This window comes from Micromys minutus (assembly GCF_963924665.1).
Source record: "Micromys minutus genome assembly, chromosome: 32".
Taxonomy (NCBI): Eukaryota; Metazoa; Chordata; class Mammalia; order Rodentia; family Muridae; genus Micromys; species Micromys minutus.
In genome coordinates this window covers 20,064,907-20,207,307 of record NC_137967.1, presented here as the reverse complement: position 1 = coordinate 20,207,307, position 142,401 = coordinate 20,064,907, and the positions used below count along the sequence as shown (strand labels likewise).

General features: G+C 49.4%; 7 protein-coding genes across 8 annotated transcripts in view; 5 read left to right on the top strand and 2 right to left on the bottom strand.

Moving 5' to 3' along the window:
* The window catches only part of LOC308413272 (pregnancy-specific glycoprotein 22-like), a gene marked incomplete at both ends in the record, with an annotated part of 10,264 nt that extends 2,338 nt beyond the window's left edge, over nt 1–7,926 (bottom strand). The window contains 4 exons of the mRNA XM_080908193.1: nt 1,092–1,451; nt 2,653–3,012; nt 6,462–6,821; nt 7,863–7,926. Of these exons, the coding sequence (XP_080764319.1) occupies nt 1,092–1,451; nt 2,653–3,012; nt 6,462–6,821; nt 7,863–7,926 (1,144 nt within the window). The remainder of the gene's footprint in view (nt 1–1,091; nt 1,452–2,652; nt 3,013–6,461; nt 6,822–7,862) is intronic.
* A 915-nt stretch (nt 7,927–8,841) lies between these two features.
* On the top strand, nt 8,842–10,303 carry LOC308413640 (heterogeneous nuclear ribonucleoprotein D-like; the record flags this gene model as incomplete). The annotated part of the gene is made up of 2 exons (XM_080908694.1): nt 8,842–8,918; nt 9,661–10,303. 2 exons carry the CDS (start codon nt 8,842–8,844, stop codon nt 10,301–10,303), a joined length of 720 nt encoding a protein of 239 aa, XP_080764820.1.
* Nucleotides 10,304–41,193: 30,890 nt separating this feature from the next.
* Nucleotides 41,194–45,928, top strand: PGLYRP1 (peptidoglycan recognition protein 1; the record flags this gene model as incomplete). The annotated part of the gene is made up of 3 exons (XM_080908531.1): nt 41,194–41,441; nt 44,859–44,980; nt 45,750–45,928. The coding sequence occupies 3 exons, from the start codon at nt 41,194–41,196 to the stop codon at nt 45,926–45,928; spliced, it is 549 nt and encodes a 182-aa protein (XP_080764657.1).
* Nucleotides 45,929–46,510: 582 nt separating this feature from the next.
* On the bottom strand, nt 46,511–64,556 carry CCDC61 (coiled-coil domain containing 61). The gene is made up of 14 exons (XM_080908602.1): nt 64,350–64,556; nt 58,555–58,713; nt 58,223–58,305; nt 55,782–55,939; nt 54,201–54,356; nt 49,302–49,509; nt 49,127–49,209; nt 48,565–48,731; nt 48,385–48,460; nt 47,805–47,950; nt 47,644–47,722; nt 47,408–47,468; nt 46,820–46,892; nt 46,511–46,682 (listed from the first exon to the last, which is right to left on the bottom strand). The coding sequence occupies exons 2-14, from the start codon at nt 58,700–58,702 to the stop codon at nt 46,585–46,587; spliced, it is 1,536 nt and encodes a 511-aa protein (XP_080764728.1). The 5' UTR covers nt 58,703–58,713; nt 64,350–64,556; the 3' UTR covers nt 46,511–46,584.
* A 14,388-nt stretch (nt 64,557–78,944) lies between these two features.
* Nucleotides 78,945–111,248, top strand: NOVA2 (NOVA alternative splicing regulator 2). Its single transcript, XM_080908378.1, has 4 exons — nt 78,945–79,182; nt 94,648–94,791; nt 101,956–102,122; nt 109,928–111,248. The coding sequence occupies exons 1-4, from the start codon at nt 79,098–79,100 to the stop codon at nt 111,008–111,010; spliced, it is 1,479 nt and encodes a 492-aa protein (XP_080764504.1). The 5' UTR covers nt 78,945–79,097; the 3' UTR covers nt 111,011–111,248.
* Nucleotides 111,249–138,294: 27,046 nt separating this feature from the next.
* NANOS2 (nanos C2HC-type zinc finger 2) lies at nt 138,295–138,705 on the top strand (the record flags this gene model as incomplete). Its single annotated transcript, XM_080909281.1, has 1 exon — nt 138,295–138,705. The coding sequence occupies one exon, from the start codon at nt 138,295–138,297 to the stop codon at nt 138,703–138,705; it is 411 nt and encodes a 136-aa protein (XP_080765407.1).
* Nucleotides 138,706–142,067: 3,362 nt separating this feature from the next.
* The window catches only part of MYPOP (Myb related transcription factor, partner of profilin), a 9,744-nt gene continuing 9,410 nt past the window's right edge, over nt 142,068–142,401 (top strand). The window contains exon 1 of one of the 2 annotated variants that reach the window (XM_080908779.1): nt 142,068–142,134. The gene's annotated coding sequence lies outside the window, so the exon portion shown is untranslated. The remainder of the gene's footprint in view (nt 142,135–142,401) is intronic. The other variant, XM_080908780.1, reaches the window with a different exon arrangement.

Below are 142,401 nucleotides of genomic sequence, written 5' to 3'. Positions count from 1 at the left end.
CTCCATAAACCTTCACCTAATGTCCTTCTTGGGAGGCGGCTCTCCTCTGTCTGGGTGATATTCCGTGGGATTTGCCATATACAGTAGAGAATGTGGTAACACAAGATCCTCTGGCAGACTAAAGTGCTTAGTAGGTCTGAAAGACTGCCCAAGAGAACCACATGTCTGTGGGGTCAAGGATGGAGCCAGGCTACAACCTAAGTTTGTGGTGCCTTAATTACCTTTCTGAGTTATCTGCCATTATGGGCATGGCAAGAGCCTCAGGAGACTAGGCAGATCAGAAGTCTTAGGCCATCTCCTGAACAGCAACACAATTACGCCTCACCTCTAGTGTATGTGCACTGTGGCAACTCTGACATATTTAGCCTGCAGGAGAGAATTCCAGGAGCTGGACATCAGAGAACAAACACTTGACAAAGAGATCTGTGTCCTTTGTCCATCACCTTGAACACCCTGGCCTTCCAGTAAGTTTTCAAAGGCGATTCAGACAGCTGGTAAAGGGGTGGGCACCCAGGTTGTCCTGTGCAGGTATGCATTCCTGGATGAGTCTCTGCTGAAAATGTCCAGGGTAGCTAGCATAACTGACTTCCATGGCAGTGCCCTGCGTGGTGACACATACCGTGACAGCCTTGTGCCATGTCTGCTCTAACAGGAATCCAAAGAAAAACAATGACAAAAACATCTCCCAGTGTCACCTGGAGTCTAACCATCACAGAGATTTGCACAAGGGATGCCTGTTGCTCTATGTGGAAACTCAATGGCTTCCTCAGCAAGGGCTTTTCTGACTCCCGCAGAGTCTATTCCAGGGCTGTGGGCATGGGGGGAGAACCAGGGGTCAGGGCTGAGAATGATGCCCTTGGGCTGAGTTTACTCAGCACAGGATGGGTAACTCTCTGCAAGAAGAGACAGGGGAAGAGCTCTGATCTAATGCTGATGGTCCACCCTAGGTGTGCCCTGCAGTAAGCGCCCAAATGCCAAATGAGGACACAATGCAGTTGGGGGAGAGAAGGCACAGCCCCCTCCTCACAGCCCACACATATGAAGTGGTGTAAGCCACACCCAGCAGCTGGAAACCAGAGATATTCACTTACTGATTACAGTGATCTGCACGTGTGTTGTTTCAATTTTGAAGTTGCTGTCTATTGTTAGTAGTGTATAGAAGCCCGAGTCCTTCTCCGTGACGTCCTGGAGCAGCAGGGATCCGTTGGTGTACCCTGTCTCTCTTCCGCTGTGTGCAGGACCCCTGATGACGGAATTTGTTGCTCTGCTATATTCTGCAATTTTAAAGCCCTTAAGGCTATGCACTCCTTTGTACCAGAAGAAGGTTTGCAAGTCTTCTGGCAGATTATGGACATGAAGAAGAACGCTTCCCCCTTCAGCAGCCTGCCGTGGCACTGGATTGACGGTGAGTTGAACAGAGGTGAGAGATTCACAGCAGAAAGAAAGGGAGGCTGGGAGGGAAAGGAGAAAAGTCATCACATGAGGTCATCGTGCGTGGTGGAAAGATGGCGACCTGCATCCTGGGCGGATGGACTCATCACTCAGGTTAGGGATGCAGGTGTGGGTGTGTCTATCACCTGCTGGAAGTCAGCAGCCTGCCTTCCATCCCTCAGTGCCCTGGAATCATTCCCTCTGTGTGGACCTCTCCTCAGTGTCTCCACGGCTGCCCCCTCACTGCCCTTGTTCACACACTGCACACACTCATGTGCACCATGCACTGAGCAGATGCTTCCCCTGACCTTGATCTCTACACACCCTGGATATTCACTCTCTGACTCTTCTTTTCCTCTGTACCCACAGTCAGCATCTGATCTTACATTCCACATGTTCTTACTGCAATGCCTGAAGCCCCCAGGACTAGGACTGGATGAGGGCTTACAGCGGGCTGGTCTTCTTAGCAGGACCAGGAATTATGCTGGCAGGGTTTATGTCCACTGGACACAAACCAGAGAATCATTTGATACAGGGAGCCTAACGTGGAAACACATATATCAGAATGGCTGACAGGAAAGTCGATAGTACATCTTTCTATACATGATAGTATAGACGGATTTGGGAGGCACCAGGCCATTGTGAGCATCTCCACTCCTGGGCTCATGGTCCCATGCGCTATAAGATCAGGAAACGTGAGCCATGAGGGCACAGGCAGGAAGCAGTATTCTTCATCCTGTGTACAGCAACCCTGGGTTAGTTAGATTTTCCTATTATTGTGTTGTTTTCTTTTTCTGTTCTATTCTTTTTATGAAACTCTCTTGTTTGGTAATAATAAACACATTGGTTGGATATACACAAGCAAAAAGTCATTGTTCACTGTCTGCTCAGAGCATAAGTAAGTGCCAAATCCTGGAAAAGTGGAACCCAGGACATTTTCATTCAACCCTAGGACAGACAACTGGGGCCAGAGTTTCCTGGTGCTCACGACTCTGTGAGGACACCAGCAGTCTGGTATCTTAGGATCTCCTAGATACAAGGAGGAACCAGAAGACAGAGTCAGACCCATGGGCATGGGCATTTCCCTCCTTCATGTGAGTCCTGCACACAATGGTCAGTCACTAACACGGGGGGAAAAGCAGAGCAGAGTCACATGCAAGAGTGACCATCCTGTGTGTAGAAGCCCCAGTAAGCACTGAATGATCACAAAGATTCACTTACTGTGCACCTGAAGGTAAACGTGTACTAATTCTATTGTCAAATCTGCACTCAGAGTTCGTAGGGTGTAGAATCCGGTGTCTTTCCAGGTGACATTCTGGAGCAGCAGGGATCCATTGCTGTACAGTGTTTCTCTGCCACTGTGGGCAGGGCCCCGTTCAGATAAATTCTTAGCTGTTCTGTGTCGGGCAATCTCAAGTTTTTTAAGCAAAATCACCCCTTTGTACCAGAAAAGGGATCGAAGATTCTTTGGAAGATTGTGAACGAGGAGAAGAACGCTTCCCCCTTCAGCAACGCTGGGCGGCACTGATTCAACAGTGAGCTTGGCAGAGGAGGAAGGGTGACCACAGATGAAAAGAGAGGCTGGAAGGGAAGAGAGATTATCAATATCAGGACATTTTCACTCGGCTAAGATGGTGCCCTGTGTCCTGAGCAGCTGTGTCCATTGCTCAGATAAACTGTGTGGGTGATGTTCTCCCTGCCCCGCTTGGTAGGGGTCAGCGTAATACCTGCATGCACTCTGTGTCCCTCACTTGTCATTTCCTCTCTATGCTGATCTCTCCTCAGGTGTCAACATGGCCCCGCCTCGCTGTCCCCAGGTCCCTGCTCACACTCAGTGTACATGGGTGTCGGGGTGAAGCCTCCCCACCTCTTCCCAGCAGATCTGTCTTCACTCTCTCACAATTTTGTTGTGTTTTTTGTTCCTTTAATAATTCACGTGAACACCTGATCTAGCTTTGTTTACTGGTCTGTCTTCCAGTCCACTAGGGTGGAAGAACTGTGAGAACCAGTATTGGTCTTATATTTTTCAGTGAAAAACTGCCTTAAAACACATCAGGTATCTCAGGAGAACCGATGAATGGTTGAGTGAATGAATGATGTCTCAGGACCATGCATGCTCATGGATGTGACAAATTCATATGTTTGGGGATACATATGCTCAGTGCTTCCTTTAACTTTGTTTTTGCACTGTGTGTGCATGTCTGTGTGTGTGTGTCTGTGTGTGTGCATGTATGTGTGTGTGTCTGTATGTGTATATGTCTGTGTGTGTGCATGTATGTGTGTGTGTCTGTGTGTGTGCATGTATGTGTGTGTGTCTGTGTGTGTACATGTATGTGTATGTATCTGTGTGTGCATGTATGTGTGTGTGTCTGTGTGTGTGCATGTATGTGTGTATGTATGTGTGTGTGCATGTATGTGTGTGTGTCTGTGTGTGTGCATGTATGTGTATGTATCTGTGTGTGTGCATGTATGTGTGTGTGTCTGTGTGTGTGCATGTATGTGTGTGTGTCTGTGTGTGTGTCTGTGTGTGTGCATGTATGTGTGTATGTATGTGTGTGTGCATGTATGTGTGTGTGTCTGTGTGTGTGCATGTATGTGTATGTGTCTGTGTGTGTGCATGTATGTGTGTGTGTCTGTGTGTGCATGTATGTGTGTGTATGTATGTGTGCATGTTTCTGTGTGTGTGTCTCTGTGTGTGTCTGTGTGTGTGTACATGTATGTGTGTGTGTCTGTGTGTGCATGTATGTGTGTGTCTGTGTGTGTGTGCATGTATGTGTGTGTGTCTGTGTGTGTGTGTCTGTGTGTGTGCATGTATGTGTATGTGTGTGTGCATGTATGTGTGTGTGTCTGTGTGTGTGTGCATGTATGTGTGTGTGCTTCTGTCAAGGGTGTTTCTCAGTGTGTGGAGGTGGGTACAGGGTGGAGGGTAAGGGGACAAGTTTTAGTCACTGGCTCTCAGGTACTCAAACAATGAAGTAAACAACAACATCCACTGAGCCTTGTCACTGATCAACACCATCTCAGTTTCTTATTTGGAACTTCACAGCTGAGAACATCAGTCTTCAGAACAGTGTGCTCGTGCTGATTAACTGTGGGTGAGAACAATCTCCCCCTCCCCCACTTCTTGGCTCTGAGCCTCTTGCTGAGGCTGAGCCTCTGCTGCACTGCTTCTCTTATACAAACCCTGAGACTCCTCTGGAACCGTTAAGCTCCTGAGGAGACTCCAGAGAATAGGTGAGTCCTCTCCTCTCACACTCTGTAAAGTGTGGTCTCCTCACCCTTGATCAGGGGGGCCCTGGAAGGTGGTACAACATTAGCAGAGGGTACAGAGGGGCCTCCCTGGAATCTGTGGTCTGATCTCTCCTCTGTCTGTAGCATATGTGGTCCAGCCCCAGCTCCCTCCACTAACCTCAGCCAAATCCCAGACAGAAGCATCTTCCAGAGTCTCGTGGGCTATGGGAAGCTCTGTGCTTCCTGTACACTCTCAGTACTACCCACCTACCCTCTCCTCTTGGCTCTTTCTGTTTCAGCCCTCCTGAGTGACAGTGACAGACAAATGTCTGAGCATCGCTGTGCCCTAGGAGTGCCCTCTGTAGTGTTCTCACCACGGGTCAGTCAGCACCAAAGAGGGAGCCTTTGCACACCCCGTGTGACACAGAAACCCAGCCGGGCACCCAGTCTGCCCTGTGTCCTCGGTGCTCTGGAAAGATGGAATTTGCTCTCAGGAGGAAGGTGACAGAGATGTGTTAGGGATACAAAGGGACCAACTGCAGGATGAGTGGGGGAGGGGACAGATCACTGCAGTCACCAGTCAGGATTCTGAGGAAACAAAAAGGCCCAGGAGCAGATGTGTCAGGAGCTCACAGCCTGAGTGTGTGGGAGGAGACAACCTGAGTCCTGGGAGGACTGCTCTGGGTCCATCATGCCATGCAGGGTTTCAAGTCGATGCCCCATCCTCTGTGAGCTGAGCTGTCCGCCCGTATGTCCCTGGCCTTTCTGAGATGCCTTAACCTCTGTCTAGGTGATTCCCTTAGGACACCCTTTCATCCCCAGAGAAAGTACAAGTCTGGAATGTGAACATGACCTCCTGGAAGGGATACTTATACAGGAAGCCGCTAGGAGGTCTGAGAAGGCTGCGCCAGTGACCTCCGGGTCTATGGGAATGGAGATAAAGCCAGGATACAAGGTGAAGACCTGATTCAGTCATACATGTTTACTACTGTGCCTCAGTGTACCCACGTTAGCCTTGCTCTTCTTTGTGGGAACTTCAGCTCATGTAGGAAAACTGTTCACATCAGATGAACCTGTCCTCACTTGAGTGTAAGAGACAATGGAGTCTAGTCCCAAAGGAAAAGACAAGAACTTCTCAGGAGGAGCCATGTCCTCTGTCCCTCTCCGTCAGGACACTGACCTTCCTGGAACTCTCATAAGCCCATCAGGACAATGGGTTAATGGCCTAGGAATCCACCCTGCTCTGCTCACCCTCTGGGTCACTAGGGATAACCAGAAACCTAGCCTAATTGTGGCTCTCATAACAGTGCACCACTGGGTTCCATATGGTGCAAGACATTGACTAGTAACAATACTCTTCTCTGCAGACAGAAAGTCAGGGTCCAACCCAAGCAAAAAGATTTACAGGCCATCAGGAGTTGAGTCTGGAGCAAAGGTGTGGAGCCGGGGGTTTCTTGGGATCAACTCTGTAAGATGCCCATGGCTTCCACAGGACTTTCTTTCTTCCCTCAAGGTCTTTCTCAAGGACAGATTCCTGCTAAGAACCCAATGGTCTAGACAGAGGCTGATGTCCTGGGCAGACTTGCCCTCCATACATCCAGGTTTCTCCAAGGTAAATTCAAATGAAGGATTCTGTGCAATTGACATTATTTTTTACCATGTTGGTTCTGAGCCAAACGATTAAGAGCCTACATGGAGACTCAGGGCAGAGGGAAGGAAGACACAGGCCAGGCCTGATACTTCTGTGTGTCTAGTGGAAGGACCCCACCCAGAACCCAGAGTCACAAAGAATTACTTACAGTTCACGTGAAGGTGCAATATCGTTTTTGATGCAACTTTTCCACCTTTTCTTATGGTTACAAAGCTGTAGAAGCCTGTGTCCTTCTGGGTGACATTCTGGATCCACAGTGACCCGCTTCGGTACAATGTCTCTCGACCACTGTGCACAGGTCCAGTCACACTGACGCTATACTCCACGGCATACATTGCAATTCCACGGCTCATGCCTGTCACCCCTTTGTACCAGACGAAGGCTATAAGGTTCTCTGGAAGATTATCAACACGTAGAAGAACGCTTTCTCCTTCAAACACTTGGGGCGGTAAGGACTCAATAGTGACTTCGGTAGTGGTGGGCAGGAGCCAGCAGGATAAGAGGAAGGCTAAAGGGGAATAGAGAAACCACCAGTTCTGAGCATGTGTAAGCATCCCTCGGTTTATGCCTGTGAGTAGGGATGCACTTGTAATGTAGGTGAGCAGCATGACCTCCGTGCCCTCGGAGTCTCAGAGATTGTCATTTGCTCTCTGTGTAATCCTTTATTTAGATGCCCGCATATCACTCCTCACACTGAGTGTCTGGGAAAAGGAGAAGCAGCTCTCTGACCTCCTCCTGCTCCTCCGTACAATCCTCACTTCCTGTATTGTTTTCTGTTCTACTTGTGGTTCCATTAAACCATTGACTTTCCCCTCTGGTTGCTCCGACTTCTGACCCACTGGACTTTGTGAGGAAGGGGATTGGAATCGTCTTTTCAGAAGGTTCTGTTCCTAAAAAGATCTCAGAAACCAATGGTGGTGAAAAGGAAAAAGAAAAGAAACAGGAAGGAAGAAAGAATAGAAGAAAATCAAGGAAAGAAGGAGAAAAGGAAGAAGGAAAACTCCATGGATTTCTCTACATAGTTCCCAGGTTTGGAGCAAATGAGAATCAATATGTTCAAGTGTGACTCAATAATTCTGTATCGTATGTATGAGTTTGGGAAGACACATGTCTCAGTGCACATTGCAGGTGCATGACACACACCTGTGTGGAGGGCAGAGAAGAGCCTGCAGGTCTGTATGTCCATCCACCCTGTGAGAGCTGAAGACTGAATTTAAACGGTCCTGTCTCCACACAGAGCCTTCTCACTGGACCTCCTGGGTTTGATTTCTATTTGTCCAGTCATGCTGTCATGATTGCAAACATTAAAGCTTCTGACCTTGGCAGCCCAGGTGAGTGACACTGAATAGGAGAAGCTGAGGCTTTTCTCTTCCCTCATCAGCTCCTGTCTGCTCAGAGCTTCCTGCTGCTGAGCCTCTGTCCCTCGCTGCACCTTCTGCACCAGACTGCAAACACAACCCCCAAATCGTCTCTAGACATCTCCTCTTCAGAAGACTTTTGGCCTCTGATTTCTCCTTCCCACACATAATCAGATTGTTGGAACACTTACCTGTGAACAGGAGCCTTTGCCAGGGGGTACAGCCCTTGCAGCGAAGCTCAGAGGATGCCTCCATCTGTCTTCTCACTGTGATGTCCTTGCTCTGAGGATGAGACCTTCAGCTCCAGAAAGGCACCTGGCCTCTGCTGTCCTTCCTCCTTCTGAGCTGGGCTGTCTCTCAGGCAGGAGCACTTCCCAGATCCTACGGGCTGTGGGCAGTGGAGTCAGTGTCCAAGGCACTGCTCGGTCCCGTCCACTCTCAGTGATGCTCACATCCCTCTCAGCTTTTCTGTCTATTTTTCTCCTCCAGGCAATACCTTGAGCAACAAGGCTGATAATCATCAACATGCCCTCAGAGAACAACATCTCATCCCAGGGATGACATCTCCTGTGTCCTGGTCTTGAATCTCTCTGTATCAAACAAATTCTTCAGAACGTGTGGCTAAGCTCTGGAGTCAGATCGAACTGTTCATTTGCTTTCAATTTTTGCACAAGATGTCCTCTTAAGCAGCTGATGAACAAGATGAACATCAGCTTCTCCCTCTTCCCAGACAGCTGAGAAGGCCTCCAGGACAGAGACACTGAATACGTGGCTGGAGACAGATAGCTGGGACTTCACGTCTGTCACCTGTGGTCTGTGTGAGGCTCATGTGAACACTGTGTTTCCTGTGTCTGTTTCCCAGTGACAGCACACTTAACAAACAAATTTGCACTCTCAACAAGGTAGCCTTAAATATGGACAAGACCCTGACACTAGGAAAGAACAGCTATCCAGATCAGCAGTTACTGTTATCATTTCTCTGCCTGAGAGGATTTATTAGACTTACTCTCTGAGGACATGAATCCTCAAGAGGACCTGTCCTCTGTTCCTCTTTTGGGGACACTGACGTTTCTGTAAAGTCTCATAAGCCATCCATATAGTTTGCTGATGGCCTGGCCACCTCTGCTTTCCATGCTGAGACTCAGTGATGCCCAGTGACCTTGCAGCGTTATGGGTTGGCTGTGTTTTGTGTTGGCTGAGCCCAAGTTCTCTTTAGGCTTCCTGGGTCAGCTCTGCCCTTTATCTGGGTAATTCCCCCAGCATAAATCCCATCTTCCTCTATGGAAGATGCCAGCAGTGAGGGGACTCTCAGGTTCTCCAGAGAGTTGCATGTACTTACACACAAGAAACAGAACAGGGTCTAGGGCTGGAGCTTCAGTATAGTTGAGACGGGAAAGGAAATCAGTCTCCTAGGCAAGGTCATAGCTCAGAGAAACAATTGTGTGAGTGTTGAGTGTGGTTCCTGGTATCAACCCCTGGATTTCTCTGGGGGAACTGCAATCTCATGTCTAGGATTACAGCAGGTGTCAAATGTGACCTTCACAGATGCCTTCAGCAATGGTGGATGCAGGGCTTGTCATCCTGCTCACAGTGTCCTGACAATGGTGACAGGTAAGATGTATTGGACGTATGTTCCTGACCCGCCTTTGCTTGCATACATTCCAGATTGGACAAGCCACCTTGCTTCAAGTTTCTAAAAGAAGCTTGTGGGACAGAAAACATGGACACTGTGGAAACTGAGAAAAAAATTAATCAAATAGAGAAGTTGTTATAATGACTCTTCTTTTTGCTTTAATGTGACAAGTTACTCTGACTCAATCATGGACTGGTCTAGAAATCAATCCAATATTGGACAAAAGGAAATGATAGTCTTCATCAGGAAGGCTGTTTCTGGACATGTTCAGAGACGTATTTGGAAGTTAGCTACAGTTCTTTATGAAGACATGTTAGCAATAGTAAAATTGGGACAGGATCTGGACTTTAAACAAGTTTTGGCCTCTTCCGCTGCCATTTTAAATCTAGCTCCATACAACGCTCCACTGCCGCTGCTGCCGGGACCCAGACTGGGCGCCAGCACCCCCTTGCCGACGGCTCCGCCACCATGGAGGACATGAATGAATACAACAACATAGAGGAGTTCACAGAGGGATCCAAGATCAACACGAGCAAGAACCAGCAGGATGACGGTAAAATGTTTATTGGCGGCTTGAGCTGGGATATGAGCAAGAAAGATCTGACTGAATATTTGTCTCGATTTTGGGAAGTTGTAGACTGCACAATTAAAACAGATCCAGTCACTGGGAGATCAAGAGGATTTGGATTTGTGCTTTCCAAAGACGCTGCTAGTGTGGATAACGTTTTGGAACTGAAAGAACACAAACTTGATGGCAAATTGATAGACCCCAAAAGGGCCAAAGCGTTAAAGGGGAAAGAACCCCCTAAAAAGGTTTTTGTGGGTGGACTGAGTCCAGATACTTTGGAAGAACAAATTAAAGAATATTTTGGAGCCTTTGGGGAGATAGAAAATGTTGAGCTTCCCATGGATACAAAAACAAATGAAACAAGAGGATTCTGTTTAAAGTACTTAGTCTTAAATGCAGAGAGCTTAGGAAGATGTTTCACAGAAATTTGACATTGTGCCAGGACAGGGAAGTAAGCTCGGGCAGGAATCTATTTTAGGCTAGAACAAAGAAGTAGGCTTCCGGCAAGAGTATGACTTTGGGCTAGGACAGGGAAGTAGGATCAGATATCTTGGTCATCCTAATAAGCCCTAACAATGATAACAGGACTTTGCTTATTGTCTTGTTTGTTCCTTGACTATTGTGTTTATTGTCTTGCTTGTTCCCTTAACCTAGAACTGGCCTCATTACTTGCATGTAATTAAAATGGTATAAAAGCAGACTAGGAAATTGTAGGGAGCCGTTTGTGCTGCACCCAAACGTGGTGCCAGCTTCCCACCGAGAACTCAGCAAACAGAGCTGCTGCCCAGCCAAGAGACTTAATGCGCATGCACCACATAAGTCACAGCCCACCCCCGGGGCACGTGATTGAGCTACAGGAGGATGCACCAATCAGGTAGCAACACAAGTCTCTGAGGCATGTATAGCAGTGCATCTTCTCCCCCACGAGAGAAGAAGAGGAAGACGGAGAGGGAGACCCCACGTGGAGGGATGACGGAGAGGTGCCACGTGGAGAGAGACTTGGTAAAATAGATTGCGGGAGGTCCCGCATGGACAGAGACTGGACAGAGAGAACGCTCGTGGGGGACTGCGCGTGAGAGGTCGTCTAGACAGTAGAACTCGGTAGGGAGTCCCCGACTCAGAGACAAGTTTCCTGCTCATGAAGCCCCTGCTCAAAGTGCTGTACAATAAAGGTTATTCCGCAGAAGAAGCTGTTCATTTGTTGCACGCCTGTTCCTAGCGGTGGGAAGCGTGGGCGTGTGACAGGAAATAATAAACCTGCCTCAGCCTCAGAACTGGCTAAAATCATGCTACAATGTTGCCTATTGTCTTTTTTCTTTTTAATCCTCATTCCTGCATTAAAGAACCTGTTGAGTGACTGGGTTGGCTTGGTCACTTGGAATAGGTAAGGATGCCCTGTGAGAAGTTAGTCACAGGTAATGTCCAGATTGGATGGGTAACTTGAGATGGCATTTACTAGGTTCCAGTTTTCACACACTTTGGGTCCTGGATCAAATGAAACATGAGTAAGTGACAGTGCAGCTGTTCTCAGACACCTACAGCATGTCACCTGCTAAGAGGCTATGACCTTCCACATGGAGGTATATCCTAAGTCTGAGGTTTATGCTTTAAGGCTACCAACCTCAACATCTATAACGTTAGAACTGTTGCTTCTGATGGTAGTGTTGGGTAGCAATGCTGTGCAGAAAAAAAGATATAAAGTGGCCCCTTGTAGATGTCTGATCCTTGCAAAAAAAACTCTTTCATCCTTTTTTGGTCTCTGTAACCTCTTTATCCAATAATGTTCTTGGAAAACCAGGCAGAATGTGACTCAGGCAGACACATGAGAAGCTGAGATCTGAGACATAGGGGGTCAGCTGTGCAGTGTGAGGGAAACAGTATTAGTTACATGGGAGCTGAATGGCAGACCTTGAGGGTACAGACCTAGGACCTGGAGCCACAACCACAGTATCTCTCCTGGTCCTCGCTGACCCACTGCCTGCCTTGCTCCATGAAGCTGTGTCTCTCCAGCTGCACTGACCTCCATGGCTGAAACTGGGCCCATGACATGCAAGGCACTGCCACCTAAAGCTGTCCCTCAGATCAGGCATAAGAAGACTGCACACTGAACTTTCCTTAGAAGCATCCGTGGCCTGTCCTCAGGACCTGATGTGTGTTCAGAAAGCTCATAGGACAAAATGAGCAGCTGGAATTCATCTCACTACACAGACTAGACCATCATAACATGGATCAACATTTCCAGGGCTTTCGTAGTGACTGGCATGAGGCACAGAACCACAAAAGTCAAAGGATGAGCCTCAGAAGAATGGCAGATATGGGAGTAAGGAGGGCAGGCTTCAGAGAAAAGAACTGTCCTCCACAGGTGAGGACCATGAAGCATACACAAGTGATTGGTTGCTTGATTCTAATATTTTATGGGACATGCATATTTGTATGCCAAAAGCATCCCTGGTGCCCACAAAGGGAAGAAGGGGGCATTGGATACCCTGGAACTGGAGTGACAGAGAGTTATGAGCAGCCATGGGTGTGCTAGAAATTGGACACTGCTCCTCTATATGATCTTCCACTGCTCTTAACCATTGAGCCATCTCTCTAGCCATCCAGGATGAGTGCTCTCGGAAGCAGAGCTGACTGGCAAAAGGTTAGTAGCAAACACATGCTGGAACCTCGGTTCTAAGGACAGATGTGTCTAGCAAATCTGAGATGGGGACTGGGGATGCTAACATTCTCCAATTGAGACCATTGTTACTAATACCCAGGATCTAAAGTCAATCCTTGCAAGGATGATTTCTCTAAAGAGCACAGTCAGGTGAGATGAGAGGGAAATGACTCCTGAGCCAAGGGAGCCCTGTGGTAGATGCATGATCTACCAAGAAGGTAGAGCAAAATCTTGCCCATTGTGTCCCAGGAGTAGTGACACTGGACAGCCAAAAACACATGATTTCCTGTCTAACACATGGGCTCGCAGGTCCTGGAATGCTTCAGAAAGTCTTCAGAGACATATGGCTAAGTTCTGGAGTCAGATCTAACTGTTCATTTGTTTTCAATCCTTGCACAAGATGTCCTCTTAAGCAGCTGATGACCAAGATTAACATCAGCTCCTCCCTCTTCCCAGACAGCTGAGAAGACCTCCAGGACAGAGACACTGGATACGTGTCTGGAGACAGATAGCTGGGACTTCACGTCTGTCACCTGTGGTCTGTGTGAGGCTCATGTGAACACTGTGTTCCCTGTGTTTCAGGTTCCTAGTGACAGCACACTTGGGGAACAAATGTTGCAGAGTCTACAAGGTAGACTTAAATATGAACAAAGCCCTGGCAATGAGGAAGGACGGCAGTCCAAATCAGCAGTGTCTCTTACTACTTCTTTGCAGGAGAGAATTTGTTAGACTTACTCTCTGAGGACATGAATCCTCAACAACCTGTCCTCTGTTTCTCTTGTGGAGACACTTACCTTCCTGTAAAGTCTTATAAGCCATCAGAACAGCTGGCTGATGGCCCAAGATTCTGTACAGCTGTGCTCTCTGTTTTAGGATTAGAAATGAGATGCCCTGTGACCTATTTACCTGTGGCTCCATGCCAGTGCACTGTCTGGTTCCATGAGCTTCAACATTCAGACAGCTAATGAGTCTCTCTGCTCTGTTGAGTTATGTTAGATGACTAATAAACACCTCTCCTGGTAGACCATTAGTAAGAGTGATGGAACAGAGAAGTCAAGACTCTACAATATATCAAAAGATTCACACACATCAATCTAAATGCAGAAACTCGGCTAAACACTTGCTTAAAGAACGGTTTGGTTGGTTGGTTGGTTGCTTGCTTGCTTGGGGTTTTGTTTGTTTGTTTGTTTGTTTGTTTGTTGTTTAATTCCAGAGGACAGGATACCCAGGGCTGTTACTCAAAGAAACTCTGTTCTGTTATGGGCAATGGACTTTAATCCCAGCAGATCTCTGAGTTCAAGGCCAGCCTGGCCTATAGAGTAGTTTCAGGACATCCATAGACATACAGAATGAACCTGTCTCAAAAAAAAAGCAAAAGGAAAGGGCAGACGGAGGGAGGGAGAGAGAGAAAGAGGAAGGAAGGAAGGAAGGAAGGAAGGAAGGAAGGAAGGAAGGAAGGAAGGAAATGAAAAGAAATTCACCTAAGGGCTAGAGAGATAGTTCAGTGTTTAGTAATATTGGCGGCTCTTGAAGAGAAATGGTATTTGGCTCCCAGCACCTACATGACAGCTCAGAACAATTTATAATTCCAGTTCCAGGGAATCTGATGCCCTCTTCTGGCTTCCAAGGGCATTGCATGCAGATGATACAGATAATCGTGTAGGTGATACACCCAGACACATAAAAATACATTTAATTTTTTTTCTTTTCTTTTAAAAATGTTTACTGATACTTTGTGAGTTTCCCATCATGTGTACCCTAGTCCTGATTATCTCCCCATCCCCTCATATCTGACTTTGCCCATGCAACCTCCCTCCCCAAAAGAATATAACACACAAACAACACCCAAAACAAAGCACGGAAAACATCTCATTGTTGAAACTGTAGTGTGTCAGTGTGTCTCACAGTTCATCCCTCTGTCCTCCTATCTTCACTTGCAAATATTCACTGCAATGAGCCATTGGTCTGGTTCGAGGTCTCTGGCATGAGGCACATTGCCAGCTGATTAAAAGGCTGCATTCAGTGAGAACCAGGCCCAGTTATGAACTTATGCCACCTTATGAGTCACCTGTGCCATGCACTGGAGGGCAGGTCTGTGAATGGCATGGCAATCTATAGGTTTCTGTCTCCTTTCTCTGTGCTGCACTTCCTGGGTTTAATTTGATTTTATTTGGTTTGATTTGATTTGATTTTGTGACTGATTTGATTAAATTTTTATGAATCCTAAGTATAAGATAGCTTTGACCATCAAGCCAGGAACCAAGCTAGGATAAACAAACCTGCCATTGACTGATATAAGAAACACACCCCCAACAAGGTGTCTCTTTGTCCATTGCAGGGGATGGGGGTCAGGAGCAGCATTTAAAGTTTTTTAAAAGAAATTATCCTCTGGGTGCATGCATAGTGGGTTGATCTGTTCCTGTTTTGTATTCAAAGGCTAAATAGTGTCTCCCAAGACCTGGTTGCTCCAAGCAGATCCTCATGTGTAACCTCCTTGGTTGTACAAACATTGCCCCTGATTGGTTAATAAAGATGTCTAGAGCCAGTAGCTGGATAGAAGAGAGGTAGGTGGGGCTTCAGATCCCAAGCTTGGGGTCAGAGGCAGAGACCTCTGAGAGAGAGAGGAGGAGGACAAGAGAAGTCACTGTGGGGTAGGTAGATCATGAGTGCCTGGCCTGGAAGGCTGGCCAGCAGGGGTAGGAGAGGCCCAGGAAGAACATGGCAAGTGATGTATCTGGGGGTTGTTGACAAGTAGGTAGACAAACCAACCTAGAGTGCTGATTACTGCCTGGCTCTAATGTTTTAAAGCACGTGTCTTTCATTTGAGAACTATATGGTCTAAATGGGGTAATAACACCCAAAATAATGTTTACTATAACATGGATGTTGTGACACATGTATTTGAGTGGTTGAGGCAGAAGAATGTCAGGCTCTGGGATTTCCATGGGGTGAGACATTGTTAGAAACAATCACATAAGACCTCAAAGATTTGCCACTGAGAAAACTAAGACTGAGCTTCACTGGTTTCTAGGATTGATTGGTTTAATCTTAATCGATTGGTTTAAGTAAATCTTATCTGAAACCTAGCAAATAGGTCCCTAAGGCTAAAACCCTTTAATACAGTTTCTGATGTTGTGGTGACCCCCCCCCAACCATAAAGTTATTTTGTTGCTACTTCATAACTGTAATTTTTTCTACTGTTATGAATCTTAAAATAAATATCAGATATGCAGGATATCTGACATGCAACCCATGTGAAAGAGTCATTAAATAACCAAAAGGATCACAACCCACAAGTTGAAAACTTGTGGGCTGGAGAGATGGCTCAGTGGATAAGAGCACTGACTGCTCTTCCAGAGGTCCTAAGTTCAATTCCCAGCAACCACATGGTAGCTCAAAACTGTGCCCTGCTCTGAAGACAGCTAGAGTATACTCAAATACATTAAATAAATAAATATTTTTTAAAAAGAGGGAAAAAAGGAAAACTTGTAGGAAGAATTCTAGCACAGCTTGCCTCTGGCATAAGCTACCCAGCACCTAAGCTTTGAAGTCAAGTTTCCTACTAATCAATGATTGTTATCTGAGGATTGTGGATGCTCTCCCTGAAGGATTCTCAGAACCTTTGCATAACATAGTCCTAAGACTAACATGAAAAACAAGGAAGTCTCCTATGGCTGAGAACTGTTTAGGTAATGGTTCCTTCAGACAGCATCCAGATCAGATAAGAGGTTTTGGTATTCAGAAATTGACTTAATAAAATTATCTTTTGTGTAACAGTTGCAGAATCAGGTTCAAGCATTGAGTTCTTGAGAGGGTGATTCCCAGGCTGAGAAGCATAAACTCATCCTTCAGTGTGTTCCTTTCTCTGTTGTCCCATGTAACCTGGAACTGCTGCTCTAGCAGAACATGGACCATGGCAGGCCCTCAAAACAATTAGGCTGCCCTTTTAACTCCTTCCTGTCTCCCTACCAACACCTGCCTAGATCATTCTACCCACAGTGTTTCACAGTGAACCCCTCACTAGCCATACCTTCCCTTTACCTCCATAGTGGGAGACAAACTATAATAACGTGAGGAGCCAGATGCACCCAGACTTTCTCAGAGGCCTTGATAAAAGAACAAAGGGAACTTTGGTTCTGTGTCCAGGAGTGAACTTGGCAAGGCTGGTCTGAGGCTGGACCCAGTGCCTTGAGGAGTTGAGGTTACAGTTTCTAGGGACTGGACTCTTCCTTCTGTGCTATGGTTCTCAGTCAACAAAGCAGATGTTTCAGGTATCTTGTGTTCTCTTTGCCGACACTGCCAACTCTGCTGATCCTGGCTGTTTCCTGTAGGCTTATATTTTTTCAAAAGGTTAATGAGGAAAGGGAAGACATGTTTAGGAATAGTTCTTTGAAGTGAATCCAATCTGTGTTTTCAGGATATCAGCGGTTCAGCTCACACAAATTCGCAGCTGCAGCTCAATTCAGAAGAAACCGTGAGGCTCTGTCAATCACCCCAAGTCCACAGAAGCAGCAAAAAGCCACCAGAACTCCACCAGAAGTTCTTTGGTCTGTGTCTCTCTGTTAAGTCACAACAAATATGACCAGTAATGAGTGGCAAAGCAGACTAATACCATCCAGCACTGTCACTAAAGACTAGTGTCAGCAAAGCCCAGTGATGACCAGCAAAGAATGGTAAGACGAACCAAAACCACACAGCCTTGCCCACTGTCTGTCCGGTTATAGTTTTACCCTTTCCAAACATCATGTGTTCTCACAAGCATTCACTCTAGCAAGATTCCACACACCCTTTTTCCATACAGCTTCCAGAAAGACACCACATGTCTGGCCTCAGCAAAACATCCTCCCATATGTCTGCTTCAGCCAAAACATCTTTTTATCAGACAGATTACAGAAAAACATCATATGACACAACCGAGTCTCCAAATAAACCAGAAATTTTCACGTCAATCACCCTTCCTACAATACCATATAAGATTCTACTGTACTTCTTGGGGCTGGAGAGATGGCTCAGTGGTTAAGAGCACTGACTGCTCTTCTAGAGGTCCTGAGTTCAATTCCCAGAAACCACACAATGGCTTACAACTATCTGTAATGGAATTCAATGTGTCTAAAGAAAGCAACAAAAAAATTTAAATATGAAATAAAACATATAAACATACATACACACACACACACACACACACACACACACATAGAGTGAATAAGGAAAGTAAGCAAGTGACAAAAAGACCAGGAGTAGGGCAAAGCACATAGAATTATAAGTAGTACTTTTCCCCCTTTACGCTCCTCGTTTTCTCCTGTATCTAGTTCCTTTAATGATTTGCATAAGTTCTTAAAGAAGTTCCTACTTTCAGTCTAAATCTCTGCCTCTGGAAGGGCTGTAAGTTTGATGACTTGGGAACACATAGGTGACAGCTTAAAGATGGGCTGGAGTGGTGACTCAGTGGTTAAGAGAACTGACTGCTCTTCCAAGGACCCGAGTTCAATTCTTAGCACCTACATGGATGCTCATAACTGTAACTCCAGTTTCAGAAGATCGGATGCCCTTTTACCAACATGCAAGCATGCAGAACACTGTTGCACATAAAAATAAATCTGATTACCCCATTTCTCCACAGCATGGATGTCACTATCATACTTGTCTGAAACTCGACTGCAATTGTGTCCTATGGGTGTATCAATCCAAGGAAAGAGACTGAACACCTTGAAGAAACCGTCCCCAATACTGAAACCAGTGGCAAACTTGGCAAATACCCTTCAGAAGATACAGCAGAGGATTAAGTTTTTAGAAGATCTAGAGAGACTGATAGGATGGGTGAACTGTGAATTTTGCCTCAGAGCAAGAATTCTAGGGTAGTGATGGGAAAGGGAGCAAAAATGCTATGTCTCCCCTTACAAACGCCAGTGCCAGTGTCTCAGTCCCATAGAGCAGTGACCACCTAGTGCATATTGAGTATCGGTGCCAATATTCAAACGATTGAAGAAATTGTGAAGTGGATTACCCAACCTTGGGTGGGGCCTGCAGACATCACCCACTGCAACCAGCCAGCTCCTGCTTGATTCTAATTCTGTGGAATCCTTAGTTTGCGAACACTATAAAGGAAGTTACTTTGACTGCAAGTGGAGACTGTTGATTCACCAAAGCCTGGCAGGAGGAATTGTTTGTGTCAAAGGTGCTAAAATCAAGAACTTGGAGAAAACAGACAAAAATCAAGCTTTTGCAGGGATGCTGTCCTCATTCTTGTGAGATTCGCCTGATAGGGTTGTAGAGTTTGGGAAAGTCATCCTTGGCTGATTTTCTGATTCACCCACCAAAAGGTGTGCACAACTTTACAATCCCAACTTTGATGAAACCTATGTTTGTGCTGGGCTTTCCAGTGATGTTTGATGACTGCAGTAGATGTCCCATGAGATTTGCCATGAGGAAAAGAGGTGTTACTCTGCCTATGGGGTTGCAATCCCCTTTAGTTCCTTAGTCCCCCCCCCCACAACAACTCTTCCGTTTGGGTCCCTGGGCTCAGTCAGATGGTTGGCTGTGAGTATTTGCACCTGTGTTGGTCAGGTGCTGGCAGAACCTTGCAGGGCAGAGCCATACCAGGCTCCTGTCTGCAAGAAATTGTTGACATCAGCAATAGTATGGGGGTGTGGTGTTTGCAGATGGGATAGATCCCTATGTGGGGCAGTCTCTGGATCGCCCTTCATTCAGTGTCTGCTCCATTTTTTGTCCCTGCATTTTCTTTAGACAGGAACAATTCTGGGTTATGTTTTTTAGATGAAGAACAACATCAACTAACCAGACCACCCAGAGCTCCCAAGGATTAAACCACCCACAAAGAGTACACATGGAGGGACCCATGGCTCCAGCTACATATGTAACAGAGGATGGCCTTATCTGGCATCAATAGGAGGGGTTGTCCTTGGTCCAGTAGAAGGTTGATGCCCCAGCATAAGGGGATGCTAGAGCAGTGAGTCAGGAATGGTGGGGAGAGCACCCTCATAGAGGCAAAGGGGAAAGGGGAGGGGATGGAGCATGGGAAAGGAAAACTGGGAAGGAGGACAACATTTGAAATGTAAATAAATAAAATAACAGAGAGAGAGAGAGAGAGAGAGAGATGATACCTCCTGATTGGGGTGGGTGTTCATGCTTCATTGTAGAAGGTGAGTCCCCATCAAGGACCTCCTGCTGGTCAAGGTGACCAAGCTGGCAGCAGAGTTGAAAATCTTCCTCCGCCACAACTACCCAGAGGGGGAGATCTAATGGCATACATATGACAGAAGATGCCTGAAGACCACTCTGATGGCAAGGTTGGGGGGTCAGTGTTGACAGAACTTTGGACTCTACCACTGACACATGGAGCCCATCATGACAGCAAATGGTTTAGTAACCACGGGGTGACTCTGGGTGGAATTACTCGTGTTCAGGGAGCCATGGGTAGTATGGTCATCTCAGTGGACATATTACTACCACACAGGAAACTATTCCCAAAGGTTCGGCTGGATCTATTGTTAGTAAAGGTGGTCAGTGGATTAAACAAATCTGCCATGGGTCAAGAGCATCATTCAACATTCATGAGCCTTTAGAAGGGTCCAAAGATCAGATTATAACCACTACAGGATCACAGGACCAGACATAGAACACACAGCATTTGCTGCAGACAGTGTGAAGCACTATTCTGGAAAGGATTTCTAAGTCTGGGGAAGAACTGAGTCTTTCATCACTCTCATTTTTTAATCTGCTTCCATTTAAAAAGCTAACGGCTCCCTGCTTCAAAGCTGTTCTGCATTTGAGGTGTAGTCTTTGCTGCTTACCAGAGGTAAGGTTGTGGTTCCTCATAAAGGGTTTAAGGCTTGCAAAAACTAACCCTGACATTTTGAAACAGCAGCAAAGTGAATTCCGCTTTTTGTACATTGATGGTCTTAACCCCACATACATAGTGCAAACGTGTAAGCACCTTATTTTGTGGTCACTGTGACATTATGGGGGTAGGGGGAAAGGGAAAAAGGTAATAGTCTCCATGTCTCTGACATTTGTTCAGATCTGTGTGAAAAACGTAATGTTCTTCTGTAAGAAACTGTGGAGAGCTTTTTGCGCTTCTTATAGAAATTTTGGCAGGTACTTGTCACTGGGCTCAAGGAAGTATACTCAGGTAAGAATATTCACATTTGAACTAATGCAAAGATCAAGGTAGATACAGCCCAGAAATGTGTGGCTTCCCTCTTGTCTTGGTAATCCTGACAGGGTCCCAAACCCAGTGACTCTGAGGAATTTATGGCTTTGTTTGATTACGACCTGGGGTGGTCTCTTTGTTCTTTGCCTTGCTTGGCCACATCGTCTTTAATCTGAGAACTCGGATGAACCTAGATTGATATAAAAATAGACTGGAAATAAAACAGAGCCACTTCAGCCTCAGCAGTGGCTGGTGTCATGTTATAGAGTTGTCTAATTGTCTTTTCTCTTCAGTCCTCACTCCATCCCTTGAGACCCCGTTGACTGACTGAGCTGGCTTGGTTAAGAAACATTTTATGACTTCTAAAGTAAATTCAGTGAATCTATTTTTAAAGACAATTTTCAAAAGCCACCCTTAAACTAAACACTAATTTGATTTTCGGCTCCTCTGCTGTGTTTAATTGCAGCTCTCGGATATAATCAAAATGCACTGGCAAATTTAATTTGAGTGATTTCTTTCTTTCTTTCACAGTTTGTTGTTGTTGGGAGTTTGTCTGTTTGCCAAGACATGGTCTCACTGTATAGCCCTGGCTATCCTGGAACTCAGATTAACTGTTATTCTGATTAACAGTACAACACTAGGTAACACTAGCACTGAGGAAATCCTGGTTGTTTTTGTTAAATAATCCTCACCTGTAGACATAAACGCTCAACCTGTTAGCGTCTTGTAAGATGAACTTTAATATATATATATATATATATATATATATATATATATATATATGAATGAATGATATCCTTGTGTTTCTACATGTACACCATAAAAATGTACAACCTCTCTGTTGTGTGTTAAAGTAGGGGATAAATGTTTGTGAATGATTGACTGTAGTTCAGTAACCCCGTAAATCTGGCAAATCTACTCGAAAGCAGACCTGAGAACAAAAGATGAAAATAAAACTAAAAAAAGAAAAAGATAAAGATAAAAGTCCAAAGATCGTGGCAGTGCTGTTAATTCTAAAATTATTCCATTTCATGATGCCTCAGACTCTGAGTAAACAAAAAAAGAAATAAAAAAGAAGAAGAAAGGAAACATGGCTGCTCCTAGGTATGATGGAGGGGACAGTTTATTGTAGATGAAAGGTTAGAAGCAAAGACATCTGGGAATCCAAAGTGGCCAAAACCAAACTGAGCTGCGTGGTGTGAAAGAGGGGGAGTAGAGGGGAAAGAGAACAGAGGGGAAGCAGGTTGGGCAGCCCAGAAGGCCCAAAGGAGCAAAGAGAGTGGAAAACCAAAATGGATGGATTATACATGGAAGAGCTGCCCAGCCCCTGGGCTAGTGAATTCAGGGTAGAGGATACATGTGCCAGCCAGGAGGAAAGTTCAGGGTAATGGGTTTGCCAGCCAGGAAAGCTTGGTACCAGGTAGGACTGAGGGATGCAAGGAGAACCACCAGCCAGGTCCGCTTTGATGTGTTAAATAGGCTCCTGCATAGGGAACCCACCAGTTGCTTATAAACATCTTTGTAATGAGACCCTTAAGAGCCCACAGACATCTACTAACAGATTCTTGGTACCCATGCTTGATAAATGGTGGGCATGTGGTTTGGGATTAACCCCTTGTATATTCACTTCTGTCTTTGATAATACCAAAGACTACTGTATACTCATACAGCTGGTCCCTCGGGTTTATTATCACCCTGCCGGCACTCTTGAAAATGAATTTGATAAGCACCCAAGACGTTTCCATAGGGAACCCATTTCGTTAACGTTAGCAGTCATGTTGGGACTTGGAGTAGTCGCAGGTGTGGGAACGGGCACAGCAGCACTAATACAGAGCCCTCAATATTTTCACTCATTGAGATCCACAATAGATAAAGATTTGTGAGCCCTAGAACAATCCATATCTAAGCTTGAAGAATCACTGACCTCCCTCTCAAAGGTGGTCTTGCAAAACAAAAAGGGACTAGACTTACTGTTCCTTAAAGATGGAGGGCTATGTGCTGCCTTAAGAAAAGAATGTTGCTTTTACGTAGATCATTCAGGGATGACTAAAGACTCTATGAGTAAGCTAAGAGAAAGACTAGACAAAGAAAAAGAGACAGAGAAAAACAACAAGGATGGTTTGAGGGATGGTTTAACAGATCCCCATGGCTGACCACTTTAATCTCATTAGTGGGGCCTCTTTTAATTTTGCTTTTGCTTCTTACATTTAGGCCATGCATCCTTAATAAGTTAGTAGCTTTTGTTAGAGAAAGAGTGAGTGCTGTGCAGATTTTGATGTTATACCAACAATATCATGCTTTAGGAGGACAGGAAAATCAATATTATAAAGATATTGAGATCTAGTTCTATGATTAGAACTAGGCACTAGAAAAAAAATGGGAAATGAAAGACCAGAATAAATCCTGACCCTCTAACAGGTAAAGTAGAAGACCCCTAGCAGGAAGAGTAGAGGCAAAAAATGTAGGATAGCCGGTTCAGTGACTCTGTTTCAGAAACTGACTGACCATAACACCATAAAAGTTAAATAACACCTTGTAAACAATCTTGCGAAACCAGGTGTTCCCCTCTCTGCTCTTCACTGGTAATTTTCACCTTATAAACAATCTTGAGAAACCAGGTGTTTCCCTTACGATTCTTCACTGGTATTTTTGGTATTCTCCAATGACTACTCCCTACCCCCTTGGTTGTGGTTTTCTCCTTTAAAAACCCCTTCTCCCAGCCACTCCAGGTCAGACTCCTCTACCCCTGCATGGGATATGAGTCTCAACCCCAGTGCACTGGTTCATCAATAAACCTCATGTAACTACAGCAAGGACAGTCTCTCGTGAGTTCTTGGGGGGGTCATGTTATCCTGAGACTTAATTGAGTGAGGGTCTCTGCTCTGCGGGGTTCCTTCAAAACCAGGGGCATATGGATATAAGTATTTGCTAGTTTTTATAGATACCTTTCAGGATGGGTGGACGCCTACCCTACAAAGAAAGAGACTGTCAATGTAGTGGCAAAGACACTTCTGGAGGACATCATACTCAGGTATGGGTTGCCTACCCTGCTTCGCTCTGACAATGGACCAGCACTCGTCTCTCAGGTAACTCAATCTCTAGCACAGGTACTGGGGACCAAGTGCTGAGGTGCATATTTAACATACCAAAGCAGACCTAGCCTCCAGGTTCTCCCAGCATCCCTCAGTACCCACCGGTGGACCCCACCCCCAACCCTGAACTTTCCAGCCCAGGGGTTGGGCTGCCTTTCCCCCAGAGACTCTTCCCTACATAGCCACACATTTTGGTCTACCTCACCTGACTTCTCAACAGAGACTATGAAAGCTAGAAGATCCTGGACAGACATCATACACACCCTAAGAGAACACAAATGTCAGCCCAGGATGCTATACCCAGCAAAACTCTCAATCACCATAGATGGAGAGACAAAGATATTCCAAGACAAAACTAAATATACACAATATCTGACCACAAATCCAGCCCTACAAAGAATAACAGATGGAAAACCCAACACAAGGAGGGAAACTACATCCTAGAAAAAAACAAGAAAATAACTAAGCAAGAAAACCAAAAGAAGAAAGACACACAGACATAATTCTACCTCTAAAAGTAAAAACAGCAGGAAACCACAACCACTATTCCTTAATATCTGTTAACATAAACGGACTGAATTCCCCAATAAAGAGACATAGGCTATCAGACTGGATACATAAACAGAATCCGACATTTTGCTGCATACAGGAAACTCATCTGAGAGACAAAGACAGACACTATCTCAGAGTAAAAGGTTAAAAAAAAAACCTTCCAGCAAACAGCCCCAATAAACAAGCTGGAGTAGCCATTCTAATATTGAATAAAGTAGATTTTCAACCAAAAGTTATCAAAAAAGATAAGGAAGGACATTTTTTACTCATTACAGGGAAAATTTATCAGGAGGAACTCTCAATCCTTAATATATATGCTCCAAATACAAGAGCACCCATATTCATAAAAGAGACCCTACTAAAACTCAAAGAATACATTGCACCACACACAATTATAGTGGGAGACTTTAACACCCCACTCACATCAATGGACAGATCATGGAAGCAGAAACTGAACAAGGACACAGTGAAACTAGCAGAGGTTATGAACCAATTGGAATTAATAGACATTTACAGAACATTTCACCCTAAAACAGAAGAATACACCTTCTAAGAACTCATGGCACCTTCTCCAAAATTGACCATATAGTTGGTCACAAAACAAGCCTCAATAGATATAGGAAGATTGAAATACTCCCATGCATCCTATCAGATCACCATGGACTAAGGCTAGTCTTTAATAACAACAAAGACAAAAAAAGTCCCATATACACATGGAAGCTGAACAATGCTCTACTAAACGATAGCATGGTCAAAGAAGAAATAAAGAAAGAAATTAAGGATTTTCTAGAATTTAAGGAAAATGAAAGCACAGCATTCCCAAACCTATGGAATGCAATGAAAGCAGTACTGAGAGGAAAACTCATAGGGCTGAGTCCCTCTAAAAAGAAACTGGAAAGACCATACACTAGCAACTTGACAGCACAGTTGAAAGCTCTAGAACAAAAGGAACCAGATACACCCAAGAGGAATAGACAGCAAGAAATAATCAAACTCAGAGCAGAAATAGACCAAATAGAAACAAAAAGAACCATTCAAAGAATCAACAAAACCAAGAGCTGGTTCTTTGAGAAAATTAACAAGATTGATAAACCCTTAGCCAGACTAACTAGAGGGCAAAGAGAGAGAGTTTAACAAACAGATTAACAAAATCAGAAAGGAAAGTGGAGACATAACAACTGAAACTGAGGAAATTCAAGAAATCATCAGATCCTACTACAAAAGCCTATACTCAACAAAGCTGGAAAATCTGGAGGAAATGGATGAATTCCTAGACAGATACCAGATACTAAAGTTAAACCAGGACTAGGTAAACCATCTAAATAATTCCATAAAACTTAAAGAAATAGAAGCAGTCATCAAAACCCTCCCAACCACAAAAAGCCCAGGATCAGATGGGTTCAGTGCAGAATTCTATCAGACATTTATTGATGACTTAATACCAATACTCTCCAAACTATTCCACAAAATAGAATCAGATGGAATACTACCCAACTCATTCTTCAAGGCCACAATAACCCTTGTTCCTAAGCCCCCCAAAGACCCTACAAGAAAAGAGAACTTCAGACCAATCTCACTTATGAACATTGATGCAAAAAATATTCAACAAAATCCTTGCAAACCAAATCCAAGAATACATCAAAATGATTACTCACCATGATCAAGTAGGCTTCATCCCTGGGATGCAGGGATGGTTTAATATATGAAAATCCATCAATATAATCCACCATATAAACAAACTCAAAGAAAAAAACCACATGGCCATCTCACTAGATGCTGAGAAAGCATTTGACAAAATTCAACACCCCTTCATGTTAAAAGTCTTGGAAAGAACAGGAATCCAAGGCCCATACCTAAATATAATAAAAGCAATATACAGAAAACCAACAGCCAACATCAAACTTAACAGTGAGAAACTTGAAGCAATCCCACTAAAATCAGGGACTAGACAAGGCTGCCCACTCTCCTCCTACCTGTTCAACATAGCACTGGAAGTCCTGGCCGGAGCAATCAGACAGCAAAAGGAAATCAAAGGGTTACAAATCAGAAAGGAAGAAGTAAAAATATCACCATTTGCAGAACCCACCCTGCTGGGACTGCAGGCCCCTTGCATTGAAACAAGACCCTTAGGAGTATAAATAGGACCCAGTGGACAGTGACCTCAGGCTTGCCAGATTCTTGGCCTCCAATCTTCTTCTTCTCTGGCCTTCACTTCATTGAGAGAAGCACAGCAAAGAACTTCTCCTGGCTTCCCTGCTGGTCCTGGTCACTCTTGCTGACTCATGCTGACTCAGCAGAGGCCTGGCTGTCTCTGCTAGGTCATGCCACCACTGCTGATTCATGTTTGCTGTCGTGACACTAGTGAACTGGACTGCTGGTGTGTTCGTGAAGTATTTATGAGTGGATCAAGCTGCCGCTGCTGACCTGTGAACTGAACTGCTGATTTCATGACACTGCAGATTGACTTTGCTGCAAAGAACAATCTCTGAGCAGGTCTGCTTCCCCTATATCCCAATAACCTTCCTCTTCTACTCTCTCCGGTGGGAGATGAGCTCAAAGGGAGGTTAAAGCATTCAAGAACCTTTATTAAAATAAGTTTTGAAAAATCGAAGCCTACATGGCACAGCAACCCAGATGCTTCGGATGAATGCCCTATTGTCCTAAACCCCTTCCTCCTGGCCTTCGGCTAACATTCCAGCCTTCCTGGGTCCTGATGTCATCCTAACTTCAGCAGGAAGTAGCTAAGTGAATGCCTCACCCCTTATCCTCATCAAAGGCTGGAATGTTGGATCCAAAGGAAATTCCCCAGCCTAGGGGTCAAGATGGTTATATGTATAGGACCCATTAACATATCAGGTTCCCTAGCTATCAAATGATAACTTAAAAGTAAATAGATCAAGAACTAGGACAGGTAGATTGATTAGCTAAAATATTTCCATATGATAAGGCACTCCACCTACTCTATTCAAAACAAAGAGGATGACTTTACAATTTATTCTTTCTATGCTAACCAGACAGACATAGCTACCCTAGGCATGATACAACATGCCTCTTTCCAAATAGAAAATGGTAAAATACTTGGCTTCCACTGGCATTATCAGCCTATTCATCAGATATAAATGACCATTCCCTATCAAGGATTTGAAAGGGACACATAAGACAAGGCAGAAATGATGGACTAGCCAGACTCCATCTTAAGGATGGAAGACGTTTGCTATAAGGTCGGAAAAAGTTCATTTAATCACATTGTGAACTCCATGATTGTGAACTAGAAAAACCTTGTGGTGTGCCTCAGTTCTACCACACAGTAATAATCCAGATCTTTCTGTAAACAGGATTAAATAAAGTCAATGATAGGTCAAGAGGAACCATAAGTCAAGAGGTGGAGGGGGCTGGAGAGATGGCTCAGTGGTTAAGAGCACTGACTGCTCCTCCAGAGGTCCTGAGTTCAATTCCCAGCAACCACATGGTGGCTGACAACCATCTGTAATGAGATCTGATGCCCTCTTCTGGTGTGTCTGAAGTGTACTTATATATAATGTGTACTTATATATAATGAATAAATTGCCTGTGAGAAGCAAACTGCTCTGAAGGAGAGTGGTAGGCTGGCAAGAGATTGGCAGGAGGGGGAGATGGGGGGTTGGCGTGCAGGGGACACAACAGAAACTCTTGGGGTTCAGAGGCTGCTTTTGCAGATGCTGGTTAAGAAAGCACAGCAATTTGATCTTTTTGTTCTAGAGATTTTAGGTGTGCAGCTATACCACTCCTGGGCATATACTCAAAAGATGCTCCAACATATAACAGGGACACATGCTCCACTATGTTTATAGCAGCCTTATTTATAATAGCCAGAAGCTGGGAAGAACCCAGATGTCCTTCAACAGAGGAATGGATACAGAAAGTGTGGTATATTTACACAATAAAGTACTACTCAGCTATTAAAGACAATGACTTCATAAAATTCTCAGGCAAATGGATGAAACTAGAAAATACCATCCTGAGTGAGGTAACCCAGTCACAAAAGAACACACATGGTATGCACTTACTGATGAGTGGATATTAGCCCAAAAGCTCGGACTACACAAGATACAATTCACAGACCACATGAAGCTCAAGAAGTTGGAAGTCTAAAGAGGGAATGCTTTAGTCCTTCTTAAAAGTGGTAACAAAATACTCACAGGAGAAAATACAGAGACAACATGTGGAGCAGAGACTGAAGTAAAGGCCATCCAGAGACTGCCCCACCTGGGGATCCATCCCACATGCGGTCACCAAACGTGGACACTATTGCTAAGAAGTGCTTGCTGGCAGGAGCCTGACATAGCTGCCTCCTGAGAGGCTCTAGGAGAACCTGAAAACTACAGAGTCAGATGCTCTCAACCAACCACTGGACTGAGAATGGGGTCCCCAATGGAGGAGTTAGAAAAAGGACTGAAGGAGCTGAAGGGGTTTGCAACCTCATAGGGAGAACAACAATATCCACCAACCAGACCCCCAGAGCTCCCAGAGGCTAGACTACCAACCAAAGAGTACACAAGGCTCCAGCTGCATATGTAACAGAGGATGGTCTTATCAAGGAGTGGAGAGGCCTTTGGCCCTATGAACGTTCAATACCTTAATACAGGGGAATGCTGGGGTGGGGAGATGGGAGGGAGTAGGTAGGTGGGGAAACACTCTCATAGAGGCGGGGGGAGAGGATAGGATAGGGAGATTCAAGAGGGGAAACCAGGAAAGGTGATAAGATTTGAAATGTAAGTTTAAAAAATATATATATTCAATTATTTTTTTAGAAAAGGAAAAAGGAAAAAAAAAAAGCCCAGTAAATGGGGCCATAGCACCCTCTGGTGGAGAAAGAGGAGAACTACAGAAACCCCGAGCATTGAGACTCCTCTGCCACTGAAATCCCAGAGGGCAAAGGTAATAATGGTCCCAGAATTCTGAAACTACCAGGCAACCAGAGTAATATGAAATACAACATATTTCTCTTGTTAGTAGTCCCTGTTTTGTTTTTCAGTTTACATCTTTTCTCACCCACTATGATCTTGGTAGCATCTAAAAAATACCTGGTCATTTTTCTTAAAGCTTCATTTTGCTAAGTGTCTGATTCATTGAACTCCACTGCACCTCTCAACACAGTTGTGATCACGGGATGCCTCATTTGCATGATGTGTATATTCTGCTTAAATGTTAATACATTGTCACTGAAGAAAACAAGACAACCCTCTCTTGCTCGTTCATAGCCCTTGTTCCTATAACAGGAGGTTGGAGCACATAGTAGGTGCTCAGTAAATGATACGGGATGTTATTCACTGCCTCAGCTTAAACCTGAAAGAAGTAAGGAGTCTCTTAAGGACCAGGGGATGTGTCTGCCCCCACTTTGGATCAGACCCAAGACTCTAAGACCCAACGTGGAGTTAGCAACCACCAGCCTCCTTCCAGAGCCTGTACAAGCTGCTTCCCTGAAGTAGTTAGCAAGGGGTCAGATAAAACCCGAAATCAGCCAGTCTCTAGGTATGAGAGCAGGGGCACAATTGGTGGGGTACCCAAGGAGCCCCCACGGTGGGACAGGAGGAATAGGAATTTGAACAGGAGGAAACAGGTGGGCGGGCTATAAATTAGAAACCAGCGGCAGATTCTCCCAAAGATCCCGCATTCCTCAACTGAAGTTTTGGTGTTGGTTTTGTTTTTAAATCATTTATGCGTATGAGTGTGTTGACTTCGAGTATGCAGGTTACCACATAGGTGCATACCTGGTGCCCGTGGAGTGGAAGAGGATCGGGGCGCCTGGAACTGGGATTACAAATGATTGTAAACTACCATACAGGTACTGGGAACCAAACCTGGGTTCTCTGCAAGGGTAAAAAGTACTCACAACAGCTGAGCCATCTCCCAATGGGCAAAATTTTTAATGCGTCCACGAATTCTTCAACCTTTCCTGGACTTTCATCCTCAAATCACGGGAGGGTCAGGGAAACCATTTAAATAAAGGTTGCCGGCGTCTTGAGGGTAAGGGAAGTACCTGTGTAGTATAGGGTGGGGCAGGGAGCATGTTCCTTCTCTCAATAAAGAGGAAGCAAAGCTTGGTATCACACAAGTCTCCCAGATGTTGGGAAAGGTTCCTGATACCAAAATAAGCCAAGTACCAGTAGAGCTGTAGTCTACTGTAGAAAATATTCATTGTGTGTTTTTGTCGGAGGCAGAGTCTCTTGTAGCCCAGACTAGCCTCAAACTCTGCACACAGCCAGAGAAGACCTTGACCATGTGAGCCTCCTGTGGCTTTGTAATTACAGGCAAGGACAACATCACCTGTTTTATCTGGTGCTAGATCAGTTGTGGAAATGATCTCACACTATTACAAAAGACTGGCACTGCCCGTGTAAAACCCATGGCCTTGGATATAAGAGGCAGATGCACTACCACTAAGCCACACCCCCAGCCCCTCACTGGGGGATTCTAGGCAGGGGCTGTACCACTGAGCCACGCCCCCAGCCCCTCACTGGGGGATTCTAGGCAGGGGCTCTACCACTGAGCCACGCCCCCAGCCCCTCACTGGGAGATTCTAGGCAGGGGCTCTACCACTGAGCCATATCCCAGAGGCAGGAAGACAAAGAAAAGCAGAGGGAAGAGGGAAGAAAAAGAGTTAGAGAAGAAAATGGGAGAAAGATGCTGGAAAGACAAGACAACACAACTGGTAAGCGGCTGTGTAAACATGAGAACTGAGCTCCCACCCTCTCTCTTTTCCTGTTTGCGGTAGGTCTTCCAGTTTCCCAGGTTACTCTCAAATTCAGGATCCTCCACACTCAGTCTCATGAGTACCCGGGACTGCAGTGTGCACTGCCATGCCTGGCCACTGAGCATTAGTAAAGACACTAAGGAATGCAGGCTCCTTAGGTCAGAAAATACGTATCATTACACTGCATTCCTCAATTTTTTTCTCTCCACTAGGAATGTGTTGAAGCCTCCTCCGCCCCGCACCCGATGAGTGCGTCAATCGCTTATTAAAATTATGGATGTAATGTGACAAATGATGTCTTTTGTGCCTTTTTTGTGAGAGAGAAGGAAGGAAGAGAGAGTTCATGTAGCCCAGGCTGGCCTCAAAAACCCATTTCTACCTCCCAAGTGCTAGTATTAGTGCTAGTGTAGTACCTACACCACCACTTTGGGAAAAGTGTTTCCATTAACATATTTTCTATTATGGTTGAGGTTCTGGGGTCAATACCCAGAACCATAAGAACAAACTGAAAATTAAAACATCTCTATTGTTGTGGCCTGAAGAGATGGCAAGAGTGTGTACTTCTCATACAGAGGACCTGGAACTGAGTCTCAGCACCTAAAGCTGGTGGCTCAGAACCTTCTGTAACTCCAGCCCAGAGATCAATGCTCTGGCCTCAGAGGGTACCCTCACTTATATGCAGTGTCTTGGTTAGGGTTTACTGCTGTGAGCAGACACCATGACCAAGACAACTCTTATAAGGACAACACTTCATTGGGGTTGGCTTACAGGTTCAGAGGTTCAGTCCATTATCATCAAGGCAGGAACATGGTAGTGTCCAGGCAGGCGTGGTACAGGCAGAACTGAGAGTCCTACATCTTCATCTGAAGGCTGCTAGTGAAAGACTCACTTCCAAGCATCTAAGGTGAGGGTCTTAAGCCCATGCCCACAGTGACACCCCTACTCCAACATGGCCATACCTTCTAATCCTGCCACTCCCTGGCCTAAGCACATACAACCCATCACATGCACATACCCACAAACAGAAATACACACCAACTGAGACATATACATAATCAAGATTTTTTTCTTAATAAGTAGGTATAGATGGATACACCTTTAATCCAAAATCTTGGGAGGCAGAGGCAGGCCAGCCTGGTCTACCTAAGGCCTACCAGGACAGCCAGGGCTACATAGAAAGACCCTGCCTCAATTGTTTATTGTTATTTTCATTGATTAGTTGGTTAGTTTGAAATCAGCCTGGTCTACATAGCTAGTCCCAGGCTAGTCAGGGTGACATTATGACACCCTACCTCCCAAAAAATGGAATTGTTAATTTAAATTTTTCAAATGTCTGCTATTCACTGTGTGTAGGGGCTTGTTATTTTGTGTTTGGCTTTTCGACCATTACCCATCACAAAGTAGTAGTTGCATATAATTTGAGACAAGGGTTTAACCGTATCTCTAAATGGCTGGCTCTTGGCCTAGGCATCATTTATTACTGTGAGGGTCCATGATTCACCTAAGAATGATATGCCAGACTCAAATAGTATATAAATGCAAAGAGTGTTTTATTCTGCAGAAGCTCAGCACGCTGGGGCCTCCCATTACCAGAATAGAGAGACACCCAAATGAGCTGGCAGGTCTGATTTAAAGTACATTAGGGAATTCTGGGGTAGGTGACCTCTACGTTAATCTATTGGGTCCATCTCTACAAACATTCCACTACCAGGGTGTGGGGACTGGAAACTGTTACTGAGAAAGTAGCTGAGGAAGTCTGGAAAATGTCACTGGCCCATAGTCCTTGGTTCAGGCCAGGTGGCTGCTACATCCCATTACCTGATGTTAAGGTTGGGCCCTGGGGTTTTGTCTATTAGTAATTGACTTGCCTGGGCTTGCCCAGTTTTTAGGCCTCCTCTCCTTAACTGCCAGTGTGAAGTCTGTCATAGAATCAGCCTAGCCTTCTCATTCCACCCCCTTTCAGTTGAGGGACCCTAATGGCTTTTGCTGTCCCAAACCCTCCAAAAAGGAGTGCTTCAACCTTATCTGGGCAGCCCCAAGTATAGGGAAAGAACCTTAATATATGACCGGGGCAGGTGCCACACTGTACTCCTTCCCACGGAGAATTATCTTATCTGGGTGGTCCCTGGAATGTAGGGCATAGGTCCTGAGATGCAACCCACGTTGGCAGCAGCCAATCAATTAAAAGTCTATTAAACCACCAATGCTTGTATGCCTAGTCACCATCGCTATAGCCCACCTGTTACTAAGTGTATAAAAACTGTACTGACGGAGGGCTCGGGGTTGCCTCTCCTCTGGATATAGGCCACCCCAGTGCACTGGACTAATAAACTTCTTGCTTTTGCATCAATCTCTGATCTCTCGTCTCACTCAAGGGAGTCTCCAAGTAGCTAAGTCTCTTTGAATCTTACACAGTAATGGGTCATCTCAAATCCTTGAGATGTTTCTGAGGCCCCTACACTAGCAGCTCCAGCCAGTCCTATGTCAAACAGTAACAAGCAGAAATAGCTACCTCTTAACTCAGTTGATTGGAGGTGCGAGCTGGTTGAAGACATAAAAATCCTGTCCTATATTCACAACCAAGGTATAAATTCGTGGAGTAAGTTCCAAGGTACTGCAGGTTAGGCAGCATGGGTCCTCCCATATAGGATCTCAAAAAGGGGATAGGACCTAGAGTATAGGGGTGTACTGGCTGGTTTTGTGACACTTGACAGAAGTTAGAGTTATCACAGAGAAAGGAGCCTCCCCTGAGGAAATGCCTCCATGAGATCCAGCTGTAAGGCATTTTCTCAACTAGTGATGAAGGGGGGAGGGTCCAGCCCATTGTGAGTGGTGCCATCCCTGGGCTGGGAGACCTGGGTTCTATAAGAAAGCAGGCTGAGCATGCCAGGGGAAGCAAGCCAGTAAGTGACATCCCTCCATGGCCTCTGCATCAGTTCCTGCTTCCTGACCTGCTTGAGTTCCAGTCCTGACTTCCTCTGGTGATGAACAGCAATGTGGAAGTGTAAGCTGAATAAACCCTTTCCTCCCCAACTTGCTTCTTGGTCATGATGTTTGTGCAGGAATAGAAACCCTAAGACAGAGGGTGTTCCTAGCCCTATATCAGGCATAAGGTAGGAGGGACAACCAGTCACCGCCAGTTTCAGGGGTTAATTTGGCTAAGGCCTCCTTCAGGGTCTGATTCATGTTCTCTATTTGCCCTGAACTCTGGGATCAGTACCCACAATGTAATTTCCAACTGGTCCCCAGAACCTGTGCTAGAGACTGAGTTACCTGGGAGACGAGTGCTGGTCCATTGTCAGAGCGAAGCAGGGTAGGCAACCCATACCTGAGTATGATGTCCTCCAGAAGTGTCTACACTGACAGTCTCCTTCTTTGTAGGGTAGGCGTCCACCCATCCTGAAAGGTATCTATAAAAACTAGCAAATACTTATATCCATATGTCCCTGGTTTCATTTCTATATAATCAATTTCCCAATTAGCCTCTGGCCATTGACCCCTTATTCTGGTTCCTGGAGCAGGTCCTTGATTGGGGCCTGAGGCGTTGACAGCCTGGCAGGTGGCACGGTCTAGGATTACCTTTTCAACCAAGTGTCGTAAATCAAATATTTTGTACCTTGCACTTGAGGCATTTCCTTCAGCTTTCACGACCAGGCGTGAAGCCTGATGACTCTCATGGATGAGTGGCTCAGCAAACTCCTTAGGTAGGATGGTGCACAGGTCAGCACCCACCTGACTCTTCTGTAAACCCTTTGGCATTTCGCCCGATGTCATTTGTCTTCAGCAGTATATTCAGGGATGGCTGGGAGCTCAGGGGTCAGCAAAGCTACCAGGATGTCGGCAGTGGAAGCTCTGGTGGCCTCCCTTTCTGCTTTATCAGCTAGCCTGTACCCTTGGGCTATTTCTGATGACCCTGTCTGATGCTCAGGGCAATGAATGATGGCTTCTTTGAGAGGAAGCCATGATGCCTCCAATAAAACAAATATTCCTTCCTTGTTTCTGATGGTTTTTTTCCTTCAGTAACCCCACCTGCTGTCAGTGTAAGCATTAGCTATGGCTCTTTTTGCCAGTTTTAAAGCCTGGGTTGGAGCCTTTAGTTCAGCTTTCTGGGCTGAAGTTCCCGGCGGCAAAGCAGTTGCCCAGATAACAGAGTTCAAGTCCACTCCTGTTGCCCCTGCAAACCTGATTCCATTCTGGATGAAGCTGCTCCCAGGTATGCCAGTCAAGTCTAGTCTGATGTTTTGGACACTCCCCGGAACTATAGAGCAATCGTATTGCATGTCTGAGGACAGGACAAGTAGCTGGGTGGCTGGGTTTAGGGCAGATGTTAGGTTATATCTTATGTGAGGGGGATTCAGGTAGAGCCTGAAAGTGCATCTTTCTGGCACTGACAGCCACCAGCTGGGTGGATTTTGGGGGGTCCCCTCAGTACCATGGGGTGTAGTGACAAGTTCCTGCCGCATGGTTATTTCGTCAGCATCCTTGACTGACAGGACACTGGCAGCTCTGATCCATCCTTGAGCTACCGGGTCTAGCTTCTTAGATAAATAAGCTACAGGTCTTGTCGAAGGTCCGAAAGTTTGGGTGAACACCCCCTTTGCTATCCCTTTTCTCTGATCCACATGCAGAAAGGTTTGTGAATGTCCGGGAGGGCCCCAGCCTGTGCCTCCAATAAGGCTCTTCTTAGATTCTTAAAAGACATCCATCTCCGGGGCCCATTCCATCTTGGCCCCAGTGGCCTCATAGAATGGTTTGGCTATTTCAGTGAATCCTGGCATCCAAAGTCTACAGAGCCCAGCAGATCCCAGAAGTTCCTGTATTTGCCTTTGGGTTGATGGAACTGGGATGCTGAGGATGGTTTGCTTCCGGGGTGTCTGACGGCATGGGTTGGTCGACCCCCCTCCACTTGAAGATGTACCCTCAAGTACGTATTCAGTATGAACAGATGACCTCAAGTTGACAAAGCTGGGCCTTTTTAGCAGACACTTGGTAGCCAAGTTGACTAAGCCCCTGTAGCTGGTCTCATGTGATCAGGGGCTGGAGCAGTTATTTGGGGGTGAGCCTGCCGGTACTCACCAAATCCTCATGCAGTGCCTCCTCAAGGGTGGGGGAGGGTGAGTTCTTGAATCCTTGAGGCAGGCATGTCCAAGTCAGTTGTCCCCTGAAGCCTCTCTCCTAGTCTTGCTATTCAAAGGCAAATACAGGCTGCCTTTTGGGTACCAGAGGCAGGCCACAAAGCCATTCAGTGGCTGAAGCATCCAAGGGATGTCAGGGGCAGCCTGGTTAACAAAAGCCATGTTCACAGCTGACTGGTGCTCTCTGGCTTCTGGGTTAAAACAGTGTACATCCTATAGGCTTCTAAAAGTCTTTCTAGATGTTCGCTGGGGCTCTCATTCTTTCCCCACATCACCTGGTTCACCTGAGGTAAGTTTGTGAGCCATCTGGCGGCCTCTCTTGGAATCTGATGCCCCGCCCCCATCAGAATCTTGCAATAGACCGGGAGCCTCTCCCTGCCTTCAGTAACGTTACAATCCCAGCTGGGTTGAGTCAAGGAAAAGCTACATCAGTATCAGCCTGGATTTGACTGGGTAGCCCGTTTGCTCCTGGAACCAATTTCCTGATGCCTCCCACAACCCCCTCTGTCTCTTCTGTCGTGAAGAGGACCTGGAGCAGTTGCTGACCGTTGTCCCAGATGGCAGCATGATTGAGCCTAGAGGGCCTGTGAGATCCACTGCTCGTTCTAAAACCAGGGAGTCCTGTAACTTTCCGTTGTAAAGATCATCACTGGCAAATGACACATATGTCATGAACTGCCTCCCCTGAGCATCTGGGGTCCCACAGCCCAGAGGGGTAAAACCATAGTAGACTTGACCTTCTGGGTAGTATGGGCTAGACTGTGAGGTGGACTCCAAGTGGAATCAAGAGAGTCAGGGGAATCAGGGGCTGCTCCTCCCTTGGCCTATGCAGGAAGCCAGAGATCCTACTCAGAAGCAGATAGGGGGCTTGAGCAAGGCAGGGGGCCAAGGCCGACCCTCCCCAGACCATCTTACTTTATAGGTGGGCCATTCATTCCTGCAAAAGATGGTTAGTTTGCAGGCATGAACAACCAGACCAGAGTCTTCTGAGACTCTGGAAAAGACCTTAAACAGTTCAGATCAAGCCCAGTGCGGTGGTTTGTGTCTGTCTGATCCTAGGAAATTTTGTACGAGAGGACAAAAAAAAAAAAAAAAAAAACCACAAACAGAACACACAGAGACAGACGCAGAGAGACTGGGAAAATAAACACCAACCAAAGGCTGTCTCAGAAGGACTTTCTCCCTGTGCATGGGAGGCCCGTAGACCCACAGCCAGTTCAGAATTCAGGTGAGAACTAGAAAGTTCTTCAGCTTCTGGTAGGGGGTCTGGAGCATCCCCCATTGCCCTTGGCCAGGTGCGCTTTGTCCCTCTCATCACCCAGATTAAACCCGAAACAGAAACACACATTCATGGACAAGAGACAAGCAGGTGAGCACTTCCTCCATGAGTTGTTTACTTCCTTTAGCTTCGGTTACTGGACACTGGCCTAGATTTCCTTCTACTTCTGTTCTCTCTCCTGTCCCAACCCCCTCCCCCCACAGCCAGCCATGAGTCTTAGATGAGGGCAAAAAGCTCAAGAGTTCAAAGTCAGCCTCAGCTAGTCAGCAAATGTGAAGCCAGGCTAGAATGCCTGAGATTCTGCCTCAAAAACAACTGCTAGGCACAGTCCTGTAATCCCAGCATGCCCTCTGGAGGCAAAGGCAGGCAGAAATCTGTGAGTCTGAGGTCAATACTGAAGAGTAAAAAGTTGTCAAAGGACACTGATTCCTTGCCCTAGGGCCCTCTCCTCTGCAGGTAATTGCTCCTGGAAGTTTCTTGAGATTTGAGTTCCCAAAATAACCACAGAAGGTCCGGATGACCTCTGTGGAATGTTTCAACGCCCTAGGTGTGCCCGGGTGTATGGCTAAAAAATGTATGATTCTTCCCCTTTGAATTTCCTCATTGTCCCCTTTTGAATTTCCTCATTCTCCCCCTGTCCTCCCCTCTTTTGTGGTTTTTGCCTTTATAAGCCTGTTACAAGTTCAGGCTGTGGTCGAACTCCTCTACCCCTGCGTGGTGTATGAGTCTCAACCCCAGCATGCTGGCCTGAGATCTCACTCTGTTTCACTTTCAATAAACTTCCTCGTGCGATTTCAGCAAGTCTGGTCTCGGTGCCTCGCTGGGTGCGTGCCTCTCCTGAGATTTGAGTGAGGGTCTCCCTTCGGAGGTCTTTCATTACAATTTAGGTAGTGATACCCCGGCCAACCAGGGCTTCACAGTGATACGAAAGCCTCAAACTCGAGCAATAAACAGCCTCAGAAGTGTGCTTAGACCGCTGTCCCCATGCAGGAGGAGCAATCCCTCATGAAGCGCACACTGTGAGCCCTGCCCCACGTTGTCTCCAGGTCCCAAGAGACTCGGGTGCAGAGTCCTTCAGTTTCTGGGCTCCAGGCGTTGCACCATGACACCAAGCTCCTGGCAAACAGTAGGCTGTTTAGCTTCCCCTCTGCCAGTCCTGAAATGTACATAGCTCACTGGGGCTCAGCATGTGTCCCAACCTGTAGCTCTGCCAAGCAGGTCCCCACAGACCCAAGTCTCCATCTCCCTCTGCTTCCCTCCTCCCGGGTTCTGTGCACTGTCCTGCCTAATACTCCTTCCTAGGCATGTCACACCAGTAAACCCAACCAAAGCAGAGCCCACCAGAGGGGAGAGAAGAGCCTGCCATGGACAAGCCATGAATCTGAGTCCTTCTTTACCAACTCTTGTTCCCTCTGCTCTTGTATCCAGGACCCTACAGGATGTGCAGCACAGAACGTGCACTCAACGGTTACTAGGTGACTGAATGGATGTACAGCCCACCGCCAAGTCACGGGGCTTTTCTCTGCCAGCTGTGTGTGTGTGTGTGTGTGTGTGTGTGTGTGTGTGTGTGTGTGTGACATGAGTGCAACTTACAGGCAATTCTAAGTGCCTGGTGTGAGTGCTGGAAACCAACCCAGGTCCTCTACAAGAGCAGCCAGCGTTCTGAACACTGAGCCACCTCTGCAGCCCCTCTTACTCACAGAGCCCCTGCTATTAATATTTCTACTCCCTCCCACCTTGCACTGTACACTGTAGCCATCCTCAGACACACCAGAAGAGGGCATCGGATCCCATTACAGATGGTTGTGAGCCACCATGTGGTTGCTGGGATTTGAACTCAGGACCTCTGAGAGAGCAGTCAGTGCTCTTAACCCAGCCCCTGCTAGCAATATTCTTCAGTCACTTATCACCCTTACGGTGAATCGCAAATGCCTCACTGTTGCTGGCAGCATGTGCTTCCCTTGTGCATTCCAGATGTGTTGGATCACCATCAAAACCCTTGCTTTCTTGCTACACCTGAACATGCTGAACATGTATGGCCTACTCTGTTCCCATGGAGACCCTGTAGAAGTGCCAAAGAGAAGAACCTCAAGGAACCTTAGTTTTAATATTACAAAGCAGAACTTGGGGTGTGGCTCTGTGATACAGCCCCTGCCTGGAATTCCCCAGTGAGGGGCTGGGGGCGTGGCTCAGTGGGAGAGCCCCTGCCTAGAATCCCCCAGGGAGGGGCTGGGGGTGTGGCTCAGTGGTAGAGCCCTTGCCTAGAATCCCCCAGGGAGGGGCTGGGGGCGTGGCTCAGTGGTAGAGCCCCTGCCTAGAATCCCCCAGTGAGGGGCCTGGGGGTGTGGCTCAGTGGTAGAGCCCTTGCCTAGAATCCCCCAGGGAGGGGCTGGGGGCGTGGCTCAGTGGTAGAGCCCCTGCCTAGAATCCCCCAGTGAGAGGCTGAGGTCAGTGGTAAAGTGCTTACCTTCCAAGCACAGGCCCTGAGTTCCATCTGTAGCATGACAAAACAAAAATAAATGAATAAATAAATTATTTATTTATTTATTTACTTACTTACAAACAGATTTACTGAAGTAAGAGAGATCCCTGGAAAACGTGAGAGGCTCCAAGGGAGAAATATCCAAAACCATTTCAGGTGAAAGCAGAGAACATGGCCTTCTGCCCTGACCTCTCGGGTGTGGCAGCAGGCGTGGGGACAGACAGAAGCCCCAGGACAGATCTCCGCAAGACCTGAATGAATGTGACCCCCTGCACCCAGAGTCACTTCTCTCCAGGGCAGAACTGCAATGGTCACTCACGTGACCCCACACCACAGACACACACACAGGACACAATGTGCCAGACATCTAAGGGCCACACCTAGTTCATTCTGATCAACTCTGGAGGTCAGAAACCTTGTTACCACTTCCATACTGCGGGCAGACAAGTGGGCACAGAGAGGTTAAGTCGTTAGTGTGGGCTCACACAGCAGAAAATGGCTGGAGTTCGGACGCAAACACCCTGGCTCTGACTCACGGAAAGAAAGTGCTACTGCCTGCTGTCTCTTGGGAAGCACCTTCCGGTCTCTGCGCATTTTCCTCAGCTGTGAAATGGGCATCCACAAACGTAGCCTCCTGTCCTGCCCCACAGGGTTGAGCATCCTCAGACTGGGGCCCAGGGGGTGTGCAGCCAGGTGTGGCTGTGTAAACCTGTAACTTCAGCACTTGGGATGAGGAGACAAGAGATCGGGAGTTGATCTTTGGTTAATGAGTTCAAAGTCATCCTAAGCTACGTGAGACGGTTATACAGGAGGAACACATTATTAAAAGGAACCTTTGTTTGCCACACCTGCAGGAAGGAAGGCCCTGGGCCCCTCACCTATGCAAGTTCCTGGTAGGTTACACAATGCCCCCATTGAAATCCTAGCCTTAAAATTTCCAGAAAACCACTAGATGCTCCAGTCCTTTGTGCCCTTCCTGATTTAAAAAAAAAAAAAAAAGCCTGTCGCCCCACCTATCCCACACTCAGCAAAGACTACATCACTGCCCCACTCTGGTTAAAGGAGGAAGCCTGGGGTACTCTGGGATGAGGGCTGGAACGTCCCGCCCAGATGTGAAGCAAGTCCTTCCTCCGCACCCGCCCCCCACCGCCCGAAGATAAAGTGCTGGGGGAGGGCTGACTCATACGCAGCCCTGACAGCCCTGTACGGCAGGTACAGTATGTTGTTTGCCTGTGCTTTCCTGGCCCTCCTGGGCCTGGCAGCCCCCTGCAGTTTCGTGGTGCCCCGGAGTGAGTGGAAGGCCCTGCCTTCGGAATGCTCTAAGCGCCTGAAGCAACCAGTTCGCTACGTTGTGATCTCACACACAGCTGGTAGCTTCTGCACCAGCCCGGACTCGTGCGAACAGCAGGCCCGTAACGTGCAGCATTACCATATGAAAAACCTGGGCTGGTGCGATGTAGCCTACAAGTAAGTAAGGAGTGGGCTGAGGGAGGTGACCACACTTCCTTTGGGTGCTGAGGCTTTCTCCCCTGTAAGAGGGGGCTCTGCTTCACACATATCCCCTGCTATACTCTCATATATATCTTTCCTAAAGGTCCAAGCCTTGCCAGGGCAACAGCAGGCTAACTGAGCCTTGTACCAACTCCTAGCATCAGAGGGCATATTGCTTCCTGAGATGCAAGGCAGGACCAGCTTCCTCTTCCCAATGGTATTATGGCCCTAATACCAAATACCCGGGAAACGAGCTAGCATGTGGCAGGAGCCCCAAATCTATGGGCTAATGTCTCCGGTGTGCCAGAGTTCTAGGTGGGGACATTGCTTGAACATATCGCTATAGCCCTGTGTACATAGAGACAGAAAAAGATGGGTTTGGGGTGGACGAAGAACCCACAGAGAAAGGATGTAAAGGCGCTTGCTAGCAAGTACAGCAACCTGAATTCTAACCCGGGTATAAGGAGGAAACCGACTACTGATGGCCAGAAGTGTCCTGACATCACACTCAAGAATCACATGTGTGCACGCATCACACAAATCCATCACATGTTGTGTCACACACACACACACACACACACACACACACACACACACACATACACACACACACTTTAAAAGAGAGGGGAAGGCTTGCTGTGCTTGATACCTGTAATCCCAGCAGTTAGGAGGCTGAGGAATGAGGGTTACTGTGAGTTCAAGGCCAGCCTGGGCTTCTCAGCAAGATCTTATCTCCAAAAAGGCTTGGGCGGTGGGGCAGCATACGTAAGGGTGACAGATGCCAGATCTCTAGGAAAGAGAAGGCTTCCTGTGACTTTCAAGAGGCTCTAGAAAAGGCAGAAGTGTCAGTCTATTCCTGTCCCTCACCCAGAACTTTCTGTGGACACTGTCTGACCTCAGTCTCACCATGGCTTTTAGTCCCCCTTCCCAGCCCCATCTTTGGCTGTAGGGACCTCTGTGCTGCCCCCCCCCCCCAACTCCCTAGCTTCCTTCTGCCTTGGGGATTGAACCAAGGTCTTCTCCAAGAGCAGTAAGCACCTTTAACCACTGAGCCACCTCTCCAGCCCCTATATGAAGCTCTAGACTATGCCTATCTTATGGTGGTGGCTGAGGTTGGCAGGCATCCCTGTAAAATCACACTGTGCCTCTAACCAAAGCCAGGTGGGATGAATGTTAGGGCTTCATAATGCAAAGGGGATGAGGAGTCAGCCAATGGCTTCCCTGCTGGTGGATCTGGTATCTCCCTAAAGTGACAGGGCCTTTGTCCCTGTGCTGAAGACAGGCTCCTCTCACACACACCAAAGTGTCCACTAATCTTCCTGAAGAGAATCTTTCATAAAGGCCTATGGCTTGCCAGGATACCAGGCTTATTAAGCCTGGCTCTGGGCACCCACGTCCCCATCTTGATCCAGTCTCCTGTGAGGTAGGCTGTGAACTGGCTTCCTAAGTGGCAGACAGGGGCTTGGATTCCAAGTTCCAACATCATCTGCCTCATCAGCACCTCAGAGGCTGAATCCTCCATCGTCCAACTCCAGGCTTATCCAGCCCCAAGGTGCCCCACGTGGGAGTGGCTCTCAGTTGAGACTTGGTTAATGAGTGGAATTCACAGGTCTGCTATCGTGCTATGATTGGAAGCCTCCAGAGAGCTGCAGCCTCCGGGCTTGAGCCCACAAGCACACCTGAGAGGAACCCAGGAGCCCAGGCTGGACCAAAGCAAACGCCCTTGGACACTTGCTCTTTTACACTAGTTTACTTGGCTGGGGGCAGGCACATGGCACAATGTTTGTGTGGAGGTCACAAGACAACGTGCAGAAATCAGCCAGTTCACTCCTGTTGGAATGTTGGTCCCTGCTGAGGGCCTGCCCCAACCTTAGGGGACCTGTATTGGGAGGGACACAGCACAGGATGAAGGCTAGACAGATGATCCCTGGCCTTATATTCTTATTATTTATACTTTAATAAGTGCTGATTTCTTTCCTCTCCGGCTCAAGGACCTCTTGCTGGATAGGCAAGAGGTTTGGGACTCCTTAATTCTTCATGAGACAGGGGGGAAAAAAAGAATTAAAATCCTTTACACAGGCAAACACACACACACACCTGGCTACACATGTACATACAGACATGCAGACATATACATATACACACTTGGTGGAAGAGGCTGAGCCCCAGATGCCACACTCATACATTTGGAAGGATGGATGGGGCAGAGTTTCCCAAGCCACACTTCATTTCATTTCTGTCCTTCTAATAATCAAGAGTTCTTAGAAAATGACCTCATGGATAGAACGTTACACAAAAGGAGAGTTCCAGAAAGATGCTGATACTCAAAGCAGTGTTTCATTCTCTGACCTCAGTGTTCTGTGGTTATAAGTTCAAAGCCAGTTTCACATGGACTTGCTTTACCCGAGTTCACACCTGTGGTTTATCCTTGGATCTGATCTAGAAAGAATGTTTCCTTGACGACAAATCTGTCCCAAGCCTATCTTTCTTTTTAGTGTAAACGTGAAAGCCCCTTGTGTTCCGTATTATGCAGCCTTTACTTGCTAATCTATGAGGGATGGGCACACTCCATTCTGATTCAAACTTTAGTATATCTTTCTGGCAAAACACCTAAAACCATTTCTAACACTTTTTTCCTAAAATTATTTCAATCAAATGAGCAGTTCTATAAAATCAGTACTTCATCTAAATAGCATTAATTCATGAAAGTTCATCTTTATGTTGATCTGCAGGACATTTGCTCCATAGGGTGGGTTAATACTCAGGAGTCCTTAGGCTATGTAACAGTGACAGTGACAGTGACAGGAAAGGCTGATCAGCTGCAAGAAGTCATCCTGAGATGAAGTCACTTGGGACCTTGCCTCTCAGACCATGCAAATAATGGTGGGCCACCTCCAGGAAAGTCACCGGCTAGCCTTAGCCTTTCCTAGATGGCTCCTGACAGGTCCCATAGATAGAACTCAGTTGTCAAGTTTAGTAAACACCTTTACTAGATGAGCCATCTCATTGGCCCAAGGACAGACTTCTGAAGGGCAGAGCTCTCTGAGACTTTGTGCAAGTGGCTTAGCCTATGGGAACGCAGCAGTACCAACTTCAGAGACATGATGTGGGGTGGGGTGAGTTCACAGGCATGGGGACACAGGAGGAAACAATAAATCCCAACCTTACCCACAGGCAACGGTTTGCTGTGTGGTTAGCGATGTGAGTTCTGTATGACCTTAGACCTCTCTGATTCTGTGTAAAATGGGGGTGGCAGCTCATCAGTTGCTACAAAGATGCTTGGCAAGGAACAGGGGTGCAACAAATGGGTGTGGTTGCCTTAATACTATAGAAGATGAGTGAAGGATGCTGAAGTCCCTCCTACCCTTATCAAGCCCCGCCCCTCCTTCACAGCTTCCTCATTGGAGAGGATGGTCATGTCTATGAAGGCCGAGGCTGGAACATCAAGGGTGACCACACAGGGCCCACCTGGAACCCCATGTCTATCGGCATCACCTTTATGGGCAACTACAGTCGTAAGTACTGGGCTGGGGATGGTGTGGGGAGTACAGGGGGGTATACAGGCTCTGCCACCTACAGCTCACGATCTCCAGTACTGTACCTCACTTTTCTCTTTGGATAATGGGGTCATTTAGACCCTATGCTGGAAGTAGCTAATCTGCACTAACTGGGGTTGGGGGGCCAAGCGCAGCAGTACACAGGTGTAATGCCAGCACTCTTCAGATGGAGACAAAAGGACTGTGAGTTTCAGACCCCGTCTCAATAAATAAAACATGGTAGTACCTGTAGCTCACTTGCTAGCATCCCTGCCTAGCATGTACAAGGCCCTGGGTTCAAACAGGATGGTGCAAACCTTGATCTCAGGCCCTGGCAGCGGGTAACAAGATCAGTTCAAGCTGATCCCTTTCAGCTACCCAAGAGTTCCTTCCAGGCCAGCCTGGGCTACAGACCCTGTCTCAAATCAACCAGTTAATTCCTTAGACACCTAAGACATGTTTCACAAGTGACAACTAATTTTGTGGACAAGACCCTGCAGCCTGGGAACAGAGGAGGGCCAGGGCCGAGTGACAATCATTAACAGGCAATGCTTGCAAAGGGCTCCTCTGTGCTTGGCTCCTCCTTGTGGTTTATTGAGAGTTAACTATTTATTTTCCACAGGCCTATGGGTAGACACCTGGTTTTCTCCTCATGGATGAAGAAGCTGACACAGAGCAGTTTACCCACACCTCTCTCCCCTTCATAAAAACCTGTCTAACTTTCTGTATCTTGTCCTTCCCCTTGCAGACCGGGTACCTGCAAAGCGGGCCCTCCGTGCCGCCCTAAATCTTTTGAAATGTGGGGTATCCCAGGGCTTCCTGAGATCCAACTATGAGGTCAAAGGACACCGGGATGTGCAAAGCACCCTCTCTCCAGGTGACCAGCTCTACGAGATCATCCAAGGCTGGGAACACTACCGAGAGTGAGACCCTGAGGCCTTGCAGAGTGCCCCCTGACGTCCCTCCTGCCACCTGCTCCTTCCCAGTGACCCCAATAAAGACGAAGCACCAACCATGTTCCAGTGAAGCCACATGACCCCTTCACGATCTCTCCACACATCTCTGGCCACTCCTCATACCCACAATACTCCATTTCGCGGTGTGGAAAACCCGACAGCTCAGTGCTGAGCCAAGACCCCAGAATCAACAAGGCAACTTAGAACCTAGACGTCTCAGGTGAGAGCCCAGGAGTCAGTGCCAGGCAGGTCCCAATGTCACCCACAGCTGCTCAAAAGAACCAGATAATGTGGATCATGCTGCAAGACCCCACTCCCCTGCCGTACAGCCAGGCACATCTAACTGAGCTGGACTCCTCTGGAGACACACAGCTCACGACTGCTCCCCTGCCTCCAGCTCACAGGTAGCACCGTGAACCCCATCCTCACTTCTGCCCACTCCAGGCCTACCCTTGAATCATAGGCTGGGGGTCCCAAGAACAACCATATTTATTTACAAAATACACACACCCTCTTCTCCTGGAATGCATTACTGGGAGAGGGGAGAGTCGGGGCCTCACACACCCGAGACTCCAGGAGAACCTGGAGATGTGGAACACGGGCAATCAGGGCGCCACCTGTCCAGGGTCATGACCGCGTGTCCAGCCGGTTCATGTATTCCTGCAGAGCCTTCAGGCGGGCGTCTATCTCAGCCATGTCCGCTCCCTGGTAGTCGGAGCTGTACTCTGTGAAAACAGAGGCGGGGTGGACACCATGAAGGGCCCAGTGCAGCAAGGACCACTAAACGGCTTTGTTATCATCCCAAAGGGTTCTGGGGTGAAGGAGGGGCAGGAGGGACAAATATGGGACACCCTGGGCTCACCTTTGATGGGGACCCAGCCCCCAGAACTGGCCAAATGTCTCTGGTGACTGTTTCGTTCTCGAGTGGAAGATTTCTGGTGACAAGAGAGGCAGGAAAGGGGTCAGACAACCCCTTCTACTCCTGTCCCCCAAGTCCCAGGGGGAATCTACAGGTCGCCACTGTATCAAGAGCCTCCTTCTAACACCAGAGCCAGACAAGGGATGAACTCTCATGTAGCCCAGGTGGGCCACACACTCACTCTGTAGCCAAGGCTGACTTTAAGCTTTGAATCCTCCTGCCTCTACCTCCCAGGTGCTCTGACAAGCCTGGCAATGCCACTATACCCACTTTATATGGAACCCAGGCCTTTAGCTAGAGGGACAGTCTACCACCTGAGCTACAGCCTCAGTCCAAAACTTAAAGCAACATACTGTGGCTACTAAAATTCTGCCTATCAGGCCCAGGGCCCCCAAACACCCCTTCAAGGGTCGTTCTAGAGTCCCCTCTACAAGCTGGTATTCCCAGGATAATCACTGGACATAGATGGCGTTTGGTCTTCTGTGGTTTAGTACTACTCTACCTATCCCCCAGCCTGGGAATGTGCCTCACCGTCTTGGGCCCACTCCAGGGTGTGGGGCTAGGTGGTTTCCCTCGGCCACGGCAACGACGACTGGAAAAGAGAGAGAGAGCAGTCAAGGACTTCAGAGTATTTTTGGTACCTTTCTCCTGACCCACTTCGTGGTTTTAAGACCTCCAACCTCCATCACCTACTTTCCCTGAAAAAGATTGCTCCACTCTCCCCAGGCACCCTTCCCAAAGTGCCCTTCCCCCAGTCCAAACCTTACCTTCTGGAAACTGACTGGGAAAAATCCTCCAGCTCGCTGCAGGAGCTGACTGAGGAGCAGCGGCTGCGGAAACTGTCCACTAGGGGGAGAAGAAGGGCGTGAGGACCAGGGGCCACATGGCCCGCCTACCGCCCACAGCCACACCTCTCCTAGCTGGATACCGGAGGAGCTGCGGTTCCGGGAGCGGTTAGCTGCATCCCCTCGGCCGGACACAGCAGTAGCGGGCCGAGTCTTGTGAGACCATGAGACGGACGGACCGTCCCCGCTTCCTCCACTGCCCATTCGGTTCCGCTGCTGCTGCTGCTGCCTAGAAAACCAGAGACTAGGAATGTGCACTAACTACTTCGGGGACTGGAACCAGCCACAGCCAGAGTCGGTGGCGGGGGTCACTTGGGACGTTGATGTATGAGGGTGGGGAAAATGAGCAGGACACATGAGGGGTTAAGAGAGCAAAAAGGGCGAGGAGGGGGCGAAGACGCGAGAGAGGGCTGAATCGGGGTGTAGGGGTAACAGGGACAAAGAAAGAAAGCGGGGCCAAGGGAGGAGATGGGAGCAGAGGAAAGCAGTTAGGAGACCCGAGAGGTTAGCTCGATACGGAAAATGGAGGAGAGGAGGTGGAGCGGGGAGAGAAGTGGGAGCCCGGAGGAGACAAGGCTTAGCTACAGGCTGGTGAGAGGTGGGAAGAGGTGGAGCGGTAAGGACCGAGCACCGAACAGAGACGGGAAAGTGGCGCTGACTTACTTCATCCTAATCTCTCTCTGCTTCTTCTCCTTGGCCTTCACAAAGGCTGTGGGGTCAAAACGGGGCGCACGACTACCTAGACAGCATAGAGAGGAGGCTGGCTTGCTTAGGGCCGGCACCTGTCGTCCCTAGTCCATTCCGCCTCCCCTATCCCCATAGCAAGGCGGGATGGTCGCTGACCTGTGGGTGAGGGTGAGGGGTGTGGCGGCCGGCCGCGACCCCGGGCCCCACGGCAGCTCTCCCGCGACGAGGAGCGAGTGACCGCGCGACCGCGAGACGTGGAGCGCTCCCGAGACGATGAAACTCGATCCTCCCTGGTTGCAGCCGGAGCCGGCAAGGGGCGTCTCCTGGGAGAGCGGAGTCCACCGTCAGCTTCCCATCCACTAGCTCACCCCCACTCTGGTGTCACACGCACCTCCTCTGTACCCTGAGGCCCACATTCTACCTCCCCAAACATTACCACCCGGCTCACAGATACCCTTCTGTACCCCATCTTCTCCAAGTCCTTTTCCAGGACTTGCTACCTCCCTACATCCTAACACCTTCGCCAGACCCTTCTTTCCAAGGTCTTCCTTCTCTCACAGCTCCCTGATTCTTATCCCCTGAGATAAGCCCTACACCCTACTACAGTCCAGACCAGCCTCCAGGTCCTACCCAATTCCCACAGGCCCGGACCACCTCTAAAAGCCATCCTCACTCCACCCCTCCTTTAGCCCCACCTCCCCTAGGCCACGCCTCTCACCCCCTTCGGTACAAGGCCAGCTCGCTGTTCAGTGTCTTGAGCCTTGCACGTAGACTGCGCTCTGATGCCTTCGCCTCCTCAAGCTGGGGGGGGGGGGGGCAGAGACCGCCACCGCTGAGGTCCAGCGCTAGCTGAGGTCCAGCGCGGCGACCCCTCCCTTCATCCGCCCCCTTACCTCCTTAGCCAGTCGGCGACAATCCTGGCTGCGGCGGCCACCAGCCCGACCGAGGCCACGCTCCTGCCGCAACTCCAGCTCTAGGCCCCTCACCAGCCCGCGCAGCGACTCAGCCTCCTGGCGAGCTGCTCGCCCCGCCAGAGCCTCCTCTCGGGAACGGCCCAGCTGCGCCTCCAGCTCCCGCTTCTCGGACGCCAAACGGGTCACCCTGCGAGGGGGAGGGGAAGAGACTGAGCACTCTGTGAGCCCCTACCCGCTGCTCTACAGATGACAGTCCCCAAGCACCCCCAGGAAGGAAGAATGCAGTCCCCGGGTAGGAGTCTGTTCCTGTCAACTCCCTCCGAAGCAAGAAGGATTGCTGAAGCCACTTTCACCCATCCCCATACAGGCATATCTACCCTAGTGACATGGTGACCTGGCTAAAAGGTGCCTACCCAAATGACCTGATTCCCACCTCCAAGCCTTTCTATTTTCCAGCCAGAACCAACTGATGGGATCGCTACCCTGCTCAAAAACCCTAAAGAAAAACGCCACACACAACCTTCCCTGCGGCTTATAAATAGCAAGAAGCAAAGGTAACCAAGGCTCCGCGGACAGAACTGGTTGGATTTCCCCGTATATCCACTGTGAAGTGCCTCCGTAAAAGGGAAGGAGAGTTGGTTTCCACTATTTCACACAGAGCAGAATGTAGACGTCAAGTCCTCTTCGGTAAAAAGAAACGGGAGGGGCTAAAAACGATCTGAGTTTGCTGGTATCTTTTAAAACATAAAGGAAAACCTTTCAAATACAGAAGGAGCTGCCTATGGGAGGGAAGGTGGATAAACTGGGCCTCTCTGGATACACCCCTTTCCGGCTATGACTCTGGAACTACGGAAATACTTCATGTAGGCTCTGGCTACATTACCCAAGCTGATCTTGAATTTCTGAGTTCGAGCAATCCTCCTGCATCAGGAACTATGACCAGGGTGGGGGGGTGGGGGGGAGACAATCAGCAGGCTCCAAGGAACAAATGTACATCAAAGGAAGAACAACACTGAAAATTATGTGATGTGACTAGAATACAGGGTTTTAGCAAGTGGGATACACAGATTCGGGGCAAGAGGCTGCAAAGAAACCTAACCTTTACCCAAAGTCCCATTAGTGATTGCATTGGTATTGTTCAGGATAAAAGAAAAAAATGTCACTGAGGCTGGAGAGATGGCCCAACAGTTAACAGCTTTATGTGCTCTTTCAGGGGACCCGGGTTCAATTCTGAGCACCCTCATGGCAGCTCACAACGGTCCTGTAACTCCAGTCCCAGGGGACCTGACACCATCACACGGACAGGCATGCAAGCAGAGCACCAATGCACATAAGATACAAATAATCGTTTTAAAAATTACTACTTTCCTTGAAAACTATGATTTTTTTTCTGCATTGGAAAGAAAACTGAGTGTAAAATCAAGGACAAAGTAAGAACAGACAGTATATTTACTAAAACTGTGCTTGTCTTCTGGCTCTTTCTACTAAAAGTAATTCTAAATGCAACAAAAAATCATGCTAACGTCACCTCCTGATAAAATAAATAAAACATATTGAAAAAATAGTGGTAGACCACTCACCTACTAACCCCCAGTAAGGGGCTGGGGGTATGGTTCAGTGGTAGAGCCCCTGCCTAGAATCCCCAGTGAGGGGCTGGGGGCGTGGCTCAGTGCTAGAGCCCCTGCCTAGAATCCCCCAGTGAGGGGTTGAGGGCATGGCTCAGTGGTAGAGCCCCTGCCTAGAATCCCCCAGTGAGGGGCTGGGGGCGTGGCTCAGTGGTAGAGCCCCTGCCTAGATCCCCCAGTGAGGGTTGGGGGCGTGGCTCAGTGGTAGAGCCCCTGCCTAGATCCCCCAGTGTGGGTATAGATCAGGGGTAGAACACTTGCCTAGCATGCAAAATGTCTGGGTCCTATGACTGGGACTTAAAAAGCAAAAGAAAAGATTCCTGGGGCCCTTCCTAAAGGACACAGAACCCAACATGGACAGGTCCACCTGGCCAAAGACAACACCAACATGCAATCAAAATCCACTGCAATGAATGTCACATCTATGAGCGAAATACTGCCTCCCCCAAGCCCTACAACACAGCCAAAGGCATCCATGGCCTTTTCCTGGAACCTGTGAACATTTCACTATTTGGAATAAGTGACTTTTATAGATCTGATGTGAACAGTGAGATGAAAGGACTCTCCTAATTATCAGAGCAGATCACAATCTGAGACTAGATACAGAAGAGGGGAAGGGAATATGACCACAGAGGCTCAGACCGAGCGCTAGGACATAAACCAAGAACAGCTGCAGCTCCCCGGTGTTGGAGCAGCAGGAAAGGGATTCTCCCAGGGGCCTATTGGAGGATGGCCCGACTGACAGACACCTGCACTGCAGCCCAGTGAACATTTCAGAAACTGGCCTCCAGAGGGAGACAGAACACACTTGCAGTGGTTTTTCATTTGGTTTTATTTTTATTGCATTTATTTATTTTATTTGTGTGTATGCATAAGATACACCCGCGTGTATAGCAGTCATGTGGAACAGAGAGCAACGAGTGGAAATTGTTTCTCCCTCCTACGTGTGGGTCCCAGAGACGGAATCAAAGCAGCAGGCTTGGTGGCGAGCACCTTTACAGAGAAGCCATCTCACCGACCCAGTCTCGACATTTTGTTTGTGTTTTCATTGTTATTATTTGCTTGGGGGGTTGTTTTGTTGTTATTGTTGTTTTGTTTTTCAAGATAGGATTTCCTCTGGGTGGCCCTAGCTGTCCTGAAACTCTCTCTGTAGACCAGGCCGGCCTAGAACTCACAGAGAAGCATCACCTACTTCTGCATCCACAGGACTAGAATTAAAGTTGTGTGCCACCGTGCCCAGCAACCTACTCCAATGTTTTAAGCTACCTGTCTGTGGAGAATGGGATTCAACTCTATGCTCTGCCAGAAATGAGCAAAAAGTCTCAGCACTGATCACTCCTGGGAAAACAATCCTCTTTACTCCAGCCCACAAAAGCTCAAAGAATTATGGACTTAGGTCATCCACTAATAAGACATCAGTCTAACCAACGGTCTCAAGAACTGATAAAATGTGGTGGCAGGCACTTTTCATCACAGCTCTTGGGAAGCAGACACGGGGGTGGGGGTCTCTGAGTTCAAGGCCAGCCTGGTTTACAGAGCAAGTTCCAGACTAGCCAGGGCTACACGGAGATACTGTCTCATACAAGGATGGGTGGAGGGAAACAAGAGCAAAACATGGTGGACACCTATGATCTCAGTACTTGGGAAGAAGAGTCAGGGATAGCCTTGCCTCACTAGTAAACACATAAATACGGTTTTGTTTTGTTTTTAAAGTAGTATGTGTACACACACACACACACACACACGTGCACACTCACTGAGCACTCGTTGCGCAAGGCACACCAGTAATCCCCACTCTCCATCATGCCCTTCCTACCACCAGCCTCTGTCGAGTGGCACTTGTCAGCGTGGCCCTTCTACCTTCTGTCTGAGTCACCACCCGAGGGGGCAGCTTTCTCCTGAGGAGTTCCTTGTGGGGGGGTAGCAACACATGTACTCAGAGCAGAGGGAGGAGGGCCAACAGATCAAGGAGCCGGGTCTGTGTAGCAGGCCCGGCAAAGTCAGACGGGATGGGGGGAGGGGGCACCACCAGCTCAGACTTCAAGGTGCCCTCACCTACTGTGGACCAATAGAGATCCAACTTTGTGGCCAGTTTGGGAGGTGCACACAGGCATGGCCTGGATGGAGGATGAGGTTCCCAGCCTCCCCCTGTCCTTCCACCACCTCTGATCAGCAGCATCCAGGGGCCGGCCTGCCAGAAGGCCATTCCTCTCTGGCAGCATTTGTCACTCAGTCTGACTGGAGCCTGGTGATGGAGCAATGTCTGCTCACAGGGCTGCTGTGAGGGTAATACCTTCTGAATGCCGTGGATCCACACATTGCACAAACCCTCACAGACACATACATACTAAAATCTTACAAAGAATAAGATGGGGACTGAGACGTGACTGGGTTGGCTAACATGCATGATGCTCTGGGTTCAATCCCCAGTACTACAGAAACCAGGCTGATCATGAGTTCAAAGTCATTCTTGACTACACAGAGCCTGAGGCCAGTCTCCAATACCTAAGACCTGTCTCAAAAGAAAGAGGGTGGTCAGCAAGATGGCTCAGTGTGCTTGTCGATCCATGCTACATGCCTGCCAACCTGAATTTGACCCCTGGAAGCCATGTAAACATAGAAGGAGAAAACCGACTCCACACACATGCCATGGTACCTACCCAAAACATACACACACTCGTCATGCACATGATACAATGAAAATACTTAATTGTCTAAATGTCATTAAAACTGGCCATTTCCAGGTGAAGACCAAGCTCTTGCCTATAGCTGACAGTGAGTATCCCAGAAGCCCGCGGGTCTCTTCCTGTTCCTGCCACAGTCCCGCCTGCCTCGAGGACTCTGCATATGCTGCTGGCACTCTTCCTAACTCCTTCACCTAACCCACCTCAAGACCTAACAGGCAGAGAGCCAGCCAACACCAAGAGGTCAGGGTGAAGGCTTTTCAGCCCACCCTTGCAGCCCGCCTTACATCACCTCTGCTGATGATGCTTCTGCTTCCGTACCTCTTTCTGGGACCCCCTCCCATCCACCCATATGCTGAACCTTCACCTGTGCATCTCCCACACTGGCAGAGACGCCCAGAAAGACAGAGCCAGGGCTGTTAATCACTGCTGAATCCCCAGCACCCAACAAAAGGCAGAGAGAAGCAGAGCTCAGAAGGAAGAGGGCCAGTGTTCCCAAGGAAATAGTTGGCAGGCAGTGCCTGTCCCATCCACCACATCCCAATCCACCACACACCGCCCAGACTCACTGCTCCCTCAGATGCCAGATCTCTGTCTCCCGAGCATCCTGGCCGCCATTCAGCCCTCGAAGGTGACCCAACTCCTCCTTCAGTGAGCGGATGATGCCCTGCAGGACCACGGGATCAGGCTTGCCCTGGTACGGGAGGGGCAGCGGGTAGTGAATCCTGAGAGAGGGGATCAGAACCGTGGCATCTCAGAGGCCAAGATCCACCTACCCGAGAGCACAGAGCTGTGAGCCAAAGAACACAAGCACTTGCAGTCCCCAAGAGCATGTATTCTCGGTGTTTTGTTTTTAAAGTCTTGTTTGTTTGGGTTCTTGAGGCAGGGGCTCTCTCTGTGTAGCCCTGGCTGTCCTGGAACTCTCTACATAGACCAGGCTGGCCTGAAACTTAAGAGCTCAGCCTGCCTCTGCCTCCTGAGTGCTGGGAAAGCGGTTGGTTCTAGGTTCTCTGTCCCACACACCATTGTGCCAGCCATTCAAGCTCTCCTGCCTCTGAGCTTCTGCCTCCAGGGTTCTGAGGACACCTGGCTGGACAGTGCTGTCTGACTGTCCTGTCATGTCTGCAGGAGAGGCACTGTCACATGAGCTCTACAGGAAGAGCTATCTTCAAGCACAACCCAACCCAGCCTCCCCCAGGAAGACACTAGCCGGCCGGAGCAATGGCAGGACACCTTCAGGTGGGGCGGACCCGATATAACTGTCTGCTTCCCAGTCACTAGCCCAGGCACAGGACAGACAGACGCTGTTGCCCAGCTACTCAACAGCCGGTCCTAGCTACATGTGCTTGCTCCAGCCTGTAATCCCAGCCCTCAAGAGGCTGAGGCAGGAGGACTGTCATTGGTTTGAGGCCAGGATGAGCTTCATAGCAAGACTCTCTTTAAAAAATAAAGGTAGGGGCACAGAATGACTGGAGAGATAGCTCAGTGTTTAAAACCCTTGCTGTTCTTGTAGGAACCCAAGTTCCATTTCCCACACCCACAACCTAACTCCAGTCCCAGAGGATCTAACGATCCCTTCTGGCCTCTGCAGGCACTACAAGACATATGTATATAGACATATGTACAGGCAAAACATCTATACACATAAAATAAGAAACATTTAAAACGTTTTAAAGGGAAGAGGCTGAGAGATGGCTCAGGAGTCAGAAGCACTGGCTGCTCTTCCAGAGGCCTGGGTTCAGTTCCCAGTACATGACCACTTCTAGACCAACTATGAACAATCTGCTGAGGGCTTATACAGCCCTGTCCCTTCTTCAAATACACAAAGAACAAAACGAAAAAATCTCACATCCCTAGCAGGAATCTGAGCTGCAATCTGGATGTCCAGCTGTGTGATAATGATTAGGTTTAAAGCATTTAAGGATGTAGCTCTGGGCAGAGCACTTGCCTACCATGGGCAAGGCTCTGGTTCATCTGCAGAGAGTTAGGAAACAGGTCCTGACCATTCTGTCACCTGCAGCCAGTCACAACAGTAAAATGACCCAAACCCCAGACTCTGGGGTGAAGTCAAATCACCCCCAGACACCTGACGCTGGGGCTCCTCCCACCCCTACCGCCAGCCAGAGCACTGAGCCAGTCCCCGTGCCTACCTGTCAAACTCCACGGAATAGATGAGGATGAGGTAGCGTTTGGAGTTGAGCTGGGCTGACCTGGGGGCCAAAGCACCCGGGCGGCCCCCCAGCTTGCGGCTGCGCAGAGACTCCAGGTCTGTGTAGGTGAGCAGGTCCAGGGTGACAGACTCGCTGCTCTGTGGGAGAGGAGGAGGAGGGGAGATGCCAAGGACATTCACAGCCACCCTTCCAGAAACTGTCAGGTCACAGGGTGGTGGGCACGACACTGAGCCATGACAGGCACAAAGTCATGCCTGGAGGAGTACACTGGAGAGAACCAAAGCTCCTCACACTTGCGGGTCTGTAGAGCTATCAGACACCTGCAGGTCACAAAGCCACGCTATCTTCACAAGAGAAACACACATGCCCTTCCTGCTGTACACAGCCACACTAAGGAGGCCAAAGTTCTGGTGAGTACTGACCCCTCAGATTCAGCCAAAGCCTGGGTGTGGATGCCCATGCCTGTCTTCTTAGCACTGGAGGAGTGGAGATGTGAGGATCAGGGGATCAAGGTCATCCTCAGCCAAATAGCACATTTAAAGTCAGCCTGGTCTACAGGAGATGAACGAAAACAAAGGGAAAGAAAAGACGAGAGAGAAAGAAGAGGAAGGGGAAATAGAGAAGAGGGGGTCAGGAAGAAAGGAATCAAGCCAGTGATAGCAAAGGAAGAAACGGGCCAATATTCCAGTTTTCTGAGTAACTCATGCACTGTGACTCCCCACACGGACAGAGCCCAGCATCACAGAGTAGTGCAGATCACACAACCATGCAGAGTGCAAGATCCATTGGTGGGTTCTGTGTGGCTTGGGGTTGAGGTATTTTCTAGTTTTGGAAAGATGGGATCACATGTAACTCAGGCTGGCCTTGAACTCACTTTGTGGCTAAGGATGGCCTTCTGATCCTCCTGCCTCTACCTCCCCTGTGCTGAGATGACAGGCATCCAATAGGAGCCATCTGATGAGGTGGTCGATGCCATACCCGTGCACGTTAGTGTTGGTGCAGATGTGCACTCCACTATCTGAAAAGTGCTGCAAGTCAGGAGACTGGAGATGGCGGCTCACGGTTCTGTGTGCTTCCCATCGGCAGTTCACTGCCTGCTATTCGGACCACTGTAAGCCACCCTGTGTGGATGCTGGGGACCAACCTGTGCCCTCTGCAAGAGCAGGACAGTCTCTTAACCACTGAGCCACTTCTCCAAAATACTGGGGCTGGGGCTCACCCAGTATGCACAAAGCCCTGGGTCCCAGCCCAGCACCACATACATAAGGCTACAAAATGCTGCCCTGACCTCTAGTCTAGGTACTAGAAAACAGAAGCAAGAAGATGAGGGATTCAGGGTCATCCCTGGCTACAGGGTAAGCTCAAGGGGTTCTAGGGCAGCCTGGACTACAGGGTATGAGACAATGTCTCAAAAAAAAAGTTCGGAATTCTTTAAAAAAAAAATAAAAGGTATGAACTCCATGAAAATGTACACCTGCAGAAACAAACTACTTCTAATGTAAACCTTATTGCGTATCTTATTTAGCATTATTAGTGTGTGTGTTGTGCATGCATACATGAAGTGTATGCTTGGCACTCTTGTGGCACATGTAGAAGTCAGAGGACTGTTCTGTACCTCCAGCAGGTGGGACCTGGGGACAGAACTCAGGTCGCCAGGCTGGCCACACACCTTTGTACCTGCTAGGCTAGGCCAGCTCGCAGCCTTCACCAATATGTCAACGAGAACATTACCACTGGAGCGGCTCCTCCTCTCTTCTTTACACTTCCCGGACCTGAATCTATTTTTCTTGACTCTTTTGTTTAAGATTTACTTTACTTTTAATTCTGGGAGGGGGCTGGCGGGTACGTATGTGTGAGCACAAGTGCCCTCAGAGGTCACACAGGGTCGTAAGAACCACTGGGGAGGAAGCTGGAGGCAGCTGGGAGCGTGAGGTGCATGCTGGGAACTGAACCTGAGTCCTCTGGAAGAGCAGCGAGTTCTCTTGACTACCATCTCCGCAGCCCCCTCAACACTGCTGGATTTACCATCTGAGACAGGGTCTCCTGCACTCCAGGCTGGCCTCGACTCGATCTCACGATGTAGGCAAGGGAAACCTCGGACCTCTCATCCTCTAACCATCACCACTTAAATCCTGGGATTACAGGCAGACACCACCATAGCAGGTCATGAGGTGCTGGTGATCCAACCAGAGGCTTTAGCGTGCTTACTAAGCAAGCACTCTACCATGGAGCCACACCCCCAGCAATACAATGTTTTGTTGTTGCTTGTTCGTTTGTTGGTGAGAGTAACTGTCACCAACCAGCATGTCAAAAGGAGCACTGAAGACCAAGCCCCCTGCGTACATCGGGGAACCATCCACAGCCTCACAGCCCAAATTCTGGGTAACAGAAACCTCCCTGTCCCTAAAGCTGGTACTTACCTGGGTGAGGGCCGACTCCAGCATATTACAGAAGATGCTGAACTGTTTAAAGTTCCCCGTCTTATGAGTCAAGTCTTCAATGACTGAGTGGAAAGAAAAGTTCCTCCTGAGGTCTGACCACTCGCCCAGCCCAAAGGCAACACGCTCAAGTTCTCCAGCTCTGCCCACCCCTTATTGCCTTCGGCCAGATCAATGGGACTCACACTCTGGCCCCACCTTAAAGAGCTTCAGAAGAGACAAGGGCACAACTCGGCTCAGCCTCAGCTCTGGGAGGAAGCCGACCACGGGGGGGGGGGGGGGGGACGAGAGCCCACCCCAGCAGGCACACTCACAGTTGGCATCAAACTCTCCACGCCACTGGTCAGCTGTCATCCGGTCCTCCACCTCCAGCTCCAGCACCTGCCCAGAAACCACCACCCGCACGGCATGCTCCACACCCCGGAAGATGTAGTCCACCTGCAGGCCAGCTGGCTGGTCCATGGCTAGGGCCCCTGAAAATGGGGACAAGACAGAGACCTAGAGGCACGCCTGATGTCTACAGAGGCCAAAAGACAGTGTTGCCTCTGGAACTGGAGTTACAGACAGCTGTGAGCTGCCATGTGGGTGCTGGGAACCGAACCTGGTCCTCCAACACTCTTAACCACCTTGGTCTTTCAAGTCTGGGTTTCTCTCTGGCTCGGAATTTAGGGTTCTTCTCTCTCCGCCTCCCAAGTGCTGGGACGGCCACACCCAGCACAGTTCTTTGTGCTTTATATGCTGTCGTCCAGTTTAACCCTCGTGGACGGCTCTGTTCGGAAGGCATCATTTGAAAAGGAATGAGGTGCAGAGCAGTGACCTCATCTCCTGGGATGAGCAGTGGATCTGGAGCTGACGCCGCGCTGCACGGAGGGGCACACCAGCGGGGCACACCAGCGGGGCACACCAGCGGGGCACACCAGCCATCCCAGCACTCAGACAAGAGGCTGAGAGAAAATGCTGCCAATAGTGTGAGGCCAGCCTGGGTTGCATACCAAGATCCCAAGGCAGAAACCCTTTCCCCAAAACAAAGCACAGCAAAAACACAAAGCTCCAGCTTTGGGCTTTCAGTGGTAGTGGTGGTGGTGGCTCTGGCTTCACTATTATGGTTTGGTTCGGTTGGGTTGGGTTGGGTTTTGGAACATGTTTGGAGAAAACACACGCAGTGTGTTGGCTCGGGACTCTGGTTTCTGGAACATTTTTCGGTGGGGGCTTCATAAAATCTGGAAAGCCCTAGCAATTAAGCTTCCACCTTCTAGGAGTTCTGAAGCCTGGAGTGTTAATCTCTGGCCCACAGAGCAGTCAGCTGCAGCATCTGCCACCACAGCACAGGGCGGCCCCCACAGGGGTTTACTAGTGCATCAGAGAAACTCCTGGGAGCTGTACTGGAGGTTCCACCTCCCCTGTCCCCATTGTCAAACTAACCTTGTCCCCCACCCTGCATCACCTGAGTCACACAGCCCCACCCAGCATCCTGTGTCCGCCCCCACAACCTAGATCGCAGACATTCACCCTCTGAATAACAGGCCTAAAATCCACTCTCCCCAATGCACACCTATACTCCCTCCCATTGCCTCTTGGAGGCTTGGAAGGTGTCTTTTAGCTATTGCCAGGCAAGAACTCCAGGAACCAGGCGTACACTCTCAGGACCCCTCTCCTGGCAGACCCCCACTTCCTGCCCCTCGTGCTGCAGTGCATGGTGGAAGCCGACCTCTCCCTCTACACTGATCCCTATTCTATTCTCCCCACTTGAGGCATAGAGGAACCAGCACACTGCTTCTCCCTACACACCCCCACCTCCACATTCTCCTGCAGCCCCGCCCCCTGAATTTTCAGCCCTAATTGTCATGCCCCCCCTTTTATTCTGCTTCAGTTCCGCCCACTCATTCAAAGTTCTAGCCCACGCACACCCCACTTTCTGCTCGTGTTCCATTTTCCCATATTTACCTGAATTCTACCCAAACTGTACCTAACTGTACCCTCCCTTGACCCACAGGCACGCACACTGCCCACCTCTCTTCCCCTGGGCAGCTCTCCCCACCTTTGGGACTCTCCAGGCCCAGGCCCTCTCCCTCCCTTGAGACTCTCTCCCTCTACCTTCTCACACCATCCTTGCCAAAGGACCTGAAGTTCATCCTGGGAAGTTCACCCTCCTGGTCACTGACTTCCAGCCTGCCCCAATCTCTCCTGGCTCCTCTTCTAATTCCCTCTGACCAGCACCCCAATGAGGGGGCTCCACCCTTGCCAGCCCTTGACATCACATCTCAACACTACAAGCACCTGAGACACCCCTTGACCCACTTCTGCCATGGCATCTTGGGGTTGTGCTCACAGGAGCTAACAGTCTCCCAGCCTCCAGCCCTCTCCTCACCCCGCCCTTCACTAAGGGAATCTCAGTCTCTTTCCCAGGGCTACAGGTCACTGCCCTGGCTCATCCTCCCAAACTGTGCTCCAAATTTTCAGTAGGAAAAAGAAACCGCCACACTGCTCCACTACACCCCACCATCACCATGGGCAAACTACTGTCCCCAGCTAGGCTATTTGCCCACAAACCACTTCATACCCCCACCAATCTCTAACCTTACTGGGTTCTCACAGGAATGTCACACGCTGTGCCACATAGCCTGACCTTCACCCCACTCCGAGTTGGCCTCCCCAACCCTGGATGAATATGGGCTAGCCTGAGCTCTCTCCATCTTCACCCTGTTCTTCCCCAACACACACTGAAGCCTTCCACTGACCCCCAGGAGTCGTAACAACAAAAGTGCTTTAGGCCACTGAACACGGTTTCTCTGCCTTCTGCTAAAACCAAGTGTAGGACACCCCACAATCTAGACCACCACAGTGTACCCTGCAGCTTCCCAGCACACCCAGGGTGTCCCCAAAACACACCAACTCAATGTCTCATCCTAATTCTATTACTCTGGTAGGCATTACAATCACACACACACACACACACACACACACACACACACACACACACACACACCCCATTATACAGACCATGAAACTGAGGCTCCTACAGTTAGGAGCAACAGCCATCTTCCCTCCCAAGGTTCTTCCAGCACTGACTCACAGTCTTTGACTCAAGCACGGCTTGCACCTTACAATCCAGCTGCGGGCTGGGAACTCACAGCTCAGATCAGAGCTCCTTACCCCAGCACACCATGGGTAAGGTCCTGGCCATTTGTGGTAAAGTGAAGTGAAGACAAAGCCAGGCCTGGGCCAACGGCCTGTTAGCTACAAAAGCCTAAGACCATCGTGGGCAACGTGAGGTCAAGGCCACTCTCGGTAACTTAGTGAGACCCAGTCTCAAAAAAGGAGGGTTATAGATGTAGCTTAGTAGTAGGGGGCCTACCTAGCATGTGTGAGGCCCTGGGTTAAATACCAGTTACTGGGGGGGAGGGGGGAATAAAAAATAAATTAAATATATACACACATATATGGGACGTGAGCACTGACCTTGTCAGCTGTCACGAGGACTGAGTTAGTCAATGCATAAGGTGCCTGGCACTTGCCCTTACCACCCACTCTGAGCTGACAGCCCAGAGGCCACAAACTTCATCCCCAAAGCCTGCAAGCATGGCTCAGAAAGACTGTAAGAGACAGGACCATTGCTCAGTCATACAGCTCCTCACGTCTTGTACAAATAAATAAAAACTAACTGTTCTAACTGTTGTTCTCCCCAGCTCTTCGGTACCTTGGGCTGGCACGGATCTGCGTGCCAACCTGTGGGGAAATGCCGAGGATCATGTCTCGGCACTAGGAAGACGTGCAAGGTCATTCCTGACACACTGACTCCATTTCCAGGAAGGAGCCCCTCCCAGCTCACTATTCCACCCTCCACCATGGGGAGACCCGAGGAAGGGGAAAAACTACTTCTACACCTATGTGTTCTGCAGGAGCCCAACACTAATAGACAGATCTGAGAAACCCCAAGGATAAAACAAAGGGTGTGGTGGCTCTGCAAGAGACAAAGTAAAGCCAGGTGACTAGACAGCAGCAAACAAGGCCTCATGAAGCCCCCATCTGAACTGAGACCCTTGGCAAAAGTGGGAGAGTCACTCAGACATCTGGGGGAAGTCAATCCAGGAAGAAGGGGAAACAGCAGTATGAAGCATGTATTGCATCATCCAAAAGACACCAAGACTGTCATGGTCCCAATAGTGCAAGCAACACATTTCCAAAGGTGTAGGATTGTGGAGAGGGAGAAAGGCCGAGCTCTGACTACCTGGAGATCCTGTGAGCAGGTGGGGTCTAGGGAAGAGCAGGTAGGATGCAGGAGAGGTAAACAGAGGAACATGTCATTTGACTTTTTGCTTGCTTGCAGAGGTCTCATGGAACCCAGGCTCGGTGTGAATTCCTGATCATTCCGCCTCCACCTCCCAAATTCTGGGATTACAGGTGCTCATCACCACACCTGGCTTTTCCCAGAGCTGGGGAGCAAACAGGCAAGCTAAGTGAGCACTGTCCAGCCGTGCAAGATCCCTTGACATCCATCCTCACCATAACTTGTGTGTATGTGTGTGCGTGTGTGTGCATTTTTTTAATGGGAGGATAAGGAAAGAGTGATGAAGAACCAACCCCTAAGTTACCTGAGAGGAAGGGCCTGCCAGGCTGAATGGGGACACCATTCAGAATCGTTTGGGCGCAACTGCCTATCATCTGGACTTCCAAACAGAGAAGAGCTGGCCTTTGTAAACAAGGGGGGTTCAGGGCAGAGATGGGAACTACAAAGAGGCATCTGGGAGTCACTGCAGGGTAAACGGGGTGAGGGAAGTGGCATAGAAAAGGTGATTCCACACGCACAGGAAATTTGGGCATGAAAGGGTTAAAGAATTCGCCCAAAACCATAATGATTTTAGTAGTGGGTCCCAGAGTCAGTGCCAGGGCTCAGACTTGGGTAAACAGATACCAGATCCCACACTCTCTTCTCTTGTTTTGTTTTGAGATGAGGTCTCCCTAGGCAAAGGGAGCCTCAAACTCATTCTGTAGCCCAGACGGACCTCACATTGTTAGTGCTTCTGCCTCAGCTCCCTAGTCCTGGGATTCCATGTCTGCACCACTGTCGAGTTTGCTATGATGTCTCAGGGTTCATTGAGAGGGTCTGTCCAGATGACTCAATGGGTAAAGCCTCCTGCTGTGCAAACCCAAAGAGCTGAGCTTGACCCTAGAACCCACAGAAAGATGGAAGGAGGGAACCGACTCCACAATGTCGTCCTCTGACCTCCACATTCATGTAGCTAGTCTGCGCTGCTCTGTGGGTACTTTTCCTCACTTTACCACCCAGTTTCACCCCCCATACTAGACAGGAGAGAAACAAGGATAGAGGGGAAAGACATAAATTCCTAAGTCTGATTTCTTTCCTTTTGTTTCTTCTTTGTGGCTACTAACAAACCACAACCAACCTCCCTAAATGACCAAATAACCCCCCCACACACACACACAGGCACACATGCTTCTTGGGGGCCCTAGCATTTAAATGCTATCTAAAAAGCTCCCAGAATTCCAAATGTCACATAATCAAAAAAGAATTATCAGTAGCTAGAAAAAAACATATTTCTGCTAGAGCAAGAGGCAAATCATACTAAGCTGTGGACAGTCCAAAACTGGTACACCTGGGATTAAAACAAAAACATATTCTTATAATATTTCTGTGACTTTTAAAGAAACCGCAATTCCAAAACTGTCATTACACCCGCTTCCTGTGATATGAATCCCCTCGCCATCACACACCTGCGTGAACACACAATAATTTCTATGCGTTCGAAGACAAAGTCAGACACTGTCTCAAAAACGAAACATAAAATCCATTCCTGAGGCCAGCAGTAGTGGTAGAACTATTGACTAACATACATAAGTTTGTTATCAAGCACTGCAAAGAAAGCGGGGAGAATTAAAACTGTTTTCCCTTAAAATAACCTGCTCAGAGCGTGCACAGTATACGCCTCTTGTCCACGGGATAGGCACACACCCTCAACCCTGGAGAGCTCCTGCCCTGTCTTCACCTGCCCCCATCCTCCAAACCAACTCAAGTTCAGAACTCGCTGCATCTCAGGAACCCCACCTCTCGCACCCCGTGGGGTTCAATAGATACAAAATAAAGCTCTACCTCACAAGCTCTAGTGCAGTATTCGGTAAGGGACCTCTAAGTTCTAACCGCGTATCTCGCGAGCGACAACATGGCGCATTAAAGACGCTGTGAAATCTCCAGCTTGCATAGGTTCTGGCGTCCACCTGCGTGAAAAAATCTGTGCTCCGGAGACTCCCCACTGCCCGCGCCTGGAGCCCGTGCCCGCACCCTCGTACTCGCTGTTCACCTCCACGGACTCCCTCTTCACGAGCGGTTCAACCGCCGAAGTTTCAGCTCCGCCCACATCCGGGTTTCTCACTTCTGATTGGTCTGGCCTTACGGACAGCCATCTTTCCATAAGTCAAAACCGACGCCCGTCACTCTGTCCCGCCCCCATAGGAGAACCCGCCTTCCAAAGTTTACAATTGGTCTATTTGGAAGAGGCGTTCCTAACACGTATGAGAAGACCTCCAAGGCGTATGTTCTTTTTCCAATGATTATTGGGTAGACATGCTGCCAATCATAAGAAAAAGGTGGGTCCTTGGAGTAGAAAGGAGGGAGGATCCCGGAAATATAATTTTAACTCCGCCTACCATCCTCCCTTCCACCCCACCCTGTAGCAAGGCAGGCCGCGCCCACAGAGAAGGGAGGGGCGGAATAAAGTGAGCTACATGCTCAAAGGAAGGTCCTGGCCTCCAGGTCCGGAAGCTTCGAGGATATTCTCAACTGTAAGGACAGGTCGAGGTTTCTCAGAGGTCAGTGTATGCCTAAGTATACCCTGGTCACTTTGCTAGACTTGGCTTTGTCAGTGCGTCCATGACAACACCTCAAGCGGCCCAAGCGGTTCTCCAGCACCCTTTGCATCCTTGAATTTCTGATCCTCCTGCCTCCACCTCCCCAGTACTGCGATTATGGGAGTTGTCCTGGCATGACATTGGCTTCATTAAAGATCAAACAAAACAGCAAAGTAAGCATTATGTTTTAGTGGTTTTAGATTTATTTATTTTATATGTATGAGTTTTATGCCTGCTTGTATGCTGTTCCCAGCGAGGTCAGAAGACCTCGGACTGTAGTTACAGATGGTTGTGAAGCACTTCATGGATGCTGGAAAACGAGCTCCAGGTCCTCTAGACGAGTAGCCCGTGCCTTTTCTTTCTTTTCTTTCTCCCCAAACTCCTGAAGTTGTTTAAGACAGATATTTCACTCTATAGCTTTGGCTGGCCTGAATTCACTATATAGATCAAGCTGTCCTTGGACTCACAGAGATCCCCATGCCTCTGTCTCTACCTCCTGAGTTCTGGGATTAAAGGCACATACACCATCACATCAGACTAGGGCAGTTTACTGTTTATTCGATTACACTTTTTCCATTGTGTGTGTTAGCATGCATGTGCCACTGGCCAGCCTGCCTAGCTACTCACTGAGCTCCTGGCTCACTGAGAGATTCTGTTCTAAAAAAAATGAGGTGTGGAGACCCTGAAGAAGACATGCACTATTCACCTCTGGTCTGTGCACAGGCAGACAAAGGCTCAGTGGTAGAGCCCCTGCCTAAAAGCCCCCAGTGATGGGCTGAGGGCGTGGCTCAGTGAGGGGCTGAGGGCGTGGCTCAGTGAGGGGCTGGGGGCGGGGCTCAGTGAGGGGCTGGGGGCGTGGCTCAGTGAGGGGGCTGGGGGCGGGGCTCAGTGAGGGGCTGGGGGCGTGGCTCAGTGAGGGGCTGGGGGCGGGGCTCAGTGAGGGGCTGGGGGCATGGCTCAGTGAGGGGGCTGGGGGCGTGGCTCCGTGGTAGAGAAAGCTGCGGAAGAAGATTCTGACACCAAAACAGATGCCTGGAAGAAGCAGAAACCAGCCAAGTTGCCTGGTAAAGGTTTAGACCACAGTAACTTGGAAAGGACACTCCCCAACATGCTGAGCTGCCTGCAGGCTGCGCAGTGTGCTCCAGGATCCCAGCTTTGGTGAGCTGTCACCCATACTGAGGTGGGCTTTTTGGTGATATCGCTGTCTTTGAGTCATTTCTGCTCTGATAAGTAACCCTAATAAAACTCATTGTTCACCAAGTTGAACTTTGGTGGTATCTGTACTTTGACCTATCGTGGGTTTCCTGTCTAGGATGAGGAGACATGTGTATTGCATCTTCCTAGGAAAAGTTTTCTCACAGAATATCTTCACACCCACACACTTGTGAACTAGTACCACACACATACATATATGCATAATATTATTCTTGTATTGAAGACTAACTTGAATATTGACACATTATTCTACAGCAATAGAATAATCACATAACCCAGCAATTCTGCTCCCAGGCTTGCAACCGAGAAAACCGAAAACAGATGGACAGTTACGCATCAGCGAATGTTCGCCACGGCAATATCCATTGCTGCCACAATATGTAAAGAGCATGAATGGCCATCAAAGGATGAATAAATGGACAATATATGATATATATGTGATGGCTTGTGTATGCTTAGCCCAGGGAGTGGCAGGATTAGATGGTGTGGCCTTGTTGTAGTCTGTGTCTCTGTGGGTGTGTGCTTAAGACCCTCACCCTAGCTGTCTGGAAGTCAGTCTTTCACTAGCAGCCTTCAGATGTAGACCTCTCAGCTCTGCCTACACCATGCTTGCCTGGATGCTGCCATGTTCCTGCCTTGATGATAATGGACTGAATCTCTGAACCTGTAAGCCAGCCCCAATGAAATGTTGTCTTTACAGGAGTTGCCTTGGTCATGGTGTCTGTCCACAGCAGTAAACCCTAACTAGGACACTATCTTTACAGTGGAATATTATTCAGTCATGAAAATGTAGTCCTGACATATGCCTTAGCATGGCTGAGTCCTAAAGCCAGGATGCTCTGTGAGTGATGTCACACGATCTGTGAGCTCATTACATGGCATGTCCAGAGCAGGCAAGTCCATAGAGACAATAGGTAGGTTATTGGTGCCGGGTACAACAGGGAGGCAGTGTTAAAAACGCCTTAGAACTAGATAGAGGTGGTGAATGTGATCCAACGCTTCTGGCTTGTGCACTTCAAGATGGTTAATTTCATGCTATGTAAATTTCATCTCAGTAAAACGATTTTAAGCAAAGGACTAAGAAATAACCAATGAGACGCATTGACTTTCACGGAGGTGGGTGCAATGGAGGCGGCAGGAGTGGCTAGAATCTGCGTGTGTTCTGAGAGCAGCAGTGGCAGCGTGCCCTAACAGATCGCATCGCGTGGAAGAGAGGGGATGAGGAGAGTCTACAGAGATCCTGAAGGGTTTTGAATCTGGAGCAGAAACGTAGCTGTCAACATGGAATGTCCGCTTAGTGAGATGAGAGGAAGCTGGGTGACTGGGCAGAGCCAGGGAGACTGGTTGTGGAGCCGTGGGGAGGGCTGGGGCCAGCGAGCACACTTCCATTGGGATCCCAGAGAGTAAAGTGAGGCTTTCAGTTCAGGGGTGAGGTCCAGCCGAGAGAGAGAGAGAGAGAGAGAGAGAGAGAGAGAGAGAGAGAGAGACAGACAGAGAGAGAGAGACAGAGAGACAGAGAGAGATGGGGGGAATGGAGGACATAGTGGCTAGATCACACAGATGAGAGACAGACTTTGGAGATGTTGACATGTGACAGGCGAGACAGACTGGTGATAGCTGAGAATAGATGGGATACGTTAGAGAAGATCCTGGGATACGTTAGAGAAGATCCACGGATGACAGATTAGCAGACACATGAGATAATTGATAGATGGTAGAATATAGAATAGATGGCGATAAATAAAATAAATAGGCGAGTGTGTAAAAGAGAGATTAGAAAGATGGATGGAGAGACTAGAATAGATAGGTGGGTGGGTAGAAAAAAGGATTGAAAGGATGGATGAGTGGGTGGGTGCATGGGTGGGTGTGTGGGTGGATGGGTGGGTGGATGGGTGGGTGTGTGGGTGGATGGGTGGGTGTGTGGGTGGGTGTGTGGGTGGGTGGATGGACCAATGCATAATACAAAACTAAGTAATACTGGGATGGGAAAACATCTCAGTAGATAAAATTATTGCTAGGCAAGCATAGGGACCAGGGTTGGATTCCCAGCAGGCACATAAAGCTAGACTTGGCAGTTCACATGTGCAATTCAGCAAAAGGCAGCTGAGCCAGGAGAACTCTCAAGGGTTGGTGGCCAGCCAATATAGCCCAAACTCCAGCGTCAGTGAGAGACTCTACCCTCAGAATTCAAGGGAACAGAGTGCTCCTTGTAGAGGACCTGGGTTCAGTTCTTGAAGCTGCCTGTAACCTAGTTCCATGAGGTTTTCTGTCTTCTTCTGGTCTACATGTGCACTGAGCACATGTGATACACATACATACATGAAGGCAGAACACCCTATACACACAGAATAGAAATAAATATGTATATATGTACACACATTATATATATACATATATACATATGTATACACACACATATATACATACATATGTATACACACACATATATATACATGCATACATATGTATACACACACATATATACATACATACATATGTATACACACATATATATATACATACACACACACACACACACACACACACATATATAGTGGAGCATAATAGAAGAAGACATCCAACATAGACCTAAAAAAATACAAATGTGGGGCTGGAGAGATTTCCCAGTGGTTAGAGCACTGGCTGCTCTTCCAGAGGTCCTGAGTTCAGATCCCAGCAATCACATGGTGGCTCACAACCATCTGTAATGGGATCCGGTGCCCTCTTCTGGTGTGTCTGAGGACAGCTACAGTGTACTTATACATAATAAATAAATCTTTAAAAAAATTCAAATGTGAAACCACACATACATACGTGAACACATACACAAACTGATGGGCAGACAGGCAGAGAGACGATGGAACAGGTAGATAATAATAATAGATTAGATCGTGATAGATGGATAAATATAGACAGATGGTGATGACAGAGTCCATCACCAGTGACAGGAAGAAATGAAGACAGGACATAGGAAGATCCAGAAGCTACCCAAATGCTAAAAGGTGGTGCAAGAATCCAACAGGAGACAGTCCACTGAGGAGGAAGGGCCTCGTGGGGTTTGTAGCTTACAACAGTCCAACATTCTTTTTTTTTTTTTTTTTTTTTTAATTTAACCTATTTTATATACATTGCTGTGAAGTTGTAAGAGCCCCTGGAACTGGAGTTACAGACAGTCGTGAGCTGCCATGTGGTTACTGGGATCTGAACTCAGGACCTCTGGAAGAGCAGTCAGTGCTCTGAACTGCTGAGCCATCTGTCTGGCCCCACTGGCAACATTATTTTGCTCCTACAAAACACAACTGAGGAAAGACGTGGGTCTCGGAGAGTCAAGGACTGGAAAGATAAAGATCAGCCTCTCAGCAGTGATGCCTACAGGTGTGTCCAGACGAAGGCAGAGTCACTAAAATGGACTCCAGCAGGGCCAGCGGGAAGGCCTAAGGGCTAACAGCATTTGCTGCCAAGTCTGACAACCTGAGTTCAGTTCTCAGGACCCACAAGGTGGGAAGAAAGGACTGACTCCCAAAAGTAGTCACCAAAGGTGATCCATGGGTCCCTGATGGGCAAAGGGAAGGTCTGCCAAGGAGAGAAAAAACCCAGAGGAGTGAAACCATCACCCCCACAGCCAAGGGGAGTCAAAGCCTAATCCTGTGCTTGCCTAATACACCAGTGACCCTAAATTCGATCCCTAGCACTGCAAAAGAGGAAAGAAAAGGTAGGAGACAGTGGGGGGTGTGGCTCAGTTGGTAGTATGCTTCCTAGCACCCACAGAGTCATGGGTTCCACCCCAAGCACAGTAGAAACCTTACTTTGCTTTCTGTTGCTGTGATAAACACTATGAGCCAAAGCGACCTTGGGAAAAAAGGACTTGTTTGGCTTCTCCATCACAGGTTACAGTCTATCCCAGAGGGGAGTCAGGGCAGGATCTGAAGCAGAGACCATGGAGGGGCGGAAAATGCTTAACCATTCAGCCTTCTTTCTCGTACAAGGCCAGGCAGGGGTGGTACCGCCACGGGTGAGCTCGGTCCTCTTACATCGGTCAGTCAGGTCATTAAGAAAAATGCCCCAAAGACTTGCCCATGGGCCAATGTGACAGAGACAATTTCTAAGTCGGGCTTTCCTCCTCCCGGAAAATGCTAGTTTGCGTGGAGATGACAAACACCCCCCCCCCATAAGAGCCCCCAACAGCACACATGGTAGCTTTTGCCTGTAATCCACCCTTTTAGAAGTAGAGGCAAGGGAATCAGAAATTCAGATACAGAGTGAATCCCAGACCAGCCTGCACTACTTAAGACCCTGTCTTCAAACAAACAAAAGCCCAATTCTGTTTGTGGTGTATCCTTGTTCCTCGTGCCTCAGTTGCTCCACATCTGTGGAAGGATACACGAAAGCCTCTTCCTCCATAAACCCAAGGCTGGAAATACAGCCACACACAGCACACCAAAGAGATGCTGACACCCAGCTCCGCCCTCATGTGCTGTGATTGACAGCAGCAAAGGTCAGGGGCAGTGTCTGTCTAACCATACATGAAATGACACAGAACATATACAATGGAATACTAGTCAGTACAGTGAGAAGCAAAACTTAGGGCTGGAAAGATGACTCGTTGATTAAGAACACTCACTGCTCTTGCAGAGGACCTGGGTTTGGTTCCCAGCACCACACCGGTGACTCACAAACACCTGTCACTTCAGTTCCAGGGTATCTAAACACATATGGCCGGCATGCGTGCGTGCGCACGCGTCCACACACATGAAAAACAAATAACCCATTAAAGAAAGAAAAGAGGGAAAGAAGGAAGGAGGAGAAAAAAAGAAAATGAGAGACAGACAGACAGACAGACGGGTAGCATCAGAAGCCTGTGGTCACAGCCATTTGTCAGGCAGGGGCAGTGGATCCAGAGTAGGATCATGTAGCAAGTTCAAGGTCACCTGTGGCTTCCAGAGACATGGCTTCCAAAAACCAAGCAAACAACAAGAAGAGAAAAGTGGCCACGGCTGCAGCCTGGGCTGCGTAGGCCAGCAAGGTAGCTGTCAACTGACAAGACTCCTGGGAGTGCCTGAGGGAAGGTACTGAGGACCTGGAGCTGCTCTCAGAAGTGAAGAAGCTTGTAGCCTAGTGAGACTTGTAAATTAAGGCCCCTTGGAGGAAGGGTCTGCTGATGGCTTGGGAAAGCAGAGGTGTCTAGGGCAACCGCAGGGTTTCTGGCAGGAGTAACTGGCAGAGTTTGGAATTGATCCCAGTGGCCGTTAGAGATGTTAAGGCTGGGGTGGGGGTGGGGACTCAGTCAGATGCCAAAACCACCAAGGTGGCAGCCAGTGCTGGGACACGAGCCCGAGAGACCAGAGAAGGACTCTAGCCCTGGTTCTGCTTCCAAATTCCTGTGATCTCCAGGGCAAATAAAATGCTCTGTGCTCAAGCCTGTAACCCCAGCACTTGGGAGATGGAGGTAGGAGGACTAGGAGTTCAAGGCCAGCCTTAGCTATACAGCCAGATCCAGGCCTACCAAGGCTCTAAGACCTTGTCTTAGAAACGTTAAGCTTCTCTGGACCAGTATGTTTCCATCTTGCGAAGAAATCATTAGGTATAACAAGCCCATGGGCTAGGGCCCAGCATTTGCCTACAATAAGTAAGTAAGGATGTTACAGTAAGGATGTTTACCCAGTGTGTGCAAGGTGTGTGTGCATGGGGGTCATACCAGTGTGTGCAAGGTGTGTGTGCATGGGGGGTCATACCCATGATTTAAAAGCCGGGAGGGGCTGGAGAGATGACACAGCAGTTAAGAACATTGTCTGCTCTTCCAGAGGACCCCTGCTCAAGTCCTCACACCCACATGGTGGCTCACAATCATTTGTGACTCCAGGTTTGCAATTCTGGGTGTCCGGCCCCCCCTTCAGACCTCCTAGAACACTCCTTGCACTCCATACATAGATATATGTGTTAAAGAAAAAAGAGGAGCCAGAAGATAGCTCAGTTGATAAAGTGCTTGCTGTGTGTGAGGACCAAAGCTTGATCCCCAAAACCCCTGTCAAACAGCCAAGTGTGGAGGTGTACACTTGCAATCCCAGTACCAGGGAGATGGAGCCAGGACGACCCCTGAGGTTTATTCAGCAAGCTCTAGGCCAGTGAGAAACCCTGTCTCAAAAGCACAAGTTGGATAGTTCCTGAAGAAGAGGCAGTTGACCTCTGAGCTCCACACATATGCATAAAGACAGAATCAGAAAACGAGCTTTCACTTGAGGGTAGGACAGAATTTCCAACCATTTGGGAGCTGGCCCTAAACACACCTCCATCACTTTACCTCAATACTCAGCCAAGGCTAGCCCGGAACTCTCATCCTCCTGCCTCCTGCTCCCAAGTACTGGTTACAGGTGTGTGCCAGACACTTCTGACACTGACTATACAGTGCATAGGCAGAGCAGTGTTCTGGGCACAGATGACAATAAAGTTAGAGTTTCGGCCAACTCTGAAGAATGATGAAGACGCTCTAATGCTCGGCCAAGATCCAGTTCTTTAACGTACACAAGCATGTCCCTGTCGTCCGTGTGTGAGTTTGCGCCCATCCTTGGCAAATGGTAAAAGTGCAAGCAGTGTTTTAAAAGAAATTGCTTTCTATTCAGTATTGGTAAATGCTTGATTTCGGTGCATATTTTATGTTCCTTCATTCCCATGCTCACATAAAAATTCCTTAAAGATGCCACTAGTGGAAGAAGTTGAGAGACTCAAGACTGAGCTGGGTGTGGTACCTCATGCCTGTAAACCCAGGCCTGGGGGCAGAGGCAGAGTGATCTCTGTGAGTCTGAAGCCAGACCGGTCTTCACAAGGAGTCGTTGTAAGAGAGAGGAGGAGGAGCAGGAGGAGAAGCAGGAGGGGCAGGAGGAAGAGGAGGAGTAGGAGCAGGAGGAGGAAGAGCAGGAGGAGGAGCAGGAGGAACTAAAATAGAGGTGATCAATATTTTCATTTTAAAAGTTCGTGTTCAGTTTTATCCTTGTGTTACAACAAAAAGTAATTCCTTTTAAACTTTTAAAAAAGATTTATTTATTTATTATATATAAGTACACTGTAGCTGTCCTCAGACACACCAGAAGAGGGCATCAGATCCTATTACAGATGGTTGTGAGCCACCATGTGGTTGCTGGGATTTGAACTCAAGACCTCTAGAAGATCAGTCAGTGGTCTTAACCACTGAGCCATCTCTCCAGCCCTTAAATTTTTATTTAGGGGCTGGTGAGATGGCTCAGCAGTTAGTGCTACTGCAGAAGACCTGAGTTTGGCTCCCAATACCCACAAGCGTGGCTCACAGCCATACCTAACTCCAGTGCCAAATCCAAACTATGGACACCAGGCACATACGTGGTGTTCATACATAAATGTAGGCAAAATACTCTATGCGTAGTATATTTCTATCTGTTTGGTTTTTGAGACAAGGTATAGCATTAGCTGTGTCCTAGAACCCGCTCTGTAAACTAGGATGTCCTCAAACAAAGATCTGTCTGCCTCTGCATTCTGTGCTGGAATTAAAAGCGGTTAAATTAAAGATAAGTAAATGTATTTTGTGTGAAGGGCTGGGGTTCGTGGAGATCAAACGACAATCTCAGAACTTGGTTTTCTCCTTTCATTATGAGGGTCCCATGAATCAAACTCTGTCACCCGGGAGTATGACAGAGCCAGGGCCTTTATCCACTGAGTCACCTTTGGAGCCCAGAAACTAAGTCCTTAAAGTGAGTTCAGAAAGTTTGCAAAGCCCTGAACCACACAGACCTGACTCTCCCGAATCCCGAGATGTTGTGATATTTACTGCAGCTCAAATTAAGCTCTTTGTTTTCCTGACTTGGGCTGGTGAAATCCTCACCACACCCTCAGCACCGTTATGATTCCCATTTGACAGATGGTGACAGACTAGGAGAGAACCCAGGCGGGGGAGAGGTCACCCAGCTGAGAGGGAGGGGAAGGGGCGGGACCAGTCTCTCCCCTGAGCCTGCGCACTTGATACCTGCCCACTTGCCCACTAGTCCCGCCTCTCCCTATCTGTTCCCACCTACACTAAGCGCCAGGAGCCAGCCAGTCCTCAGAAGCCCCTTATAACCGCTTAGCACAGCCTCCTTATGTCCCAGCCAGCGGTACCTTATCATCCCCTATTTTGCAGACTAGAAAGCTGAAGCCTCTCGTCCCAAAACACAAAACTGCAAGTCTCTCCAAGAATCCACCACACTACCCGCTCCTCCAAACTCCCTCATTGAGAAGCAGAGGAGAAAGATGGCTAAGAAGGTGTCCTTGGCTTCCTGGCTTCAAAAGAGCCATCCTAAAAACAAAACAAAACGGTGCTAGGCAGGGGACTGTTGGTGCAGGCAGGCCTGTAATTCCAGCCAGGTACTTGGGAAGTGGAAGCAGGAGGGCTGTTAATTGAAGGCCAGCCTGTGTAACTTACTGAGCTCCTGCATTAAAAATGAAAGGTAAGCCTAGTATAGTGGCTCCTGTTGATAGTCTCCGCACAAAAGAAGCAGAAGCAGGAGGGTCTCTGTGAGTTCCAGGCTAGCCAGGAATACATAAATAGAGAGACCTTGTCCCTTTAAGAAAGAAAGAGAAAAGGAGGGAGCGAGGGAGAAAGGAAGAAAGAAAAAGAAGAAATACTGGAAATTTCATTCAGCCATAGAATACTTGCCTAGAATCCCGCAGTGAGGGGCTGGGGCGTGGCTCAGTGGTAGAGCCCCTGCCTAGAATCCCGCAGTGAGGGGCTGGGGGCGTGGCTCAGTGGTACAGCCCCTGCCTAGAGTTCCCCAGTGAGGGGTTTGGGTGTGGGTCAGCACTAGCTCTCTTGGCTACCATGCACAAGGTCATAGATTCACTCCCTTAAAAGCCTTAGTACCTAGGTGGCAGCACACTCTCCAGGCCTGTATCCTTTTCTGCAAAAGGAAAATCATAATAATAACCTAACCATGTAGCCACGATTAAGTCTTATATTACTTAGTACCTGCGAAATTCTTAAAACAGCGGCCCATCCCCTTCAGCGCTAGGACATGTTCCCAGAAGCCCTGTGTGATGTGATTATTTACCCCCCAAGTTTGTTTCAGGGAAAGAAAACCCTTCACATTCTTTCACATTAAGTCAGACACTGGGAAGGTTAGACGATGTCTGCCTCAGTTTTATTTTTTTTTTTAATTATGTTTTATTTGCGTGTGCATGAATGGGGGATGGGAGGTCAAAAGACAACTTGCAGGACCCATTCCTATAATGTGGGTCCCAGGAATCAAATCCAAGTCCTTAAGCAGGTTGGCAAGCGCCGAGCCCTCTCACCAGCCCCAGCATGGACTTCTTGCCACTGAATTACAGCTTGATCCTTTACAAGGGTTAGGCATGAATGGAACCTTTTCTGAATCAATAAGACACAGAGAGGGTAAGGTTATAGCCAAGTCACCCAGCACGTACATGAGAGACTCAGGCTCCTGTGTGTCCGACCTGAAGCCCACCTGTGTACCAATGAACTCGTGCATACAGCACTGCAGAGACAGGAGAGGGTTGATGCTTTTCTTCTCCAGCATGGGGTGGGTCTCTGGTGGCCCTGGTCCTGGAACCTGTCCAGATTGGGTAACCATCCCCCAGAAAGCACTGGAGTGACACAGATGAAGGGAGAAGGTGCAGCCCCCTCCACCTACCTCTGATTGGGGCCTTGCAATCCCCCAGGATTTGGTGCTTGGAAAGCTGACGTTGGGTTGCTATGGTGATGGGTTTGGGGCGGTTGCCATGACAGCAGAACTAGCCTTGGTTTAAAAATATCTAGGAGGAGGTTTGTGTTTGTGTGAGTGTGAGTGCCCGACCAACCATGCTGTTTTGTGTGGGTCCAAACGGGAATGTTTGGGAGGACTGGGTGGGACTGGAACTGCAGGCATGACTCCGGGAAAGGGGTGGGGGCATCTCGACACACAGCAGCCCAAGTATGCTGGGTGCACTTGGGGGTGAACGGTCCTTGAGGTCCAGTCATTGTGTGTGCCAGACTTTGCTGGTCCTGTATGTAGATGTGCACAGCACCCAGCTTATGTTAGCAATATCGGAGGCCCCTCAGTTTACACGCCCCATGGCACTGACATGTATGCCTTATGTAAGCGAGGTTGTATGTCTCTTGTGTTTTTGATCACGTATATGTAACTTCTGGGGTGGGGGTGGGGGAACAAATTTGGAACGGTGAGTCTGAATACGCCTACATGGGACATATTTGGATATCGATGTCCCTGCTTTGATATTAAATACACATTTATCTATTTGTGCGTGGGAGCCTTGCTGTGGTTTTGGTCTGAATGACTGAGTGTGCATTATAGGTGTGTGTGTGTGTGTGTCTGTATATGTATACAGACGTGTTTCGGTAATTCCCTCCTGTTAGTCTTTCTGAATCAGTGTGAAACATGTGCCCTGTGTGACTGAGTATGTATTTTAGTGGAGAACTTCACAATCAACTCTGCAGAGGTTGGGAGACTGCCCCTGTGCAGTGTGGGTCTGTGAGATGCTAAGGTCCTAAGGTGTGGATCTCAGTCCAACCTCAGTATTTCCCTGCATCCCCTCTTGCCTCTTCTCCATCTCCATGGCAACCAGCTCCTCAGCTCCCTCCAGGAAGATAGAGGGGGAGGATCCAGACTGCAGTGGACCACAACCCCCACCCATCCCCCTTGGCTGAAGGGACAATGGGGGGAGGGGACAGATGGGCGTCCACCTCATCCACCTCAGGCCATCTGCTGCCTCTACTGTCCTGGAGACCTGAGAGCAGAGCATGGGAGGGGCAGGTGGGGTGGAGGAGATCCCAGTGCCACAGACTCCCCCCACCCCCAGCTGCCACAGTTACCCCTTCCTGGACCCCTCTGGGGCTAAACTTGCCTCTGACCAAGCTAGATAGGAAGGAAGCCTTGGAGACCAGAAATCCAGAGAGCAGAAAACGCATAAATCTGAGAACACAGAATACTGGCAACAACCCACTCCGAGAAGAACCTCCTATGGCTTCAGGCTCTGGAATTAGACTTGTCCTCTGTCCAAATCCCAGTTTTCTCTCTGTCTAGCCATGTGCCCTTGGAAAAGCCTCTCTGCGGCCTTCATTCTGTCATCTGAAAAATCAAAATCTTTTAACGAGTGACCAGAATGACAATACTTACTCTACAAAGCACCAAGGCTGTTTTGTCCCAAGCTGTGTCCCAGGGTTTGGGGCAGTATCTGTCACTCAGTGGGTGGGCCGTCGGTACCGCTGATAGGACCTAGCGCCATTCAGGCTTCGGTGACAGGTACTTGCTTTAACTTGATTTCAGTCCTAGGAGCCTGACAGCAGCCTTAGGTCCACTCTGTGGAAAGATGGGCCATCCAAAGGGGGAATTTCCTTGCTGACAGTCAATGTGAAAAGAAGAAACGTTCTTATTTTGAGCCCTGACTACCCCTCCCCCCGCCGCAGGGTTTCTTTTTCTATTCTCTTCTGGTTTTTTTTGTTTTTGTTTTTTTTTGTTTTTTTTGTTTGTTTGTTTTGTTTTTTTTTAACATTGTAGCCTAGCTTGTCCTCAGATTCAAGGCGAGTCTCCTGCCTCATCCTGTCAAGTGCTGGTATACGAGTGAGCGCCCACACTTGGCTGTTTCGGGTCCCTAAGGCTCAGTGTCCTCATCTGTAAGACAGAATACTGAAAGTCTATCCCATCGTAGTTCCCCTGTTGGGATTCAAGTAAGAATCTCTTAGAAGCCCTCCTGGCACATGGCAAGTGTACTAGTAATGCTCATTAGGAGGAAAAGGTAGCTAGGGGTGCTCTCCCTCTAATCCCAGCGCTTGGGAGGATGAAGGCAGGAGAATCAGAAGGTCAAAGCTAGCCTGAGCTACATAGTGAGTTCAAAGCCAGCTTGGGCTACATTACACTCGGTCCAGCACCGCCCCTCCGCAAATAAAAGGGTGAAGGGTAAGGAAGGAAGGCGTGGAGGAGCCTCGCGGTTTTTATTATACCCTGCAGGGGGGGTAGTCAGGTCTCTATCGCCCAAGCGTGATGGGAGTGGCCAACCCGGAGACCGTGGCCCAGGCTTCAAGGGTGGACCAATGGGGGCGCCGAAGGGCGTGGTCTTGCCTGCCATGGGCGTGACCTTGCGCGGGTGGGAGGGGCCAGAACGCTGAGGAGCCTAGCTGAGAAGATGCTCGGGCCAGCAACCACCACCAGCCCCGTCTCCGCTGCTGCCCTCGCCCGCCGCCCCCCGGGCCCCCACTAGCGGCCGCCTCAGCTTTTTATCTCCGGCCCCCCGCCCTGAGCAGGGCCTTGGGAGGGGGGCTCGGCCCCTCGCATCTGTGGGGAGCCCCCAAGAAAGGGTACAGAGAGGGTGCCCTGTCTACACCTCTGCACCCCACTGGCTCAGCCAAGTGCCCGGCTTCGGTGATCTTTGAGAGACCAGGACCCCACCCCTCAGTTCTCCATCCCAGACTTCCCCCCATACCCTCTCCACCCTGCTCCCCTCCGTCCTCCAGCTCTGTCAGCGCTTTCCCCCCCCAGCCCCCTCCCGCTTCCCTCCCCGCCGCTCCCCTCCCCCCTCCTCGCCGCCCCCTCCCCTCCCCCTCTCTCCCCTCCCCCTTCTCCGCCCCCCCACCATGAGGATGATGGCCGCCGGCGCGGTGCACGGCCTCTTCACGGCCTCCGCGGCCCCGCAGCCGCCGCCGCCCCCGCCGCCGCCGCCGCCGCCGCAGCCCCAGCCTCCCCAGCAGCCGTCGCCGCCGCCACAGCAGCCACCGCCGCCGCCGCAGCCGCCGCAGCAGCAGCAGCCGCCGCCCCAGGCCCCCCCCATGGAGCCCGAGGCCCCGGATTCCCGCAAGAGACCCCTCGAGACACCCCCCGAGGTGGTCTGCACCAAGCGCAGCAACACGGGAGGTGAGGCAAATCTGAGGGACCGCGGCGTGGGGCGTGGGGGGGGAACGCGCGCCGAAGGGGGCATCGCCGTCCTCCATCACCCCCCCATCCCTGGCTGGCAGGTGCAAGTGCTCCGGGGAGGGGAGGGGCACCCCTCCGCGAGGAGATGGGGATCCGGACAGACCCCTTTCTCTTGTCGCCGAGGCCCTGGGGGCTGAGAGCTTTGTCTGCGACGAGAGGGGCTGGGGGGGAGGGGGTGGTAAGTGTCCTTGTAGTGTATGAGGGAGCCAAGGATGAGGGGCGTGGGTCTCTTCTGGGCCAGTGTGTCCTTGAGGGGTGTGTGATGTGACCCTTTCGGGGCAGGGGTGTTCCCTCGGGCTTGCGTGTCCCGGTTGGGGGAGGGGAAGGAGTAGAGTCAGGCCTGTGGACCGAGAGCTTCTGAGCCTCACTCCCTGGGGATGTCCTGAGCAAGGGTTGTCCAGGAAAGGGGCGGGTGTGAACAGTACGCAGGACCGTGCATGGGGACAGGCTAGGTGGGTGTGTTGGGTGACATGGAAGAAAGGGTGAGTGTGTAAAACTGGAGGGGAAAGAGATGGAAGGCTAGGACAGGTGTGTATCCGTGGTGGGTCCTGTAGAGCCTGGATATGTGACATTAAGGGACCATAGATGTGACAGGGTAAAGGGTATGTGTGTAAAAGAGATGAATGTGAGACCCTCCAAGGGAAAGTATGTGCTTGTCACTCCGGAGGGGGCTCTTGTCCTGTGACACATGAGTGAGAGGGGTGTGTAACATGCAAGGGGGTGTGTAGGGAGGCAGAAAGCATGGACTCTGGGTGTGAACCATGAGAATATGTGTGGATCAGGGAAATGGGTTCTGTGTGGGATACCGCTGTGTATAGGGTGGAGTGGGACCAGGAGAAGCTGGCGCTAGGATGTGACATAGAAAAGGGTGTAGGTGTGACTCCAGAGAGGCTGGGTGTGACACATGGAGGTGTGCAACAGTGACATCAGAGGGGGGTGTGTAACTGGGGGGATGGAGGTTCGAAAAGGGAGAGCTGGGGCTTGTGGTTTGGTGAAACCCATTGAGGGTGTGTTCACAAGGAAATCGAAAAATGGAGTTCCAAGCGACTGGGGGGACCTAGGCTTAAAACACCCTAGGGTGTGGAGCTGTGTGACACCCAAGTGTGTGTAGATGTGTATAACACGGGGAGCTAGGTGTGGAATAGCTGGGTGTGTCATGCTAGAGATGTGGGGGAGATACAGGGCGTACAGGAGCGGAAGATGTGTGTGCGCACACACGTGTGTGAGGCAGCTCAGTGTTAGATATCTTGGAGATGTGTAGGCTGCACAGATCCTCTACGCATGTCATCCGGGAGGTGTGCATAGCAGAAAAGGGCCAAGCTAAGCACGGGACTTGACTTACTACCCTCGATGTGAGGTTTGCAGGAGACAGGTAGAGCATGGGAGAAGAGGGAACCTAAGAGCGCTCTGGCCCTCTGCTGAGGAGACCACAGAATATACAGATTCTCCCTCGTGACTGCCCTGTTCAAAATCCCCTCCTCATCTTGTCTTGAACAAACCGTGTATATATACATACATATACACACACATACACACACACACACATATATGATATATAAAATACATAAGATATATATATATATCCTTCCCCCAGCCTGGCATGGTGGCAATCTACGATGCCCACTTCCCACCCATTTCTTTCTCTCACCCCCTCACCTCAGGCCAGGTGGGACAGGCTCACAAGTTCCCTTGGATGCATGGGAGGGTGCTCAGCAGAAATTGAAGGAAAGGGAAGTTGGGGGAGGGGTGGAAGAGAATTTCCTGTCTGTCTTCCTGCACCCACCCCCAGCACACACATGAAAATGTCCAAAGCCGACTTCCTTTCCTCCTTCCTGCCCTGCTGCTGTTGCCAGTCCCAGTAAAGATCAGGGATTTGGTTAGGCGGCACATTACAGCCAGCGGCTGCTAAGGAAGGTCCCTTTTAGTGCTGCTGTGTGACGCTTACTGCCACCAGGCAGGCTCTGAGATCTGGGTGAATTTCTCAATACGGTCCCCCTGAAGAGATTATTTGAGGTGCGTTTCCACCAGTGAGAGAAACTGAGGCTCTGTGATGAAACAGCTTGTCCAAGGTCAAAGGCTTCTAAGTGGCAGATCCAGAATGTACTGAACCCCAGACTGGTTGGTCCACTGGGATTTCAATGTTTCCTTCTACATTGCTGAAACTAAGTGGAGTCTTTAGGGACCATACCTGTAGACCCTTCCCCACCTCCCAACCATGTATGGGACACAGGCCAGAGATACAAAAGGGCAGTCCCCTATAGAAAGGGGAAGTGTTAATGACTTTGATCTTGGATTTTCTGGTTCCTTTCAGTGGGGGACAGTGGTGGCGGTGGGATACTTTATCAACCCCTGCCCTTTTCAAAGCTTCTGTGTCCCCAGCTTCCCAATACAGACATGAAATAACCACATTGATGATGTCATAGTGTCTGGCAATATCAAAGCTTAATGCCTGACATGCATCTCCTCCCAACATGCCATGATGTAAAAAAATATGAATAAATGATAATAATTTAATAATTGCTAACATTTACAGTGCCAGAAAGTGTTATGGAAAGCCCTGAAACATGGGTCACTGAATACTTCTGGTTCTGTTAGCCATCTTTCAAATGAACCACCAAAGCACAGAGAGAATTGGAAACTTGGGCATGATCATTCAGCTCAGAAGAAGCAGGCTTTAAACTCGGAGGCTGGCTCCACTCTGTGGACAGAGTCTGTGGCGAATGCCCTGTCGAGAGGACCACTCTGGGGTTCAGAGTGGTGAGGGCGTCACAAGTGAGAGCAATGTATACGGACCCAACTCTTGCCCTGCTCCTTGTTCGTAGGGGCAGTGGGAAAACAGGAGGTAGTGATTCCTCTGCTGCTGTCTGGACACTTGGCTGACAGGTGCCAGTGGGAGGTAAAAGAAATGCTCAGGGCAAGAGGATTCCAGTGCAGAGACTGGGAGAAAATCCAGCTCGGAGTTATTTGAAGCAATAAAGGAAACTACATGTGATCCCAGCTATGGAGAGGCTAAGGCAGGATGATTGGAAGTTCAAGGCCACCCTGGGCCACATAGCCAGACCTTGTCTCAAAAAACAATGATAAATGAATAAAGTGAATGAACAAATTAAAGACGAAGTGAGGATGCAGTTCAGCTAGGGAGCCTTTGCCTAGAATCCCCTACTGGGGCCTAGCCTAGGATCCCCCAGTGAGGGGCTGGGGGCGTGGCTCAGTAGTAGAGCCCCTGCCTAGGATCCCCCAGTGAGGGGCTGGGGGCGTGGCTCAGTAGTAGAGCCCCTGCCTAGAATCCCCCAGTGAGGGGCTGGGGGCGTGGCTCAGTGGTAGAGCCCCTGCCTAGAATCCCCCAGTGAGGGGCTGGGGGTGTGGCTCAGTGGTAAAACTCCTGCCTAGAATCCCCCAGTGAGGGGCTGGGGGCATGACTCAGTGGTAGAGCCCCTGCCTAGAATCCTCCCACACCCTGTGAAGGGCTGAGATATAGCTCAACAATCAAATACTTGCCTGCTCTGTGCAAGGCACTGAGTTCCATACCAAGTACCAAGATCTGGGGAAAAAACCTGTCTGGTAAATTTAAAAATGCCCCCAGGAGAGCCTCGAGGTGGCTCACCTGGAACAGGTGCTTCCTGCATCGGCCTGGTCAAGTAGCTGGGATCCTGGATCCCATGCAAAGGTGAGCAGAGAGAACCACCTGCTCAAATCTGTCCTCTTGTCACATGAGCCCACGCTTGCATCATGCGCGCATGCGCGCGCACACACACACTAATAAAAAATAAATGTAAAGGAGTGGTACCTTAAGTGCAGAACATCATATTCCCTGCATTCCCACCTCTCCAGCCTCGCCACCCGCAGGCAAAGGTGTATCTCACACCCCAGGAGCTCCCCACCCAGATCTCAGCCCCAGTAGCCCTTATCCACAACACAAAGAAAAGGTCACCAAGACAAGTGCCCCGGAGCAATGAGACTGATTGCCCAAGAGATGGCTCAGCTGTTAGGAGTTCTTGCAGAGGACCCTGGTTCAATTCTCAGCATCTCGGCTCACAATGCGGCGGCTCACAACCGATTGTAACTACAGTTCTAGGGACCCAGTGCCTTCTTCTGCCTCCCAAGGGCACTAGGCACACATGCAGTGCAGGTGCCATGTTGGCAAGCATTGCTTTAAGATTTATTTTATGTCTCTGAGTGCTTTGCTCACATGTATGTCTGTACACATTGTGCTTGAGCAAAAGCACTTATACACATTTTTTAAAAAAGAGTTGAGCATATCGCTGCCATGTGTTTGGCATGGGACCCCTAGCAAGTGATGCCAAAGGTCAGAGCCTCAGTCTTCCCGCTGGAAAATGGGGACAATAAGTAGTCTGAGCCTCAGTTTCCCCTCTGGACAATGGGGAAGTAAGTTTCTGCTCTGGATAAGTTGACCAGTCTGGGTGGTTCTGTTTAGTTACTGAAATTCTCTGTGAGAGCTAGACATGGGTACCCATGGTGGAAATTCCTCCCGGCATCCATGTGGGTTCTGGAGATCCGAACTCCAGCCCTTTGTTGGCACACACAGTCACTGAGGAGCCTTCTCCCAACCCCATCGCAATTCCCAGTTCAGCCACCAAGAATCTGAAAAAACAATCCATTTTTATTTTATTTTATTTATTTTTATTTTTGGTTTGTTTTGAGATAGGGTCTCTCTGTCCTGGAACTCATTCTGTAGACCAGGCAAGCCTTGAACTCAGAGATTCACCTGTCCCTGCCTCTGCCTCCCAAGTGCTGAGGCACTGTGACCTAGTTGACTAATGTTTTTAAAATATTTTTATTATTTCAAATTGTGTGTGTGTATGTGTCTGTGTGTGCACGTGCATGCACTCACACACATGAGTTCATATGTGTAGATACCTTAGAGGCAAGACACGTGGGACTCCCCAAAACCTGGAGTTACCTTGTATGACCTCTTAACTGGCTTGCCATCTCTTCAGTCCCAGTTGTTGATTTTTTGTCTTTAAGAGAGAGTTGCCCTGAGGGGGCTTTACCCTTGATTTTTGTTTCCTTTAGTTTGTTTACGATTTGTATTACATTTATTCATCCAAGCGGAGGCTTGTCAGGTCAGCCTATAGAAACTGGTTCTCTCCTTCCACATGGTGAGTTCCAGGCATCTGATCTGGTGGCAAGCATTTCCACTTGATAACCGTCCCGCCAGCCCCACCTTTCCTCTCTCCTTTCTTTTTCTAGTTTGAAATGCTAGGGAATTGAACCCAGCACCTCACATATGCTAGGCAAGTGCTCTACCCCTGTGCTACGGCTCCAAGCCCACCGTGCGCCCGTCTCTCAGTCTGTCTAACAGTATCACACCTTCAGAACGTTACCCTGAACAAGCATAATCCAGATAGGCTGCTTTTCTGCACAGACTGACACATGATCATTCATGGAGGGACCCCAAATGCTTGTTTGCCACCCCTCCTCAGCACATGCTACCACACCATGTCCTCGATGTCTCTTGGCTTTCCCCAGTAACATTCCCCACGCTTCCAGTGACGTTCTCCATCCCACACCCTGGCCTCCGCTTACTTTCATATGACATGCCGACTCTCCCATCCCAACTTTCACAAGAACAGGTTCTATAAGGACGACTTTGGTTCTCTCTACGCTTGGTAAAGGGAAAAGGCATCTCTAAGATGTGTTCGTGCATTCGAGTATGTGTGTGCATGTGTGTGGTGTGTCCATGCATGTGTGTATTGTGTATGTGCATGTGTGTGTGCATGAGTGTGCATGTGTTTGTGTACATGCATCTGTGTGTGCGTGTGTACATGTGTATGTGTGTGTACGTGAATTTGTGGTGTGTCCATGCGGGCATGTGTTGCATGTGTGTGTGTGTGTGTTCGTGTGTGGTATGTGCATGTGTATGTGTGTGTGTACACATGCATGTGCGTGGGTACATGCATGGTGTGTCTGTGTTTACATGTGCTGCGTGTGTGTGTGTGCACCTGTGAGTACGCATGGAGACCAGAGGAAGATCACTGATGTCCTCTGCTATCAGTTTCTGTCTTATTCCTTTGAACTGGGGTCTATATGTAAATATGGGTCTCACTTACTTCAGGGGGGGCTCACAGCAAGTGCTAGTGAGCCTTCTGTCTCCACCCAGTGCAGCTCTGGGTTCGAGGCCCAGGTCCCTATGGCTGCACAGCAAATACTTTAACCACCCCAGTCCTAAATGTGTTTTGGCTTGTGTATGAGTGTGTGAGTGTGTGTGAGTGTGTGAGTGTGTGAGTGTGTGTGTGTGTATGTATGAGTGTGTGAGTGTGTGTGTATGAGTGTGTGAGTGTGTGTGTGTGTAAGTGTGCCTCTGTGTGTGTGTGTATGAGTGTGTGTGTGTGCCTCTGTGTGTGTGTAGTGTTCTGTTTTGTGACAAGACAGTTTTGCTATGTAGCCCAGGCTGACTTTGAACTTGAAACAGTCCTCCTGCCTCTACCTTCTGAGTGCTGAGATTACAGATATGTGCCACTGTGACAGGCTGGGCTCTAATTTTATCACTGATGATCCCCAGAGAACTGAGCCACCTTACAGGACTCTGGGAAAGTGTCCCATTCTTACCTTGAGAGTCCAGATCCCTTGGGTAAACAAAGTCCTTTCTGCAAGGCAGGGCACTGGTTGAGTGTGCATGCTCGAGAGAGGCAGGCAGGAAAAGAAGCGCTGGCCAGGGGCACAGTAAGCAGAAGCCGATGGGCATGCTTGACATGGCAGCCCTGGGGGGACAGGCAAGAGGGGCGTGGGAGCCTTCTTCATTTCTTCAGCAGTGTTGCTGTCACTGGGAGCTGGGAGAACCCCAAAAGAGCTACTAAGAGTGGGCTGGGAGTGGACGAGTGTGAGTTCTGGCCTCTGGCCCCACTCCTCACGGGCACAGAAATTCAACATTAGCTATTGAGACAGGGAAAGGCCTGTGGCGTCTGCGGGTTCCCGGTTCAGCTAAGCTCAGTGTCTCTCTGCCTTTGCTATAGGAAGCGGGGGTCTGACTTCCTCCCAAAAGAGGTGGGATGCCGTGATGTGACATGACCCGAACAGGAAGGATAGGCAGAAGGTTCTAGAAAGGATAGGCAACAGATAGAGCACAGTAGGAACTCCAGGAGTTAAAAGTCTTGAGTTTCTGTGGGCAGGCGGCCTCGTCACCCATGACTGTTGTTTTCTCTGTGACAATCTTACATTTACACCAATACACCTGCCAAATTGTAATTACTGGCAATGGTTTTTAAACCCTATGGCCACTCTTTTGGGGCAGAGAGTTGTTGTCTTTCAGTTCATTGTGTGTGTGTGTGTGTGTGTGTGTATGTGTGTGTGTGTAAAACATTAGAGCTTTTTAAACATTTTAAATTATATGCAGTCACCCAGTGTCTGTCTGTCTGTGTGTCTGTGTGTCTGTGTGCCTGCACATTCGAATGTGTGCCGGTATATTGCCGCAGTGGTTCTCTCCTTCCACCAAGTGGGCCTCAGGGGTCAAACCCAAGGTGTAGGCTTGGTAGCAAATGCCTTTACCTGCCGAGGCATCTTGCTGGCCCCTCATTATGATATTTTTGTAAGTATATTGTTCCTGCTTCCCCTCAATTACCCTCCCTTGTTCCTCCCTTCCCTCGTGGTCCTCTGGCTTCACGTCATACATACAGGATACAGGGATAGATGGATGGATAGATGGACGGACGGACGGATGGATGGATGGATGGGTGATACACACACACATATATGATACATAGATAAATATTTTGTAAAACAGGGTCTTACGTAGTCTACATTCTCCTTATGCTCTATAAGGGGCCTGGCATGACCTTGAACTCCTGATCCTCCTGCCTCCACCTCCCCAATGTTGACATTACAGATGTGTTCTACCATGCCCAGGTTCTGTAGCCCTAGGGCTCAAACTCAGGGCATCCCGCATGCTAGACAAGCAAACTACTCCTGAGCTACATCCCCAAGCCCAATAATCAAATTGGGCATCGGAGTGAAGCTCACTGTCTTTGACTTTCTTCAGGGGTTCTGTCTCTTGCTTTTCTTTTCAGAGACAGCCTCGTGTTGGCTAGGCTGTCCTGCGCTCTTTCTGTAGCTCAGGCTTGCTTTAAAGCCCTGATCCTCAGTTAATGCCTCAGTTGTGCTGGGAGTACAGGTGTGCCCTGCTGTGGTTCCTGTCTCCTTCCCACCACAGTTGTTTGTTTTAATTACATTTATTTAGTTAATTAGTTATTCAGTGTGTGTGTGTGTGTGTGTGAGTGTGTGTGTTTTCACAGTTGAGTTCAAAGAGTAGCTTGAGAAACTGGTTCTCTTCCTCCACTCCAAGGGCTCGAACTCCCGTGGAGGCAAGCACACTTACCCACTGCACCATCCCCGCAGCCCAGGTTTCTTTTGTTGGTTTGTTTTTCTTAACAGAAAACTCTGCAATTCAGGCAGGGCTGGACATTCCAAATACTTCAGCTTCCTAAGTGCTAGGAAACAGGACACGCGAAGCCATGCCTGACTTGAAATCTTTTGAGCCACCTAACTAGTCCAGAATCCCCCCCTTTAAATAAATATGGTTTTGTGTCTTAAAAGGATTTTAGGGGAAAAGGTGCCGGCTGCGGACGTGGGGCTACGTCCCCACCATCAAATGCAAGCATAGGCACTGAGTAGGTGTTCAGGAAGGGCTTGCTGCAGAAAGGGAAGGAAGAAGAGAAAGAGAAGGAAAGATGTCATGATTCAGGGGCACACAGTAGGACAGAAATCAAGTAATTGGCAAAAGAAAGCTAGTAGGATGAATCAGCAGGTTAAAAAAAACACTTCCATCAAGTCTGATGACCTGGGTTCACTGTCTGCAACCTATACAGTAAAAGGAAGAGAATCAACTCTTCAAAGTTTTCCTCTGACCTCCACATGGCATCCACACACACACACACACACACACACACACACACACACACACATACACACACGCAAGTCAGGGGAAGCAAACAAAATACAATAACACTCTACAAAGGAAGAAATTCCAGACAGGAGATCAGGCATGGGGTTGCCCTCATATCATAAGGCCTTCTCCAGACAGGATGCAAGAATGCTATTCTGTAATTCTGGGCATTCTGGACACGGAGGCAAAGAGGATCATGAGTTGAAAGTCATCCTGAGTGACTTAGTTAGATCTTATCTCAAAATCAAAAACTAAAAGGAAGGCTGGAGTTGTCCCTCTCATTTTGGGGACTGGGGGTGTGGCTCAGTGGTAGAGCCCCTGCCTAGAATCCCCCAGTGAGGGGCTGGGGGCGTGGCTCAGTGGTAGAGCCCCTGCCTAGAATCCCCCAGTGAGGGGCTGGGGGCGTGGCTCAGTGGTAGAGCTCCTGCCTAGAATTCCCCAGTGAGGGGCTGGGGGCGTGGCTCAGCACTTGTCTAGTATGTAGGAAGCTCTGAGGTCAATCCAATCGATAGTACCACAAAAAGGAAAAAGGGCACTAACTGGTGACATTGCTCAGTTGGTAAGACACTTACTCTCATGTGTGATGACCTAAGTAGAGGATAGAATTGGCTCCCGTGGAGTATTCTCTGAACTACACGTGTGCTGTAGACACACATTCACAGAGAGGATGAGCTACAAGACAGTTCAAAGAGAATGTTCCTCTTCTAAAAAGTAGGACACAGCACTGGGCAGCCCAGGGGCTAGATGAGGGACATAGAGCTCCTCCTCTTCCTCCTACCTCCCAGCAAAATCCCCAAACCTTAAGCATTTGTTTCCACCCACCAAGCCCGGAGCACCCATTGTGTCAGGCACTGAGCCTTACTACAAGCTCCTGAGGCAGGGAGCTCAGGAGTTCAAGTCCTCCCTGAACCGGATAGAGACAACTCGTCTCCAGACAAAAACGAACAAAAACCAAGTCCCGGTGCGATTGGTGGTGCATGTCTTTGAGCCCAGCAGCCCAGAGGCAGAGGCAGGAGGATCTCTGTGAGTTGGACACCAGCCTGGTCTACAGAGTGAGTTCCAGAACAGCCAGTCTCAAAAACAAACAAACATGGGTTGTGGTGATTATAGTGGCATATGGCATGTGTGAATGCTCTGTTCACAGAACACACCAGCTGCTTTCCAGTTCATCGTTGAATGACTGAAGCCCTGAGAAGTCAGTGCCACTGTTTCCCCAATCTTACTGTTAAGATATTGAGACACGAAGAAGTGGGACATTATCCAGAGCCATCCAAATTTATTTTCTTTCCTTCCTTCCTTCCTTCTTCTTTCTTTCTTCTCCCTTTTTTCCTTTGTTGCTTTATTTCTCTTTTTTCCCTCCCTCCCTTCGTTCATTCCTTCTTCCTTCCTTTCTTTCTTTCTTTCTTTCTTTCTTTCTTTCTTTCTTTCTTTCTTTCTTTCCTTCTTTGTTGTGTTTTCCAAGACAAGCTTTCTCTATGTAGACCTGGCTGTCCTGGAACTCACTGTGTAGACCAGGCTGGCCTTGAACTCAGAGGTCACCTGTGTCTGCCTCCTGAGTGCAGGGAATAAAGGCCTGAGCCACCATCTCTCTGCTTCAGGAATAAGTTGACACTACCTTTGGGATTGTCTGCCTGCTCCATATAAACTCCCCAGCTAGAGCTTGAGGGGATACAGGGCAGAGGGAATGAGGTGTGGGTGTCCCGGCTCTCAGAGACAATAGATAATTTTGAGCCTCAGAAAGGAAGCTGGGGGACACAGTTGTCATGGTGTAGCCTGTCATTCCAACACTTGAATGACTGAGGCAGGAGGATTATAAATTTGAGGCCAGCCTAGGATACATGGTTAAGCTGCATCAAGAAAGAGGGGGGTGGGGAGAGAAGGAAAGTGAATTGAGCAGGGGTCAGGATGATGAATAAGAGGGCTCCCTGGGGGAGTAGGGGGAGGTTAATTACCTAATAGGCTTAATGGTCTGATTAGGCCATTTTAAGAGGATTGCTTTGGGCTCGATAAAACCCTTTTATTCTTGACTTCCTCTTCATGCTTAGAAGGCAAGGTCCAGCCACTGTGCCCAACACCACCCTATAATACATGTTAGGAACCCAGAACCCTCACTCTGAAGGACCTGTGCTGAGATGGAAAGAACCTAGCACCTACCCCGTCCAAATCAACTTTGTTTAGTTTGTGAAATGCTAGGGGAGGAGCTAAGGACCTGAAACACAGTAGGCAGGGGCTCTACCACTAAGCCACGCCCACAGCCCCTCTGAGCCACGCCCCCAGCCCCTCACTGGGGGATTCTAGGCAGGAGCTCTACCACTGAGCCACGCCCCCAGCCCCTCACTGGGGGATTCTAGGCAGGGGCTCCACCACTGAGCCACACCTCTCAACTACAAATAACACATCTTTATCTGCTTTAGGAGGTAGCTTTGTTCACCATACTGCCAGTTGGGTTCTGTGTTTGATGGTAAAAATAGACACACTATATCTGTCTTAGTCAGGGTTTCTGTTCCTGCACAAAACATCATGACTGAGAAGTAAGTTGGGGAGGAAAGGGTTTATTCAGCTCACACTGTCCACATTGCTGTTCATCACCAAAGGAAGTCAGGGCAGGAACGCACACAGGCAGGAACTTGGAGACAGGAGCTGATGCAGAGGCCATGGAAAGGGGCGGCTTACTGGATGGCTTCCCCTGGCTTGCTCAGCTTACTTTTTATAGAACCCAAGACTACCACCAGTCCAGAGATGGCTCCACCCACAATGGGCTGGGCCAGGGATGGCTCCACCCACAATGGGCGGGGCCCTCTCCCTTGATCACTAGTTGAGAAAATGCCTTACAGCTGGATCTCATGGAGGCATTTTCTCAAGGGAGGCTCCTTTCTCTGTGATAACTCCAGCTTGTGTCAAATTGACACACAAAACCAGCCAGTACAATATCTAAAAGAAAAAGTTGAAATTTCTGGAGGACAAGAAAAGCCCTTAAGCCTTGGGAAGCAGAACAGCCCAACACTCTTTCTTTTCCCACTTTTTGCACTAATGTGTGTGCACTGTCACATGGTGTAAGGGACACAGATGTGTTCTCTGCCGATGTAGTCCATATTGGTCCTATGTGACAAATTGCTCTGGATCGATGGAGCAAGGTTTGTGGGAGGGGGAGGGTCCTTCAGTCTTCGACATTCCAGGAAAGGTTTTGAGAATAAATGAAGCTCCCAAAATGATGGGACAGAGAGGAAATGCCAGGCAGAAGACATCGGCAGTGTCCCCTGACGTGGGAGGGAACCCGGAGTATTTGAAGAAATAAAAGGACAGTGAATCTAATGCCCATAGACAAGGAGGAAATGACACTGAATAGTAAGTCAGTATCACCAAGAAGCTTGCAGAGCTTTCATCCTGGGGACACCTAGGGCTAACAGTTTGTTAGAAGTGAAGTTAGAGATTTGCCCTAAGGACTCAGTAGCTAGGTGGTTTACATGACTGCATTACTGAGGACACTGGCCTATAAGAAAGAATGCCCAGGGGTCAGCAAGCGGGCTTAGCGGGTAAGGATGCTTGCTGTCAAGTCTGAGGACCTGAGTTCAATCCTTGGGGGTCCACACAGCAGGAGGAGAGAACTGACTGCCATGGTTGTCTTGTCTGAGTAAAGCCTAGCCCAGTCAGTGAGCTCCAAACCACTAAGAGATCCTGTCTCATGCTGTCCTCGGGCCCCCACATGTGTGCACACATCCCTGCATACACACATGTGCACACATCCCTGCATACACACATGTGCACACATCCCTGCATACACACGTGTGCACACATCCCTGCATACATGCATGCATTCCCCAACCATGCACACAGAGAAAACCTCCAACCCAGCCCTCGCCCGTTCTGCCTGTTACTGCTCCCTAAGTCGGTCCACTGTCCCCCACCTTGTGCAAAGGCTCCTGCTTGTTACGTCCATCTCCTTCACCTTTGCCCTATAATCTGTTCCTGTCATAGGTGTCAGAGGGATAGTCTTGTTTTGTCTTGGTCTTGAGATGGGGTCTAACATAGAGCAGGTTAGCCTCAGACTCACTGTGTAGCTGAACATAGCTGTAAATCCTGCCTCTGTCTCCCAAGTGCTGGGATTATAGATACGAACCACCACATTTATATGGTGTTGAGGATGGAACACAGGGCTTCATGAATTCTGGGCAAATACTCGGTTGTTTCCCCAGCTTAGGAAAAAAAAATTTTTTTTAATCCACTTAACAATATTTTACAAAGGCGGGCATGGTGGTACACACTCTAATGTGTGGGTGCACTTGGGAGATAGATGCAGATATCTGTGAACCTGGTCTATACAGTGAGTTCCAGGACAGCCAGGGCTACTTAATAGAGAGACGCTGTCTCAAAACAAATGTGGTGTTTAGCTTATTTTTATATCTGTGGGTGTATTCATGTGCACCTACATGTGCCATGGCACACTTTCACAGATAGAAGACAGCTGGCAGGAATCCGTTGTCCCCTTCCACAGTGTGTCCTGGGTATCGAACTGAAGTCACATCAGGCTTGGCTGCAGACTCTTTTCACCACTGAGCCATATTGCTGGCCTCAGAGGAATATTCCCAAATCTTAAATTAGTTCACACCCTATATCAATGTCCCCATCTCACTTGGAGTAAGAGCCAAAGACATCACTGTGGCCCATAAGCCTCACCAGTCCGCCATCACCACTACCTTCTTTCCTTCTTCCCTCCCACCCAGTAACACACACTCGGCCTCCTTGACTTTCCCAACAGCTCACATACCATCCCACTCAGGGACCTTCACTCCATGTGGCTTGGCTCCTCCATACCTCAGTGACAATAGCCAGGATATGAACTCCAGAGCAAGGCTGAATTTCGGCTCTGCATTCTACCAGCTCAGTGATTCTGAGATGATTCTTTAATCTTATTTCTTCATCTGTAGAATGGGTTTCTTTTCATGAACAGTGTGAAAATTAAAATGACTGTCTGTGCCTTTCACCTCAGATGCTCTGAAGGATGAGGCAAGAGAATCCCCAAGTTCAGTGCTTGCTTAGGGTACAGAGTGAGTTCAAAGCCAGCTTTGGGCAACCTGGTGAGATCCTGTTCCTAAATTTAAAAGAGGGCCTGGGTGTAAGTCAGTGGTAGAGCCCCTGCCTAGAATCCCCCAGTGAGGGGCTGGGGGCGTGGCTCAGTGGTAGAGTCCCTGCCTAGAATCCTCCAGTGAGGGGCTGGGGGCATGGCTCAGTGGTAGAGCCCCTGCCTAGAATCCCCCAGTGAGAGGGGCTGGGGATGTGGCTGAGTGGAAGAGCCTCTGCCTAGAATCCCCCAGTGAGGGGATGGGGGCGTGGCTGAGTGGAAGAGCCTCTGCCTAGAATCCCCCAGTGAGGGGCTGGGGGTGTGGCTGAGTGGGAGAGCCTCTGCCTAGAATCCCCCAGTGAGGGGCTGGGGGCGTGGCTGAGTGGGAGAGCCTCTGCCTAGAATCCCCCAGTGAGGGGATGGGGGTGTCATCCAGTGGTAAAGTATTTGCAAGAGAGCCTTGGGTCAATATTCAGTACCCTAAAACAGTAAACAAAGGTGTGGGCCTTTCCGGGCCTCACCTCTGACCTTGCAGTTCTCTGCCCCTCCCCATCCCTTTTCCTGCTTCTTTTTGCTGGCATACTATTCTGCTTCCTCCCATCCTGCAGGAACTTCAGCATGGCTCCTTTCTAGAAGAATGTCATTGTCTGAGCTCTAGCTTAGGTTCCTCAAATTCTCATGGCCTTATTTGCACACAAAATGAGAGATGCTTTTACTGTTTCCTTCAGGGCTGTTTCCCCACGCTAATGCCAGGGATGGACACAGGCCAGGCAGGTGCTCAGTAGTTTTTGAATGAATGAATGAATGAATGAATGAATGGATGGATGGATGGATGGATGAGACAATCAATCCTGGGGATTTGGCTTAGCTGAATGAGTGTTTGCCTAGCAGGCATGAAATCCTGGGTTCCATCCCCAGCACCACGTTAAAAACAACAACAATGGCTGTGCACTCCTGTGATCCCAGCATTGGGAGATGGAGACGGGTAGATCGGGAATTCAGGGCCATCCTCTGCTATGTAATGTGAGGCTGGTATGCTATGTGAGAGCCTGCCTCAAATACATACATACATACATACGTACGTACATACATACATACATACATACATAATAGAATGTAGGTCAGGCATGATTGTGTACACCTTTAATCCCAACACCCAGGAGACAGGGGCAGGTGGTTATCTGTGATCTTGAGACCAGCCTGGTCTACGGAGTGTGTTCCAGACCTTCAGGGATACATAGTCTTTGTTGCCAAAAAAAAAAAAAAAAAAAAAAAAAAAAAAAAAAAAAAAAAAAAAAAGCGGCGGGGGTGGGGGAGAGAGAATGAATGAAGATGGTTCTATGCTATCTTTCTAACTGTTGTTACCATAGTCGTTACTACGGTAACGTGCCTTCCTAAAGTGGAACCCCTCCCTCGCTCCCTCCCTCCCGCCCTGTGTGCCCTGCAGAGGAAGGCGAGTACTTCCTGAAGGTGCTCATCCCCAGCTACGCAGCGGGCTCGATCATCGGCAAAGGTGGCCAGACCATCGTGCAGCTCCAGAAGGAGACCGGAGCCACTATCAAGCTGTCTAAGTCCAAAGACTTCTACCCAGGTAAGACCGGACTGACCCGGCTTCTCTCTTCCCCGTGCCTCCGCCCTGAGCCCGGGCTGCGAGGAAGGACCGCGGCAGGGCGGGTTAGAGCGACTCCCCCGAAGGAGCCGGAGCTGCCGGCAGCCCAAGGGACCTGGCCTGAGCAGATGGGGGTGGGGGCAGGGCCAGACAATGAGGTGCTGCATATTCATGGAACCATTTGCATTGTGCCCGGCAGTTGTGTCCCTTCCCACACACCTGCCGCCTCCGGTCAGTCAGTTGGAACAGCCAGGGGGCTGGGTGGAGACAGTCCTCTGAATGACTCACATCTCACTGCCCATTAGGGTTTATTAACCTAACTCGCATCCAATATACTCTCCTCTGAGTCATTTTGGAGAAGGGGCATTTTTAAATATTTTTTCTTTTTTTTTTTTTTTTCACTTTTTTTCTCCTTTGAGGCAGGGCTTCATGTAGCTGAGGGTGATCTTGAACTCATCACCCCGCCTCTGCCTCCCAAGTGCTGGGATTACAGATGCTTGCCCCATACCCGCCTTCTTTCCTTGGGGCATTTGGAGAGAGAGCTGGATCTCACCCCCATAACCGGTAGCTTCCAGTTCTTCGCCGGTCTCCCAGAGCTGGGGTCACAGACCCCACCACGCTTCTCACACAGCCGCTTCTGCCCTGCCCATCTTTTGTGCCTCTCCCTCCGCTCCTCTCTAGGGATTTGTCTGGGTATCTGCATCTCCTGTCCATCTGTCTGTCCTTCTGTCTGCCATCCCTTTCTGTCCTCCCATCTCCCTCTGCTTCCCACTACCACCCCTGCCTTGGAGCTGGGCCCGGGAGGTGGGACAAGCCATAGCAGGTCTTTGCTCCCTCTGGGCTTCTGCCTCTGTTCCCACTCTGCCTCCCTTTAGGTCTCTCTCTTGAAAAAAGTTTCAGCTTCCCACAGTTTCTTTCTTCACTGAACTCAGCCCAACCCATTCTCTGCCTCTTCGCCTCCATCTTGCTCCCCCTCTATCCTCTTTTTTTTTTTTTTTTTTTTTAGACAAAGTCTTATGAAGCACAGGCTAGCCTCAAAGGTACCACGTAGCCGAGGATAACCTTGAACTCCTGCTTCTTGTGCTTCCACATCCAACACGTCAGCATCACGGGCTTTGACTGCACTGTGCTCAGTGGAGGGCTGGCGGCAAACACAGGCTTCTAGTATGCTAGGCACTCACTGTGCCACTGAGCTACATCCTCAGCCTCCAGCCACACGCATTTAAACAACTAGTCTCTCCATCCCAAGTGACCTTTGGCCTCTAGGAAACCCAGCCAGACGCCAGAATTTCATCGAGCACACAGTCCACCCTGGTTCTAGAGCATCCTTAATCCTCTTGGATTTTTTTTTAATTTTTTAGGTCAGATACAGAGATGTAGCACAGGGTTTGGATCTCTCTCCTCTCCTCTTTCTCTCTCTCTCTCTGTATTTGTCCCTTTCTATGTCTCTCTCTGTCTCTCTCCCTCTTTCCTTTCATGACCCCTCCTCTCTTTCAGTCCCCTCATTCTCTTCTTCCCTATCTCAATCCTCCCTTTCTTTTCTCTTCCCTGCCTCCTTTCCCTTCCTCCCTCCCCCTCCTCACTCTTGTAGTCCTCCCTCCTCCCTTTGTCTCTGTTCTTGCCTCAGTTGCCATTTTCTTCCCCATCTTTCCTTCCCCTCTTTCTTCCCTTCCTCCTTCTCTCTTCCCTCCCTTTTGTCCTGTTCCTTCCCCCCATCTTCTACTTTCTACCCTCCCTTTTCCTCTCTTCTTCTCTCCCTTTTTTCCTCTCCACACCCTGTCTCCTCCCTCTTTCCTCCTCCCTTCCCTCCCTTTCCTCCTCCCTTCCCTCCTCTCTTCCTTCCTTCCCCTCCTCCCTTTCTCCCCTTCCCTTCCCTCCTCCCTTCCCTCCTTTCCCTCTTCCCTTTCCCCCATTCCCTGCCCTCCTCCCTTCCCTCCTTACCTTCATCCCTTTCCTCCTCCCTTCCCTCCTCTCTTCCTTCCTTCCCCTCCTCCCTTTTCCTTTCTCCTTGCCCTCCTCCCATCCCTTCTTTCCCTCCTCCCTTTCCCCCTTCCCTGCCCTTTTCTCTTCCCTATTTGCCCTCCTCCCTTTCACCCCTCCCGCCCTGCCCTCCTCCCTTCCATCCTCCCTTCTCTCCTTGCCCTCCTCCCTTTCTCCCTCTTCCCTGCCCTCCTCCCTTCCCTATTTGCCCTCCTCCCTTTCCCCCCTTCCCTGCCCTCCTCCCTTCCCTATTTGCCCTCCTCCCTTTCCCCCCCTGCCCTGCCCTCCTCCCTTCCCTCCTCTCTTCCCTATTTGCCCTCCTCCCTTTCCCCTCCTCCCTGCCCTCCTCCCTGCCCTCCCTGCTTCTCATCTCACTAATCTGCTTTGACCAAGAGTTTACAGAAAAATCTAGTAACCCGGGCACCCCCCCTCCTTTCCTCGGCCATCCTGGCCCAGTTTTCTCTTTCCAGTTCTAGCCCACACCATGTGGGTGAGACCTCTACCCGGGACATCTGTCTGAGGACACTTAGCTCTTTGCCTCTGCATCACATTCTGTGCTATGAGGTGGTGACATTCCCTCCTCCCAGATCAGGGCCAGGCTACTGGGACACCCACAGTCCTTGATGCTCCTACACCACCACATGTCCATGAGCAAACCAGTGTGAGCCACTTCTCTGCGCATCCCACAGCCAGACAACCAGCTCCTGACATCAATTGTACAGGACTTAGAGAAGCTGGCTTCTCAGTCAGGGACATGAGGTGTGGCTTCTCCTAACCCCACCCTACTTCCATCCCTAGGCCCTCAGATAACACAGCTATTATGGCTGCATGTCTCTGAGCATGTATTTCCTTGGACCCCTGATTCATGACCTTCCATTCAGTCACCTAACACACATTCATTCTCCTCCTCTGTGTCCCTGGTTGGACAGACATGTGGACATAGCAGTAAGAGAAGTCCGATTTGCTTTCATGGATCTCAAGCCAGGGAGAGAGACCCAGAGTCACTGATGATGACCCAGAATGCCCAGGGCTAGAACAGGAAAGCAGAGAAAAATGAGAGCTGAGTGTCTGGCGGGACCAGGGAGGACAGGCAGAGCTGCCCCCGGAGGGCAAGCCTACAATGGTCATGTGACTTTAAATGAGCTAGGTAGGGGTATGGAAGGGGCCCTGAAAGAACCACACAACAAAAGCTGGGAGATGGTTTGCTGGAAAGTGAGACTGACCTGTTGGTACCAGGGGAGAAAGGACAGCAGAGAAACAAACAGGGTAAAAGTGTCAGGCCTTCACCAGGCTTCATGGCCTGGGCCTGTGCTCCCAACGACTCAAAAGGCTAGACTGGGAGGGTCACAGGTTCAAGGCCTGCCCTGGCAAGTTAGCAAGACCCTGTATCAAAGAGAGACAGAGGTGCGGGGAGAACACACACATGCGTGTTGGGGCATGGCTTAAGTCTAGAATACCCCAATGAGAGGCTGGAGATGTGGCTCAGCAGTGGAGCTCCTATCCAGAATCCCCCAGTGAGAAGCTGGGGGTGTGGCTCACTGGTAGAGCCCCTGCCTAGAATCCCCCAGTGAGGGGCTGGGAGTGTGGCTCAGTGGTAGAGCCCTTGCCTAGAATCCCCCAGTGAGGAGCTCCACACTGAGGAGTGTGGCTCAGTGGAAAAGGCACTTACCCAGCATATACAAGGACTGAGTCTGCAATAACCAAAACCAAAGAAGCAGTGTTGGGCTAAGGTTTACACACATGCACTTCATAACCCTTCTGTTTCATTCACGAAGCTAAGCCTGCCCAACTAAACCCCAAAGAGGACTCAGAGCATATAGAGTGAGTGCCGTATCTTGATAATGAAGGCCAAAAGTTCAGATTCAGTCCTTTCGGATCCTTCATGATAAAGTGAGGAACCAAAAGGCAGTAAGCACTGACCCAAAGCCTCAAAACCTCCTGACCATACCACTTCCCTAGTAAAGGTAAAACACCCCCAGACTTGGGGCCTGAGTCCCACAATCAGTGCACAAGCATGCATGTGACAATCTTCATAATTGTTACTGATTTATGACACAGCTGCAGAATCCTAAGTGCCTACTAAAGGGCTTTATTCGTATTCTTTCTTAACTTTCAACGCAAAGCCTCAAAAGCTGCAGAGGTGTCTGAGTGACTAAGAGCACTGGCTGTTTGTTCAGAAGAACTGGGTTCAGTTTCCAGCATCCCACATGGTGGCTCACAACCACCTGTGAAGTCCAGCCTACGGGATCCAACAGCCTCTTCTGGCTTCCGTGGGCACTGCAGGAATACACGTCCATCCAGACAAGCGCTCACACACAGAAAATGAAAATAAATCCTAAAAAGCAAAGCTTCAGAGCTGGAGAGATGGCTGAGCAGTTAAGACCACTTGCTGCTCTTTCAGAGGACTTATGTTCAATTCCCAGCACCCACATCGCATAACTCACAAACACCCACCCGTAACTGCAGTTCCAGGGTGTACGGCAGTTTCTTCCACACACACACACACACACACACACACACACACACACACACACACGCACAAAACTGGCAGAAACTTGCAAATACGAGTCCCTGAGTTCAAATCCTAGAGCCCGGGTGCAGTAGGGTATGTAATCCTGTTTCTTCCGTGGCTGCATGGGAGGCAGAGAGAGAATTTCCAACTGTTTGTGGGAGAGTTAGTCTGTCCTACTATGTAGCAGGGAAGAGGACACCCTACCTCAAATAAAGTGGAAGGCAAAGACCAACAAGTGAAGTTGTCCCCTGAACCACAGACACACATACACAGCCTCTGATGATTCTGTACCACGGGTGATCTGGGACAAGACCAGAGTTCTCCGTGTCCTTAGCAGAACATCAAGGCAGCTGAGCCATGGCCTCCCTCCTGTGTCAGTGAAAAAACCGAAACCAAGCCCTCAGGACGGTGCCTGGCGTTGAGCATTATGTAACCCCCAGCTGTTATTATAGGACACTTCTTCGGGATTTAACAGGGTCCCTTATCAAGTTCCTGGAGACCCCAGGGGAAGAACTACACAGGGGTTTATGCACAGACTTCCCGAGTTAGAAAGAAGCCCTACAGAGAGGCAACCCTGTCTACTTCTCCCATGCTGTCCCCAGGGTTTCCTTATTTCCCCACCCCCCTCCCCACCCTCATTCCCAGTCCGACCCACACCCTTTCCTATTTACACCCAGACAGAGGCAGCCTACAGCTGACTCACTCTTGGCCCAGACCAAGCTATTGTTCTTGGGTGGAGTGGGGCATAAAAGTGAGGACCATGTTGCCAAGGGCAAGGGCAGGGGCTATCAGCATCAACGGCTGGCCAACAGACAGGGACACCCCAGACTCATGGCAGCGCTGAAGGGCCAGGCTGAGAGACAACAAGGGACAGGTCACGGTTGTACACTCGGCGCACCGTTCTGAAGTGCTCTACAGTGACACTCAGCACTAAATGTCCCAGACACACAGGCACAGGGCCTGGCACACATTCAAACACCTTTTACAGACCCAGGGAGCTGATGACACAAGCTGAGTCCCTCCTGGGGACAGAAATGCTCACACATCACAATAAAGAGTCCCAGGCACACCAGGATCCCCATATTCACACACGGGTCAGGCGCCGTTGAGGGGTCTTTGTCTCTACAGCATACACACTTGGAAATGTGCACATACACCAGTGCACAGGCCATCTGAACACATTTAAGTCTGTCTGCATCCTCATCATCATCACATCCAGTAAAAGGCTGGCAACTGAGTCGTGTGTGTGTGTGTGTGTGTGTGTGTGTGTGTTTACACACGCTAATATTCTCACACCACATGCTGATCACCCAGGCAGCCTGGGAACACCTAGAGGTGTGCACTGGCCTTTTGTCTTGCTCCCACAGATGCAAACCCACACCGCCAGTGGACAGGGTTCAGTCACTGCACAGCCTCTGTTGCTTACATGCTAATAATGTCTTCCTTTTCCAAGCCTTGTTACTCCAGTTGCTGTGTTATGTTACCTGTTCTGGTGTGTGTGATGCCGGAGATTAAATCCAGGAACTTGTACATACTAGGCAACTACCTGACTGAGTTACACCCACAGCCCCTATTGGGAGATCCTGGGCAAGTGTTGGTGTTAGGATCCTACTTTTAAGCCACACCCCCAGCCCCTCACTGGGGGATTCTAGGCTTCGGCTCTCCCACTGAGCCACGCCCCTAGACCCACCCTTACTGGGGAAATCTAGGCAGATGCTGAACCCATACCCTAGGACACAGTATGTTTTTATTGCAATCTCTTCTGGGCTTTCTCTTAGACACACAACCAGAATGGTCATCTTTCCAACCCTGCGTGAGTACACAGGTACACACACAGGTGGCGATGTCACCCATAATCGTTTCTCTCCGAAGTATATATTTCAGTATCACCCAGCTACTCTTATCCCCAACCCAGAGAATGCCGGGTCAGACCTGCCGCCAATATCTGGAAGATCTCCAGAAAGGGCAGCTGGCAACGCCACCCTCCATTTCTAGTCCCTCGGTCCCTATTTTTTAAGAGTTGCCTTTGACCTAGCCTGCTCTTCCCCTAGCCACACCCCTGCCCTCCCCCACACCCAGCCCTCCATCTGGTGGGTCTAGGCTCGAACTCTTCTGCCTCCCCCATCCCCCCACCTTCTCCCCACCCTCTCCAAAAGCCCAGAGGCCGGGCTCTGTAGGCTTTCAGCGGTTACCATAGCAACCGAGCCTCATCCCTCGTCCCCCTGGGGGTGGGCTGAGGACCCGGCCAGCCAGACCGATAAGGGGGTTCCAGTTACTGTGGCAACCGTTTCGGGCTTAAGCTCTCTGCTTCTGGAAGGGGGTGTGAGCAGCGAGAGTGAATGGTTACCACAGCAACCAGGGGGAGCCCATAAGAACTGGGAAGAGGCAGCTGAGCCCTACCTCCCGTGCGCAGGGCTGCTGTGGGCACTTAAGCATCATTCTTTCATCCCCCCGGGTTGTTTCAGGGGAGGGAGATAAAGTACAGATTATAAAACAGGGATTCCATTCATTCTCTGAGCTAGCTACCCAGCATGGACCAGTCGCCCGCATCAGCTGGCCCAGACCTTGGCCTTTCCACTCCATGAAATGGAGCCTGTCTGTCAGGAATGTCTCCATTGCTGTCTGATGTGTACCCTCTGTCCCTTCCTTAACAGGAACTACAGAACGGGTATGCCTAGTACAGGGCACGGCAGAGGCCTTGAATGCTGTCCACAGCTTTATCGCAGAAAAGGTCCGAGAAATCCCTCAAGCGATGACCAAGCCTGAGGTGGTCAACATCCTTCAACCCCAAACCACGATGAACCCCGACAGAGCCAAGCAGGTCAGCCGGGAACTGACAGTGGGTTTCTGTAAAGCTGCACAGCGGGTTCTGTCAGAGATGTGATCCTTTCGGCAAAAGCCTGCAAGTGGTTAATATTCGGAGATCAGCATTAACAGTCTAGAAAGGGCTCCACACTGCTAATAGTGGGATGGATTCAGAGGAACTGGAGACCAGGGCTAGCACCCTCCCATTCATCCATCCTTCCTGAATGCCCGTATCCTTTCCTTTCCACCCTTGTCTCTCAAAGCAACCTGCCTCCTGTTTCCTGTGTTCACCGGAAGTGACTTCGGTGACAGCCCAACCCTTCCAGAATTTTAGAAGCAGCCTTTTTGTCTCTCTCTTCTCTAATACCCATTATGGGGATAGACATAAGTGTCTTGCTTAGAGAGAAAGGCCAGTACCCATCCTACCCAACCCTGTCTAGAAAGGATGGAGAAGGAAAGACTGCCTCTCGGTTGCCTAGTTACCAGGAAGCTGTACGGGGGCGTGGCAGAGAGCGAACCAATGGCTTCCCCGAACCTCTCGGTTGCCATGACAGTGTTGTGCCCGGGACAGGTGGGCTCTTAGGGAAAGTCTTTGGGGGTTGTGGGGTTTTTTTTGTTTGTTTGTTTGTTTGTTTGTTTTGTTTTGTTTTGTTTTTTGTTCTGTTTTGTTTTTGAGGCCCCGATCCATTGGGGGTTTCGGGGAGAAGAGGAGGAACGCAGGAATGGTTACAAGCTCTTCAGGTTCCCTGTTCACTCCCAAATATATGAGCTCTGGACACAAAGGAGGAAAGTCCTGCGCCGGCTAGCAGGGCGCCTGAGAGAGCTCCTTAAAGCCAGACTAGAAAGCAAAGGCTTGGTACTAAGAAGCTGAGATTCTTCAGCACTGGCATTGACGAGACCATAAACCTGAAGTCTCCTAAACTCTTGGGGACATGGTGGGTAGAGAGCCCTGAAGGAATGCGTTCCTTGTAACTGCTCCCCACCAAAAAAAGGGCTTGGTGTGCACTGCTGCTGTCCTTGGTGCTGAAGAGGCTGTGCTCCCAGTGCGCAGCCAGGACTGTCCAAAATGCCTCACACCCAGCAGGCGTGGATTCCATGCAGGTTAGAGAGACCCCTTCCCTCCGCTTTGGTGTGGCCACAAGGGAGTGAAGGTTCATAGAATGTGGAAGTTGTGTGGGAAATGGGGTCGGTTCCATTTGAACCTTACACTACACAGGACAGTCAGAAGGTTTCAGAACCAGGATCTATTCTTTATCTTATCCCAAGGCTTCAAAAAAGAAAAAGAAAAAAAAAAAACAGAGAGAGAAAGTGTGTGTATGTGTGTGTGGCTGGAGACCCTGGATGTGAAGTCACATTTGAGTTGAATCCTCTGGTCTTTCTTCCTACCTTTTGGGCTTGAGCAAGTGACAAGATTGTGGTTGTTCCTTGCCTGATTTTTCTCATTTGTAAAGTGGTATTTATTATGGTGTAGATTCGTGGATGGTGGTTAGTTCCGTGGTGTTTGGAAAAAGTGTTTAGCTTGGATGCCTAGTACATAGACAGTTCTAACAAAATGCACTGGGCAAGGTGGTATATTGTAATTCAGTACAGGGTGGTGGAGGCAGGAAAATGGAGAATATTTCAGGCTACCCTGAACTACATAGCAAGACCCTTCTCTTCCCCCACAATACACAATGTCAGCTGTTCTGGGTTTTGGTTTTGAGTCAGAGTCTGTACAACAGCCAAAACTGGCCTTGAAGTCACAGTGGATCCACCTGCCTCCAGCTGCTATGTGCTGGGATTAAAGGCATAAGTCATCATACATGGCTTCCCCTTTTTCTCTCTGGTGTGTGTGTGTGTGTACGCTTGTGTATACAAATGAAGGTTTGCATGGGTATAGGTGCACAACACGTGTATGTATATGTGGGTGGGGGGGTTCAAGGTTAATGTCAGGTGTCTTCCTCAGTCTTTCTCCACGTTATTTGTAGAGGTAGGGTCAGTTACTGAATTGGCCAGTCTAACTAGCCAGTTTACCCTGAGGATGCCCAGTCTCAGACTACCCAGTGCTGTGGTTACTGACAGCTCCCACACCCGGCAGGCTTTTACCAAGGTGCTAGAGATTCAACCTCTGTCCTTGGTACTTTAATTAACTGAGCCATTTCACAAAACTTCTCCCTCTCTCTCTCTCTCTCCCCCCCCCCCTTTGGACATAAGGGACATTTTGTAAATTAAGACTGACCTCGGATTCATGAGGTAGTCAGTGATGTCACTACCCACCTCCTGAGCGCTGAGATTACAGATCTGCAGCCCCATATCCAGTCTATGAGGCGGGCGCAGGAAATCTAGCCGAGAGCTTTGTGCATGCTAAGCACGAAGCCAATCCATTGCTCTACAGCCTCAGACGTGCATGCTATAGCGTTTCCTCCCACTATGAGGATAAGAAGACAACTAGGGGGAGCTGGGCTTTTCCCTTTCCCATGCTGGTTTCAAGGATGACATTCCAGTAGGCACTTAGGGCAGCAAGTGCCTTAATCCATTGGGCCTCCTCATTGGCTCCTACCACAGGACTTGCCTTAATCATGACTGCCGCCCACTTTTCTTCTTTGGATGTGCTGTGTTAGGCATATTTGCCCCCATTCTCTTTTTGTAGCATCCAGGAGCAACATCCCAATGCTTTCAAGATCCAGGCAGGGAGTAAAAAGCATTAAGGGCTGTGGCTCTCTGAAGGGCCAAATGTTTTAACAGGGACAGGACAGCCCATGGTCAGCTCCATCCAGTTCTTCTAGGGGACCACAAACCCTTTCCACATCTTGCAGACATCTCAAAAGAAGCCATGACTTTCTGGAAGCTGTGAACTTTCAAAGGTGGATCCCCCGTTCTTAGTGAATTATTTCTGTTTTACTCTATTTTATTTGACACAAGGTCTCTCTCTCTCTGTGTGTGTAGCCCAGGCTGACATAGAACCGCCCAGGTAGCTCAGGGTGGCCTCAAATGCAGGGCGATCCTGCCGTCTTAGCTTTGAAAGTGCTAGGTTACAGGCATGAGCCACCATGCTGGCTGCCATACAGAAACTTTTCAGAAAAAGCCCTGGCAAGGGCTGTCTGCTACTGCCAGGCTATCTGTCCTTCATAGTCCTGTTTGGGAATTTTTCCATGAGCTTGTAAATCCCCAAGGCAAATAATGGGGCTCCTCTGGCCTCTCATCCGCCTCCAGGGCTGCACTCTGGGACTCCAAGGTTCTAGTCACATCAGGTACACACCTGTAATCCCATCACCTGGAAGGCTGAGGCAGGAGGATCTCGAGTAGTAAGACCCCAACTCTGAAATAAAAAACAAAACTGTCGTTCTGTGAGCATAGACTGTTATTCTTCAGATCTGGCTCCTCTCCTTTCTAAATATCCTTTACACACCTATTTACTTGTGTGTGTGCATGCTTATGCCATAGCCACAGGTCAGGGGACAATTTAAGGGTTTTGGTTTTCTCTCTACCGTGTGGGTTCCGGGGATCTAACTCAGGTTTTCAGCTTTCTTGTGAGTGCATCTCATCGGTCAGGTTCCACTCTTTTAACATTACGGATCTCCAGTTCTACAACTCAGGGCCTATCCTAAAGGCAGCTGCCGTCTTCATGGGATTTTTCGTGTGTGTGTGTGTGTGTGTGTGTGTGTGTGTGTGTGTGTGTGTGTTGTTGTTATTGTTTCTGTTTTTGTCTTGAGGTAGAGTCTCACTCTGTATCTCAGGCTAGCCTGTAAATTAACACATAGCCCAGGCTGGCTAGGAACTCTCAGTTATCCTCCTGCCTCGGCTCCCTGCTTGCTGGAATTATAGATATGGGACACTGTGCTTGGCTTCCTTTTCTTTATAGTGAATATGTTCAAAATCTTCTCTTTTAGTCTCTTGAAATGCAGAGACATGGGCAGTTGTAGGATACATGTAAGATTTAACCAGTTCGGGTCAGGAAGCTGGTTCAGCCAGTCGGATCCCCAGGAGGATGCTGGAAGAACTAACTCCTGTGACCACTGCCCTCGCACTGTGACCCACAGCAAATGAAAAGTCTTATAAAAGATTTAGCAAATGATTTGGCAGTTCTACTGTGCTTTGCTCGGGATTTTGTTTCTGGGATAAAACACTGACCAAAAACAATTCGGGGAGGGAAAGGTTTACTTGGTATACAATCCATCATCAGAAGCAGCCACGGCATGAATTCAGCGGGAGAAATTAAAGCAGAAACCGTGACTCCAGCTGATGTTAAGATGACAAAAAAGAGACAAAGGGACTAAGCAGGACACACAGGAACACGGTTTGCATACTAACCATTTACTCACGTATGCCGTTAGCCAGGACTGCTGGCCCACACCTGTAAACTCAGGAGGCTGAAGCAAGTTAGGGAGACTCTACCTCAACAAGGAGGAAAGCTGGGGCTGTAGCTCGGTGGGAGAGCATCTGCCTAGCCTTGGCTTGAATGCCCACTACCAAGCAAATCAGGCACATGTGCAGCAAAGGCTTTAGCATACACAGAGAATGCACCCACCACCAGTTAGTCTAGAACATTTTCTCACCTCCTCCCTCATCTTTAAAAAAAAAAAAAAAACATTATTGTAGACCAGGCTAGCCCACTTTCTTCTGCCTCCCAAGTCCTGGAATTATAAACGGGTGTGTCATCATGATCAGTTAAAATTATTTTTTATTTACTTACTTACCTTTCAAATGCTGCCTCCCCTCTGGGATCCTCACTCAGAGTCTCTCCCGCCATCCTTCATCCCTTCTCCCCCGAGAGGGTCCCCCTCAGGTATCCCCAGCTCTGTTACATCAAGTCTCTGCAAAATTAAGCACATCCTCTACCACAGACCAGACAAGGCATCCCTGCTGGGGAATGGATTCCACAGGCAGGCTGCGTTGTGGGACCCACATGGAAACTGAGCTGCATGTCTGCTACATACGTGTCTGCTACATACGTGCTAGGGCCTTGGCCCAGCCTGTGTACACTGTTTGGTTGGTGGCTCAGTCTCTGAGAACTCCCAGAGGTCCAGGGTTGTTTTTTGTTTCATTTCATTTTGAACTTTTGTTTGTGCTCCTTTAATTTTGTTTCATATTATTTTGAGATGAGGTTTCAGTGCGTAGCCCAGGCTACCCCTGAGCTCATGAGCCAAGCCAACCACTGAAGTCCCCGAATGTTAGGATTACAGTCATGTACCATCATGCCCGGCTTCCGAAAGAAAGCCTTCAAAACGTTTTTCTACCTTTGGTCATTTATCAGGGGAAGAGGATGTGTGTTTGTACTAGCGTTGGTTCCCTCCTTGCACCATGCGACTCCCACGGGTGAAACACCCTTCTAGCTCAGAGGCAAATGCCTTTATTCATGGACCCCTCAAAGAAACCTTCATCCCCTTAGCTGTTGCTCTGCATCCCTTCCTTAGCTAGTTCCTGTCCTCCCTAAGCCAGCACCCCTCTCCTGTGTCTGCTGATATTCCTGTTCTGGACGCTCACAGAAACAGTCATAGAATATAAAAGCGGGCAGGGTCTGCTGATGTGATCCTGCAACCCCAGAACACAGGAAGTGGAGGCAGGAGGATCAGAAATCCTTAGCTACATAGTGCGTTCCAGGACAGTCTGGATGATATGAAACCACATCTTTTCAAACAAAACAAACCTAAAGGGTTGGAGAGATGGCTGAACAGTTAAGAGCAGTAGCTGCTCTCCCAGAGGATCTAGGTTTGATTCCCAGCACCCACATTCATAGCCATTTGGGACACCGGTCCCAGGGAATCTGATACCTTCTTCTGGTCTCTGCCAGCACCAGGGCATGCACCCAGTACACATATATACACGAAAGCAAAATACCCACACATATAAAATATAAGTATTTTTTAAAGTGGACTATGTGGCCAACCAGAGCCACCACCGAATTCCAGAATATTTCTACTATTCCTGCTGGCATTCACCCCAAGCCCTATCTCCTGCCTCCGGAATCCATTAACCTACTCTTTCTTTGATGTAAGGTGAGAAGCATGCAAACATCACAGCAGAACAGGTGGCGTCTCTCCCATTGCTCTCCGCTTCACTGACTTTAGGATGCCTTACCAAAGCCAGCAAGCAGCTCAGTGGATAGGATGACTCACCAGCAAGCTCCTGGGGTCTGTCATCGGCCTCAGTGCCGGGATTTCAGTACACATAGCAAATGCACAGCTTTTTACCTAAGGGCTGGGTGTTCAAACTCGGCTCCTTGGGACCGCACAGCTGGCTCAGCTCTTAAGAGCTTGCCTCTGTTCTAAAGGACCTGGGTTCAGTTCCTAGCACCCATCTGGCATCTAACAGCTTCCTCCAGCTCCAGTTCCCGGGGTCTGCTGTCTTCATCTTGGTTCTGGAGGCAGGATCCTGCACATGCACACATGCGAGCAAAACACTCACACATAAAGTCTCTCAGGAAGACTTACTAGTTTTGATTACACGGAGGCCCGTATGTGGGTATGCGCACATAAATGCAGATGCTTTGGGGGGGGGCAGAGGTGTGGGATACCCTGGAGCTGGAGTTACACTTGTGAGCCACCTGAGGGGAACCAACTCCAGTTCTCCGAAAGAACAAGTGTTCTTATCCACTTAACCACTTGGTCCACTCATTAGTTCCCTGTGGCAGTGGATTTGCATACTCGGGACATTTCGTGCAAAGGAAACCATGTGCCCTTCTTATGTGTGGCTTCTTTCACCCAGCGTGTTTTCTAAACACATTCATGTCACATAGCATGTGCTGTGGCAGTGTGCCATGTGTCTTTATTCCCAAACACTGTTCCATTACATGGATGCACCCCACATTTTGTTTCTTTTATGAGACAGGGCCAAGGAGAAGGCTTGGTGGGTCCAAGAATTGGTCCTGGAAGTGGGGCGGCCTGAGCTGTGCTCTCTGACACACACACACACACACACTCACACACATTTTAGGTTAAATAAACTTTGGAAGAGATGGGTATAGTTCAGTTGATACCCCAGTACTGAAGAAGTAATGATGTTATCAAAGTTCACACCCAGACTCTACAAAGCAATAAAGCTATGGTCAAGAGTGATCCCCAGACTTCTTTTGATTTGGAGGGTTTTTTTTTTTTTGTTTGTTTGTTTAAATGAAGTCTTACAGTGTAGGCCAGGCTAGCCCAGAACTCACTATGTTGTTCAGGCTGGTCTTAAACTCATGACCCTCCAGCCTCAGCCTCAAGCCAGCCTGGACTGAGAGAGGGGAGAAGAAAGAAAAGGAAAGAGGGAGAGAAAGAATTTTGTAAAGTGAAATTTGGAGTTTTGGGGTGGGGACTAGGAGCCAGAGTGCACGCAGACAGAAGTTGGGAGGGCTGGTGCAAGCTCAGGACAGACTCAAGATGGGCTCCAAGTAGGCACATGGTTAATAAACCTTTACTTGCCACAAAAGAGGAGACATCTGAGGTCCCAGAGACACAGCCAGGGAGGGTACCTGAGGGACTGTTTCTGATAATGTATGTATTTTTAGTTTGCCCCCCCAAACAAGGTCGTGTGTGTATGTGTGTGTGTGTGTGTGTATGTGTGTATGTATTATTCAGGCTGACCTCAAATTTGACATCCTTCTGCCTCCACCCCGTAGCGTGCTGTGATTACAAACATGCGGCACCACACCCCGCCAGGTATTTCCAGATTTTCTTTAGGAACTAGTAAGGCTGTCATGGCGTTCATCAGAGGACCGCTTACTGGCTCTGCTGACTGACCCTAGAGGAAAGACAGAACATAACCAAAAAAAACCCAAAAAAACGCAGAAGTGATATTTGAGACGGCTGCGCGCCCCGTTCTCCCCCGCGCAGACTCTGTCTCTTTGTCCCCCCCCCCACGCAGGCCAAGCTAATCGTCCCCAACAGCACGGCGGGACTGATCATCGGTAAGGGAGGAGCGACCGTGAAGGCGGTGATGGAACAGTCCGGCGCGTGGGTGCAGCTGTCGCAGAAGCCCGAGGGCATCAACCTGCAGGAGCGCGTGGTGACCGTGAGCGGCGAGCCCGAGCAGGTGCACAAGGCCGTGAGCGCCATCGTGCAGAAGGTACAGGAAGACCCACAGAGCAGCAGCTGCCTCAACATCAGCTACGCCAACGTGGCTGGGCCCGTGGCCAACTCCAACCCCACCGGCTCGCCCTATGCCAGCCCGGCCGACGTGCTGCCCGCCGCGGCCGCCGCCTCTGCCGCCGCCGCCTCGGGTCTGCTAGGCCCCGCGGGGCTGGCGGGCGTGGGCGCCTTCCCCGCCGCGCTGCCCGCCTTCTCGGGCACCGATCTGCTGGCCATCAGCACGGCGCTCAACACCTTGGCCAGCTACGGCTACAACACCAACTCGCTCAGCCTGGGCCTAAACTCGGCCGCCGCCTCCGGCGTCCTGGCCGCGGTAGCCGCAGGCGCCAACCCCGCGGCCGCCGCCGCCGCCAACCTCCTGGCGTCCTACGCGGGTGACGCCGGGGCGGGGCCGGGGGCGGGAGCAGCACCGCCACCGCCACCGCCCCCCGGAGCGCTGGGCTCCTTCGCTCTGGCCGCGGCCGCCAATGGCTACCTCGGTGCGGGCGCGGGGGGCGCGGCTGGAGCGGGGGGCGCGCCCCTGGTGGCCGCCGCGGCTGCGGCCGGGGCTGCCGGCGGCTTCTTGACGGCCGAGAAGCTGGCGGCCGAGAGCGCCAAGGAGCTGGTGGAGATCGCGGTGCCCGAGAACCTGGTGGGGGCCATCCTGGGCAAAGGGGGCAAGACGCTGGTGGAATACCAGGAGCTGACGGGCGCGCGCATCCAGATCTCCAAGAAGGGCGAGTTCCTGCCCGGCACGCGGAACCGGCGGGTCACCATCACGGGCAGCCCCGCGGCCACGCAAGCCGCTCAATACCTCATCAGCCAGCGGGTCACCTACGAGCAGGGGGTGAGGGCTTCAAATCCGCAGAAAGTGGGATGAGGCCTGTGGTGTGCGTCCCCACCCCCTCCCGCTCCTTCTCCCTCCTCTTCCTCCTCTCCCAACTCCCGCCAGACTTCAGCTTGGTGTGACTCCTGCTTGGCTTGGGATGGGGCTGGGGTAGGCCTGGCTGCACCCCCCCTTCTGGTAGTCATAGGCAGGATTGAGTGACGGCTGAGGAGGGGGCTTTTGAGCCCCCTCCCCAGCCTTGAACTGACCCCCTCCTCCCTCCCTCCCTATGCTTGACTGGGCCTGACCCACCTCTCCCGGGGTCCAGGTCTGTGTGATATCTGTATATATTGCATTTTGTTGATTTTAATAGAAAACAAAGCGTTATTTTCTCTTTCTTTCCCTCCTTTTTTTTTCTTTTTAACTTTTTCCTTATTTTTTTTGATAAGGACCCCCCTCCTTTATAAGATTTTTTTTTGTTAACATACAGGAGGAGGGGAGGGAGCCTTCAGGTCACCTGGAATGAGGTGCCTCTCCCAAACACAACGTCCTGCCTCTCTGACTGCCGCTCCAGAACCTGGGCAAGAGACACGAGTAGGTAGAGGTAGCCACCCAGGAGTCAGAGCTGAAACGAGGGGTTTGAAACTCCCCCCCACCCCGCCTGAGCCCCCAGGATTCCCACATTTCCTCAGCTCCTCTATCCCCCTACAGTATTCCCGCCAACGGAAGTGTAACTTTCTTCGTTGAACAGAGAGGTTACTGCTGGGAATGGCCAGCTCTGGGATGCTTCAGCTCCTGGAAGCCACACTGTTGTGAGAGGCACAGGAGCAGCTGTAGCTTCTTCCGGCTCTTCCTAGAGGAGCAAGGGTCCCTGTTGTGATGTCACTGAGTCAAGTATTTACAGGGTGCCTCCAGGAACTCCCTGTGATGTCATAGGAAGTGTTTTCTCAGAGGCTGCTTCCAGTACTGCTTAGAGAGAATCATTTCCTGTGAGGTCACAACAAAAGCCCTCAAAAGTCCCTTCTGTGATGCTAGGAGCAGGGGCATGTATTTCCTGTGCACTCTCGAGGTCACTTCCTGTGGCGTCATAGGAATGAAGCATGCGCTTCCTGTGTTGGACAGTGGCCAGTCCCTACAAGATCCCCCTCCTCGCTCTACACTCCTCTTTGATGGGTGTTGGCCCTGGGCGAGGGGGAAATCCCTAGGAAGAATGGGACTTGGATCTAACACGGAGGATTCTAAGGAAAAAAGAGATAGTGTCAGGGTCATCTCCATCCAAACATGCCATCTATGAACTTACCTTCACAGGCAAGAACGGGAGACGAAGCTAGTGAAAATGAATGATTGCTAAAGACCCCCCCCCTTCCCACCCCTGCCTTTCGTGTGCATGCCTGTGTCTACGTGGTTTCATTTCATTGACGGATGAGCCAAATGTATGGTGGCTCTGTCAGGCCAGTGTGATCTGGCGTAGAGTTCAGTGAGCCTTGCAGAGTTTAGGGTATCTCGGGCTGAAATGCCTCACGTGGTCTGTCGAATTTGATTGGCTTGGCGGCTTCCAGGGAGCTGGCGTATGTTGACGATCTTGATAGGTCAGAAATGTTTGGTGTGCTCAGCTAGACTCAGCTAGCTAGCCTCAGAGGAGCTAGGAGATTCTCTGGAAGTACAGCAGCAAACCAGGCTACCCTGGGAGTTGTCTTGGGAGTGGCTCACTTGGCTTGGTGGCTCTGGTCAGCTCTAAAGACTGAGGTGTCAGGGCCTGAAAACCCTATAGACTGGGATTGCTAAGACATCCTCCTGATCCTTCCCATCGCCCCCTCCCTGTTGGAGACCACCTTAATTTCCTCCAACCCCAAGCAGGGTCCTCAGAGCCCTGGTTCCATCAGCAGCATCTCTGGGGGAGGGACACCCCATGCCTGCTCCCTCCTCCATCCCTTCCTAGGTCTTCCAGACCCTGCTCTTCTCCATGGCTTTGGGGATATCTGGCCTCCTTGTTTCTATCCCTACAAAGGAGCTGGGAGGAGAAAAACCACCCAGACGATGCCTACTAAACCCCTGAAGCCTGGGAGCCCCCCTACGTGCTAGAGAGCCACCCCCAAATAAAAAATGTGAAAATCCCTAGAAAGCAATAGCCTTCAGAGGTACCTCGCACTGACTCCCCCCACCGCCCTTCCACAGGAATGGGAGGCTATAGCTTGAACTGGGGTGACTTTTTTCATATCCTCATCTCCCCAGTGAGGGGCAGGCCCCATTTCCTTGACACACCCCCATCTCCCACCTCCTATCGCTGCTGCCCCCTCACCCCTAATCTCCACCGAGAGCCCAGATGGAGATTTTAGTGCCAAAACAATTCTTGATACCATTTTGTACATATCTTCTACAGTTCGGGGCTGTCGGGATCGGAGGTGGGGGCCAGCCCACAGGGCCACTGCTCCTCTCCACCTCTTAAATGACCTTACAGTATTTCTTGTAGCTCCACCTGCATGTGGGTAGTAAAGTATCTAGCTGGGACCCCCCCCCCCTTAAAACCCTCAGGCCCCATGAGGAGGGGAAGGAACAGGGGTGAAGCAAGGTCCGGGATGGGTAGGTAGGATAGAAACACCATTTGTGAATCATCTGCGTTCCTCCCTTGGGCAGCCTGCTTTCCGTAAGCCCATTGGCTGGAGTCCGGGTTCATTCCCTGTGTGACATTCCTGTGTTCTCAGGGATCCATTACCCCACCAGCCAGGGCTATCTGAAAGGTAGTTCGATAGTTTAGTGAGCTGGTCCACTCACCATGTTGGTGAGTGAGGAACCACACACTTGCCCACCCCCATTTTACCCTGGGAAAATCATCTCCCCTATTCCTTGAAACTCCCTTCTGAACTCTAACCTCAGTCTTTCGTGCTGTAGTTGGTCCAGAAGGAATACATAATGCAGGGCAGGGATGAGAACTATTTTAAAATAGTAGTAATAACAAAGCTCATTCCCCTCCCCTTCTGCCCCTTAGCCAATCAGATCGCAGAGAATCTGAAGGACCTCCTTGCAACCCACTCCGCAGCACCCATAGGTGCTTAGTAAGTTAAGTGTTACCTGCATTGAATTGTCTCATCTACCCTCCAGCTTCCGGTACCCCCTCCCCAGCATCCTCCTCTCTAAATCATTTCTCTGCCTCCCTAAGGCCCACTGGGTTTTCCCTCTTGTGGTTGACCCTCCCCCATGGTTCTCTGTCCTGTCTCTCTACCTTTGTCTGTATCCTTCCCTTCCTGAATTCTCTCATTTCCCCTTTAAAAGCAAAAAGTGCCAAACTTCCTTGGAACTGAGCCGATTTGGGGAGGGGGGAGAGGATCTTAGATGGTGGGGCGGAAACCACCTCTCTTAGAGGGGGTCCCCTTAAGAGGCAAAGCAAACACTTTTGGACACTGAGCTAAATTGGATCCCCTTCCTCGTTCCTCGCACCCTGAGTTTTTTTCTTAGAATCTTTATAAGAAAAAAAAAAAAGAAAAAGAAAAAAAAATTTTTTCAACTAACCCCTACTTTTTTGGATTCCCCTCCCCCAAATTCCACCAGCCAAGGAGAACCCCTTTTGCCTTTTTCTGGGCAAATCCATAGAAACTGGGGATGGAGAGACAAACTCCACCCTCTTTTGCTGGCCCAACGGGGTGGTTGCTGGGGAGGGACCTCAAAGCATTTATGACTAGAGGGGTTCGAAAGTGCCAAATTTCACCTTCTTCCTGTCTTGGGCAGGGCTCTGAGCCAGCCTGCCCAGTCATCAGCTTTGCCCTCTCCCATCCATCTCTACATGGGCGGGAAAATTTTGCCGCAATAATTAGTAGGACAGGGATTTTGCTGTCTCTGTACTGGACTTGGAGGTGGGAATTATGGGAGCGTGGTAAGAGTCTTACAAATCGTTGGGGACCTATACTCGAGATATTACGGTACCACTTGTTTTCCTACCCCCCCTCCCCTTTTTACTTTTAACCAACCAAATCCCTTGGAATACCGGAACCCTGTCCCCACCCCAGTTCTGTTTCTTCAGCGGGTCCCTGTGGCCCACGCCGTCCTTACTGCGTTATGGCTAGCTGGTCTCCAGCTATTTGAAAAAGGAGAAGAGGTTCTCCCTTGCATGGACTCTTGCTGTTTCGAGCCTAAGATAACAGGTTAACTTGCAAAAGCGTTCACCAGAGCAGCGGTGAAGGTGGCAATCCAGGCGTCCAGGATGCTTTACTAGGTTGTACACCTGGCGGACAGCCAGACAGGCCTTCTGCCCAGTGCGTCTGCCCCAAGCGCCATCCGGAATTGAGGCCGGCGTCGTCAAAACCTGAACTGGTTGTCACCATGGGGGGAGGACAGAATCGCAATACCCAGGTTGGAGGTGGGGGCAGAGAAGCCTGGTTTACGCTTTGTGGAGTGTGGACACCGAGCCTTGCTGTCCGAGTCCTCTCCACCACAGCGGTCCCGATGTCCTGGCTAGTGTGTCCGTTCCATCGGGTCCCCAGGGCTCTCACCTGTCGCATAGACGACCTCCCGCTGAGTGGCAGGAGGGAGGGAAAGTCTCTGGAGGGCGGTGGTGGTGAAGACTGCTGGTTTTTAACCCCTTCTCAGACAGTGTAATACACTCGTCTCCTTAGAATTAGCATAGGGAGACCCTCCTCTTTCCTCCCTTCCCCCACTCCCCTCCCACCCCCACAAAACCACCAACCTCTCATCTTCTAAGTGACTCCATCACCACCGGCCACCACTGGAACCTGCGGCCTCATTGCTCCAGCCCGCCCCACTCGACCGTCAGACTCGCTCCATCGAACTCTTTTGATTAACCCTTTCTGTGTTCATCCCACGGAAAACCTGTGTGTCCGGCAGGGAGGCCAGGGGGGTGGATGCTAAGGGCGGTTGCTACCTTTCCTCCATCTCCTCCCAGCGGCCATGCCTCCCCATGCCATGCCCCAATCCCTATCCCTCACCCCTTAAGATCCGCCTCCCCTGGGGGCACAGGGATCTTCTAGAAATACCTTCGCTGTTTGGCTTTGCAAAGGCCGGCCTAGGGGGCGTGGCCTCCCCATCGGAGCGCTCACTTTGTCCTTCCCGTTGCCCCTACCCACTCCCCACGCCTTCATTGTAAATAGTCACTTTTGTACTTGGTTTGAGCCAGGCGACGTGGGGAGTCTCTCTCTCTCTCTCTCTCTCTCTCTCTCTCTCTCTCTCTCTCTCTCTCTCTCTCTTCTTCTTCTTCTTCTTCTTCTTCTTCTTCTTCTTCTTCTTCTTCTTCTTCTTCTTCTTCTTCTTCTCCTCTTCTCTCTTCTCTCTCTTCTCTCTGTTTTTTATTTGTGTTGGCATCTCAATTACTGGAGGCATGGTCCACATCCTGGTTCGATTTGGGAGAAACCCAAGGTGTGCCCTGCCAAAAGGCAAAATGTTAAGGATTTTGAGAGAACAGTATTAACTCGGACAGGGCTGGCTGGGGTGCACATCCCCCGACCGGGAGGAGGGAGAGGACGCCTTTGTTCTTGAGATCCTTTGAAATGGGTTCATCCTCCAAGGTCCTTGGGGGAGCTGAGAATTGAATTTCTCCTCTGCTTCCTCTGTTGGAGGAGAGCTCAAAAGGAACGGCTTTGGGATGGGGCTGTCTTTGGAGAACCGACTGATGACTCCTTCCTGGGACCTGAAGCTAACCTCTGGTAGACTTGTTTTCTTGCAAAGAGGTAGTCAGATGAACGTCAGAGGTCCCTCTCGAACCCTTGGAGGAAAGGCCCAAGCCCCGTGGCTGGCCCCTGCCTGCTGCCTCTCTGCCTATTATAGTTGGGGGGTAGGGTGGGAAGTGAAGTGGTCATGCCTCCAGTTTCTCCATTCAATCCCCTCTTAACTGATTTCCTTCCATCCTCTTCGACCAGCGACGCCGCCCACTTCCTCTCCGCCACCTCCAGAAGCTCTTGGCTGGGGTCACCGCACTCTCTTCCCTATCCCCCCATCGCCATGCCTGGGCCATGCCCACCTCTCCCACCCACTCACCCACCCCCCAGTGTCCGTTGTGTGACCTAGTGCACCATGTATTAGCTTCCATGGACCCCCCCACCCACCCACTCCCCGCTCCCACCACACCCCTTCCCCACCCCTTCCCTCGGCGACTTCACCTTTTTTTGCCGCGATAAACGTCATCTCAGCATCTGTGTCTAATGTTGTCTTTTTTTGCTTGGCATCACACACGCCTTCTTAACCCATCCCCTTCCCTCTCCCTCCTCCCTGGCACCTCCACCCTCATCCTCAACTCTTTTCCCCCTTGTCCCCCATCCCCCACCCAGGGCTCTGGGCATTTAAGGGAGGGGGGACCTTTAAGGATGGTCTGAGAGGAGGGAGGGGTGTGTTCTCTGATTTGGGTGACAAATGAGAGCCTCGCCTCGCCAAAGACAGTAAGTAAGCGGTTCAAGGCTGAACTTGTCCATCCAGTGTCCAATCCTGGGAACCAGAGTCACCACGAGCCACACATACACAGAACCCACAGACAGCTCCTGGACGCCCATGTCCACAGGGAGCAGATCCTCGAGTCCAGTAGCACCAGGATAACCCCGGGGCCAGGTGCTTGGAGTGATGTGAGGCCCCACCTCAGATCCCTGAGATTTTGCCCGTCTGAGCCACCAACCTTGCCAACTGTAGAATAAGACGTTTTTTTTTTTTAAATGTTATTTCTACATCAATTGTTTATGCTTGAATTTAATACATCATTCACTTTTTAAAGAGTTTATTAAGCACCTACTGTGTGTAAGGCACTGTTCTAAGTGCCAGAGTTAGAAAAATGAACTAAACAGACCCAAACAAGTCTGCCTTCAGGGAATGTGTGTTCTACTGGAATCCAAATTCTTTCTTAACCAAAAACCTGGCACACAACACACAGAGAACAAATCTTGGGGCTTCAGGCCATCAGCCAGAGGGGTAAGTCTGGCAAACAGAACTGGTTCTCACCCCTGAGCAGCATTTGCATGGGAAACTCTGGCTTGAGAAAATCCAAGATGGCACCAGGCGTGGCGGCACAGGTTTGTGATTCCAACACTGGAAGAATGAGGCAAAAGGATTGATTGGCAAGAGCTAGAAGCGAGCTTGGGGATTACTGAGGGCTGGAGGCCAACCTGAGCTATATCTAATGAGTTCCCAGCTAGGCTGAGTTACATAGCAAGACCCTGTCTCAAGAAGCTAAAGAAAAAGAAGAAAATAAGCCCAAGTTAGCGTCTGGTTGCTATCACAAGCACCCATGGGCATGGCGTAGCCAAGCCAATTCTCAACATACACTGCTCTGTGTTAACTGCCTCTCCCCCTGGATGGATGCAGCCCCTGAGGAAATGCTTAACACAAATGTTCTACGTTTTAGAAGTCACCATGAGGAAGCTGGGCAGGTGAGGTGCCAAACCAGGAAATCTGACATGGAGACAGATTGATGGAAGTTGTGTAGGATGCATGCTCTGCGTGGGGGGTGGGGGGATACAACTCAGGACACCTCCCATCCTCTCTAGGTCTGAGTCTCCCCAAATAGAAAGCACCTTTCATAGGAGCACTTACCTTCCGGAATATCATATAAAGATACTATGTGTCAGTCGTTCATCAGCATCTAACAACACTGCTTGACAGGCGGTGCTTACTGGGAACTTCTCCAGCTATAAAAGGGAAAAGCCAGTCGAGGAGAGGATGAGAGGAAAGAGAGGCTGGAAGCCCAGACAAAGTAAGAGAGACCTCATTGGGACTGAAGAAAAGTACAGATCTGAAAATGAGTATCAGCTGCCTGAGGAGGTTTCATTCGTGCATGCATTTAGCAATTCATTCCACAAAGTGTAATCAGAGTGCAATGGCACAGATTTATATAACCTCAGTTACTTGGGAGACTGAAGGAAGAGGCTTGGAAGAAAGTTCAAGGCTTGTCTGGGCTACAGAGCAAGTGTAAGGATGGGTTGAGCAACTTAGAGCCTGTTTCAAAGTTATAAATACAAATTTGGCTGGTATATATCTTAGTGGTAGAGCCCCTACCTAGAATCCCCCAGTGAGGAGCTGGGGGCATGGCTCAGTGGTAGAGCCCCTGCCTAGAATCCCCAGTGAGGGGCTGGGGGCGTGGCTCAGTGGTAGAGCTCCTGCCTAGAATCCCCCAGTGAGGAGCTGGGGGCATGGCTCAGTGGTAGAGCCCCTGCCTAGAATCCCCAGTGAGGGGCTGGGGGCGTGGCTCAGTGGTACAGCCCCTGCCTAGAATCCCCCAGTGAGGGGCTGGGGGCGTGGCTCAGTGGTAGAGGCCTCAACTATCATGTTTCAGTTCCCAGGTTCAATCCTCAGTGCAGCTTTGAGAAACCAGACATTGAGGCTGTGAGCAATGGTACACACAAGCAGATCACTGAATTTGAGGCCATCATTGTCTAATTAGGGAGTTCCAGGCCAGACACAGCTACATAGCATAGGGTAAGAAAAAGGGGGGGGGGTATAAGCAGGATGTGTGGGTGGTAAACATCTGTCAATCTGTCATCTCAGCATTTGCCGGGTAAGACTAAGGGGGTTTTCAGTTCAAGGGCAGCCTCAGCTGAGGAGCAAGTTCAAAGCCAACCTGGTCTACAAAAGACTTTGCAGGGTTGGGAGCACTAAACACATAACCATGTCGTCAGTTCTTATATAGCAATTCATATCTGTTCACCTTGAAGCACACAGTAGGTACTCTAAAGACTTCCATGCCATGAGTCACAGGTACCTGTAGTCCTGGCCTGTAATGTCATGAAGGAGTTCCAGGGCCACTTGAGGAAGAATGACTTCCCACCTGGAAGTGGGTGGGGTGCTGTGGGGTTAGTTCCTGTTTTGCCTTTGGGAAGCTTTGCTGACTTCTCTGGCTCTTGAGATAGACGGAGGAGGTCAGGATGAATGTGAGTTATTAGTTGACAGGCTTAGGGCAGCGGAGGCAGGTGATGTTCCCGAAGCGAGATGGAGGAAAATCGCAGAGAAGTTGCCTGGAGCAGGGAGATCACTTTAGAAAGAAGACTGGGGTGGCAGCAGGAGGGAACGAGGTTGTCCAGGTGAGTGTGTGAAGGTCACAGGTCACCGCATGCCACACACTGGAGCCAAGTCATTCAGAGAGGCAAGGAGATGAGCGAGACCAGAACGATCCCAGCACTCGGGATGCTGAGACCCAGGATTGGCAGTGCCAGGCCATCCTGGACGGTAAACCTGGGTACAATCTGAGCAACAATGTAAGACCCTGAAGAGGGAGGTGGGGATGACAGACAAGAAAAGAACCGACCAGGTGAGCTTCTACTTTCCCTAGGTGACAGGAAGTTCTGGTTGCCAGTGTGACAAGGGCCCACACTGGCACGACCTCCAAGCTGCCTTTCCCTCTACTCAAGCAGGTTAAAAATTTAAGCTTCCCGCTAAGGCGCCTGATTGGTGGAGCCAAACTTCGACTACACAGCTTTCTGGGAAATGTAGTTTTTAGCCTTCTGCCTCGGCCGCCCATTGGAATGGAGTCCCAGTTTCTTTCTCCACATTTTTGCTCGCTCTCTCTCTCTCTCTCTCTCTCTCTCTCTCTCTCTCAACCCATCTAGATTTCCATTTACTCCTGTCTCTCACTTTCAGTCTCTCTGTGAATCTCTCTTTGGTTTTAGGTTGTTGGGTTTTTTTCTCTCTCTCTTTTCTTTTAGCATATACTTCATTCTTCGGCGATTCCATACCTGTATAAAATGTATCTTAATCATCCCCCCCTTCACCTCCCTCTTCTCACTCCCACAACGCCTCTCAGTACGATCCCTCTCATCTTCACATCCTCTCCTTTTGGTTTTTGGGGTTTTGAGATGCGGTCTTACTCTGTAGCCCAGGCTAGCCTCAAGCCATCCTTCCGTCTCAGTCTCTCCATCATTAGAATCATAGACCTAACCCCTTCTCTGGGCTGTGTTTGTTTCTAGTTTTTACAGTTTTAAAGACTTTTTAAAAATATTTTAATTGTTCTTAATTAGATGTCTTTTTAATTAGGAGTCTGTGGGAGAGAGTGCGTGCCTTTGAATGAGGAGGTACCTAGTGAACCAAAGTCTAGAAGAATAGGAAGGGTTGCTAACTGCTGAGCCATCTCTTCAACACCACCAGCCCCTTTTTGAAACAGGGTCTCAATTTTTCTGAATTCCTGGCTGGCCCATCGCTCCCTGTGCAGAGCAGGCTGGCCTGGAAGTTGCAGGGACCCTCCAGCAAACAGACAGCAGCCGCTGCACCAGACCCTGGCCCCAGCTCCATGGCTGAGTGAGTTTCCCTCTTCATCCTCATCCCATTGTCAGGTGAACCTCAATCTCAGAGCTCTCAAGATGAAGGACAGGGTCTGGAGTGGTGAGGAGGGGTGCCCAGGGCTGAAAAGCAAACCTTGGTTTTCCAGCTGAACTCCCTGTACACGGGAGATGCCCAAGACTGGGTCCCAAAAGGAGAACCAAAGAAGCCAGCGAGCTCCTAGCCTGGACTAGAGAGGCTAAAGGAAAGCTTTGGGTCAGAGTCAGACCCTCAGTCAGCCATGAGCACTAAGCCTGCCTTATGAAGGCCACAACCGCCCCCATCCTACACCCTTTACTCAGTTCACCTTAAATATTAAACATTTAGTAAGCACCTAGTGGATTCTGGTCCTGCCCTAGTCAGTGTGCAGCAAAGATGAGGGGGTGAGTAGGAAGGGGGAACAACAGACAGCAGGGTGTAGTACCTAACACCTGTAATTCTAACACTGCTGAGGCAGAAGGATGGCCTTAAATTTAAGACCAAGCTACGCTACCTGGCTAGAAAGTGAGACCCTGTGAACAAAGGGGTGGAGAGATGGCTAGGAGGTGGTGGCACAGCTTTAACCCCAGCACTCGGGAGGCAGAGGCAGGCAGATCTCTGAGTCCAAGGCCAGTCTGGGAGTTCCAGGACAGCCGGGGCTACACATCGGGACTATAGTGCAGGGGTTGGAAGGGGTGGCTGACGTGATACATCAGCAGATTCAGAGCTGACCACAGGTGTGCATAAATGCTTGCGCACACACCTGCACGCGTGGCGTCCTCACACACAGGTGTAGACACACAGACACACAAATGCAAAAGAGAAAAAGTGAAGGAGCAAAGAGAGAAGGCAGACGGCCATCCTGTCTCAAGTCTCCCTGGTCTGGGGCGGCAGGCATAAGCCCCCAGACCCAGCCGGTTTTCCTTTGGAAGGAAGAAAGAGGGTGTCAAAGACTGAAGGATAAAAGAAAGGGAGAACGGTGGGGAGGGGGGAAGAAAGAAAGATGGAGGGAGGAGGGATCCAGTTACACGGTGGAGGTAAAGAAACATGAGATACGGAAGGCCATCAAGATGTCTGGGGGGGCAGAGCTAGAGATGCTTTACCCAAAGCCGGAATTTGGTGCTCAAAATCCATTCCTTTAAAGCAGAGAACTGACTCCACATGTACACTGGGACATACATGCACCCTCACACACACAATGCACACATGCAATTCACACAAACACAATGCACACATCCACACACACAATACACACAAACAGGCAGTGCACGCACACAATGTGTGCGTACACACACACACACACACACACACACACACACACACACGCACCTTACAATGCACCCAATAATAATAAATAAAGTTTTGGAAAGAAGATGGGATCTAGAGTCAAGACCCTGGTGGCATCTAGACTTAGAATCAAGATGAAGGCTAAAGATATGTGCAAGGTCAGGGCTAAGTTTTGACTGAGGGCTGGACTAAGAGTAGAGCTAGGGTCAAGGTCCAGGTCAAGGTGACTCTCTGCTCAGGGCCTAGGTTAAGGTTACAGTTTAGGGTATAGGTAGGTTAGGACCATCAGATAAGACTGGGGACGGAGGAGCTGGAGAGATGGCTCAGTGGTTAGAGCACTGGCTGCTCTTCCAGGGGTTCCAAGTTCAATTCCCAGCAACCTATGCGGCTGACAGCATCAGTAATGAGATCTGATTCCTTTTCCTGGCATTCATTAACTCAGGAAGTCGTGAGCATCACTCCTCCAGGCTACATAGTGAGACCCCGGTCTTTAAAAAAATAAAATAGAGGGGCTGGAGCGGTGGCTCAGTGGTTAGACAACTGACTGCTCTTCCAGAGGTTCCAAGTTCAATTCCCAGCAACCTCATGGCGGCTCACAACCATCTGTAACGGGGATCTGATGCCCTCTTCTGGTGTGTCTGAAGAGAGCGACGGTGGACTCACATAAATAAACATTTTTTAATAGAATAAAAGAAATAAATAAAGAGGATGGTGAAGTTAGGACTAATGTAGGGTGGGGACAGCTGTCTGTAGAAGGTTCGGACTATTCCCTTCCTTTGGCCTTTTGAGTCAGAGTCTCACTCAGCCCTGTAGCCTAGGCTATCCTAGAACTCTGTAACTCAAGCGGCCCTCAGAGTCACAGCAGATCGTCCTGCCTTCCTAGTGATGGGATGGCAAGAGTGGCCATGCTTGGCTTTTAAAATACAACTTCCTATTAGCAGGAAGTGCTTCACCATGTAGTGCCGGCTGGCCTAGAACTTACTCTGCAGAGCAGGCTGGCCTCCCGCACCGTGCTAGACTTCTATTGTTATTTTTCCTAGTCTAGTATTTTAAATGTGCATTTATTTTTCATTTATGTGTATGGGTGTTCTGCCTACACAAAAGTCTGTGCATTGTGTGTCTGCAGTGCCCACAGAGGTCAGAGAGGGCCTTAAACCCCCCGAAATTAGAATCACAGACCTTTATAAACTACCAAACTTCTTGACAGCTGAGATAGCTTTTTGTTTTCTCTTCTTCCTCTTTTTCTGTCTTTCTTCCTTTTTTTTTTTTTTTTAAGCATATCACTAGAAAGCCCTGGCTAGCCTAACTCATTATGTAGACCAGGATGGCCCTTAACTTACAGAGATCAACCTGCCTCTACCTCCCTAGTTTGTTTTACCACTTTATTTACTTCTAGTTTTTGATTCCTAAACACAGGGCCAAGGCCTTGCCCAACCCTTAAAGCTTACTGGACAAACAGCAGCAAACCACAGAAAACTCAAGACTTTAGTCTCTCACTAGAACCCATGGGCTGGGAAAACTCTAAGAGTAGACAAGAAACCCATGGACAGGGTGATTCCTGCATTGCTCCAGAAGCAATTCTGCCTCCAGGATGTTGCTCTCCAGAGATGCTGTCAGAAGAGAGATCACAGCCTGCCACAGTGGTTCACTGGGTAAAGGCCACCAACCATGACAAGGAGAGCTTGAATCCTGGGACCCACAAAGTAACTCCGCAAAGTTGTTCTCTGACCACCATGGTAGACACATACACACACATACACTCAGACACACATGCACACATACACACACACACACACACACACACAGGAGAGGATAGAAGCAGAGACAGAAACAGAGAAACTGAGACAGACAGAGAGAAACAGAGGAACAGAGAGGGATAGAGGGAGGGAGGAAGGTAGAGAAAAAGAAATAGAATTAAATACAATTTTTCTTTTAAAAAAAAAAATAAGAAGAAATACAGTTCAAGGCCGGAGACACAGCTCAGCCATTAAGAATACTGCACTTCCAGAGGAACTGGATTTAATCCCCAACACCGAATTGGGGACACACAACCATCTGTAACTCCAGTTCCAGGGGACCTAATACCCTCTTCTGGCCTCCTCAGGTACACAGACATGCAGGCAGGCAAAACACCCATGCCCATAAAATAATGAAATAAAACATTTAAAAGTTGTTTTTAAAAGAACGCCAGCTCACAGAGAAAGCAAGGGCAGACAGGAAGAGACTATAACACTGTTGACTGATAACAGATCTGCAGCGGCCAGGGGACATTACGCTCACGGCTTCTGCTCTGCTGCTCCAGATCCCAGCCTGGAGATTCAGAAGCACCTGGTACAAAATTTACCCCCAAGACCTTTATGAGCCAAGTCTGCAAGACCCAAGACCCACGCTCTGCTAAAATTGAGCGACTCCTCAAAACCTAGAGAATCAGAACCTAAAGGTATAGCGGTAAACCGAGTCAGTCAGCTCTCAAGTCCAAGTCTCATGTGGGCTATCGAGGGAATTCAAGGTTAGCCTGGTCAACTCACTGAAAACTTGTCTCAGAATTAAAACTCAAAGGAAGGCTGGGGGCGTGGCTCAGTGGTAGAGCCCCTGCCTAGAATCCCCCTAGTGAGGGGCTGGGGGCATGGCTCAGTGGTAGAGCACTTCCCTAGCTATTTCCAAGGCCATGGGCTCCATCGCCAAACATTCCACATTAAGGAGACTGGGCTAGGACATAGGCAGCTATGCCCACATACTTTGATAGGAATCACAGTAACAGACCACACTGGAGAAAGAGAAATGGTGTTTTGTGAACAGATATCTGTGGTCCCAGACCTGCAACTGACAGGGAGGTGTGTGGTTTTGTGCCTGGGATTGGAGGACTGAGACCACAGGTCAGTGGGCATAACTAAGGGACCCAGGAAGAGGAGAAAGGACACCAGTGCTGTTTAGCTCTGGGGTTGAAGGACGTGGTTGAGAAGCCCAAGACCTACAGCAGAGGTAACAGCATAATCTTGGGACTAATCTGAGTACCGAAGGTATAAACAGGACTGAAGACTTTGGGATATGACTGGTCTGTACCTTCCAAACACTGCAATCATATATGCGCTGTCACCTAGAATTTACATGGGTGCTGCGGAACCGAACTCACATCATCACACACGGGCGGTGTCCTAATTAGGGATTCATTGCTGTGAAGGGACAACATGACCAAAGTTGTTCCTTATAAAGGAAGACATTTTATTGGGGCTGGCTTACAGTTTCAGAGGTTTAGTCTGTTACCATCATGGTGGGAAGCATGACAGTGCCCAGGCAGACATGGTGCTGGAGGAGCCCAGAGTTCTACATCTTGATCCACAGACAGACAGAAGCAGGGTCTGGATATATATGAGACCTCAAAGCCTCACCTCCTCAGTGACACACTGCCTCTAACAAGGCTGTACCTCCATCAATAAGGCAATACTACTTAATAGTACCGCTTACATGTGCCAAGCATATTCAAACCGCCATGTGTGGCAAAGCACTTGATCCACTGAGCCTCTCCCCAGACCCCGTGAAGAGCTTTATGGAACTTACTATACCGTGTTCTTGCAACCTCAAGAACCCTGTGAGCTGGGACAGGGAAAGGAAAAGACAGAGATGTTAAGATATTTCTAGACGCACACCTTTAATCCTAGCACTCAGAAGGCAGAGACAGCTAGATCTTTGTGAGTTCAAGGTCAGCCTGGTCTACAGAGCAAGTTTTTGGACAGCCATGGCTATTCAGAGAAACCCCATCTCAAAACAAAACAAAACAAAAAAAAACAAAAACAAAAAAACCCCAACAGAACAAAAATCAAAAGAAAAAAATAAAAGAAAGGAAAAGAAGAAAAAAAAAAAACTGTTCCTAAGCCACACAGACAGGTGCTGGGGCTGAAGTCATACAAATTCCAGCCAAAAGCTTTGACTGTCAGGATTGCAAATGTTCCCATACCCAGGGAGTAGACACATTGTAACAGCTTAGACCTACTCTAAGCAGCGGCAGACACTCAGACAGCCTAGTCCTCCCTGCTTTTTGGTTTTTGTTTTTGTTTTGTTTTGTAACAGAGTCTCAAGTGCACTGGGCTGGCCTCCAACTCATTATATAATTGAGGCTGACCTTGAGCCACCCTCCTGCCTCCACCTGTCAAAAACAAGGATTACAGGTGCGAATGACCATACCCAATTTTCTCACTCCTGTCTTGCCAGCTAAGGGAATCCATCCCAGCGCCACTCTGAAGATGTGGGGTCTCAGCTGATTGCAATGATCACTCTTGCTGTACCCCACCTTCCCTGGACAGCCAGGATCAAACCCTGAGCAGAGGTTCTAGCAGCTGAGGGGACAAAGGACTTGACTGTGTCACCTTGCCTCTATTCCAAGCTTTGTGTGTGACCACAGGTTCTGAGGACTGAGGTCATTCTTGTAAGGGATTCAGAAGCAAGCCTGTCACAGACTGAGTGTGAATTATTATTACCAGACATGATTCACTTCACCTAAGAGGTAGAGGCTAAACCAGAGAGCCTCAACCTCAACATTCAGTTTGCCAAATTGCTCTGGATTCACATAGTAATTTTTAGGGTCTCCCGTGGAATCCCCAAATAGTAAGAGAAACACAGGAAAAGACAGTAGTCACTCTCTTCAAGAGGGATAGTGGATGCACTATAACCTCAACACTATGGAAATGAAACACGAAGGTCAGGGTTCAAGGTCATCCTCCACTGGGAGAGTTCAAGACCAGATGCAGGTACATACGCCCCAGGAGAGGGACTGGAGAGGCGACTCGGTGGTTAGGGACTTTGCTGATCTTGCAGAGAACCGGGTTTGGTTCCCAGCAACCTCTGTCACTCCACTTCCTGGGAGATCTGATGCCATCCTGTGGCATGTGGCATCCTCAGATCCTGGGCATGCACTTGATACAATTGCATACACACAGTCAAGCACATCACACACAAATACATAGATCTTTAAAAGGCAGGGGTGTTGGAGAGTTGTTCTTGCAGAGGACTGGGCAGCTCACAACCACCTGTAACCCAAATTCCCGGTGACTGAATGCACACACAGACATGCATACGTACACACAGGTAGATATGAACAAAGCAAATCTTTTTAAAAGAAAAGAGAGAGGTACATATCACTCCGCCACAAAGTCCCTGCCTCCACAGAACTATCAAATGGTCCTCTGACATACACACATGAGCCGGGGCATGTGTGCATACAGACATGGGAGCATGTACACACATATTCAGAAATTTTGTTGCTTTTGTTCTTGTTTGGTTTTTTTTTTTTTTTTTTTTTTTTGAGACAAGGTTTCTCTGTGTAGCCCAGGCTGTCCTGAAATTCGCTCTGTAGACCAGGTTGGCCTTGAACTCACAGAGATCTGCCTGCCTCTGCCTCCAGAGTGCTGGAGTTAAAGGCATGCATCACCACCTCCTGCTGTTAATTTTTATTTATTTATTTACAACGACGTCACCAATAATAACACACCCCACTTCATTCCATCCCAGAAACTCGTGTGCATAGTGTGCATGTGCCACACACACACACACACACACACACACACACACACACACACACGGAAGTCAAAAGCAGATTCCTAGAAGTAACTTTTTTTCCCCTTCTACCACATCCGTTTCGGGGATCAAACCCAGGTTCTGAGGCTTGTAGGGCAAGTGCTTGTATTTGATCTTCCTGAGTGGGTAAAAACCTCTTGCTCAGAAGCTTGAACAACCCGAGTTCCACCCCAGATCACACAAGTGGGGGAAACGGCCTCCTGATTCTGAAGAGCTGTCCCCAGACACTGATACCAACGTAGGTGTCCTCATAACGATGTGAACGCTTAATTCTGCTACTACATTCATTTCTATTTCCTTCATGGAGGCTGTGACCAGCCGCTGCTGGCTGTAAATAGGGGAAAAAATTACCTTCAGGAGCTCAAGCGGACCCTCTAACCATCCCTTCACTTCTGGTTCCCTGTTTTCCTCCCCTGCCCAGACTCCAACCTGAAGCTTTTCAAATCATTCAAGTGTGTCCTCAGCAAGATCTATCCATGATCTCAAGATACTACTATGCCGATTACTTCCTTTTCTGTCCTGCTCTTTGTGCTCTGGTGTTGAAAATCGAACCAAGGGCCTTATACATGCTGGAAGAAGATGCTACCACTGAGCCACACCCCCGGCCCCTCACTGGGGGATTCTAGGCAGGGGCTCTACCACTGAGCCACGCCCCCAGCCCCTCACTGGGGGATTCTAGGCAGGGGCTCTACCACTGAGCCACGCCCCCAGCCCCTCACTGGGGGATTCTAGGCAGGGCCTCTGCCACTGAGCCACGCCCCCAGCCCCTCACTGGGGGATTCTAGGCAGGGGCTCTACCACTGAGCCATGCCCCAGCCCAGGGATCACTGATTTAACAGATAGTCTAGAATCTCTTAAAGCTGTCTACAAAAGTCCTCGCAGGACCTAGCATGATGTCACAAACCTTTCAGGAAGCAGAAGCAGAGGGATCTCTGAAGTTAAGTTCCATCTGATCTCTATATTAAGTTTCAGGTGCAGCTCTATTTCAAAACAAAATGGAAGAAAGGAAGGAAGGAAGAAAGGAAGGAAAAGAAAATTAGTAGCATCAGTAAGGCCCTGGGTTCCTAACACAAACAAACAGAACTTGGTTATCTGTTAATGATCTGTGTGTGTCTCTCCAAAATCCATGTTGGAGTTAAATTAGCCACACTGTGAGGGCTGCCGAGGCACCTTCTTCGAAACAGAAACAGACCCTTCACCATGGGACCTGCCACCCTGGACTTGAACTTCCTGGCCTCTAGCACTGTGAAAAATAAATTTCTGGTTTTGTAAATTACCCGGTCTCTGGGATTTGGTTATAGCATCAGAAATGGCCCAACGTGTGTCTGGGAATACTTCTGGGATGTATATCCATAGCTTCCCATGAGAACTCTGAGGTAATGCCATCCTTACCCCCATGGAAGCCATACACCAATTACAAGCAGGACTGTGCATGAGAACCCAGAAGAAGGCTGGCAGAAAGATTTTCGTATTTACTTGTTTGTTTTTCATTTTATTTATTTATTTATATTTTTATTTATTTATTTGCTTACTTATTAGAACTTGACATATAAACGAAGGTCTCAGACTCCCAGAGAGCCACTTACTTCTGCCCTCCAGTGTGCTGAGGGTAAAGATATCTACCACCCCCAGACCCACGTGTTTGTTTTATTTATTATACTTAAGGGGAGGTGCATCCCAGAGTGTGAGTGTGAGGTCAAAGGTCAATCTTATGGCGTTGATCACCTCTTTTAACTTCACGTGCATTTCAAGAATTGAATTCAGGGACCTAGAGGGTACTGAGAGAGGCTTTAACCACTGAACTATACTGCCTGGTTTCTGGTGTGTTTGTTTTTTTTCCTGGTCCTTTCAAATTTCTAGGTTTGAGGCCAGAGAGATGGTACAGTGGATAAAAGCTTTGGCCACCAATTCTGATGACCTGGGTTCCATCCCAGGTACTTAGTTGATGCGAGGAGAGAACGGACTCTCCAGACCTGGGGCATGGGCTAGCCTCCACTACCACCCCAGCATCTTCACAGTATCCTGCCTGTCTCTAATGGGAGTGGGGGCCGAGGGTGACAAACAGGGACCCAGATGAATGTGTATTGCTTTCCCACCATTGTACAGTCAAAATATCCTGAGTCAACCCATCCTTCCGTACAGGACCATCTGTATTTATGGTTGAAATGACAGTGCAGCTGGGGTTTGTTTGGGAGAATCTGGCAGCGATGGGAGAAATGAAAAAGAAGAAAAGGATTAGTTGGAGTTGTGCCTGGATGATGGTGTACTGCTGTTACCCCAGCATGCAGGAGACCGGGGCAAGAGGTTGGGAAGCTCCAGGACAGCCTGGGCTAGTTTGAGACCATGATGCAATGTGTGTGTGTGTGTGTGTGTGTGTGTGTGTGTGTGTGTAACATAGCAGGAATGTATGTAAATGTCTCTGTATGTTTTATCTATGTGGTTTCTTCCTTCCACCCAGTGCGTCCTAGGGGTTGAAACTCACAAGCTTCATGCTTGGCACCAAGCAACCTTTCCTACTGAGCCATCAACACCGCACAGTGTATTAATGTCTTAGGATCCCTGTTACACTGTTACAATTCTATACTGATTCAATACTGATCTCCTACAGAGCAGCCCGGATAGCCGAGGATGATCTGTAACTCCTGATCCTCTTCCTCACTTCCTAAGAGCTGGGAAGATTTTTTTTTTTTACTTCAGTTTCATGAGACAGGGTTTGGATACAGTGGTTGGATTGGTCTGGAATTCACTATGTAGCTAAGCTGGTTGTGAACATGCAGTCTTCTGCCAGGACTCCTTAGTGTCCTTAGAACTGTAGGCTTGAATCACCAAACCCATACTAACTTTTGTGGAACACTGTCTTACTCGGGGCGATGAAACACCATGACCTAAAGCAAGTTGGGGAGGAAAGGGTTTAATCTGCTTTAGTACTTCCAGAGCCCTGTTCATCATCAAATGAAGTCAGGACGGGAACTCAATCCAGTCAGGGACTGAGCAGGAGGCATGGGGGAGGGAGCTGCTTCCTGGCTCACTTCCCTGGCGTGTTCAGCCTTTTCTTCTTATAGAACACAGGACCATCATGCTCCAAGGAATGGGATAACCCTGTGGACTTAGAAAATGACCCTATGGATGTTTATTAGTAAGAAATCTTGTAATTCTTGCCATGTGGTTATTGGACGCACACACAGTGAGATTCTCTGCTCAGGGACAGAGCAAGGAGGGTTTACTAACCCTGCAGCCTTGACCCTGGGTCTGAAGAATCTGCCTGATCTCAGCATCCTAGACAACCAGGAAAAAAAAAAAAAAAAAAAAAAAAAAACCCAAGTCACAGACACACAGCAAAGTTGTCACAGACTGTGCCCTTGGGAAGGCCTAAAGGAGGTGATGGCTGCATTTGGTGTTTTTAGAGGGTGAGAAGAAGTTGTAAGAGAGGGGAAGAGAGTTCCTAGTGAAAGGAAGGACCTGCGCAAAGGATTGGAATCCTAAACCTGACACAGCCATTCCCTGAGCAGTACTGGTGTGGGCCGCAGCGGTGTGTTTTTCACCGAGTGTTGTCCCGGAGCGCATGCGGTAAGAGGGTGTGGTTGACATGTTCCAGACTGTAAAGACCCTCTGCACACAGAACCCGGCAGTGGTGCAGACCGGGTGGCCCCGCCCATGAGATGGCCCCGCCCACAATGGGCTGAGATCTTCCACATCAATCACTAATTTAAAAAATCCCCTACAATCTTGCCTGCAGCCTGATTTTATGGAGGCATTTTCTTAATTGTGGTTCCCTCCTCTCAGATTCTTTCAAGACAGGTGTGTGTGTGTGTGTGTATGAGAGAGAGTGTGTGTCCGCGGGCGTGTGTGTGCACAACTATGGCCCCAGAATGCACCTGAGACCAACCTTCATCTTTACCCAGGCCCCCATACAATTTGAAGGTGAACTAGCACCCAGCCAAAATAATAAGATCACAAGAAGGAACAGACAAGGTGCTAGAGAGATGGCTCCATGGTTAAGAGACCCAGCTGCTCTTCCAGAGGAACTGGGCTCCATTCCCAGGACCCACGTGGCGGCTCATAACCATCTATCTCTAACTCCAGGTCCAGGGAATATGATGCCTGACCTTCTCACCTCCTCTACTTCAAATACTTCCAAACATCCATGAAGGAACTCCACATACATATAAAATAATTTCAGCACCTATAATCAGGAGGCAGAGGCAGGAAGACGACCTCTGTGAATCTGAAGCCAGTCTGGTCTACATAGTCCTTGTATCAAACATAAGAGGAAGAAAGGAGTAGTTTGTCCACAGGCAGGTGCTGACAGACTCTTGGAGGCTAGAAGTTAAAGTGTTACAATGTTGCAATAGGCCAGGGACTTGAAACTGTCCGTAAGGGTTGGATATTAGAAAGACTGATTTCTGTCTTGCCTTAGCTAAGGATCAAATCCAGAGTCTCTGAAGGCTAAAACAAGAACTCTGCCAAACCTCTAGCCTAACAGATTTTAGTGCACTAACACACACACACACACACACACACACACACACACACACACACAGAGAGAGAGAGAGAGGAGACAGACAGACAGACCCACAGAACATACAGAGGGGAGAAGGGGGGGATTCTAGCAAGCTGGCCTTGTTCCCTATGTAATCAAGGATAACAGTTGTGATGTTTTTGAATAAGAATGACCCTCACCCGCTCATAAATCCGAACACTTCTTCATGAGGGAGTGGCCTCTTTGATAAGATTAGAAGGATTAGGAGGTGTGGCCTTGTTGGAGGAAGTGTGTCATTGAGGGTCACCTAGATGTTTCAAAAGCCAATGTCCAGAGCAGTGTCTGTCCTTACAGATCTGGGTGTACCTCTCAGCTGCTACTCCATTCCTGCCTGCCCACCACACTTCCCACCATGCCGACAGCAGACTGAACACCTGAAGCTGGAAGCCAGCCCCCAGTTAAACGCTTTCTTTCTTTCATAAGCGTTGTCTTGGTCATGGTGTTTCATCACAGCAATCAACAGTGGCCAAGACGTGTCATTCCCTCATTCCCCGATGACTAGACATTCAAATACATAAGCCTCCCCCCACTCAACACAATGTCTCTCTGTGGAGCCCCGGCTGTCCTAGAACTCAGTCACTCTGTAGACCAGGCTGGCCTCTCAAGTGCTGAGATTAAAGACCTGTGCCACTACGCCAGGCAGTGGGGGCCATCTCACTCAAACCACTACAACTAGTGAGCCGGAGTCTCCTCATCCTAAGCAGTTCTTCTCCAATGAAGCTACACTCCTTGACTGTTTTTCCTTCATTTGAGTCTGGTTCACCTGGAACCCAGAGTGTCCCTGAACTCAGGTAGGTAGCCGAGGGTGACCCTAACCCCCTCCGATTCTTCATACTAGAGTCACTGATGTGTGCCGCTGAAGATGGCTTAACCACACTTTTTCAAATTGTTTAAATATAATTTATGTATTTATGTGGGAGTGGGGCACATGCCACCGCAGCTTAGAAGTCAAAGGACAACGTCAGGAGTTGGTTCTCTCATTCCCCTGTGCAAGAATCATATAGCCGGATATAGTGGTACACGGTGGCAGTCTAGGAACTTGAGACTGAGGCAGGGGGATCAGCAATTAAAGCCAGCTGAGCTAGACAGTGAGACCCATCCTCTGAAATAAAAAAGACTAATTACGATAAATTAATAACCTTCCGTTGTAGTTTGGTGATTCTGTGGAACATGAGCCTCAGTTTCCCCATCTGGAAGGTGGGGGTAATTCTCCTAATTTTTCCCTTGGTGCCTGCCTTTCTGAAGGTTTGTTCCTACCCCATCCACCTGTCTGAAATGACTTGCTCTGTTTTCTAGCCATGGGGGGCAGACCGAAGAGGAAACTCAGAAGTAAACGGGGCCAAGAACCCCCTGCAGGGCCAGGGCGCAGCGTGGGTAGCACACAGTAAACACCAGGTTGGGAAGAGTCTCGCCAATTTCACCTCCGGTTTTTCCTCCCCCCTCCCCCCCCTACAGAGTGGGCTTATCTAAAGAAGTAAATGCAAACATCCAAAAAAATAAATAAAACCACCATCAGAGACCTGGGAGGAAGAGCAGCCAAAGCTAGGTAACTTTGTAAGACATGAAACAAAGGAGAATGAAGAAGGTGGGGTGAGGGCCACTGGAGAGACCAAGGACAGGATCTCTTTCCTTACAAGGCTCTCAGACTCCCAACTAAAGTGACCATTGTCAGGCTCAAGGACCGCCATACACAGGGGCCTCACCAGCCCCCCAACAATGTAAACGCTAAAAAGCATCATCCTTTTTTTATTTTGAGAGCCTCTCCTAGCCTGACGCCTTGCAAACCAGCCTGGTGTCAGAGTTAGAGAGCCACCTGCCTCTTCCTCAGATACTTGTCGGCCTGTGTGGTCTACGGTGGATTCAGGATCCTCCTGCCTCCACCTTCCTCATGCACTCAAGTTACCGACACAAGCCACCAAGCCCACCTCAGCTGCGGTATTATACAAAGTACTTAGGGCAGAGACCTGCTGCCTGTTCCGGGCCCCTCATGGGGGGCCTTGCTCCTCTGCACAGCAGTGTGAGGCGTGTGAGGCTGTCTCTTGTTGAAATATCGGTGGTGGCATTATTCTGTGGGAACCACTCTTGTCTCATCCTGCACCTACATTAGGCAGACCTCACCAGCCTTCCCTGGTCCCCCTAGGCTTCTGAGGTAAGCCTCACTCTGTAGCCCAGGCTGGATTTGAACACGCAGCAATCCTCCTGCCTCTATTGGCATTATGGCACCTCCTTGTTCATCTCTCTTTTGACTGCATTCCATAAGCAGGTTGATGAGCCTGGAGAATGCCTGAGACAGATCACTGTGGGTTTGGGTCCCAGCTCACCTCCACCATCCACAAAGCTCTGACCGACCTGTTCCTCGGGCTCTGTGGATCCTCTCTCTGGTCATTTGCATGGTCGAACCACAACATTCTGGTTTGGTCTGTTTTGGATTTTTTGAGACAGGGTTTCTCTGTGTGGCTCTGACTATCCTGAAACTTGCTCTGTAGACCACGCTGGCCTCGAACTCAGAGATCCACCTGCCTCTGCCTCCCGAGTGCTGGGATCAAAGGCGTGCACCACCACTGCTGGGCTGTGTTTTCTTGAGACGGGGAGGGACTCTTGGAGCCCAGCCTGGTCTGGAACTCCCTGTCATCCTCCTGCTTCTGGGTTGACAGGCATGTGCTACCATATGAGGTGTCGTAGCAGACTCTTGGTGAGAACTTCTCACACAAGGCTGAGGTCATCCTAAAATGACGTTGGAGGGGAGCTGGGTGTTTGCTCCGTTGTTGGAATACTAACCTAACATGCACAGACCTGAGTTGCATACCCAGCAGCACAAAAATCCAACATGGTGGTGCAGACCTCTAACCCCAGTCCTAGGAAAGTGCAGGTAGGAAGGTCAGAAGCTTAGGGCCATCCTCTGCTACACAGAGAGTTCAGGGCCAGCCTGGGCTCCGGGAGACCTTAGCTCAAAAATAAATACACTGGGGGTTGGTTTTAGCTCAGTGGTGGAGTGCTTGCCTAGCTAGCAAGCTCAAGGCCCTGGTTTCGGTCCTCATCTGAGGGTGCGGGGTGAGCTGGGGGAAAATTCACACATACACACAGTGATTTGTGATCACCCAGTTTGTGACCTTGTGTATGCTCCTTGTCGCTCAGCCTCACATCCTCTCCAAAATGGAAGGAAGAGTCCTCACCTCCTTGCCTGATAATGGCCTTGAAAGGATCACGCTTGTAAAGCACCAGACACTGTACTAACTTGTTAGCACTTCCCAGGATCCCAGCTCTTTGACTTCCATGCTGTGTGACTCCCAGCCAATGAATTGCCCTCTCTGAACCTCAGCTGCGCATCTGGAACATGGAATCATAGGGGTGTTCCCCCTCATGGACTTGTGAGGATTAAATCAGACTGTGTAGGAAACTGTGTTGCAGAGTGGGCCTTGTAGGAAGGGTTATTGAGACAATGCTTGGCTGGCAGGGTGGCTCAGGGGGTGAAGGTGCTTGCCTTTGAGGTCAATCCTCAGGACCCACGAGGTGGGAGGATAGAACTGATTCCCTCTGCTGCAGTACTCACACACACAACATACACACAAACACACAACACACACACAGCCCACACACACCACACACACACACACACACAATACATACACACACACACACCACACACACATAATACATACACACACCACACACCACACACACAATACATACACACACACATACACACATACAACCCAAACACAGACACATATGTTTAAAAAAGAAAAAAAAAAAAAAAAAGACAGTAAGTCTGTGACCCCAGTCATTCATTCCTGTCACTCTGTCAGTTTTGTGAGGCAGGAGTCCAGGCTAGCCCAGGCTACTCAGAAAAACAAAACAGAACAAAAAACCAAATTTGAAGAATACTTGGAATTCGTTCTGAAGTGTCCTACATTAGTTTACTATTTCTAATGTTTTAAAGCATTCGAGAACGTGTGTTTTGTGTGTGTGTGTGTGTGTGTGTGTGTGTGTGTACGCGTGCACTTGAGCTTTCTTGATTTTTGTGCACCACATACATAGTTGCCCAGGGAGGCCAAGGCCATCGGATCCCTTGGGGTGGCAGTTACAGGCAGTTGGGAGTTGCCCAGTGTGGGTGCTGGGAGCTGAACCTAGGACCTTTGTAAGAGCGTAGAGCGTTGTTAACAGCTCAGCCATCTCTCCGGCATCCTTTATTATTTTTAGTTACACGTCTATATGCACGTGAGTGTAGGCGTCCTAGTGGTCAGAGGTGTCTGAGGCCTCTGCAGTTGGGGTTATAGGTGGTTGTGCGCTGCCTGACCTTGGTGCTAAGAACCAAGCTTGGATCATACACAAGCGCATAAAGCATTCGTAACAGCTGTGCCATCTCTGGCCCTTACTGGGACAGAATGGGACATAGATGAGGCTAGCCTCACACTGGCTACACAGAGCTGAGGCTGGCCTCGAACTTCTTTCTTTTTTTTTAATAGATTTGCTTGTTTATTTATTCATATGAGTACATTGTAGCTGTCTTCAGACACACCAGAAGAGAGCATCACATTCAGATTCATTACAGATGGCTGTGAGCCACCATGTGGTTGCTGGGATTTGAACTCAGCACCTCTGGAAGAGCAGTCAGTGCTCTAACCACTGAGCCATCTCTCCAGCCCGGCCTCGAACTTCTGATCCTCATTTTTCCACCTCTCAAACGTGGGGATGACAGGCTTCTGATACCAGGCTCATGCAAACCATCTGGGGGCTCCAGCGTGCCAGGAAAGGGCTCTACCACTGGGCTTCACGCCCAACCACCCAACCCTGCGACAGGGCACAGAGCCAAAAGCTTCAGGTGCCCCACTCCGAGGCCCCTTTATGGAAGGATGGAGAGTCAAGGTCATGGACTATGTAACAAATGTAACCCTGTTTCAAAAACAGAAAAGCTATGCCAAACAACAACAAAACCACATCAGAGCAATGGGATGGCTCAGCTGGCCGTGCCTACCACCAAGCCTGATGACCCGAGTCTGATCTGTGGGATCCACGGGGGAGGGGGGCTGGGGAGGGGGGGGCTGCCTCCTCCAAGTTGTCCTTGGAAATCTGCGTGCAAGCTGTGGCGTGCTTCCCCACCCCGCTGTTAAGTAAATAGATGAAATTAAAAGAAAATTAAGGTGGACATGGTGGTGCACACCTTTAATCCCAACACCTGGGAGGCAGAGGCAGAGGCAGGTGGATTCTTGAGTTCGAGGCCAGCCTGGTTTACATAGTGAGTTCCAGGATAGCCATCGATACATACTGACATCCTGTCTCAGAAAAAGAACAAAAACAAAACAAAACAAAAAAATTAAGTCAAATCGTCGGTTCTGGATAATTAAAGGAGAGGAGAGAGGGGGAAGAGAGGGAAAGTCTGAGGGTGAGCAAGAGACACAGGCAAAGCCCTAAACTGTGTAGAAGGGAAACTGAGATCCATGGACTGGAAGGTCCCTCCCAAAAAACACACAGTGCCTTGGAGGAGGGGCGACCTGGGGAACAACCTGCTTCCAACCTTCCTGGGAGATTGGAGCCAGCCAAGAATCTTTGGCTGGAAGTGGGCCCTTTAAATCTAAGCTCCACCTTTGCTTAGAATGGTCTCTAGGAGAGTATTTATAAGGGGGTGTGCCTCCTCTCAGCTCCACAACACTGCTGCTCCTGCCCTCTGACCTCACAGCCCTGTCCCCCAGTCCTTCTCCAGTGCCCACAGCCACACATAAGTGTCATGGACCTACCGCCCTTTGACATGTGGAGAGACTACTTTAACCTGAGCCAGGTGGTGCTGGATATAATTCAGAGCCGGCAGCAGAGACTGGAGGATGACTTAGCTCATGAGCTTCACTCGGGGCCCCAGGGGAAGAGTGAGCAGGGCCTGGAGGTCTCCTCCGGAAGTCCGGATGCCATATGCAACTTCTGCAAGCACAACGGGGAGTCCCATCATGTGTACGCCTCGCACCAGCTGAAGACCCCTCAAGGGGTGGTGGTGTGTCCCATCCTGAGGCATTATGTGTGTCCTCTGTGTGAGGCCACCGGCGACCATGCTCACACTCTCAAGTACTGTCCCCTCAACAGCAGCCAGCAGTCTCTCTACCGCCGCAGTGGACGGAACTCGGCTGGTCGAAAAGTCAAGCGATGAGACCCCACGAGGTACCTATCTCCCACATCCCACACCCTCCTGCTTCTGACCCTAGTACCCTCTGCTACGCTCACCCAGCCCCCTGGAGCTCCCTGGATCCTGAAACTGTGTGTCTCAGACATTCCTGGTACTGAGAACCATTCTCCATGGACTGTGTCTTGGTGGCTTCTTTTGGATTATGAAGACCTGATGATGACACTAAGGTGGTCTCTTTGACTTTTCGGTTCCCCTATAAAGATCCCTTGGGATTTACCATCCTATAGAATCCCAGCCTGACAGGCCAGTCTTCGGAATCTGGGGGACAGTGCCAGAGACTGACCCTGATCGTCACTGCCAAGAGGTTGATGTTGGTACTGACTAGAAGACCATCCATCGTCCCCTTCTTCAGGGTCTGCAGACTCTAATTTCTCCATGGACCATTCAAGTTGAGCCCTCGGTTCCATGAACATGCTGCCCGTCGGAAATAAGAGGAGGGTCACAGGAACTAGAGGAGGGTTGGGACACTCTGGCTGCCAGACCTTTGTAACTTCACAGACTGCCTCGGGTGACCCACGGATCTGTCACTCCGTCATTGATGGATCCCTGCGCCCTGTGGGTGAGAGACGTATCTCTCTTCCACCCAAACAATATTGTTGAGTGTGTTAAGTCAGTGTTGTGTCCCATGGTGAGAAGAGTCTGAGACCTCATGGGAATGGTAGCTGCTTAGGTTTTAATTTTAGGGTCAGAGAAGAATGACAGTTGAGTTTTATACTGTTTAGGAAGTGGGCTTGGAAATGGTATGAGGGTGGAGAAGGGGGTGTCTGCTGCTGAATAAAGCGTTGTTGTTAGCCGTCTTTAAATTCAGTTAGCCAACTTAGTGGGTGGTGTCTTTGGGTGCTGGGAGAGAGACTCGAAAGAGGGAACTAAAAGAGGGGCAGGGCGGGGTCCAGAACTGCAGCCAGACCCACCTCATGTGTCTTCCAACATAGATTGTCTGACTGGAAACAGGTTCTCAAATAATTCTCAATCTATACGTAGACATTTTTTAATTAAAAAAAAGTATGGAAAGGCCAGTCCTTAGTGTATGACTTTAACCCTAGCATTTGGGAGGCAGAGAAAGGGGGATTTTTAAAAAAAGATTTATTATATATAAGCACACTGTAGCCATCTTCAGACACACCAGAAGAGGGCATCAGATCCCATTACCGATGGTTGTGAGCCATGATGTGGTTGCAGGGATTTGAACTCAGGACCTCTGGAAGAGCTGTCAGTGCTCTTAACCACTGAGCCAGCACTCTGGCCCCCAAAAGGGAGATCTTTTATCAGTTAGAGGCTAGCCTAGTTTTCAGCATTCCAGAGGCTACACAGAGAAACCCTGTCTTAAAAAAGAGGAAGGGGGGACTGGAGTGAGAGGGGAGTACAACATCCAGGCAGTAGTCAAATAATTCAAGGAAGTCAACTTCTTAACGTGTGGGTCCTGGGGACTGAACTCGGGTCTCAAGCTTAGTGGCAAGCCATTTCGCTAGTGCCTTGAGTCCTTCCTTTCTTCCCCTTTCTTTCCTGTTCACTGGCAATTGAACCTAGGGCTCTGTTCGCCCAGGGATTTCCCCTCCCATCTTATAAGACTAGAAATTTCTAGGTCTGAGTTCTGATAGACTTTTAAACATTGGACTCTTGATCACAAAACTGTGTTGGAAAAAAAGTATAACCCAGCATCGGGAAGTAGCCGCACCCCTGCCTTTAATCCCAGCAGTCCGGAGTCGGAAGCAGGTGGACCCAGCTGCGAGGTTCTCTTGCCCTCTTACGGCATCCAACGCAGCAGCACGCACGTGCACAGACATGAAACTAAAACCAAATCTTAGCTCGGAGGTGATGTGGCTGGCCTTTAGGCAATACCGGCACTCTTGAGGCAGGCCGATCTGCCTGAGTTCGGGGTCAGACTTGTCTACAGCGCTAGTTCCAGGACAGCCAAGGTTACAGAAAGAAACCTCGTATCTCAAAAAGAAAACCAACCAATCACACACACATATGTACACATATGCACACACACACACAGAATTTCTCTCCCTTTTATGTGTATGAGGTTTTGCCTGTATGTTTGCCCACCACGTCCATGCCTGGTGCCAGCAGAGGGCACCAATGCTGGACCTAAGAATGGTTATGAGCCCCGCGTTTGGGTAGAGATCCTAACTCTGTTGTTCCCGGGAGAGATCTTAACTGCTGAGCCATCTCTCCAGCCCGTCCTCTCTGCCTCGGGTCTTAATACAAATGTCTCCTTTTCCTTAAGTGTGATGTCGGCACATACCTTGCCGCCTTTGTGCCAGCCTCGCTGGAGGCTGCAGCGATATTATTGCTACAGGTTCAGTGCCAATCTGGGATACTTAGTGAGATGCCCCCAGAAACTTTTGAAAGTGAGCACGATTCGCCTTTTATATAGATGGCACTTTGATGTTTGTGGGTGCTCATATGTAACTGTCGGATAGATCGATGAAGCGCCATTTACCCAAATGACCTTGAAACTGCCCACTCTGAAATTTTCAGGCACTGAAATTTTTCACAGGGCTGAACTCAATCACCCAGCCATCGGACCATCCAGTTCATTCAAGCGGTGCTCTCGATTCACTCCTGCTCTGCGCTTTTGATTAAAATGGGCCGTGGCCAGGATCGCCATCCCCACCGTTAAAGAAACTCCAGCCTTTGAACTCCCTCTCCGAGCCATGACGTCAAATTGTGGACAGGGGGCCTCCCAGGCACCATTGGGAGGTTGCTGGGTTGCTATGGTTACCGCCTCTGCATGGGCGGGGAATAGCTCCATGGTGCCCGCCTCAATCCGTAGGAGGCAGTTCCCGAGTGATCCTGCGTAGAGGAGAGATTGGGCGTGGGCAAGGTGGTTTCCTAACGCCCCCCCCATCCCCACCCACGCAGTTGTCATGGAAATGAAGCTCTTCTCCCCTTTCTCAAAATAAAAGACTTCGCTTAGCGGGAAGAGTAGGCTAGAGGACTACCCAAAAGGAAAAAGTCCACTCGGTCCTAGCGCTCTCTCCAGCATCTCTCCTCTGCTGCGCCCGCACTGGGATTTAGTCCTGGGTACCATCGCGGGCAAGTTGTCAGAGACACGCATGCGCGCTGTAGATGTGCACATGCGCAATTGGGCACGAGAGGCCAGGGAACCTAGTTCAGCGCCAAGTGTGCGGCTGCGCAGCTCTGTCCTTCTGGTAAAGCAAGACAACGGGCGGTTCTGCGCTTGCGCCGTGTTGAGAGGCAAGGCTTCGAGAACGCAGTTCTAGCTGTCAGGGTGTCCGGAGACCGCTTTCACCCGGCGCGCATGCGCTTTGGCTCTCGGGGCTACTGGGGGCGGGGCCCAGAGGGGGAGGGAGAGGTGGGGGGGAGGGAAGAGGCCGCAGAAGCCGAAGCCCTGACCCACCGCAGGAAGGGGCTGCGGCGGCGCTGGTGAGTGACCCGCGGCCCAACTGGGGTCCCCATCCTCTGTGCTCTATCACTCTTCCTGGAGTCCCCAAAAGCCCGGGGGTCCCCCTCTCATCTTGGGACCCCCGTTATCTCCACAACTCCCCTTCATTCCCGGCAATCCCAGCACTCCCATAATCTCTGCGGACTTTCAGCTTTAATATTTTGCCGTCTTAATTAGAGGGTTCCATTTCACCGTTATTCCTGGACATCCTCCCTCAGGGACCCTAGAACAGAAACCCACTGCCCTGA

Bases quoted from the DNA above. Each gene is read 5' to 3' on its own strand.
- CCDC61 (XM_080908602.1), bottom strand. From the start codon at position 58,702: ATGGACCAGCCAGCTGGCCTGCAGGTGGACTACATCTTCCGGGGTGTG. The intron at 58,306-58,554 runs GTGAGTGTGCCT...CTTTCCACTCAG, and splicing joins TGGAGAGTTTGATGCCAACT to TCATTGAAGACTTGACTCAT. The intron at 54,357-55,781 runs GTAGGCACGGGG...CCCCTCTCTCAG, and splicing joins TATTCCGTGGAGTTTGACAG to GATTCACTACCCGCTGCCCC.
- NOVA2 (XM_080908378.1), top strand. From the start codon at position 79,098: ATGGAGCCCGAGGCCCCGGATTCCCGCAAGAGACCCCTCGAGACACCC. The intron at 79,183-94,647 runs GTGAGGCAAATC...TGTGCCCTGCAG, and splicing joins CAAGCGCAGCAACACGGGAG to AGGAAGGCGAGTACTTCCTG. The intron at 102,123-109,927 runs GTCAGCCGGGAA...CCCCCCACGCAG, and splicing joins ACCCCGACAGAGCCAAGCAG to GCCAAGCTAATCGTCCCCAA.